This window comes from Rhinichthys klamathensis, unplaced genomic scaffold, assembly GCF_029890125.1.
Source record: "Rhinichthys klamathensis goyatoka isolate OS25496 unplaced genomic scaffold, OSU_Roscu_1.1 h1tg000046l_1, whole genome shotgun sequence".
Classification (NCBI taxonomy): Eukaryota; Metazoa; Chordata; class Actinopteri; order Cypriniformes; family Leuciscidae; genus Rhinichthys; species Rhinichthys klamathensis.
Window position 1 is genome coordinate 2,602,635 of NW_026606593.1, and position 129,829 is coordinate 2,732,463.

General features: G+C 39.4%; 5 protein-coding genes across 10 annotated transcripts in view; 3 read left to right on the forward strand and 2 right to left on the reverse strand.

Annotated features, from left to right (window-relative positions):
• Positions 1-26,717: 26,717 nt before the first annotated feature.
• mlxip (MLX interacting protein) lies at positions 26,718-45,772 on the reverse strand. Of its 2 annotated transcripts, none has more exons than XM_056247362.1 (17): positions 45,251-45,772; positions 41,963-42,069; positions 41,785-41,870; positions 41,581-41,670; positions 41,394-41,435; positions 39,511-39,688; positions 39,339-39,428; positions 37,153-37,247; positions 34,535-35,063; positions 32,847-32,938; positions 31,713-31,833; positions 31,486-31,598; positions 31,056-31,163; positions 29,326-29,453; positions 29,050-29,173; positions 28,831-28,960; positions 26,718-27,096 (listed from the first exon to the last, which is right to left on the reverse strand). In XM_056247362.1, the coding sequence occupies exons 1-17, from the start codon at positions 45,553-45,555 to the stop codon at positions 26,981-26,983; spliced, it is 2,454 nt and encodes an 817-aa protein (XP_056103337.1). In that variant the 5' UTR covers positions 45,556-45,772; the 3' UTR covers positions 26,718-26,980. The 2 variants fall into 2 exon arrangements, with proteins under 2 accessions (XP_056103337.1, XP_056103336.1); XM_056247361.1 differs by having other exon boundaries at positions 39,511-39,757; positions 45,251-45,771.
• A 7,694-nt stretch (positions 45,773-53,466) lies between these two features.
• Positions 53,467-64,751, reverse strand: unga (uracil DNA glycosylase a). 3 transcript variants are annotated; one of them, XM_056247380.1, is made up of 7 exons: positions 64,600-64,751; positions 63,647-63,903; positions 63,470-63,565; positions 62,162-62,259; positions 56,047-56,135; positions 54,047-54,225; positions 53,467-53,914 (listed from the first exon to the last, which is right to left on the reverse strand). In XM_056247380.1, the coding sequence occupies exons 1-7, from the start codon at positions 64,652-64,654 to the stop codon at positions 53,774-53,776; spliced, it is 915 nt and encodes a 304-aa protein (XP_056103355.1). In that variant the 5' UTR covers positions 64,655-64,751; the 3' UTR covers positions 53,467-53,773. The 3 variants fall into 3 exon arrangements, with proteins under 3 accessions (XP_056103355.1, XP_056103354.1, XP_056103353.1); XM_056247379.1 differs by having other exon boundaries at positions 63,647-63,844; positions 64,568-64,751; XM_056247378.1 differs by lacking the exon at positions 64,600-64,751 and having other exon boundaries at positions 63,647-64,020.
• A 2,848-nt stretch (positions 64,752-67,599) lies between these two features.
• sebox (SEBOX homeobox) lies at positions 67,600-69,435 on the forward strand. The gene is made up of 3 exons (XM_056247377.1): positions 67,600-67,771; positions 68,487-68,689; positions 68,776-69,435. The coding sequence occupies exons 1-3, from the start codon at positions 67,672-67,674 to the stop codon at positions 69,433-69,435; spliced, it is 963 nt and encodes a 320-aa protein (XP_056103352.1). The 5' UTR covers positions 67,600-67,671.
• A 9,731-nt stretch (positions 69,436-79,166) lies between these two features.
• On the forward strand, positions 79,167-117,815 carry ebf2 (EBF transcription factor 2). 3 transcript variants are annotated; one of them, XM_056247367.1, is made up of 16 exons: positions 79,167-79,342; positions 80,920-81,076; positions 82,063-82,126; positions 82,434-82,489; positions 82,591-82,664; positions 85,692-85,760; positions 96,227-96,308; positions 99,677-99,818; positions 99,983-100,113; positions 100,236-100,362; positions 104,411-104,499; positions 104,619-104,684; positions 105,804-105,981; positions 114,406-114,576; positions 114,700-114,867; positions 117,174-117,815. In XM_056247367.1, exons 1-16 carry the CDS (start codon positions 79,209-79,211, stop codon positions 117,203-117,205), a joined length of 1,740 nt encoding a protein of 579 aa, XP_056103342.1. In that variant the 5' UTR covers positions 79,167-79,208; the 3' UTR covers positions 117,206-117,815. The 3 variants fall into 3 exon arrangements, with proteins under 3 accessions (XP_056103342.1, XP_056103343.1, XP_056103344.1); XM_056247368.1 differs by having other exon boundaries at positions 82,069-82,126; XM_056247369.1 differs by lacking the exon at positions 104,619-104,684.
• Positions 117,816-126,723: 8,908 nt separating this feature from the next.
• The window catches only part of si:dkey-251i10.1 (uncharacterized protein LOC100038774 homolog), a 5,080-nt gene continuing 1,974 nt past the window's right edge, over positions 126,724-129,829 (forward strand). Inside the window, exons 1-2 of the mRNA XM_056247381.1 lie at positions 126,724-126,904; positions 128,134-128,620. Of these exons, the coding sequence (XP_056103356.1) occupies positions 126,794-126,904; positions 128,134-128,620 (598 nt within the window). The 5' untranslated portion in view covers positions 126,724-126,793. The remainder of the gene's footprint in view (positions 126,905-128,133; positions 128,621-129,829) is intronic.

Below are 129,829 nucleotides of genomic sequence, written 5' to 3' on the forward strand. Positions count from 1 at the left end.
CGAAAATGTCAATAGATTTTCGTCATAGTCTTTGTCATTCAAAACTAGGTTTTATTTAGTTATCGTCTCGTTTTCGTCTGTGAAAAAATGTCGTTGACGAATAATTTTCGTCGTTATTTTCGTCAACGAAATTAACACTGTTGAAAAGTTTGAAAGACAAATTTATGCCTTGTTATTTGGTCAATGGTCAGTTAGGCCAGAATAGATAGATGTTCTGGGTGTTTGCTAAAGTGTTGCTAGACTCTTGCTATGCAGTTGCTAGGGTGTTGCTAGAGTATGTGGTTGTTAGGGTGTTCTGGGTGACCTAACCATACACAGACATATCCACCTCTGTTAATAACATAAACTCAAGCATTGTTTTCAAAACTGATCCAGTCTCATCTTATTGTTTTTATTAAAAACTGCACTAAAATTAAACTGAGAGGGGTTATAGCACTTACGTATTGTTGTCCTACTGTTAGTTTAACTGCTTCTATTGTTCTCATTTTTAAGTCGCTTTGGATAAAAGCGTCTGCTAAATGAATAAATGTAAATGTAAATGTTTTTCTTTCTAATGTTTTTGTTGTTGTTGTTGTTGTTGCTCTTTAACTTGCACTTAAACATGTGATTTGTACCATCCAAGCAGCCTATGTAATATTAATAAAACAGCTTGTCTTCTTGAGTAATACAAGCTCAGAAACATTTAGAATCTGTTGATGTTTTCATATAGGGTATCTTGACTTTGTGCCATGATGGATATTGAAATTTTGTTATTAAATATTTATTTAAAGCTGCAGTCCGTAACTTTTTTGGGTTAAAAATTATCCAAAATAATTTTTTGAGCAAGTATATAACCAGCCAGTGTTCAAAACTCTCTGCTTGCCTTAGCTCGATTCAAAGCGGTAAGCTTGTAATGTTTTTAACTCCAGTGGTACTGATGGTTCCCTTTCAAGGCGGTCACTTCGACATTACGTCATACTGACGTATATGGGAACTCCTCCCTTCTCCATATACGTCAGTATGACATAATGTCTCGTTCCCGCCTCTCAGGGAACCGAGGTTACGATAGTAACCGGAGACGTTCCCTTTCAAGGCGGTCACTTCGACATTACGTCATACTGACGTATATGGAGAAGGGAGGAGTTCCCATATACGTCAGTATGACGTAAAGTCAAGTTCCCGCCTCTCAGGGAACCGAGGTTACGATAGTAACCGGAGACGATTTCAATCCACGGGAGATTCGAGCATGTCTTTGCGCCATTACGTCACATCTGTACACATAAAGAAGGAGTCTCGGCTAGTAGCCTATGAGTGTGAGGATGTTGGAGGTGGAGATTTATTAGAGCTGGGTTTCAATTCAAATTTCAAGAATCGATTCGATTCCGATTCTCAAGATCTTGAATCGATTATCATTATTCGATTCGATCCGATCCGATCTGATCCGATTTTCGAGATTTAGATATGAGTTTTTTTGTTTTTTCCAGCTGTTACCTGAATTACAGGACTGTAGTTATGCAACATATTGATACTATTAGGCTATTATAGACATTTAACTGCTTGTTTTTAACTTCATGCATGTGTATTGAATGTTAAACAAGTTCATAATGATAACAAACAAGACCGTTTATCGTGGTGATGTGTAGCCTACAGAGGCTTCGCACAGACAGTGAATGAGAGAGATCGGCAGAGCGCGTGCGATTACCTGCGTCTGTCTTTGAAGTCATATGTATTCGTGAAAAAGGTTGCCGTGTCAAAGGAAAGCGAAATATTTGTCATATCATCCTTTTAGCGTTCACGTCACGGGTATTTACCATAAATGCGCGTCAGGAGCAGCGCTGGTCAGCATTCCACAGCGCGAGGAAGCCGCGGGGAAATAAAATCAGCGAGTCACGCATTGAATCAATGCCATATTGGTCTCTAATAAGTGAAGCATCAGCTTCAGCGTAACCCATGCGACACATTGCTGCTCAGCTGAGCCTTGAAAAGTGGAACTCAAAGTTAAAAATAATTAACACCTTGTTTCATTACATCTCTTTTAATGAATCAGCTTTTTTGAACGTGTTCGTTGAATGAACGAATGACTCACTCAAAGCCCGTTGTTGTAACAGTGTGCGCGCTGAGTGAAAGCCTTTCAATGCGCATACAGGGATCTCTCGGCAAGTTAAAGTTCCTATTATTAAATCGATCCTCTGAGTTACGGATCGATCTTTAGAAATTAACATGAAAATCGATTCAGAATTGGTGAATCGATTTTTTCAACACAGCCCTAAGATTTATAGCCTTTTCTCACAGCACTTGATGTAGTTAAACTTATCAATGTGATGGCGGATCAAGAAAGGTTCAAATAATCACCAGTGACAACTGGAGATTCACCCGCTGTAAAATGCAAAAGACTTCGTTCGGACTTCGGAGTGGCTACAGAAAAAAGAGACTGCAACCGGACCCATGTGAAAACAAGGATAAAAATCGGGGTATTAAATGTAGTCACGCAATGCTGATGTTGTTAACATTAACAATTTGAGAACAAAGTATAATTTGCACGGTTTGACGTGATATGGTAAGCGATCGTTAGATTTAATCAGCGCGATTTTCAGCTGCAATGCAATGCTTTTTTCCCATAGCAGAACCAGAACAAAAGTGGATTTTACTTACTTGTTCAGATGACATTTTCTTTTTCAAATTATTATGTTGGTCATACTTCCAAAAAGTAGAATCTGTGATTCCCAAAGCCAGTATCCACACCGACTGACAGCCGCACATTCTCCTCAAAACATTGGATTAATCCGCGGATAACTGCAATTGCAGATTTCGAACAGAGATGGCGACAAAGAGGAACATCTACAGACTGCAGCTTTACATTTATATTAAACATTTTGTTATTTAATTTTCAACAGTATAGATGATTACTTTGTGGTAATGCAATATTTGTGAACACAATTGTATATGTCAGGCCATAAATCCCCCAAAACTATGCATGGGCGCTTGCTTTGGTGTTGCAATGCCACCCCTCTTAGACCTCATGCCACCCTATAAATAATTTTCTAGATCCGCCCCTGACTTTAACACAATAATTAAGTAAAATATTTATAACATTAATAAAGGCACAGTATTAGGTGTAAATCGTAGACGGGCTCACATGTGTCGCTTGTATTGTGACAATAGTTTTGAAAATTCGGCTTACCTGGTGGTAGCACAAAAATCATAGGCTATCCATTAAGAAAAGGATCTTTAACATATATATTTTTTGCAGTGCAGTACATTTATTGCGCATTTTTCTATATAACATCGGGAATGCAATGCAGAGCACATTAGTAAGGCCGCTGTATGCAGAGCGGAAATCAAAGTGTTTGATCCTTTCTGAGAATTGTTGTGTTGTTTCCTGGGCACAACCCATCAAAGAAGTCAGGTGGTGTAGAAAATTTAAATTAGGGTAATCTGATAAATGACGTTCACTTGATAACATCTTGCTGTGACCTCTGAAAGTAACCTAATAATTAAAATTTATTTTAGGATCTCCAATGTGGTTGGATGCATTGATGACACGCATATTCCCATCATCGCTCCTTCCGAAAATGAAACTGATTACCATATGGAATGGAAGGATGCCAGATGTAGTCCAGTCATTTTATGAAAAAAGGTAGAACAAATTGCAACAGAAGCAAACTCAACTGATAAAGTTTAGAAAAAGACCCAAATATAGCCTATTCGCGTGAGAAAAAGAATGAATAGGCTATATTTGGGTCTTTTTCTAAATGACTGAATAACTTAAAATGACTGGACTAATGGAAGGATAGTCCGAGATATAGCCTAGCCTAGGCCTATATGTCGTCGTAACCACAACCACAGCTGTCAAATAAACACAAAATATACACAATTTATTTGGTCATCTTGATGTCCTACAAATACAAAAGCAATGGTATTCTGTTGGATATATTCTTCCAATATTGTAGCCACCTCTTCATCCACTCATTTTGCGAGCCTACCTTCTTGCTTTTGGCTGAGTAGAAGTGCGGGAAACCCATAGGGGAAACCTGTGCGGGTTGTTCCTCTGAGCCAATCATGAATAGTTAGCTTAGTCCCACCCCATGCCCAGATTGGTTGAAACTATCATCTACTCAACCAATAAACATAGTTTTTGGTCTTTTGCACGACCAATTAGCATCTTTCTTTGGAAATTTGAACTGAGGCATGGAGGTAAAGTGAAAGTAGTTCATATATGTATGTATATATATATGTGTGTGTGTGTGTTTATATATATATTATAATTAGATTATATTATAATAGATTGTATTATATATATATATATAAAAAGAATTGCTTCCACATTCTTTTTTTTTTTCATGGATACCATAAAAAAATGTATTAGTTCAATAATTTACCATTCTGCCAGTTTTCACCTCTGATAATATAGCAGTGATTAAGAATTAAACTTGCGTATTAACTAGGAAGTATCCGGACGTCTTTTTGTCGGGTGCTGTTGCCATGGTGAATCGTTATTTCGGATCTCCATTGATCATGGCTTTTCATAGTCGTTGGGAACTCAATTCAGCTGTTCTGAACCCGAAAACTCAGTATTTGTTGCACCAGGTGTGCTTGAGAACACATGAAATATCTGATCTGGCTAGGTTTGATGAGTGTCACGACTGCATGTTAGAAATCTGGATAAATCAAAAGAATGGTCCAAAAAGTTAAGAGAGGATATCATCGCCCTTCACAAACAAGGAACATGATACAAAAAGATAGCAAAGGCACTAAATGTCCCTAGAGACACCGTTGGAAGCATAGTTTGCAAGTTTAAAGTTAAAGAAACAGTGGTTACAATACCTGGACAGCTGCAATCACATTTCTGAGCAGGCAGGTTCAGAAAAACCCTTGAGTGACTGCAAAAGACCTGCAGCAAGACTTGGTGGCAACGGGCTCTGAGGTTTCAGCTTGCACAGTAAGGCACGTATATACTAAACGCATGCTTGAACTCCAAGCCTACTCCACTATTGACTCAAAAGCACAAGAAAAGTGCTCAAAATCTGTAAAAAGTGACAACCCAGTAACTTTGTTTTGGTAAGCCTTTCTCTGCAAGCATGTCAAAAATAGGCAGATCAGATTTCGCTCCCCTTCTGATGTAGGAAGGGGATCTTATTATAATATTACCGCCCCTTCATCTGCACGTTTCCAAGTGACAACAGTGTAACCAGTTCTAACACAATGGCAAAAGTTCAAGCAAAGCATGCAAACTGTTCTGTCGGGGAAATGTGTCAACTTGTGTAGAAGTTAAACATCACGGTTTCAGCTCATTTGCATTTAAAAGGACACACACAAAATGTTTTTGTTCACACCCAAAAAGGGGCAAATTTGACAAGCTATAATAAATTATCCGGGGGTGGTATTTTGAGCTGATATTTCACAGACACATTCTGGGGACACCATCGATTTATATTACATCTTGTGAAAAGGGGCATAATATGTCACCTTTAAAATGTAATAAAATCATTCTTTAACGTCATTTTCAAATGTATTTATTTTACTTGTGCATGCACAGATAGAGTGTAAGGGGAGGGGGAGGGGGCTTTATGCTTCACTATGTTTGCTGCTAACATCTGGGGCTGGTTGCATAAACAGAGTTATTATGTTAAGACAGTGTCTAAAGTCTTACGTTTCTGTATATGTAACTGATTTAAAAAAAGCTATGAACAGTCTTAAAGAAAAAAAATGAATGTCAAAGTCGTAAGATTAGCAGTTTATGCAACCGGCCCCAGAACAGAGGGACAACACACTATCATGTTGTGCGTTTCCTCTCTTGTGGCATATACTGAAAACACAGAACAGAACAAATGTATGCCTAGTCTGAGATACCTGACTATTAAAAAGGGTTCTTTATTAATATATAAAATTATGATTTTGTTATGTTATGACAAGGTTCTACATCAGTGTTGTGAAAAGGGCCCTACACTGACAGCTATGATAAAACTTGCCATGTTATCTTGACACAATAGTTTTAACACATGCAAGCTACGCCTTTTAGAAGCTAAGATAACACTGATTAAAATGATATGACAATGCTTCATGCAAACAGTTTAGACAGTATGGCAAAACAAAAATGATCATTAAAAAAAATACTTTTGTAACTTAGAAAAAGGAATGGTCACATGTGTCTGCTTCTGCAGGAAGGAAGAGGGGCTAACTGAGCATGTGGAAAATGAATATTATCTCTCTAGCTCTCCTGTTTGGAGAAATAAGCCATGTTGCAAGCATCCCCGTTCTCCCTACACAACTCCTTACTGGCTCACTCACTCCTGAGGGTGTGACATCCTCACGCTTTAAACGATCAATGGAGGGCAGGAAGAATGGGAATTACTGATGTGAACATGAGGATGCTGAGCTAGAAGTCTTCAAACGACCCCTAGGTTTGTGCCAGGCTGCGGTCTTGTCTTTCCATTCATCATTGATCTTCTGCATCATCAACCTGGTTCAGCAGAGATCAACTGGATCCTCAACAAACTGCATTAGGGCTCTCTTTCAAACAGGTGAGACGTGCAAGTATCCAACTTAGTCTTATTAAGTATCACCTATACCCATTTCTTTACCCTGCTTCAGCTTTAACCCTCTTCCTATGCGTGTGTATGTTAGAATATAGTCTGAGACGCAATCAATCAACTTGTTACTCGGAATATAATCATAAACTGCATCACTAATTACACAAGTAGTTACTCTTCAAGAACTACTAGTGATCAGGACTGTGTTTTCCAAAAGCAAAAGTAGATTGTAGAGCCATTCCCACCAGTGCTCTCAACTTATCTCACGATGCTTTTGAGAATCACAGCCCTGGACCATTATTTTAAAATGAGTAATTATTAGTGATGCATTTTAAGACCACGTTGAGAGATAATTGCTCACATATTGATTGCCTTTAGTCCTAAATTTGATATTACTAACTGATTAATTAATCTTGTTTCCATTTGAGTTAATAGTAGAAGCTGACGTGTTAATGTACTCATTTGTCTTGCATTACTTCCTGTATAGTTATCTATTAATGATGGGAATTATTCTAAAGTGTTACTATTTTTGCTCATAAACTGGAATCCCTAATCATGCCGATCACAGCTACATGCTCTTACAAAGTGTTGGATAAGTATTATGATATTAAATGGGTAAGAGAGTGATATACTAACTAGACGTTCTTACTGAACATCGCTGGACGAGTGTTGGCGGGACGTCTAAGAGCCTTGAACTTGATCCAAATACATGTATTCATAATGAATTATATATTTCCCTTTTGGGCTAATTTGCTACAAATGGATTTATCTGACCACCATGCGACCAGCATCATATGTTGTTGTTTTCTTCTGTGGTGGACATTTTTAAACACATGATTGTAAAAGTCTTCTCTTTTCTTTCAATATTTTTATCCTTATATGTGTCCAGTCAAATTATGTAACTTTTTTTATTTTACATTTTATTTTAAATAACTAGAATACTGCTTTCTATTTCCTTTCAGGGTATATTTTATTGCATAACATCTGTGACCAAATGACCAAAATTATCTTTAGAAGTTTTGTTTTTGGGGTGTACTATAAAATGTTTTCGTGCTTGATTGTTCAAAAAACACATTATTTTTCACATATTTTACATTATTACAGCTCCCCTCTACCCAGTCTGTCTGGAACGCGTCGTTTTCGATGAAGCCCCTCCTTTCAAAATACAAAATGTGCTGTGATTGGTTAGCTGGCCCAGTGTGTTGTGATTGGCAGCGCTTAGCGCGTGTATGGGGAATGTCCCGCCCCTCCATAACCGCGAGCACTCGGATGTAAATATTAACGATGGTGTCAATTTCAAATCATTTCGAGCCCGACAAAATACTTTTGTCTGATCTTATCTTGATATCTCTGTTAACATGTTAAACAAATGCTGATTGATTGTTTTTGTTTTTTTTATCTCTCTTGTTGATAAGCATAAATAAAATGATTTCAATCACATATGGCAGAACAGATCAATTAAATAGGCTACATGTTGCTTGAAGTATAACGCTAAGTAAAATTAATAGTAATTTTATAAAAAAAAGGGAATTTTTTTGTAGATGTGATTATAGGATAAGCCTAATACAGCTATCAAAAAAGTAAGAGAATGAGTGACCTTGGTGATTTTGTGGAAATCTTGCGGCAAAGGGATTGCAACATTTTCCACGATGAAGGTCTTCCCCGGTTACACTCAGATCAAGATTATCCATTCAGAAGGGGAATCACCAATTCTGTCATTATGGGCAATAACCAACTGGATGAATGCGCACAGCAATGATGCAATGATGCAAAGATATCACTGCTATGTTGCAATAAGCGAAATAAATAATTCTGTCTCTTCACAGAAAGAAAGAAAGTGCATTACAATTCAATTTTAACAGGTCCTTTTATACTGTAAAAAAATGTTGTTGTTTTTTAAAGTTAGTTAAGATTATTGAAGTATGTTTTAAAAGAAAATACGGTAACGCTTTAGATTACATCCCGGAAAGTACTGTGTAATTAAAGAAGAATTTACAGTGTAACTTTCTGTAATTATAGTGTACCTATAAAGTACTTACATGTAAGTATAAGGGAACAATATGTAAAGTTTGGGGAATAAAGGGGTAACAACCAGGAGAAATAAAAAAATATTTATACTGTAAGTATTATAGAACTAAGGGGTACTTGTTCTACTATTATGATACAACAATCTTACATTTGGGAGCAATTTAGCGAGAACATACACTGCGTACCTTTTTGTAATAATTGTGTACCAAGGTAATACATACTGTATAGGCTTTTTAAAAATGACAGGGTATATGCATTTATAAAAATATATATATTTATTTTTTTTGATAGCAAAAGTGCAGATGTTTAAGTTTGGCCTATCATGTTTCAAGGCAAGAAAAGCTAAGACTATTGCTATTTTTTTACATACTGGGAAATATATCTGGTTTCATGTGGTTACAGGGTAAGTGGTGCTTGTATAATAAATAAAGGTTTCCGAGTCAGTGATATAAGATTGTGTATGCATTTTTATTGTACTTACCCTGTAACTACATGGAACAAAAGGGTAACAAGCACCACTACATGAAACAAGAGTATCTTTCCCCAATATTTAAGCAAAAGTTAAAAAATAGTTTTCGTTTTCAGTGCACTTTTGTTAAAAAGATTACTTTATAAATGCATAGATACCCTGTAATTTTTTAAAAGCCTATACAGTATGTACTGGTTCACCATTATTTCAAAAAGGTATGTTCTTGCTAAATTGCTCCCAAATGTAAGATTGTTATATCATAATAGTAGAATAATTAAGCATCCTTTAGTTCTTTAATACTTAGATAAATAATTGTTTATTTCTCCTGGTTGTTACCCCTTTATTCCCCAAACTTAAAATATTGTTCCCTTATACTTATATTGTAAGTACGTTATAGGTACACTATAATTACCGAAGGTTACGCTGTAAAATCGCTTCAATTACGCAGTTCCCTCCTGGGCTGTAATCTAAAGCGTTACCGAAAATACTTTTTCAGTCATTACTTAAAAATTTCACGTTTAATTCAATGTGCTATTTGCTGTTGTAATTGTGAAATTTCTATCAATTTCTAAATTATTTCAAAGTCAATCTTACACCATTTTTTTTTTTCGTATAGGAAATTGTTTAAAAATGGAAAGTTTTTGAAAAAGTGCAATGAAATTATTGCTGGACTTTCTTTAATATCACTTAAAACTTTAAGGCAGCAGTTACACATAAGTTCTCAATCTTCTGTGAGTGGTCAAATAATTCTACTGGACTGAGAGAGGAAACCCTAAAGTCATCTATAGAAAAACCAAAGCTTTGGCATTTGGATGACATTTACATTCAACTAGATATGATCATTCTCATTACACCAGAGCTTAAGGTTTTTACAGTGGGTGCTCTGAAGGAAATTTGTAATCATTAAGCAGTCTAGTCTGTAGATTTTACTTAGAAATTTCAACATGATCTATTATCATCATACTGTAGTTCTTGACAAATGGAAGCATTTTTGAAGCTACGAAAAGTGTATATGGAGTTACCATTTGGAGCATCAAAATTATTTATTGACAATTCTCAGAATAAATTGCACTCTGATTCATGGACCAAACCAGAAATGTGTTCCTTTTAATAATTATCATTATATCATTTCGCTTTATCATTAATATTCTTAAAGTGACCATTGTAAAACCTAACAGTCAAATTCACTAAATGAAACATGTTTGGTTTACTCAAATATTAGGAACCCAATGACTGATTATATTAAGTAGAACTGAAACAGAATGTGTTACAGCATATTTAGTTCCCAGCATGCTTTGCTCAAGTGTTTTTGCTCAAGATATAGTGGGAGATATGTTAATGTTCTGCTATGTATAAATAAAAAAAGGGTATTTTTATTTATTTATTTTATTTTGGGGGGTTATACATTGTGGTGAAGAGCAGAGCCTGTATTTAGGTTGAGGATTGGCCGAAACACATTAAAAGACTATATGTTGCTTTATTTAAAAAGTGCACAGTTATAGTCTCTTTGCTTATTACACTAGTGCATGTGTGTGTGCTTGTGCTATTGCTAGCAATTAGCAATAAGAGATTTGAGTTCTGAATTTAATGGTTTTATGCAATTTAATTAAATTTCAGCTACACAAAGTATTTAAGTAGATTTATAGATTAATTAAATATTCTCTTTATGTTGACTCAAATGGAAAAATTCAGTTCACAGTATACACTCACCTAAAGGATTATTAGGAACACCTGTTCAATTTCTCATTAATGCAATTATCTAATCAACCAATCACATGGCAGTTGCTTCAATGCATTTAGGGGTGTGGTCCTGGTCAAGACAATCTCCTGAACTCCAAACTAAATGTCAGAATGGGAAAGAAAGGTGATTTAAGCAATTTTGAGCGTGGCGTGGTTGTTGGTGCCAGACGGGCCGGTCTGAGTATTTCACAATCTGCTCAGTTACTGGGATTTTCATGCACAACCATTTCTAGGGTTTACAAAGAATGGTGTGAAAAGGGAAAAACATTCAGTATGCGGCAGTCCTGTGGGCGAAAATGCCTTGTTGATGCTAGAGGTCAGAGGAGAGTGGGCCGACTGATTCAAGCTGATAGAAGAGCAACTTTGACTGAAATAACCACTTGTTACAACCGAGGTATGCAGCAAAGCATTTGTGAAGCCACAACACGCACAACCTTGAGGCGGATGGGCTACAACAGCAGAAGACCCCACCGGGTACCACTCATCTCCACTACAAATAGGAAAAAGAGGCTACAATTTGCAAGAACTCACCAAAATTGGACAGTTGAAGACTGGAAAAATGTTGCCTGGTCTGATGAGTCTCGATTTCTGTTGAGACATTCAGATGGTAGAGTCAGAATTTGGCGTAAACAGAATGAGAACATGGATCCATCATGCCTTGTTACCACTGTACAGGCTGGTGGTGGTGGTGTAATGGTGTGGGGGATGTTTTCTTGGCACACTTTAGGCCCCTTAGTGCCAATTGGGCATCGTTTAAATGCCATGGCCTACCTGAGCATTGTTTCTGATTCTGACCATGTCCATCCCTTTATGGCCACCATGTACCCATCCTCTGATGGCTACTTCCAGCAGGATAATGCACCATGTCACAAAGCTCGAATCATTTCAAATTGGTTTCTTGAACATGACAATGAGTTCACTGTACTAAAATGGCCCCCACAGTCACCAGATCTCAACCCAATAGAGCATCTTTGGGATGTGGTGGAACGGGAGCTTTGTCCCCTGGATGTGCATCCCACAAATCTCCATCAACTGCAAGATGCTATCCTATCAATATGGGCCAACATTTCTAAAGAATGCTTTTAGCACCTTGTTGAATCAATGCCTCGTAGAATTAAGGCAGTTCTGAAGGCGAAAGGGGGTCAAACAAAGTATTAGTATGGTGTTCCTAATAATCCTTTAGGTGAATATATATAATTGTTTAAGGCAATAGGTTTCCTTAAATTGTTTGAGTTACCTTAACTCGTTGGGTTTTACAACAATGTTTCCCTTTAAATTATTCAATACTGTGAGTATTATTATTTCACATAACTTCAAGTAGTTTCTTCCCTCTTTGATGAGACACCTGAGCTTGTTTGTCATTAATTTGGACATTTATGGAGGCAATCACAGAACATTATTATTATCGTTAACTAAAACTCAAACCATAAAAAAATCACTTGAAATTAAATTAAGTAAATTAACTTAAACTAATTGAACAAAACTATACAGACATACTGTATGGTGTGAATAAGTGGAGGCGGGGCTCGTTTGCATATTCATGGGACCGTGTATACTAAATTAGGCAAGAGGAAAAACCTCTTGCCTATATGTAATTTTGGTGATCAAAGATGTTTTAAGGGATACAACTATTGACTATAGGGGGGCTTTATTAATAAAGTAGGTGAAGGTGGACTGGACAACTGGGAATTTTGTCCCAGAAGGAAGGACCCAAAGGTCCTCTAAACTCTACTCAGTGTCCCAGGCCTCATAAAGTTTGATGATTTCTCCAGCTCCTTAAAGAGATACTCCACTGTTTTTTCGTATTAAACTATGTTATTCCCTTAACTAAGACGAGTTGATACATACCTCTCTCGTCTCAGTGAGCATTGGCCAATAGTGAGCCTGCGTGTGACGTACAACACAGAAGCGCTGCGCTGTTACACTACGTGAACTCACTCGAGGCCCACAGAGAAGACGAATAGTTGAACAAAGTCTTTATTTTTGTTTGTTTTTTGCGCCCAAAAAGTATTCTTGTCGCTTGATAAACTTAAGGTTGAGCCACTGTAGTCACTTGGAGTATTTTAATGATGTCTTTAATAACTTTTCTGGGCCGGCAAGTTTCAATCCCTTAGAAGCCTATGGAGGAGGGATCCAGCTCTCAGATTTAATCAAAAATATCTTAATTTGTGTTCCGAAGATGAACGAAAGTCTTACGGGGTTGGAACAACATGAGGGCGAGTAATTACTGACAGAGTTTTCATTTTGCGGTGAACTAACTCTTTAAGAACTAGTATGACCAACTAGCAGTTAGTTAGGGGTAATCAGTCTTACTGTTCGGTATCAAACCAAACCAATCTACATTTTTGTTACTGACTTTAAAAATTATTAACAGTTTTAAAGAAAAAAAATGGATGACCTACTTGTAAGAATAGTTAGCAGTTTAAGCAAATTGACTCAGAGGTAACTCACATTATCCCCAACACTGCATGTCTAGAATATTTCAAGCTGGAACAGGCAGGCCATTAAAATCATAGAATTAGGAAAGACAGCAAGATGCAGCATGAGTTTTCAGCTGTTTTGAATATTGTCAGAAATATGCTGTCCGGTTAGGTTTGGGAAGATAATTCCACCAGCAAGGAACAGTGAACAAAAATGTTCTGGAAATTTTGGATTTTTTGCCTCTATGTGACGGCACTGCAAGGTACGCTCACACACCGCCCGCGGGCTTCTGGAGATGTAGACTCGGAGTGGCGTTGGCGGGCGAAGAGGTCATGGCTGTTCTTTTCTCAGGTAAACATTTGAAATTGGTCTTTGTGAGCAATGCACAAAGTGTATGTTGTACATTGTAAAAAATAAGGTGAGTCTAGTTCCGGCGGAAGAGTGACCTCTGACCCGACGCATGACGTATTGATGAACTTAGAAGCGCAGAGGAAAGAGCAAAACAAAACACCGGTTACGAATTAGAAGTCTAAAATGAGAATTTTTTAAGAGAAATGTTGAGTTTGTTGCTCAGCCTTATTAGTTTGAACCGCGAGAGGCGTTTACTCTCATCTAAGCTTACTCTACTTCTACATCCTAGATCATGCGTCGGGTCAAAGGTCACTCTTCCGCCGGAACTAGACTTGCGTATGGTCGTTACCGGTAGTTTATAAAGTTATAAATATGGATATTTTTCCAAAAAAAAATGCATCGTTTCGCTTCAGAAAGCCCTGAAGCCCTAACCCGGATTACTTTTATGACGGATGGATGCGCTTTTTTTTAATTCAAAATCTCAGGTACCATTATAAAGCTTGGAAGAGCCAGGATATTTTTTTTAATATAACTCTGATTGTGTTTGACTGAAAAAAGAACGTCATATACACCTAGGATGTCTTGAGGGCGAATATATGAAGAGATATAAGCTCTAACAATTTTTTTAAGTCAGTTAATGTAATTTAAGTTGAATTTAAGTTGAATTTAAGTTGATTGTACTTAAAAATTTAAGGCAGCAACTTTTTTTTGGTTTGGGGGGAAAGGATTCTAGTGAATCAACACTGTGCATCAGACCTGTAAAACCCCAAATTAGTAAATTGATGAGCTGATAAGTGATGAGCAATTTGACAGCATAAATATGGCTAAACACATCTACACACATCAACAAAGAGTCTCAACATGGCTTACAGAAAAGAGCTTGGCACTGGTAAGTCTGCTTTCAAATTTAGTAGAAAGAGTTTATTAGAAGAGTTCATGTAGCACATCCTAATTCTCTCTATCAGAGTTACCATTTATAACTTTAACAGAATAAAACAGCAGTATATTATCAATATTGTCTAAATTTTCAGCTGTTTTTGGTTACACTTGATTTTAAGGTGTCATTGTTACAGTGTAATTATTTAAGTACTGAGTAATATTAATTAACAACATACTTACTATAAGGTTAGGGTAGGATTAGGGTTTGCTTTAGGGTTAGTTGCGTGTAATTTTGCATAATTTACTGTTATTGCTATGGTAAATACATGTAACTTGTAACAAGGACACTGTAAAATAAAGTGATGCCCTGTTTTTTTAATTGTTTTATTTGAATGTTTCTCTTGCATTTGTAGGTGTACTCCTGCTACTGTCTTTACTACAATTCACTCAATCTGCATCTATTGTCGTTACAAAAGTGGCAGAGTCTATTGCCGTTACAAAAATGGCAGAGTTGGGTGAAGATGCGCTGACATTTCTGGTGGGTTTTTAATTTTTTTTTTTTTTTTTACTTGTTGAGCAATCATCTACTTTTGGGTTGATAAAGATTATCTAGGGCATAGATAAGAAACATTGCTGGTCGTGAACCAGGAAATGAAATTGGCTTCTGACAGTTTAATTCATATGATGGCGTTGGATAGATTTAAGGGAAACACTAGAGTTGCTCTAAAAAGTGACTGGTTTCTTTTTCCCCCCCAAGGTGAATTCAGCTTCATCGGTCCTGAGGAATCACACAGGGTCCCACTCGGTTGGATGCATTAGGGAGCCAAAGGAGCATGAACGCCTCAACTGCACTCTCCTCTCTGCATTCAGCTCTTACTTGCAGAATGCATCTGGTCTTGACGTAGGCCTAGACAAGGAGCTGAGCAACAAGCTGCTAAATATAGGAAAGCGTGTTGAGGACCAAAAAAATGCAAGTTGCAGCGGATCATTCGAAAATACCTGTGAGGAAATCTTTCTAAAACATAAGAATCCTTACAAGAATTTAGAAAAGGTGAGAAGCATACTTGTGCTTTACCTACAATGGATCATCAAACCTATGGAGTAGCGGTCTTTGCTGGTTATTCAGTTATTTGTAGAAATTATTTATTTTTGTTTTATTTATTGTGTTTTATTTATTCATACATGAGTGCTTTGTAGCATTCTTGCTTCTGAACATTTCTGCATGTCAAGGAAAAAGGCATGTCATGTTTTAGATCTGTTATGCTTGTTTTCAAGCAATCCCATTTTTGTATACTCTCTCAGACAATGTCACATGAAATCATGCTGAATATGATATCTGAGCATATGAATATGTCATCTGATTATTATTTGGAATTAAAGGAGTTCTCTTCCATTGGAATAGCAGTCTGTGGTAAAGCCTATAGGCCTACCTCGGCTGTCTGGGATCCAGACACAAAAAAATAAAAAATCTTAAAACTTTATGTAACCTACTTTGGTGAATTTTTGCACTTGAAAATATTGCATAAACTTTAATGTTGTGAAATCAATGAAGTATATCTTATGAATTAAGTAAATGTAAGTAAAATAAATTGGGAGTAGATCTGAATAATCAAATGAAAATGTTAATTTAAAAACAATAGCCTAATATAGCAATATATGTGCTATCATTACTAACAGAAAGCATTATTGCAATGGTGCGTACACACACACATACACACACTATCCCCCTACATTAATTACCCTTCCCCAAAATCTACCCATCACAGAAAACTTTCTGCATTTTTTTCATTGAAAAACAAAACAAAACACTGTTTAGTATGTTTTTAAGCCATTTGGTTTCAACCACACTTCATTTACACATTTATGTCCTCATTAAGCATATATACACACACACATTGGGTTTTCATGTTGTATGGGGACTTTCCACAGGCATAATGATTACTGACCGAGGTATTTATTCTGTCCCCTATACCCCCTAAACCCATCACAGAAAACCTTCTGCATTTTTACATGTTCAACATAATAATTTCATATGATTTATAAGTTGTTTTTCCTCATGGCAATCAAACAAATTTCCCCACAAGGACAAGGCTTTTAGATATCTCGTCCTTATTGTTATAAAGCAACATGCTGTTTTTTCTGGCCTTATAATCTCTTGACCCATCACTCTTCTACAACGGTAAAAACCCATCACACAATAACACCACGCTATACTATCCGTCAAAGCATGATGGAAAATAATGATAATCAGATCTTCCACTCTTTGGGCGATTGCTAATTGTGTCCAACTTACTCTGTTTCTTAAAATTTGTTGTCAAATATGAAGAATATTGGGATGAGAAATAGTTATTGTAGTTTATTGTGATAATGGTAGTTCTCAAAATTTATCAGTATCTCAATTCTCAAATATTTTGACTGAAATGTAATTTTAAGAAAAAAAACCGATAGGCTATTAATAGCCTATTGCACATCTTTAAAATATAATTTGTTTGTCAAATACAAATTTCTTTTCATTAAAAAATATGGTGAGTGAACAAAATTGACTCTTTTTCAGTCTTTATTCAAAAAACACTTTCCCTTTAAACATAGACAAATATCTTCTAATATTCGTAGATTACTTAACGTTCTTTATGATCCCACTCCACCCAAGGGCAAAGAGGTATTAATATCCCTAGATGCAGAAAAAGCCTTTGATAGGGTGGAGTGGGATTACCTATTTTATACATTGAAATGCTTTGGTTTTGGACAAAAATGTATACATTGGATCGAGACACTTTATTCTCTACCTATGGCAACTGTTCGGACTAATAACAACTTGTCGGGTTTTTTTTTATATCTACAGCGTGGAACTAGACAGGGCTGTCCCTTGTCACCCCTTCTATTCGCCCTAACAATAGAACCATTAGCTATAGCACTGCGTAACAGCGCTGATATTAAGGGCATAATGAGAGGAGGGGCTGAGCATAAAGTGTCCTTATATGCTGATGACATGTTGGTATATATATAGTCTCAGCCTCAGACGTCACGCCCACGGAACGTTGGCCGTCAGTCTGAAGGTCTGGCTACGCGAGACTAGTATATATATGACTGACCCTGTGACCTGTTTGCCAAAGATGTTTGATTTGTTCAATTCCTTTGGCAAGATATCAGGATATAAAATCAATGTGCAGAAAAGTGAGCTTATGTGTATTGACCCTAATTATCAGCTCACTACAATTCAGTCCCTGCAAGTTAAATTATGCACTAACAAATTGAAATATTTAGGTATTTGGATAACCCGTAAGTTTAAAGATCTTTATGAAGCCAATTTCCCTCCACTTTTAAATTGTTTAAAAAAAGACTTAGATCACTGGAATCTCCTTCCCTTGTAGCTAGGAGGGAGAATAAATGTTATCAAAATGAATATTATGCCCCGATTTTTGTTTCTTTTCCAGTGTATCCCCATCTCCTTAACAAAATCTTTTTTCATAAATATAGATAAACTTTTGTCCGGTTTTATTTGGAATGGTAAAAACCCGCGTATACGTAGGGAAATTCTGCAACGTCACCGATTACATGGTGGGCTTTCCCTACCCAATTTTCAGTACAACTAATTGGTCTGCCAACATTAAAAACATAATGCACTGGATTCATTTTTCTAGAGTTGAAGACCCAGGTCCCATGAGCTTGAACGTGCATCCTGCACACAAACATCTTTACATGCACTAGCCTGCTCTAAAATACCCTTTCCAGAATCCATATCAACATACTGCATAAATCCAGTGGTGAGGCACTCCCTCAAGATATGGATGCAGTTCAGACGGGCTTTTTCTTTAACTAAGATGTCCATAGATGCCCCTTTGGTGGGAAATAACATGTTTGCTCCCTCCATAACTGATGAAGCTTTTAAAACATGGACTGAAAAGGATTTGAAAACGGTCAAAGACGTATATAGGTGGCACCTTTGCAAGTTTTGAACATTTGAGAACACATTTTGACATTCCTAATTCACATTTTTTTATATATTTACAACTTCGCAGTTTTGTTTCCGCAAATGTTCCATCTTTTCCTTTGATATCACCAGATTCCCTTTTAGACAAAATGCTTAAGATGCCCCTTTGGCCTGGGGAGGTTGTTGGTAGGTTATACTCAGCATGGACAATTTGAAACCATTAACAACATTAAAACATCAGTGGGAGGAAGAACTGGATACAGAGATATCAGATGAGCTATGGCAGGCCGTTCTCAATAACATACACTCATCTTCTATCTGCCTACGACACACCATTATCCAGTTTAAAGTTACTCATCGTTTACATTGGTCAAAAGCAAAGTTGGCTAGAATTGCACCAGATATTGATATTGACTGTCCCAAACTGTTTGAGTTTTGGGAGTTGATTTTTGCTTTTCTTTCTAGAGTATTGTATTGACCCTTCACTGATCATTGCCATCTTTGGAGTAGTACCACAAGAACTTGGTATAGGCAAATGGGATAAAACAGTGATAGCATTTAACTCTCTTGGCCAGACGCATTATTTTATTGAAATGGAAGGACAAGTCTCCACCTGTATTTAAACATTGGATTAACAATGCACTATTTGAGCAAATTCGTTATAATTTGCAGGGTAATAACATTAAATTCAGTAATATCTGGCAACCTGTTCTTAGATTAATTGAACAAATGGACTCTAATGACATTGTATGATGATTTTTTTTTTGTTTTTTTGCCTTTACTGTGGTGCGATGTGGGTGGGTGGGTTCTGGGTTGCTAAGTGTTTGTTGTATGTTAAAATACAATAAAAAGACGTTGATCAACAAAACAAAACAAAAAAACACTTTCCCTGAAAGTTTGAGTTAGTTTGCAAAAGCGTGACACGAGGCTGTGAAAGCGACCAGTGAGTAGATGAGTTCACCTGTTCAGTGTGACGATGTTTAATGTCCCGACAAGCTCTGGAGTGAGGATAAACGAATCGGTTACCTAACGTAACCTCGGTTCTCTCTAGATGAGGGAACGAGTATTGCGTAAGCTAGCTTACGCTACGGAAAGATTCATCTTTTCTGAGAAATTGAAGCCAAAAATTATCCTATAATTTTGTATCTATTGTCAATGCAGTTCAGCTGCAGCAGAGCATGAGCAGGCTAGCTAGCAGCTCATTGGCTCGCACACAGGGAACTGCTTAAGCCTATGAGGAGACACGAATGAACTCTCGGCCAATGAGAGTCTGACCTGCTCTCATTGCGTCAGAGCCCGCCGAAACGGGCGTGGCCAGAGAGTATAAATTCGCCTCTCAGGCTGTAAATTCTGGTTTTCATAGAATGAAGTGAGAACGCTAGTAGCACAAGCACGGCCAGGAACGCAATACTCGTTCCCTCATCTAGAGAGAACCGAGGTTACGTTAGGTAACCGATTCGTTCTCTTACGAGAGGTTCTCTCGTATTGCGTAAGCTAGCTTACGCTACGGGAACACCTGGTCAACGCCGTGCGTGCTAAGCATCCACTATGAGTCCCAGGGGGGACCCCGGGGAACCCTTATGAGTGGGAATAAAATATGTACATGTGACAAAGGCCAGCGGAGCGGGCCGGGGATTTGTGAAGTACATAAGCACATAATAAGGAGGGACAGAACGAGACCGGTCTGCGTGATTAACTCCCTATAGTGCAGCTCAACCAGAAGAGCTGTAACATACTAGACTGCTAGTAGTTTAGCCTGCAAGGCGGGAACTTCCAGATTGTAAAATCTGATAAAGGTGGAGGGGGAAGCCCATCCCGCTGCCACACAAATATCATGAATGGAAATTCCGCTGGACCAAGCCCACGATGAGGCCATGCCTCTAGTGGAATGGGCCCTGATGCCCAGAGGGCATGGCAGGTCTTTTGACGCGTATGCGGCTGCAATGGCATCAACTATCCATCTGGACAGAGTCTGTTTCGAGGCGGCCAACCCCTTGGTGCGCCCACCGAACGAAACAAAAAGCTGCTCAGCTCGTCTGACCGGAGCAGTGCGAGTAAAGTATAATCTCAGGGCCCTGACCGGACACAGGAGATTAGAGTCAGATTCGCTATCGGATGCAGGCAGAGCCGATAGAGAAATAACTTGTGCCCTGAATGGGGTACCAATCGCTTTTGGGACATAACCATGTCTAGGTTTGAGAATGACTAAGGAGTCATTGGGCCCAAACTCCAGACAGGAGGCGCTGCTGGACAGCGCGTGAAGGTCCCCCACACGCTTCACTGACGCGAGCGCGAGCAGGAAGATAGTCTTGAGCGAAAGGTATTTGAGCTCCACGGTGTTTAACGGTTCGAATGGGGGGGCTTTCATAGCTTCGAGAACTATGGAAAGGTCCCAAATCGGCACCGACGGGGGGCGTGAGGGGTTCATCCTTCTAGCTCCCCTGAGGAAGCGGATGACTAAGCCATCTTTGCCCAGTGACTGGCCGCGCTTCAGCGAACGCTGCGACGGCTGCCACATACACCTTGAGAGTGGAAGGGGACCTGCCCTTATCCAGCATCTCTTGGAGAAAAACTAGCAAGGAAGGAACCTCGCATGACCGTGGGTCCAAGTTTCTGTCGGTGCACCACTTAGAGAACACAGACCATTTAGACGCATAGAGCCTTCTAGTAGAAGCCGCTCTAGCCTGCATGATCGTGTTTAACACTCCTTCTGGCAAAGCAACGGGTAGTCGTTGATCACCCACGCAAGAAGCGCCCAGCGCTCTGGGTGGGGATGCCAGATCGTGCCGCGAGCTTGGGAGAGGAGATCTGTTCTGACTGGAATGGGCCACGGGGCTGTCTGTGACAGCTGAGTGAGCTCCGGAAACCAAGTCTGACCTTCCCAACGCGGGGCTATGAGGAGCACCGAGTGGCGTGTTTCCCTGATTCTCTGAAGCACCTGTGGTAGCAGAGACACCGGAGGGAATGCATAAAGCGGGCGGCTGGGCCAGGTCTGGGCTAGCGCGTCCTCGCGTTTTGAGAAAAATATTGGGCAGTGGGTGTTTTCTTCTGAGGCGAAGAGGTCCACCTCTGCTCTGCCGAATATTCGCCACAGCTTTTGGACTGTAAGAGTGTGCAGGGACCATTCGCCAGGGGGAATGGGGTTCCTGGACAGACTGTCTGGACCGTCGTTCAGATGGCCCGGCACGTGCGTCGCTCTGAGCGAGAGCAGGTGACACTGGGACCAACTAGGATGCGTTCTGTCAGCCGGAAGAGAATTCTGGATCTGACTCCGCCCTGACGGTTTAGATAGGAGACCACAGCCATATTGTCCGAACGGATCAGCACATGGTGACCGTGAATGCGCGGCAGAAAGCGCGGGAGCGCGTTCTCGACCGCCAGCATCTCCAAACAGTTTATGTGGAGGAGACTCTCCTGAGCTGACCAGGGGCCGAAGGCCGGTGAGCCCTCGCAGACCGCACCCCAACCCATGTTGGATGCGTCTGTCGAAATGACTTTTCGGCGAGAAAAGGTCCCCATGGAAAGCCCCGCTGAAACCATTCTGTCATGGTCCATGGCTGCAGAGCTGTGATACAGGTCTGCGTTACCTTTATCAGCTGGCGGCCCGTGGTCCACGCGCGGTGAGACACACGGCTCTTCAACCAGAACTGAAGCGGGCGCATGCGCAGTAACACCAGCTGGAGCACTGCGGAGGCTGAGGCCATGTAACCCAGCGCCTTCTGAAAAGTTTTCAGAGGTGTGAGTCTGTTCATCTGAAAAGATGCGGCGAGACGCTGCACACGGCGCGCGCGCTGTGTAGACAGACGAGCCGTCATTGAGACCGAGTCTAGCTCTATACCCAAGAAGGAGATAGTCTGACTGGGTTGAAGTGCGCTCTTTGTCCAGTTGACAGAGAGGCCCAAACTTTTCAGATGGTCGAGGAGAACTGTACGATGAGACAGTAGCTCCCTCTGTGATTGTGCCAAAATCAGCCAGTCGTCCAAATAGTTCAGTATTCGCAGCCCCTGACTCCGCAGGGGGGCGAGCGCCGCATCCATGCACCTCGTAAACGTGCGGGGTGCTAGGGATAGGCCGAACGGGAGGACGGTGTATTGATAAACCTGGCCTTCGAAGGCGAAACGTACGAATGGCCTGTGAAGGGGATTTATCTGAATCTGAAAGTAGGCATCTTTCAGATCTAGTGAAATGAACCAGTCCCCCTGGCGCACATGCGCGAGGAGTTTTCTGATAGTGAGCATTTTGAACGGTCTCTTCATGAGAACTTTGTTCAGAAATCTGAGGTCTAAGATTGGTCTGAGGCCGCCGTCTTTCTTTGGAACCAGAAAATAACGGCCGTAAAACCCCGACTCGCTCATAGATAGAGGAACTCTCTCTATAGCCCTTTTGCACAATAGTTTTGCTATCTCTGAACGGAGCAGAGTCACTGCTTCTGGGTTCACAATAGTTTCTAGCCGCGCTCGGAAACCTGGAGGGCGGCGGTGGAACTGTAAGCGATAGCCTAGCCTTATTGTGTTTAGCACCCACTGGGAAATTCCCGGAATAGCTTCCCACGCTTTGAAGCGTAACGCTAAGGGGTGAATGGCTACATGGTCCCCGTTGCTGCACACAGCGGGCCGCGCGGGCGCGCTCATAGTGTTTATGACAGCGGGACTTACACTCAGAGAGGAGTTTAAGGGCCGTGTAACAGAGTGAGCAGAGGTGGGACGCGCACACGGGCTCGTGGGCACGCTTATGCACTCTGAAACTCGAGCGGGTTGGAACCGCTTTATGAGAGTGGGCTCTGTGAGACACACGGGAACTGAAATGCTTTTGTGTATGAGTGAACACAGTGTTGTGGGCACATTTTCTACACGTGAGGCTTTTATGCTCTTTTTGAGATATCTCTGGGTCGCCGTGAAAACGGTGTTTGTGCACATGCAGTGCTTTGTGTATGAGTGAACACAGTGTTGTGGGCACATTTTCTACACAAGAGGCTTTTATGCACTTTTTTTTTTTTTTTTTAGATTTCTCTGGGTCGCGGTGAAAACGGCGTTTGTGCACATGCAAGCGGGAAAAGAGACCGGCTTGTTGATGGCGGTGTACACTGCTGCAGTAGCCGTGTGAACGGGGACTGACAGAGGGCGAAACCTTGATGGCGGTTCAGCCATGGTGAGAAATAGCCGTCCTTTTCTCAGCTGAGGCTGGTCACGTGAGCGGCCTGCAGCGGGATATATATATAGCCTGAAATCGGCTGCACTTGTGACGCGCGTCGCGTGCAAGTGCGTGTTAGAAACGTGAGCGCTGCAAGCGGGCACGAGACTATTTTTAGCCTGCCGAGGCTGGACTTGTGACGGCATAAAAATTATCTGCGAGAGCCGGAATCGAACACGGATCTCTGGCGCGAAAAGCTTTGTGTTCCACCACTGAGCCAGGGGTAAAGACACACACATAACAGCGCAGGCAGATAAGAGGGCGTGATAGCAGAAAAAGGTTCGGCCTCAGCGGAACTGATACATTATAAACGCTTTATGTAGCGGCGTTATATGCAGGCGGGAGAGCGCGGCCGCTTTCTGTAACGTAAGAAAGCTAGCCGAGAGCTCAGAGCTGCATAAAAAAGTTATCTGCGAGAGCCGGAATCGAACACGGGTCTCTGGCGCGAAAAGCTTTGTGTTCCACCACTGAGCTAGGGGGGCAGACACAGGCTTAATAGCGCGAGCAGATAAGAGGGCGTGATAGCAGCGACTAGTTCGGCCTCGACGGAACTAACGCACTATAAACCCACTTGCCGGTGATGGGGCCGGGGCCGGGCTAGCTCTCTTGTAAAGTAAAGAAAGCTAGCCGCGGTTGGCACAGCTGTAAGCGGCTCGTCCCCCATTCAGCGCTCGTAGGCGGTGAGAGGGGGAGGCGGCGTAACGCTTCGAGTCGAGCCCGCAGGGTCGACAACAGAAGCCCATTCGCAGAGATCGCAGCCGCCATCGGCGAGGGCGAGCTCGGCGTGCTCCAATCCGAGGCAGAGAGCGCAGATGACGTGGCGGTCTCCAGTCTCGAGGGGAGCGCGGCAAGAACCGCAGGAGGAAAAACGAGACATCTTTACAAAGACGCTCGGCTCTTTTAGATACACACAAAACAAGAAGCTTTTGGTAAAGGATATGAATCCGTCGGATGGCGCTAGCTTGCAGGACGGCTGAAGGTGGCGAAGACGGCCGGCTTCCTCAGACTCCCAGATGCTCGCTAGAAGGTGCCTTTTCCACGACGGCGGCTTCTCTTAGGATCAGCAGATGCGTGTAGCCTCGCTGAAGAGATGAAAATCAGAATTTACAGCCTGAGAGGCGAATTTATACTCTCTGGCCACGCCCGTTTCGGCGGGCTCTGACGCAATGAGAGCAGGTCAGACTCTCATTGGCCGAGAGTTCATTCGTGTCTCCTCATAGGCTTAAGCAGTTCCCTGTGTGCGAGCCAATGAGCTGCTAGCTAGCCTGCTCATGCTCTGCTGCAGCTGAACTGCGTTGACAATAGATACAAAATTATAGGATAATTTTTGGCTTCAATTTCTCAGAAAAGATGAATCTTTCCGTAGCGTAAGCTAGCTTACGCAATACGAGAGAACCTCTCGTAAGAGAACCATAGACAGTAAAAGGAACCCATTTAGACACTTGTTAGCAACCGCCTTTTTCAACACAAGTAACAGCTTGTTAAAAGAAACCACGGGTGGGTGACTGGTCTGTTTTATGTCGTAGAATATAACATGAAAATATATTGAGCTTGTGTTTAACACTGACCTTATTTCAGGCTTTTAAACTAAATCCCACTAAAAAAAAACATGACTTCAACACCATGGAACGGGAAGTGCTAAAATGCTAATTCTTTTCCAGGTTTCTGCCTGCAAAAATGCGCGATCCCTGGTAGCCTAAACATTGGATATAATTACAAAAACTTGTTCAATAAAAATGAACAATACACCCAAAGTATGGTTATATTGACGTGTTTTCCATTCCTTTTTATTAAAAAAGAAAAAAGGAAACGTATTTTATCTTTTCTATTAACACGTATGCCTAAAGAGAATGCAGATTCAATGTCAAAGAGTTTGGGAATATCCACAGAAAATTTATACACATTAAACATGATATCAAAGTTAAAAATCAAACACTTTAAAACAGAACACATCACGGTTGTTTAAACCAATAATTAAGTTGTGTCTCTTCAGCAAGTTACAGTCAGCACAAACGAACTGCACGCCGGGCATGGCCTTGAGTTTTTTGTCATTCAGAGCAAGTCGGACCACACTCACACACATTTTTAACTGGTGTTTAGTTCTGAAGGGGGGAAAAAGCAACATATTGTAGCCTACCCTTTGCGAGCGATGACTTTTTCAACCACCATCAAATCCAACCTGACCTGCTCTGAATAAAAATCATTATTGTAAGCCTATGAAGGCTTGGGGTAAGGCAGGAACATTTTACGTATTCATTCAAAAACAAAAAGGGAGAAATCCTCCATAGCATGTTTGTCAAACATTTTAAAACAGAGATTGAAAAAGAAATGTGAATTTAAATGACTTAGTCTAAATGAAGCCTGAACTAAAATGAGACAGCACAACTGTTTGTATGGTAAATAAGTTACTTATATCCTGACCTGCTTTGCTCAGATTAGTGAAACACCCTCCAACTGCCCATAAAAAAAATGATATTATTTTGTCAATTGCCTTGCATATAAATGAATGCAAAATTCATATATTTTTATTGGGAACAGTCCATAGTTAATTCGTTTTTTTTTCACCAAGTAATTGCAGAAACGTGTTGAGCAAATCAGCATTCAGAACACATAGTGAAAAAAAAAAAGTTCAATATTTAATAATAGATGGTACGTCCTTACATTTTAGATCTGTGGGCCGTTTAATATGAACTGCTGAAATCAGGTGTCTGACATTAAGACGTCCTCCCCAAAAGAGAAAGCCTATCGAAAGTCCTTTAAATGTTCATCTTAAGAAACAACAAATGCACCGCACACTTACATGAATATAAATATTTGTGGCTGTAATTCTATTTGTCATTTTCGGCAGATAGTTTTACAGGCCCATGCATCTGTCCATGCGCTTAAAAAGTCTCGATCCTGGTATTTGTTCAATGGTGTAGCAGTTTTTTGGGTGAACAGAGGTTAAATTTATAAAAGGACACTAAATAATCAGAATAACAGCATCAAATACAGAAAACACCCAAACATATGGAAAAAAACAACACCCTGAGTCTCAAGGCAACAGGTCTAGTAAAACTATGCAGTCGGAGACATGCCAGCTGTATGGCTCTCAAGATGATGAACGTAAACAAGAGAGATTGACTTTGGTTTGTCATTTTAAAATAAATCGCTTATGCAAAAAAAAAAAAAAAAAAGGGGGCTTATTCTTTTTAGGATTGAGTGGCCATTTGCATCTTCCTGTACATAAGAGAAGCAAACAATTTGACCATGTACGTAGAGTTCTCCATTTTGTCCACTTCTACGAACACATTTAAAGTAGACAATCAAGCAGTTCTCTTGCATTTCCACCATTTTGAGTGGAGTTTTTAGTAACAACAAAGCAAAGACCTCACCACAGGCAAAAGGCTCCTGAAGACTGATTTGCCTGGATAAAAAATCTTAAAAATCACATTTTAAATGTCAGAGGGTTAAAACTGAGGATCATGAGGAATGTTTTTTTGGGTTGAGAACAGCTTTTTTGGCTTCCTCGGGTAACAGTGCGGGATCGGTCAAGATGGAGGTGGTGGTACAGAGCTGTCGTAATGTCTTGAGTACCACTGTAGGATACAGAAAAAACACACAAAGAGAGAAAATGGTGAACATAATACACAGATATACAAGATACTACATCAAAATGAAAAAACAGTCAACAGAATAGAAAGAAGTTTGTGCATTTGAGATCACCAAAACACTATTACTAACATTAGATATTCCTATAATCATTTTACAACCTATAGGCAGTTCCTGCATACCTATTATACCCTTTTTCAAAGTCTTGGTTTTGTTTTTGGGCTCTACTAGAATAGGTTTTCATGCTTGAATGTTCAAAAAACACATTATTTTCCCCATATTCGACATTGTTGCAGCACCTCTCTTCTCAGTCTGTCAGTAACGCCTGTTTAGTTTCTGTCTCTATGGAGTCACTGAGTCGTGTCATTTACAGGACATTCGCTCGGAAGGAAGTTTAGTACAAAAACCAAAACAAGAACGATGGAGAAGGATATGCTGCACAATTTAGGGAAGAAAAAATACAATTAAACTGCAAATTTATGGTTAAAATTGCGATTTAAAATGCTATTTTTAAAACAAACAAATATTAAAGTCTAATGCACATGGCACACAAAATGGAAAACACTGATTGGTTGAATCCTCACAGATTTCCGGGAAACGTGTGTGTCACGTTCTTTAACGGTCCACCTAGAAACAAAGCCATCGTGAAGCCAAACCCCCTCATGGAAGAACAAAGCCATCGTGTTTACAGCTGTGACAATGAGTCTTATCAGGATCAACTAAACGCTGGATTTTCAAAAGTATGTGCGGTTCACAGCACTATTATGTTTTTGAATGAATTGCATGCCAGTCTGTTATTGTGGGGACAGCGACTTTACATTTTTACACCCCTAAACATGACGCTGAACAAAACAAACCATGATTGGTTGCTTGACATGTCGGTCAGACGTCCCAGAGACTATTTATATAGAGACATGCCACTTCATCCATCCTTAATACAACTATATAGGGAAAACCCGTAACGCCAAAGATGGCGGTTGTATGCACATGCCCCGCCCCTCCCGCTGGAAAGCCAATCGTCTGCTTTTAACAGTCAAGCCGGGAAACATTTAAGCCTATCGTCTGGTTTCACTGACAGATGCGCACAGTTGAGGTTTGCGACAGCGCAAAATACGTTACTGTTTGAAAAGGCGGCAGATTTGATATGCAGTGTATGTGTGAGTTGTGTAATATCAGACATCAGAAGTCTCCCGCAGATTGATAGCGGCTCCCTGATGCCCGCAAATTAGTTCAAATCTCCCGGAATCTAGAGCGAGCGAGCAAGAGCTCGCACATACTGTGCTTCAAACTGTGTAGCGCGCGCACGACAGAGGGAGAGAACCCTTGCGCATGCGTAGTAAACGTATAACCTGTGGGGAAAAAGGCCTTTTAAACCTTATTTTGGGGCAAAGTCATCAAACTTTTTCAGCGATTTGTATCATATTTTACTGCTGTTTCTATACAAGCAGTTTTTATGTCCTGGTGACCAGTGACACTGCAGTTCTGACTCTCTGCCCATTCATTTAGATAGGAGCCTGGTCTTGTTAGTCCGAAATAGCTGCCCGGAGGCGTTGCCAAGATGGCGGCCGAGTGGCATGACTTGCCTAAAAGGACTTTGGACGTCCCCTTGGCCAATGAAAGCTGCTATGGAGTCCAGACTTTCTGCCGTCAGTCTTGCGAGACTACTACTGTCCAGTCGAAGAAAAAGTTTACATTTCAATAAAGTGGAACGGTGATCTTACTAGGTCGGAGGACAGGGAGGGCACAATAACGATCCAGCCACTGCATGGTGGAGTCACATAGCTCTGTGTTGTTGGTGGTAGACACCATCCCATTGAAGGACTCAAACAGAGGTTGAATAATGACGCTAAACTGAGAGAGGAGTATTAAAGAAAATAAAGAGTCCAATCCAGTACAAACATTTTGTCTATTCAGTTCAATCTTTTCAGGCTTAAGGATACTATCCAGAATTTCCAGTTCTGAAGAGTTCTGTTCTTCACATAGTCCTCGAACTTCTCCCTCATGTGGTCAAAGCGATGGCGTGTGACGGGAACGCCTGTATCAGGGAGCTGTTCCTGGCACAAGCTGCAATAAATAATGGCCATCTTTTACAGAGAATAAGCAGCTCTACATGCACACATATCTTTACATTGAAATAGCCTGGCTGTGAAGCAGCAGTTTTTCCAAATGTAATGCTTCCAACTAGTTCACATTATTTATTTTTAATGGACACTTACCTTATAGATGTATTAAGCTCCTCAATCTCCTCTCGTAGTCTCTTGGTCTCTTCCTGCATCTGTTGTCTCTCTAGTTGTAGTTTGCCAATGTAATCAACTGTCTTCTGAAGTGTTGCAGCATTACTGATCTGAAAACCCAGACAAGTCACATCACAAGCATGTTATGCTGTTTAAGGGCCAAAATTAAACCGTAATTATTTTTCAATATTAAAGAGGCCATATGATGCTTTTTAATGTTTTCTTTTTCCTTTAGTGTGCAATGTGTCTGTTTGTGCATGTATAAGATCTGCAAAGTTATCAAGCTCATAGTATTTCACATATAAAACGCCTTGATGGAAGTGCAGATTACTACCGCACTTGTCTACGTCACAATGGCCATGTACAAACTGTAAAGTTTCCTTGTGTTCAGCAATTTTAACTAAAGCCCAGTCTACGGAGGCGTTGTGTATTATAAGTGTTTTTGGGGTTGCTGTTTAAGCTTGGCTCGTATTTTAACGTACATTAGAGATGTATCTCTCGTCTTATATCTCTCATCGTACGTCATTAACAACTACTTGTCTGGTTCTGTACACACTGCGTAGAAATTTTGTCACTACCTGCATTTTTTGGTTAATTCAGTTGTAGAATGCAGTTGTCAATCCTGTAAATGACTCAACTGTGTGTGTACAGAACAGGATTAAGCACTAAAAGGTGAATTGCAATAATGTACAGTATGTGAAAAATAATGTGTGTTTTTTTACATTAAAGGGCTAGTTCACCCAAAAATGAAAATTCTGTCAGTAATTACTCACCCTCATGTTGTTCCAACCCCGTAAGACTTTCGTTCGTCTTCGGAACACAAATTTAGATATTTTTGATTAAATCTGAGAGCTGGATCACTCCTCCATAGGCTTCTTAAGGGATCGAAACTGGCCGGCCCAAAAGTTATGAAAGACATCATTAAAATAGTCCGAGTGACTACAGTGGCTCAATCTTAAGTTTATCAAGCGACGAGAATACTTTTTGTGCGCAAAAAAAACCAACAAAAATAACGACTTTATTCCACTATTCATTTCCTTCCCTGTACGGCCGTGAGATTTCACGTAGTGAAACTACGCAAAGCTTCTAGGTTGTACGTCACTCATCACACACATGACCAGCGTCGGCCAATAGTGAGCCTACGTGTGACGTGCAACCAAGAAGCTTTGCGCAATATCACTACGTGAAATATCACGGCCGTACAGAGAAGGAAATGAATAGTTGAATAAAGTCGTTATTTTTGTTTGTTTTTTGCGCACAAAAAGTATTCTCGTCGCTTGATAAACTTAAGGTTGAGCCACTGTAGTCACTCGGACTATTTTAACGATGTCTTTCATAACTTTCATAACAGTTTCGATCCCTTAGAAGCCTATGGAGGAGTGAGACAGCTCTCAGATTTAATCAAAAATATCTTAATTTGTGTTTCGAAGATGAACGAAAGTCTTACGGGGTTGGAACAACATGAGGGAGAGTAATTACTGACAGAGTTTTCATTTTTGGGTGAACTAGCCCTTTAAGCATGCTAACCTATTCTAGCACATCCAAAAAACAAAATAACGACCTTTGAAGAGAACATCATATGGCTTCTTTAAAACACGTTCTCCCATTACAGTTATGCAGAGACAACTTCAAGCAAATTATACGCTTCACAAAAAAAAAAAAAAAAGGTGAATGTGGATTTTGAGAATGAAGTAAGATGAATGCAGATTTACATTTGATTGAGACTTGAGGGTCGGCACAAGATTACACAATGTCTTGAAGCAGACATTTATGGTAAATCGCCTCTTCTGCTCAGCAGATATGTGAGTCACTCTGCGACTCTGTCAAAGCAAAAATTACAAAACAAGACAGACTGAGAAATTGGTAGATATTTCAACATCAAAATTAGTGACAATTACGCTCAATTGGCCAATTAAGAAAGTTGTTAGTCCCGCCCAACACACACAAAAAAGTAAATAATCTTTAAAATTTGCCATTCATTCAATATCAGCAACTTTTTCTACTATGATTTATTGTGCAAATGTTTACATTAGAAAAATTCTGCTTTGAAAATGCATGTAAATGAACCTTTTGTATTTCTGGATACATCGCATCAATGTACAGTTAGACAACATTAGTAGAGTGCAATCTTATGAACCGTACCTTACAGGTTTCATTTTTGCCCATGCCTGCACTGGTGTTGAGAGGTGACTTGGGGCTTGGTACCTGTTCTGGTCCCAATGGTGACCCTTGACCCGAAACACGTCCGTCGTGTGCTAAAGACAAAGGAATAAAAAATAAAAATTGCTCAGAATCCTAAATTACAAACAAAATAATAACAAAAACTTTTAGCGTAAATGGAAATTGGAAGTGACTGGGCTGAATCGAACCTGTACTTGAAGACTGCACAGATGTCTTGCTGTTGGACACATTTGTGGCAGTTTCCTCTTTGGGTACGATTAGTTGGGGAGACTTCTGTGCCTGAGGGAGAATATGAAACCCAGCAGAACCCTGCGAAGTAGTGTGTACATTTTTATTGTAATTTTGGATTGCTTGGGGCCAAAATTAATTATTATTTACTAGGGTTGGGTAGAATTCAAAATTAAGAACTAGCTCCTTTTTCAATTCATGAATCAGAAAAAAGGAATGAACCACAACCCACAGGATGCTGAATTGGAAAGATAGGAAAATTAATTTAGAAATTTAAAAAAAAGAAATTTAAGTCACACTATAGAAAAAATGGGCAAGAAATTCCCAAGAAACTGTTTAAGCACAATATTCTCTCTTCCGTGTACCCATTTTCTATTGAATTAGAAAGTATGTACGGGGCATTAAAAAATATATTTTTTACTTTTATAAAATGTACACCCATTGCTACTTATTATTGCTAGTCAGAGACAAGTGTTATTAGGGTAAGAGAGTTGTATCATTTCATTGAGTGCAAGATGAGTCAATAATGTTTGGTGTGATTTCACGGAAGAGAAATACTATATCTGTGCATGAGTTGATGTTAACTTTTAGGAGCAGACACGGCCTCAGACCAAAACACATACTAACGTTCAAAAGTTTGGGGTCAGTACGTTTTATTTCAAAGAAATGAATACTTTTATATAGCAAGGACGCAAAAAATTGATAAAAAATTCATCAATTTTGTCAATTTTCATCAATTTCAGGATCAAGGAATCCTGCAATTGTTTTATCATCATTATTGTTTAGATTCAAAAACTTTTTTTTTATCTTTTTTTTTTTATCTTACCAAGTCCAAACTTTTGAACAGTAGTGTAGATGTTGTACATGAAATTGTTAGATTTTTTTTTTAGACTGAAAAATGTATAAAAAATGACTAATATAGCCATTACACGTCACATTTCAAATTTGAATTATAATTCTGCATCCTGCTTGCGAACTGAATTAAAATTTAGGAATTTAAAAGATTCTTTAAATCAATCCTGAATGATACACAACCCGTTTATATAGACGATCTATTGTAAAACATGATAGGACATGAAGGGTGGAAATCTTACACAAGGAATACTGGAGGAGGCAATGAAACCAGTGGTGGGGACAACATCAGAGTTGAGAGGGGACGAGGTAACAATGACAGCACGGGCGGGACCTGGGAATGGTTATGATGGGATATGTACATGATGAGAACAATTTCAGCATTGGCAATGCTGTTGATTTTTATCCTACTATCAGTTTTCTGGATGACTTTTGGGGATCCATTGTAGTTGTTGAAGATCCACTAATAGATGAACACTAAAAAGTGTGAAATTGTACCATTGTGGCAGATCAGCAGCTTGTGGAAAGTTTGCAGTAAATGTGTTTTAATTAGAACTGCTAAACAGGTTAAAATATTTAATCAAAATTCATCTTAATTGCCAATATGGAGAGGTTATCTCCATCAATTACTGATAAATGAAAACAGCATAACCAGAGTCCGTCACTGTATGGCACAAAAAAAAAAGAGATAGCCATTTTAACAGTAAAACATTGTAAAATGCAACGGTTAAAAACCTGTTAATTGGTTAACGGTGAGTTCCCTTACTCTCTAAAGTGAAAAACTGATCTAATGAGTCATTTTCATGCAATTTTACAATGAAATGTGGATACATCTACAGTTCTCAGAAGTGAAAAAGAACAAGGCATCTTATAATTTACAGTGAAAAAAAGTAAACTGACATTGATTCCCAGAATTCTGTGCAACGGCTCACATTTGATCGTTGTTCATTGAAATCCTTGTTTCTTCTTAGTTTTGTTCTCAGTTACGTACGTTAGGGTTTTGTTAATCTTATGTTGTTAAATTATTGCATTATTTTAGCGTTGTGTTACCATGATGGAGTTTCGTATTTGTGTGCATGACACCGCACACCTTCTATTTATATATATTAGCATTTACTTTGATTCATGTGGATGTCAGTATATTTTAAAATTAAAAAATAGATTTGAGAATATTAACTCTTTCCCTGCCATTGACAGAATTTCCGTCTTTCAGTGTTTTCACTGTTATACGGTAGGGGGCGCTATGACATCTTCTGAAAGATTACTCAATCTCCTGATCAAAAGACAGGCATAGAAGATGCAGAAACAAGCGATATATGTGTAATAATGCAATCATCAACATTAAACAGCATATAAATCTAAACTGCCTAATGTTATCGTATGAAATGTCGACCCAGGACGAGGTACAGGACTGTGCAACCTTAGACTCGATCTACTTCATCTGTGTTTTGATCATCGTTCTGAATCCGATCCAGACATAGTCTTTGACAAAAATGCTAATTTCTAAGCTTTATGCTCAAAATGTCACTTTTTTTATCCAAGTTTTTTTGTTTATAAGCAGAGGGTCTGCTCTTTCTTTTGATATATTGCATGTTCAGATATTCATACAACTAAATATTCTGGGTGCCATGAAACCTTTGTGAAAATGATCAAAAATGCTGCTTTTTTTGCTAATTTATTATTCCTTTCTATAAATTAAGACTCTACTTCTTACAACCACAGCTGCTGTTTTCTAAAGTTTATGCAAGAGGTTATAAAAATAATATCAAACTGAAAATGTGTTGCTTATTAAATGGTTTATAGAAATATGTAATTGAACAACAGAATATGTTAAATGTGTTGTTATTGGTGGACATGAGTCCATTTTGAGATGTTTTGTGTGTGTTAGTGAGCATGTTTAAAAAAATCTGCTTTGAGGAGAGACACGAACCTGTGAGTATGAGTTGAGATGGCAGTGGATTGGCCGGGACAATCTGTCTCTGTGGGTGTCTGGCCTTTTTGCTAGGAACAGAAGGTGGAACGGATTTGGGCAAGGCGAAGTTGACCGACTGTGAGTTTGGGGAGGCAGAGGTTGATGCCGCAGGCTGTAGAGACTCAAAGCTGGACCTGCGACTGAAGGTAGTGGCAGCATCAGTGGGAGTTACTGTGGAAGGGGCGGAGTGTGTTATTACAGAAGGAGATGGGATGTTTGTGTCGGGCTGAGGGACTGTAGTGTCTGTAGAAACACCTCCTGGTGGGAGAGGTGGAGCTGGTGGTGGCAGGAGAGATGGGACGGAGGGGGTCACTTGCTCTGTGTAAAGAGGCACGTAGGCTTGTTGGTAGGACGGGCCAGCAGCATTACCGTTGTCCTGGTTGGCGACTGCGAGATGGCTGGGCAGTGGAGTAGACGGGATGAGGCGGTAGTCCAGTGGCAGAGAGGGAAGCTCTGAGGAGAGCGGCATGGATGACAGCAAGGGATTCTAGCAAACAACAGGTATCAATATCAGCACAATGCATACTCTTTTCTGCCTTTGCTTTGTTCATATCATAGTTTGAGAAAAACAAGTAAATATTTGCAATATTTTTGCTATTACTTTGCAAATGTGGTATAAGATATAATGGTAACACTTTACAATAAGGTTCATTAGTTAACATTAGTTAACTAGATTAGTTAGCATGAACTAATTATGAACAGCACTTATACAGCATTTATTAATCTTTGTAAATGTTCATTTCAATATTTACTAATACTTTATTAAAATCTTGTTAACATTAGTTAATGCGCTGTGAACTAACATGAACAAACAATGAACAGCTTTATTTTTATTAACTAACATCAATGAAGATTAACAAATACAGTAACAAATGTATTGCTCATGGTTAGTTCATGTTAGTTAATACATTAACTAATGTTAACTAATGGACCTTATTGTAAAGTGTTACCGATATAATACATTAACACTCATTAAAGCTACAAGAGCAGTGAGTGGTTTCTTCATTTTTAGTAATTATAGTTGTTTTAATTAAAATTAACAACACAAAGTCAGCCATAGGTATTTGCGGCATTCTGCAAACTGCCAGACCTGATACATATATCTAATATTTTGACATGCGTTTGTGCAAAACCAGATAATCCATGTTATTTCAGATTGACCTGAGAGTGTTCCAGAGCTTGCTGACCTTTCATACCTAGGAGCTAACCTGGTCAATGTAAAACACTTTTAATATTTGACTTAGTTAGTCATTTGATTAGTGCAAAATATAAATCCTAATTTATGTACGTTTATATATAGTTCAATTTAAGATTGCAGTAAAATAGTAGCCTGGGAAAACCCAGACAACTTCTGGCAAATTTAGATTTGCTCTGAAAGTTAGTCTGGCAAAGAGCTCATTCAAGCCCATTTCCAATCCGTCGAAATCGAGGCACCAATCAGAAACGTTGGGGCGGGCTTTACACGATGACGACAGCGCTGGGATTTTGAAGCAGATTTTGTAGCCTACATTACAAAGATGGATGCCGCCGTCGAACATCACTCGTTCGAATCAGCTATCGCGTCTGTTTTAAGCCATTTGAACGTTTCCTTTTAGTTAAAAACCGAGCAAAGAACAACACTCGGAGATGTTTCTCCGCCGCTCTGCATACGTCATCTCCTTCATCGCTCTGATTGGGTTTAGGTCTATCCGCGACGTCCGTTGGTGACGCCCCTCTGGAAATGATTTGTCTATGACGCTTTGCCAGACCATAACTCAGTTACAACTGAGAATGGTCTGGTTTTAACCAGGCTAGTAAAATAGTGTTTTGAGTTCATAACATAGTATTGTGCAAGGAACAGCACAAAAATAAGTCATCAATCGATAATCTGCCTCTGTAATCATAATTTGTGTGAAAAGGAATAAAAGTTGTTTTTTACTGACACTAGTGTCTATTTCAGCTGGAAACTGCTGTAAAATTGTATGTACAGTACTGGTTCCTTTTTAAAGTTTTGCAAAAATGTAGATGGGGGCAGTTTTTTTTTAATCAGTGTTGGGTTTAATGCACTTTTTATTTGAACAATGGCTTTCTAAGACTGTGCCAGTATGCTAATTTTAAGGCCTCTTTCCCAAGCATGACAGTGTTACAGATATCAGTTCAGTTCAGTTTAGTGTCTACAATTTAAACAAATCATGTGTGTAATCTCTGAAAATTATAAAAGTCCTCCCTATAAAATGTTTTAGTAAGAAATATACAGTTTTGGTCAGTTGTGGCAGAATCTGTGCAATGTTAATAATTGTAACAAAATAAGAAGGATAATAAAAAAATTAGTACAGTACATGAATAAGCTATTTTAAAGCCATAAATCCCATCCCTGCTGTCAACTGTAACCCATTGTGTCTTATCATAGTATGCACATTTACACAGTTCAGTTATGCATACTAATCTTTAATGATTCTAATGGGTTACAAAGACACTGTAGAGTTTCGTAATTCACATGAAGCAACTGTGCATCTGCTGTGGAGGAAAGGAAGTGCATACAAAACAGGAAGAACTTAAAGCACTACCAATCTGCGTTGCATGTTGAGGATGGTTACCTGTGTTTGGGAGCTGCTGCTGGTTAAGGGAGTGACTGGTGGGGAAGTTTGGGAAGTGAAGGGGAAGGCTTGCGGACGCAGGGTGTGAAACAAATCTAGTTGGGAACACAAAAAAGACTTTTGATCCAGTGAGTTACCTTTACAACTACTCTGACAGATTGAGTGAATTTGTAGGAAATTAATTGATGAAGAATGTTCCACAAAACTGTTTGATTGATTCATGAATTCAAAATTAACTCGAAAATTAAAAATTTAGTCACAAAATCAGTTGCCAGTAGATGTTAGGACTTGGTTGACTATTGATTTCTCAATTTTAAGTTAAATGAATCGTGATTTAATAACATTAATTACAAAAAGCTTTGTGCTTTGCTACTATTAATATGAAACAAAGTCAATTTAATGACAAAATTCAAACAATAAATACCATTTTGGCATAATGTGGCGTGACAGATCTCTGTAGTGCTTCAGTTCAAGCGGCACGTAAACCGATCATCTCTTCCTCTTTGCTACTAGTTATAGCATGAAATAAATATGAATCAGAATGTATGTTGAAAGATACAGTGCAGCTTACGGAAATGTATCATGTCTCATGTAAACGCTCAGCCAGTGTTTCAACGTCAATAAAACAGCTTATAACTACATGTCATGTAACATTACATTTAAGAGCCATTAAATGTCCAATTGTCCATAGCTTGATAGTTAGCTAGACACATTAACTCTAGAGAGGAGTAGTTGGTAAATATATGTACTATATTACATAATCATATTTTTACTTAAACCTGTTCTTCAATATTTAATTTATGTTTTGACTAAATACGTAATTTTTTTTAGACAGACACTTATGTTTATATTTCAAAAAACGAATTGGAGCAGATGAGTAATTGTCTCATTACAAATGTTTTTAACAAAGTTAGTATCATAAAAATTGCCTTATGTGGAATTTAAATGTCTGTAAACAAATCAGTTGTTCATTTTAACAGTTGATATTATAGTAATTTTCCAACTGACAGCAACAGCCACGTTTCGGAAGTAAAAACTTTTCTCCTTCTTTATAAACCTTTAAAGACAACTTTACTGTGGGTTACGAGGTTGTCAATCGATAGTATTTGCAGTTACACTTTATTTTAAGGTGACTTAATTACATTGTACTTACTCAAATAAGTAATATGTAATAACTACATGTACTTACTATAGAGTTACTGTTAGGGTTAGGTTTAGTTACTTGCAATTATTCATAATTTACTGTTATTACCGAACATGTCGTAACGTGTAACTACTTCCCCTTAAAATAAAGTGTTACCGTATTTGCTTCTGTTGAAGCCGTCGGCGCACATTATTTCAACTTAGTTTTAAAATATTCGTGCTTAAAAACTACATTAACCATGACGCTGTACAGAAAATTCCACCAATCAGAGAGTCGAAGCAAGAAATACGTGTCAAAAGATCTCTTTAGCTCCGCCCACTCCCATTAAGCACAGCGAATGACGTAATCAAGTCGGGTCTCCCTACTGTCAAAATACTTAATTATTTGAATATACAGCATATTTTGCAATAAACTTAAAACATATTGTTTTTACATATATAATAAACATTTTTAAATAAATAGTTTTTTATGTCTCCATCGTTTTTAATTTGATTATTCTGTTCGCAATGCTTCATGGGATTGTAGTTCTTTCCATCGCTAAAGCTGTTAAGTACAGTCTTGTAGCTTTGTGTTTTTTTATCCGATTTTCCAAAACTTTTTTTTGCTTCAAATCAAAATTTGCAATGTTGTAATTCACCTTGTAGATGGTTGGCTTGGTTCATAACTTATAACACTTTAATGAAGTGTTTTTGAAATCCCCATGGGAGAAACGAATGGAAAAAATACTTCCGGAACCAACGATGCTGAAAAAGTCGGCAGGCACTGTTGCAGTTTACGACATTATTTGAGAGAGATATTCATTGAGAAAAATTGACATAACTGTACATGATAAACATCCAAATTAAATCTAAACGAGATTGAGATTGGAATTGAATTGCTAGCTAATGAATCGAAATCGATATGTGAAATTTGTGTCAATACCCAGCCCTAGTAGATGTAAGGCCAAATCTGCACAAACAACATTTCTTCATCAACTAGCCATTGTGTCAACAAGTCAATCGTTAATCCGCAAGTTAACAAGAGGAATTGTTCTCGCTCACACCTTGCAGAGGCTCAAAAGTGTCCATGAAGTCCAGGTTGGGCTGCAGTGGGATGAGGCCTGGCTGGATCATATCTGCATTGCCTGCATGGGCTAAGAAGACAGGAGGGGGCGTGTCAGTTCATCTTCCTCAAGAATAAATGTGTAAACAATGCTGACTTGACTTATTTCTCACCAATCTCCCTTGGATTGGGCCATGCTACAGGTTGATGAGAGGCCAGTGTGGAAAAGAGTGTGTCTGAGAATTCAGACATGAGCACGTCCATGTCAAAAAGGGAGTCCATCTCCATTGGAACGGGTGAATCACGACTCTTGCGGGACCTACGACGACCTCCCGCACTGACATCCTCATCCTGGCAGAAGAGGACACGGTAGGTGTCTGGCCACACTTCCCCAAAGAGCGAAAACTGTTCCTCCGCACCCTTTGGGAGGTCAAAATGCAACAAGCAGGCCAGGTCAACAGACACACTCGAGGTTCATGCAGAGCAAAATGCATCAGGCATCAAGAATGTGTGTATTAGCAGCACATGCACTACCAGTCAAAAGTTAGAGGACACAACTGACTTTGTGTCTCTTGTGATCTTTAAAAGCATTTTGATCAAAACCAGGGGGTTCCCAAAATATTTCTGTCAGCCGTAGTCATAAACTATATACTTGAAGTACTCCCTGACATTTTAAGTTAATATTTCAAGGACACATTTGCATGTTAATGGTTCATCCAGTTATTGGCAAATGTTTTTTCATGCATCACTACAGGCTTAAACAGATTTTGGAATTGACATTTGGCTATAAAATAAAACCGACTTCATTCCAGTCATCAAAAGCCAGCCAACCCTTCATGTTCTTGCACTGAGACCTGAACACACAGCCAACTTAACCAACCTTCTCACATCTACATGTATCTAAATACTACTATACGACGTCTGTGCTCCACTGCTAAACTTCAGTCTTGACCACATTTGTCCAGGACTAGTCTCGCGTAGCCAGACCTTCAGACTGACGCCTGAAGGTCTGGAATTCATAGCAGCTTTCTTTGGCCAAGGCCCGCCCATAAGGCCGTTTGACCGACATGTAAAACAACCAATTACAGATCGTTTCGTTCAGCGTCACGTTTCGGGGCGTGGAAATGTCCCCACAACAACAGACCACCGGCGTGCAACAAGTCAGTCAGCATAGAAAATCAAAGAAGGAGAAGAAAACTTCAAGAGTCTATGCCGTGAACCTCGCATACTTTTGAGAATCCTACGTTTAGCTGATCTTGATAAATGCTCATTGTCACTCATGTAAACACAACAGTTCTTCTTCCGCAATCACACGTCTGCGCTTTGTTTCCCGGCGGACCGAAAATAAACGCGACACTCGCACCCCCCGGAAATCCGATAGAATTCAACCAATCAGATGACGACTTCGACATTCCTGAAGTGTTTCCAGTTAAGTGTACCATATGCATCAGACGTTTAGCCAACGATCCGTGGGCGTGACGTCTGAGGCTGAGACTAGTCCAGGACCAACAGCAAGAATCCAAGACACTCAACAAGGAGTCACAAATTAACTTTGCTCACAAAACTTTTGTGACTGAAATAATATGACGTGGGAGCAAAACTTTTTTGCAAGAGAATGCAAAAGTTTTGTGAGTGAACGCAAAAGCATTGAATTTTAAATTTGCCTCCCATCTCATATTTTATTTCCATCACCGTGTCCCATAAGTGGCTTCGGACTAAACTACATATATATATATATATATATATATATAAATAAAAACAGCTAATTGAATGTGAACTGCTGTCTTTCAATAGATTTCAACAAAAATGTATTTGATCCGTTTGAACCAAGATTCATAACTGAAAATTAGTCTTTGCAAAAACTCTGAAATGCATGGACTATTAAAATCTGATGTGATGTTAAGACAGGCAGATCAATTAATTACAAATGAACAACAAAGTTTGTGTAACAAATAACAGAAAACCACTGCACGCATATACACACTTTTTACTTAGATGCAAAATGAATTGAAAGCAAAGCTTTATCAACAATAGTGGAGAACATTCTAGAAATTACCTTGAGAAGGCTGGACAGGTCTTCATCCTTGTGCTTCTGTAACTATAAACTCCAATTTGTGAGTGCTATTAAAGAAATCTTATTAATTGGTGTACCGTATTTATGTTGTAAATATAGACATTTATAAATAACATCCGAGTTACACAGTACTGTAAGTTAGATCAATGTAAGGGGAAAATAAACATACTCTTTTCTTAAAATATGTTCTCCATTTATGATATTCCCTGATGACGATTTCAATTCTCCTTTTCCAGTACTTGCCTTCTGTTGCTATTGCCTAGGAGGACAGAAGAACATGGTACCAAGAGAAAGTGATCTAACAAATAACAGTTTTTTAGGCCTTCAAGTCTAAAATATCTGTACAGTCAAATGACACTCCAAACATGCTCACCTCTGTTGGTCGATGTACTCCCGAATCCATATTGCCATCCAAAGGTGTGACAAAATGGCAAACAGGGTTCTGTCTCTTCTCTACATCTTCAGGAAAGACAGGCATTGCAGACAGAAATCAACAAACTCCTGTGTTTTCACATTTCTAAGCAGTATTCGCGTTTCATTATTAATCTTACATTGCATATACCAGGCTCTCCAAATAGCATTGTTGAGGCGAATCTTGTCCCTCCACAGCAGCTTGAGGCCCTTGAAGTTCTTCCATTTTGGTGACACCAACCTTCCACTGTGGACACAGAATACATGTGTTTGTCAGATCATATCATGACATTTTGGGAGGTGATTAATTGTGACACAAATAGTTGCAATGAACCACTTAATTGCCTTTTTTGTTCATGTCACTTACAGTCTAAGCTTGATGCACATTATAGATATTTCACGGTCAGAGATAGAATTAGACTAAATATTTTAAATATTTTGCTTTTGTATCCACTTTACTCCACTATTCACACCTCTTTTATTGGAACTATCAACCTGAATTGTACAGTAATATTTATTATCAGGTGGCCTTAACTACTATGTACTAAGAAGACTATGAATTTACAGTGTAATTACATATTCTGAAAAAATCCAATATTTACCGCTAATGAGTTTGAGGTATGGTTAGGTTTAGGAGTAAAGGCAGGGTTGGGATTATAGGGGTTAGTGTTTTGGTAATGGTTGGGTTACGGTTAGGGGTAAAGTTAACAACAGATGTTAATCAAATGCAAGTACTTTAAATATTATTACAATGCACCAAAATGTATGTACATAAGTAAATTGAGTCAAACAATTAAGGCCACGCCCACTTTATATAAAGTGTGACCATTATTATATTGGTTGGTGTTGCTGTCATGCATACTACAATACTGTGGATGGAAATATAAAAAATATTTCTTCATGCATCTCTAGCTATGTTTCCATCCACACGTTTTTATCCGCATTAAGTGATATTGAATGAAAAATGCCTTATGGAAACAGTAAAATTCGATTGAATTTCACGAATATCGACTCAAATGAAATGCGTTCGGTCTCATCGGATTTTATCTTGATCGACATCCGGCTTATGCGATAAACGCGGATGGAAACGTTATTATGGTGCGATCCATTTTGCCTAGTAAAACTTTGTTCGCAAATGTTGGCTTGAATGTTGTGCAATTCGGTGATAAAATGAATGGAAACACCTTAACATGTCTCAAATCAATTTGATATACCAATTTGATCGCAAAACAGCGTGTGACGTCATTACGCACAGGTTTTTATCCGCTTTAAAGCCGTTTGATGGAAACACACTTTCACCAGCTTTATTCGCATGAGGGTTTTTTTTTTTTACCGAAATTCATATATAATTCGATTGACAAGTGGATGGAAACTTGGCTATTGTGGTCTGACTTATAAAAGGCCAAAAATGTTGCCATTGCCATTATGCTAATATTTAAATAAAACAAAACCGGGGCGTTTTTCTCCATTTTCAATTGATTATCATCATATAGCCTTTACATATAACTCAAATGTGACTAATCTGAAACACTTGCAGCTGGAGTAAAGTTGAAGATAATACTCATGAGAGGATCGTATTGCATTGTTGTGGTCATAATACCACCTAAGGGAGCAGTCATTTTAAATAATGAAATGATCTGTTGTCAATTATTCCTTTTTAAACCAACAGATCACTTTGGAATATGGCTGTACAGGCAAAATGTTTCAAACTTGTATAAAACATTTAAAAGAAACTCTAATTGAAAAATAAAATCACAAATACAATGATGGTTGTTTTGCCTTCTTTCTAGGCATAATTTATTCACAAGCACAATAATAATTATATATTCCATGCTGCCCATGTGAAGTTGTTTAGTCAATGTCTTGATTGAGCAATAAAGTAAATAAGTAACACTTGTTTTGGAAGTGTAGCATATAACCAGGCAAGGGAAAAAACCTGATATGGTCCAGGCAACTATATGCACGCCAAGTAATTCAGACAAAACTACACAAGAGCAAGATCTGAATAAGATAGCAGGATCATATGATTTCCACAAGGCGGAACAAAATTGTGAAATGTGGGTTTGAATTGCGAAATTCTAATTTGAAGACGGAAATCTCAATTTAAATGTGACCCTTTGACTTGTACGGATGCCAGTGAATGCAAAATTGAATGAAAACAAGCGTTTGTTGTTGGATTGAGATAAACATGCTTGGTAATAAAACAACCACCACCAACACAAATGCTAAAAAAGGATATTTAGGACAGAACCATTTCTGAGGATTTGTAAAGTGACTGTTAAAACTAGACTGTTTTGCTATCATACTAAATTCAATAGCACAACAGATACAGGCATTGTCCACATAACATGAAAATCCTAAACAAGAACACATTTCCACAAACTTTCTAATCTTCAGTAGAAAGCATCATAAAACAGTGCTTTAATGCGTTTACTGTGCGCTTGTCAACTTTTTTGTTATTTTGTCTTGTGTACTATATGCAAACGTCTGTTATGTGAAACAGCTTATACAGGGAAGAACTAAAAAAATGACATGCAATTTTTATGATCCCTCGGATAAAATAACATTCTGCAAGATGTGTGTGTGTCCATATTATGTGCCAGCTAAAAAAAATATTCTGTCATCATTTACTCTCAACATTACTGTTGTACAATTCTTTGTTCATTATCGGAACACACAAGGGGATTTTGTCCAATTTTGAGATACAGTACCGGTCAAAAGTTTGGAAATATTACTATTTTTAATGTTTTTTAATATATATATATATATATATGCTAGTATGTGTGTGCATATATATATGTGTGTGTGTGTGTGTGTGTGTGCATGTGTATGTATATATATATATATGTGTGTGTGTGTATACACACCAAAAATAATTTAAATTCAGAAATTAAAAACATGTTTATAATATTAATTTATAGTGCATTTCTGAATGAACAGATCTGAAAATGAGTCTTGTATTTGTATAGACAGCTCTACACATTTACTACTAAAATGCTAAAGTTTTGACTATCTGTGTGTAGTAGGTTGCTAAGATTGGAAGGTGGAAATATGCAACACTTCCTCACAAAAGTGGCGTCTAATTTTGTAAACAGGTTCACTTAGAATTATAGTCTATATGTCATGCCTAAAGTCAGTGTTGATGAGTTTTATCCAAACTAAAAGTAGCAACCCTTAATAGGCTAATACAATTTTATTTGTGCCAAACAAAAAACCTAGGAATTGTCGGCTGTTAAACACCCTGCTAAAACACAAACACCTCGGGGAAATTAAATGCCAAGCCGTACTAGTTTCTCTACAAGTTTTTGGCCCAGCTAGCAGTGCGCTAACATATTCACAGGAATAATGGAATAACATTTAATGTGGCCCTACTAAAGTCTTCGCACAAACAGGTAGTAAATCGCTCTTTTGTTCACTAATAAACCCACCTGTATGCAAGGGTCATGCACTCGAAGAGCTTCGTCAGGGAGGCATCAATAGAGAGATGCGACGTGCTAGTCTTCCCGAAATGATACGTCTGGCAGGTTTGTTTATTCACAGTGTCGAAATCGTAACCTTTCTTTGGGGGGTGATCGGTATGAGGAGAAGACACCATAAAATGACCACTATGGATGATCTGTGACTCGCGTGCATCAGGTTTCTTTAACGAAATAGTCGATTCCTCTGCGTCAGAGTCGTCGTCCTGCTCTTGCTTGGGAGCCCTCCGGTATTGCCGTGTATCTCGAGTTGCCATATTAAAAGACTTTTGCTAGAATTGTTGCACTGGCGATACTTCACATTATGCCACGGTTTTCGTCCATTGCTACTGTATTGCTTTATATAGTTGTAGAATCTATTTAGATGCCCAAACTTTGCCGCTCGCCCTCAATATTAGCATATTAGCATGCATGCTATCACTTGTAACTTGAAGGGATTCGGTGGTGAACTGAACTCTAGACGGTCGTCGTTGCGTTGCGATTGGTTGACTAGAAAGCACACCCACTAACGCTGGGAAACACAATGCGGGCTGCAACTGTGCAAGTCAGTCAAAATCTGGTCAAAACATATTCCCTCGGTTTCATAGACACGCTTTAAAGCGATAGTTCACCCAAAAATTACAATTCTGTCATTGATAATCACCCTCATGTCGTTTCAAACCCGCAAGACTTTCGCTCATTTTCAGAGCACAAATGAAGATCTTTTTGATGAAATCTGAGTTCTCTTACGAGAGGTTCTCTCGTATTGCGTAAGCTACCTTACGCTGCGGGAAAGATTCATCTTTGCTGAGATATTGAAGCCAAAAAATTATTTCATAATTTGTATCCATTGACAACGCAGTTCCTCTGCGGCAGACCTAGAGCAGGCTAGCTAGCAGCTCATTGGTTCGCTCAGAGAGAACTGCTTAAGCCTATGGGAGAGCGGGGCTGAACCCGCTTCCAATGAGAGGCGCCCGCGCGCTCATTGCGTCATGGCCCGCCAGAATGGGCGTGGCTATGGTGTATATAACAGTCTCTCCCAGGCTTATATGTTGATTCATTTCATCTTCAGCAAGCTGCACGCTTCTGCTGTCCTGAGAAAAGCCGTCGCCGTCGAGAAGGCATCACTCTAGCGAGCTCCCGGACCCTGAAGAAGCCGGCCGTCTTCGCCACCTTCAGCCGCCCTGCAAGCTAGCGCCATCCGACGACTGTATCCTTCTCTTTTCTCTATTTATATCTAAAAGAGCCGAGCGTCTTTTTAAAGATGTCTCGTTTTTCCTGCGGCTCTTGCCGCGCTCGTCTCGAGGACGGAGACCGCCATGTCATCTGCGCTCTCTGCCTGGGACTCGAGCACGCAGAACTCGCCCTCGCGGATGGAGGATGCGACTTCTGTGAGAGCCTGCCGTTGTCGTCCCTGCGGGCACGACTTCTGGCAGCAAAATCCGCTCCCGCGCCGCCTCCCTCTTCGCCGCGTAAGAAGAAACGCCGCTCCCAGAGGCCGCCGGAGCCCCCAGCGGAACCATGCGGGCCGCCGCCTCCCGCTTCCCGCTCTCCCTCCCTGCCCCTGCCGGACATACAGTTGCCGCCGAGTGGCCGCTCTGTCGCTTCCGATGACGCCGCGGAGGAGAAGGACTCCTGTTCACTGCTCGCATCAGACAGTGAAGAATGGTCATCTCTCGGTTCCACGAGAGAGTCGGCGGGGATCCGCGCCGGGATAGAGGAGGAACTAATGCGCCTCCTCTCACAGGCCGTCGAACGCCTCGGTCTCGAGTGGTCTCCTCCACCCGAGCAGGCCCCGAACCGGATGGACGGCAGCTTTTTTCATCGGCGCTCGACCCCCGCGTGCAACCGGGCCGCCCCATTCCTGCCTGAACTTCACGCTGAGCTGACGAAGTCCTGGAATGCCCCGCTCTCGGCTAGAAACCGCTCTGATATATCCGCCTCGCTGCGCTCGGTGGACGGAGCCGCCGAAAAAGGTTACTCAGCCATGCCGCCCGTCGAGGACTTGGTCGCCGCACACCTCTGCCCGCCCTCTGCTAGATGGCGCTCTTCCCCCACGCTTCCTTCGAAAGCTTGCAGAGCGACCTCGAGCTTTCATGCTCGCGCCTACGCCGCCGCCGGTCAGGCCGCCGCAGCGCTGCATTCTATGTCTGTCCTCCAAGTATTACAGAGCGATATTCTCCGTGAGTGGGCCGAAGGCGGTAGAAACCCCTCCCCCGCTGTCACGGATCTGAGAAGTGCTACGGACCTCGCCCTTCGCGCCACTAAAGCCGCCGCACAAGCTCTGGGGAGATGCATGGCCAGCCTTTGTGTTGCTGAGAGACACTTATGGCTCACGCTCGCCGACATGGGAGATTCTGAGCGCGCCGCGTTTCTCAACGCGCCCCTCTCCCCGACGGGCCTTTTCTGATCTGCTGTCACGGGAATCGTCGATCGCTTTTCTGAGGTCCAGAAAGCTACTCAGGCGATGAATTTGTTTCTGCCCCGCCGCGCTAGCTCTTCCGCGGGCCGCTCTCGCGAGTCTCCTGCCAGAGCTCCACCACAGCGCCCCCCTCCGCAGACTCAAACAGCCCAGCGCAGACAGGGCGGCCGCCCTCGCTCTCGCTCTGACAGCCGCCGCAGACCGCCGCAGACCGCCGCCCCCACGAGGCCTGCGACCTAAGATCACGCTGAAGCCTGATCATCAGAAGTCTGCCTAGCAAAGTCAAGAAAACGACGGTGCTCTCCCGCTGCGGCCGGACCGCCGTCAAAGCTTCGCCCTCTGCCAGTCCCCGTTATTTCGCCGACTGCTGTAGTGTTGACCGCCACAAACAAGCCGGTGTCCCAGCCCGCTTGCGAGCGACAAAAAGCCGTTTTTACGGCTACCCAGAGAAATCTCAAAAAGAGAAAATTTGCCAGTTGTGTAGAAAATGTGCCCACAATCATGTGCTCACCCATACACACAAGCATAACATATCCCGTGTCTCTATCAGAGCCCCATCACATGAAACGGGCACAGCCCGCTCTAATATCAGAGAACATAAACACGCCCACGAGCTCGTGCGCGTGTCCCCTCTCTGCTCGCTCTGTTTCACGGCCCATAGACTCCTCTCTGAGTGCAAATCCCGTTGCCACACACATTCAAAGCGCGCCCACACACCGTGTCCAGCCCGCTATGTGCAGCAATCAGGGCGATATAGCCATTCGGCCACTAGCCGCATGCTCCAAAGCGTGGGAAGCCATTCCAGGCATTTCCCCGTGGGTACTAAGCATTATAAAGAACGGCTATCTGCTACAGTTTCGCCGCCGCCCGCCTCGTGCGCGCGCGCGGCTCGAATCTACTGTCAGCCCGCTGGCCGCCGGCACGCTCCGCTCAGAAATTGCGACGCTGTTGCAAAAGGGCGCCATAGAGAGAGTCCCACCATCTATGACCGAGTCGGGGTTTTACGGCCGTTATTTTCTGGTTCCCAAGAAAGACGGCGGCCTCAGACCGATTTTAGATCTCAGGTCTTTGAACAAAGTGCTCATGAAGAGACCGTTCAAGATGCTCACTACCAGGAAACTCCTCGCGCAGGTGCGCCAGGGGGACTGGTTCATCTCTCTAGACCTGAAAGACGCCTATTTTCAGATCCAGATAAATCCCCGTCACAGGCCATTCTTACGTTTCGCCTTCGAGGGTCATGTTTATCAATACGCCGTTCTCCCGTTCGGCTTATCCCTGGCGCCCCGCACATTTACGAAGTGCATGGATACGGCGCTCGCCCCCCTGCGGAGCCAGGGGCTGCGCATATTGAATTATCTGGACGACTGGCTGATTTGGGCCCAATCACAGACGGAGCTTCTGTCGCACCGCGCAGTTCTCCTCGACCATCTGAAAACGCTGGGCCTCTCTGTCAACTGGACAAAGAGCTCCCTTCAACCCAGTCAATCGATTTCCTTTCTAGGAATAGATTTGAACTCGGTCACGATGACGGCTCGCCTGTCCACACAGCGCGCGCGCAGTGTACAGCGACTGGCCGCCTCGTTTCAGATGGGCACCCGCTCACCTCTGAAAACTTTTCAGAGGATGCTGGGTTACATGGCCTCAGCCTCCGCTGTGCTTCAGCTGGGCCTTCTGCACATGCGTCCGCTTCAGCTTTGGTTAAACAGCCGTGTACCCCACCGCGCGTGGAACACGGGCCGCCAGCTGATCAGAGTTACGCAGACATGTCTCACGGTGCTGCAGCCATGGACAGTAGCAGAATGGTTTCGACAGGGCGTCACGATGGGGACCTTTTCCCGCCGAAAGGTCATCTCGACAGATGCATCCAACACGGGTTGGGGTGCAGTCTGCGAGGGCTCAACGGCCTTCGGCCATTGGTCGACACAGGAAAGCCCCTTACACATAAACTGTCTGGAAATGCTTGCGGTCGAGAACGCGCTTTCGCGCTTCCTCCCGCTCATTCGGGGACACCACGTCCTGATCCGTTCGGACAACATGGCTGTGGTCTCCTATCTCAACCCTCAGGGCGGTGTCAGGTCCAGGAATCTCTTCCTACTGACACACCGCATTTTAGTTTGGTCTCAGAGCCGCCTGCTCTCGCTCAGAGCGACGCATGTGCCGGGCCATCTGAACGACGGTCCAGACATACTGTCCAGGAACCTCATCTCCTCAGGAGAATGGTCCCTGAACACACAAACGGTCCAAATACTGTGGCGGCTATTCGGCAGAGCAGAGGTGGACCTCTTCGCGTCAGAAGAGAACGCTCACTGCCCAATATTTTTTTTAAGGAGCGAGGACGCGCTAGCCCAGGAATGGCCTCGCCGCCCGCTCTATGCATTCCCTCCGATCGCTCTGCTACCACAGGTAATTCAGAGGATCAGGGACACACGCCACTCGGTGCTCCTCATAGCCCCGCGTTGGGAGAGTCAGAATTGGGTTCCGGAGCTCACTCAGCTGTCACAGACAGCCCCGTGGCCCATCCCAGTCAGAGCAGATCTCCTCTCTCAAGTTCGCGGCACGATCTGGCACCCCCATCCACGGCGCTGGGCGCTACATGCATGGGTGATCAACGACTATTCGTCGATTTGCCAGAAGGAGTAAGAAACACTATCATACAGGCTAGAGCACCTTCCACGAGAAGGCTCTATGCGTCTAAATGGTCTGTGTTCTCAAAATGGTGCACCGACAAACATCTGGACCCACGGTCATGCGAGGTGCCGTCTTTGCTTGTTTTCCTTCAAGAGATGCTGGACAAGGGCAGGTCCCCCTCCACTCTCAAGGTTTACGTGGCAGCAGTCGCGGCGTTCTCTGAACCCCGACGCGCTCAGTCCCTGGGCAAAGACGAGTTAGTCATCCGCTTCCTCAGGGGAGCTAAGAGGATGAACCCTCCGCGCCCCCCCTCGGTTCCTATCTGGGATCTTTCTATAGTTCTCGAAGCTATGAAAGCACCCCCGTTCGAACCGCTCGAGTCTGTGGACCTAAAATACCTCTCGCTCAAAACCGTTTTTCTGACGGCTCTGTCCTCAGTAAAACGCGTGGGGGATCTTCACGCGCTCTCATCCAGCGCCGCCTGTCTCGAGTTTGGACCGAATGACTCTGTTGTCATTCTCAAACCTAGACATGGCTATGTCCCGAAGGCGATTGGTACCCCGTTCAGGGCTCAGATTTTTTCCCCTTTCGGCTCTGCCTTCATCCGATAGTGAGCGCGACGCCAATCTCCTCTGCCCGGTGCGGGCTCTGAGATTGTACACTACGCGCGCTGCCGCGTTCAGACGCGCTGAGCAGCTTTTCGTGTCGTTTGGGGGGCGCACCAAAGGTCTGGCCGCCTCTAAACAGACACTGTCTAGATGGATAGTAGACGCTATCGCCTCTGCTTACGCATCTAAATGCCTGCCCTGCCCTCTGGGCATCAGGGCGCACTCCACTAGAGGCATGGCCTCATCGTGGGCATGGTCCTGTGGAATTTCCATTCATGACATTTGTGTGGCCGCGGGATGGGCCTCCCCGTCCACTTTTGTCCGATTTTACAACTTGGAACTTCCCGCCTTGCAGGCAAAATTACTAGCTGTCTAACGACCAGCTCCCTAAGAAGCTGCATTACTGGGAGTCCCTCACACAACCGGTTCGCCCCTTGTGCTCTCCTTAAATGCTTATACACTTCATCATCTGCTTATGTATACACTTCATGTGCCCGCTCTGCCGGCCTCATAATACATTCACTCCACGTTAAAAATCCCCCGGTATCACCCTGGGATTCATGAGTGGATTCATAGCGCGCACGGCGTTGACCAGGTGTTCCCGCAGCGTAAGCTAGCTTACGCAATACGAGAGAACCTCTCGTAAGAGAACGAATCGGTTACCTAACGTAACCTCGGTTCTCTCTAGAAGAGGGAACGAGTATTGCGTTCCCGGCCGTGCTTGCGCTACTAGCGTTTCGCTTCACGCTGAAATAAATCAACATATAAGCCTGGGAGAGACTGTTGTATACACCATAGCCACGCCCATTCTGGCGGACCATGACGCAATGAGCGCGCGGGCGCCTCTCATTGGAAGCGGGTTCAGCCCCGCTCTCCCATAGGCTTAAGCAGTTCTCTCTGAGCGAACCAATGAGCTGCTAGCTAGCCTGCTCTAGGTCTGCCGCAGAGGAACTGCGTTGTCAATGGATACAAATTATGAAATAATTTTTTGGCTTCAATATCTCAGCAAAGATGAATCTTTCCCGCAGCGTAAGCTAGCTTACGCAATACTCGTTCCCTCTTCTAGAGAGAACCGAGGTTACGTTAGGTAACCGATTCGTTTTCTGTCCCTCCATTGACAGCTACGCAACTACCACTTTGACACTTCAAAAAGTTCATAAAGGGATTTTAAAACTAATCCATTTGAATTGAGCTTTAGTCCAAATTTTCTTTAGACTCGATCGCTTTATATGATGAACAAATTGAATTTTTAGGCTTTTATTCACATATACACATTCAGGGCCGGCTGAACTCTTGAGTATTACACAAACCTGCTATAATTAAATATGTTCAATAACACAAATATACTTTATGTATTTAATCTCACTTTATTAACCAATGTATTTCCTGCTGACTTTTGATGATCCAGTTCAACCATACAAATAAGCAAAAATGACTTTTAGATAAACATCTATTTGTGTTTCATTTATTTATTGCTGAAAGGTGTGTTTTTATTTATTATTATTAAAAACAAACAAGCCGAGCCCAGGTGAGAAAAAGTAACGCAAAAGTAATGTAAAGCATTACTTTCCATAAAAACTAACTAAGAAGCACAATTAGTTACTTTTTAGGGAGTAACGCAGTATTGTAATTCATTACTTTTAAAAGTAACTTTGTTCAACACTGGTCCTGGGACTCAGAGATACCAAATGTTTGGAGGTTTCACCATGACTACAAATTCTCCTTGGTCTTTAAAAATGACTGACATTAATTTAGTTGATAATATTTTGTAATTATCATTTAAATATGACTAATTTTCTAATTGTTTGTCATAGATCAACAAAGAAATTATATATCAATATTCCAATGAAATATTATATTATTATTAAAACGTTGCCAATTATTACTCCCATTATTACATGTTGCCCCAAGAACACATTAATATGCTAATTAGATAGTGTATTGAATGGGAAAACCCATTTATAGCCATTTTACCCACATGATGCATGAAGTAAAATGGTATATCAATTCTTTCCGTTATATCTCTTTAGAACATAGTTATGAGAATCACCTTTACACAAAGTTTTTTTTTTTTTTTTTTATCCTAAAAATTGACTGGTGAATGAAAAAACAAAACCCATTGGTTTTCTTCAGGGAACAAACACGTCACAATATTCCTCATTTTAATAATTCCTGCACAAGACATATGCTAATTAAAGGGCTAAATATTTTTTAAACAATTGAGTCCTGGTGGTGTCCAATGTCCACAACTAATAACATGTGAATAAAATATATTTTTTCAAAATGCTCTGAATGTAAATTACATGAAAAAGTATGGGTATTTGCCCCCCCCCCCCAGCCACATTTATAAAAGCTACTTAAATTCCCTAATTGAACTAATCCTGGCTCAATCTAAGCCGGTCTGTGAAACCGGTCTTCGCTGAATTTTGCGATATTACATCTAATCTGGCTTTGAAACACTTGTATATAGTCTATAGTCTATCCTACTTAAAACACACAGATTTAGATTGACAAAGCAAGTGCACATAACATTCAGTAGAAAAATAGTTTATTGTATTAACAGGCATAAACGAAAACATTCACCATTGTTAGTGTTTTACATGACTACATAAAAGGGATAAATGCAGAAAAGTAGATGAAAATGAACAGCAATAAAGTAATTAAAATAAACTATATACATACTCTTCGAGAAGGGAAAAAAATTACTTAAAAAGGAACAAATATTCAGAACCAACACACTGATTTTAGCAGGAAATGAAAAAAAAAAGGTTACTTTTAAAACCGGACAAAAAGTATTCCACTGACTTACACGACTGAATCGGCCATACAGGGAAACCTTCACAAAGCGTTCCAGTCTATGGACTTCTTTCCTGACTTCTTCAGCAGTTCATTGGTCTTTGAGAAATGTTTACATCCAAAGAAGCCACGGTGAGCAGACAGTGGCGAGGGATGGACGGCTTGCAGAACATGGTGTCGATTCTACAAGTCAACAATCAGAAAACAATGTACAACTGTTTGGAATATTTATCAGATCTACTGGCATATATTTTCTGGTTGTTCAGTTACGAACTGAAAGAATTACACACATCAAGTTCTAGGTTCCCAACATACCTTGTTAATCGCAGCCCCTTTCTTTTGAGCATATGAGCCCCAGAGAATGAAAACAAGACCCTGCATGTTAGTGCTGAGCCAGTGTACCACAGCATCTGTGAAGATCTCCCAGCCCTTGTCTTTGTGAGAGTTGGCCTGGTGCGCGCGCACAGTCAGCACAGCATTCAGCAGCAGAACTCCTACAACAGACATTTATAAAGAGGAGGTCATTAAACACATTTACATGCACAAGGAAATTAGCTTATATGGCTATATATTTATATGCAATATAATCACAGTAAACATGACTTTGGAATTAGCATAAATTAAAGGGGTCCCTTTCTGCTTTTTTTTTTTTTTTACTTTTTCAACTTTCTTTAGTGTGTAATATTTCTGTTTGAGGATGAAAAAGGTCTGCAAAGTTACAAAGTCACTCCAGCGGGAGTTATTCTCTCTATATCAGTGTCACTGTTTCTGAACTCCCTGAAATGCCTCAGTTGTAGTCTTGAGTTTTCTTCTGGGAACAAACACGTCACAATATTCCTCATTTTAATAATTCCTGCACAAGACATATGCTAAATAAAAGGGGTTGAGTTGCTTTAGTAGTGTTTTGAAACTTGAGGTTATGGTAAGAGGCGTGACATTTCCGAAACACGCTCGAAGCGGTTGACCAATCACAACACACGGATCCAGCCGACCAATCAGAGCATATATTGTCCTTTTCAGAAGGAGGGGCTTCATAGAGACAGGAACTAAACAGGGCTGCGTTGCGTTTCGAAGCTGCCAATGGTTCTACGATTAACTTAAGCTTACGATGCTTTTGAGAAACGCAGCCCTGAGAGTTACTGACAGACTGGGAAAAGAGGTGCTGCAACAATGTAAAATATGTGAAAAATAATTAGGTTTTTTTAACATTCAAGCATAAAAAACCTGTTCTAGTGAAAAAGGGAATAATAGGTCAGATGGGAGAAAGGATTTTTGCAATTACTGATTCAGAAGATTGAGTTAATATAGAAAAAGCCAAATTAATGTGCAATTACAAATATTAGTGGTTTAAACAAGTGTTTTCTTTTTTATTTTCTTCATAAACAATGGTTCCAGTTCTACATTTGATTTGATTTGTTTGCATCATGCACTGGTCCAATGCTTATCTCTCTGATAACATTTCTTTTATATATCCTTTTTCTTATATTTTCAGTGAGAGAAGACAGGAAGGAAAGGGAGAAGAGAAGGACAGCAGGATCAGGAAAGGACCTCGAGCCAGTGGGGCCAGTTGCATAAGCATAGCTTCTATGTTAAGACTGTCTTAACTCTTTCCCCGCCAGAGTTTACTAAAAAAAGTTGCCAGCCAGCACCAGCATTTTTTAATCACATTCACAAAACTTTCATAGCTGTTCTTGTTATGTGTTGTAAACAAGAAAACGGATGCATATCATGATTATATTGGGTCCGTGCATTCATCGGAAAGTGACAGCAGCCTAATATACCCACAGCTTTTTGTGTGTTAATCAAATCAATGTTGATCAACAAACAAAAGAGAAAGAGAAAATCAAGTTTGTAGCTTTAACAAAGATAAATTGTATTAATTATATTTAATTTATACATTGAAGACTCTGCAGTGTTATTTTAAGTTCGTTCGTTTCAATGTCTGTACCTGAATACAGTTAAATTTAGCTGAAAAACAAAAAGCACTGCTTATTTCATTTGTATCTTTGTTCTGTTGTATTTATCAATGCCTGTAATTTGTTTATTATTCTAATAATAAATACAATTTCAGATGCACTCTCCGAGAAAAATCACTTCAATCATTGTAGAATGATTCTGTACAAATAGAGCTATTTAAATCATCTGGTGAAATAATTTTCATATTGCAATATAAATAGCAGAAAAACTAAATATCGGAATGTCAGTGCTTTCCAATATCGTGCAGCCCTACTCTTGACATGTCTTGCAGTGTCATCGGTTCTGTAATGAACCATTAAAGTGTATGCCATGAAAAGCAGAAAGCAGGGGAAGCACACCTTGGGTTGCCCATCCAGTAAGATCTCCATGACCGGGTTGCTCAAAGCCTTCGATGTCTGAAGCCAGTTCTTTGAATATGTTCACCAAGCTGTGGACAGCAAAAGTGACATAAAATAATTGCACCCAAACAAAGAATCATAAAGCCCTTATAATAATTTGTAACATCCTTGTGCTTATCTGTAGCCTGGTAATACCAAGCTCTGCTACTTCGCTTTGCTTCATAGACAGAGTCTGGCATGTCATCATTGAAAAGAGTTTTCTTTCTCGTGGGGAGGCGCTTGTCTGAAGTATAAAATCATTAGTTACCCATAAGCCAATCACATAACGTTTGGTTATGACGTGTGTTATTCGCCAGCTCAGCCGCATCGAACTTCCACTGTAAACGCATGTATGATGCGAAAACGAAACCATTGAGCGAAATACCGGAGTGAACATGGCTGACCGAGTTTTGCAGCCTCCTGAACCTGATCCTCCATTACCCCTTTTCCACCAAAAACGAACTGGTTCGGAACTGGTGCTGGTTCAAAGTTGGTTCGGAGTTGGTTCAACTTGCGAAACTTCTCAGAACCTGTTGTTTTTCCACTGACTAGAGCGCCCAGCGAACGACGTCGTTACATCACTGTGTACGTCGCCATACATCTTAGCTAGAAACGCTTGCAAGTACAACATTACTTTGGGATTATCTCTAACTCGTGAACCAAGAAGGCTTTAAAAACAATTGAAATATATAAGTCTTTTAATCTTTTCCTTTGATATGTAATCTTTTCTGATTAGTTATGTACTCCTGTCTTGTGTATTTTTTTTCTTTCCATTTATTTGTTCTATAGTACTGACTGTATTCTCCTTTGTTTACATAACGTTTTCAATAAAAAAAAATTGATAAAAAAAACTAAAAACACTTGCGCCAACTTCAAGCATAACAATTACAATGGCGGACTACATCATGTTTCTGCAAATGTTTCTCCTGGCTTTGCGATCCTATATTATGTCAGAAAATATGTTATCTAAACCCGCCCCCAGCCCCCGACGTAAGCATGACGTGGTAAAAGAACGGTTCTAGTCCAGCAAAGAGTTGGTGCCGCTTTGGAACCAGTTTTCCTGGCCGAGAACCGGTTCTTTGGCTGTCGAAACACAAAGAACCGGTTCGCGCGCAGGCACCGGCTCCGAACCGGCTCTCAAAATGCGTTGGTGGAAAAGGGGTACATGAGTGCAACCAAGGGGGACACAATCACAACTATCGCCTTGCCGGCCTTTGGCCTGCCCAGTTTCTCGCTGACGAAACTTTTCAACCACAACATCACCTCTATTCAAAATGTTTAACAAACACTCTTCTTGTTCGGGCTTCAGTTTGAAAGTGCCAGGAAAATTCTCCACAACAGAGCGAATTGCATCCCGTGTCTCCATATCCGCAGTTGTTTTCGATTTCCCCAATCTTAAACTCGGTGCCTAGTGTCTACGTCACGGCTCTCAGCCCGCCCTCTGTTCGTTGATTGGCCGGCTGTTTTCAGGCCGGAGGAAAACTGAGAGACATGTCGATGTCTCAGACTAAGTACAGAAGCGAAATGAAATTGAGCGGAAGTACGAAGTCTGAAGTAGTCAGGCTAGCTTATCCGTTCAACGTCATTAAAAATAACAGAGGTTGAAATTAAACATAAGCTGTCAGAATATAATTTCGCAGTGTCTCGTTAAATTGCCTTTTACAGTTAAGAACCTGAGAATTATGTTTAATTATCTTTTGATTGCCTTTCTTAACCATGAGGTTCTTATCTCAAGGGCATCAAGCCCATATTGATCCAGGTGGATTTACTACCTCATCTGAAAATCAGGAATGAAATTCAAAGACGCTTATGAAGTGTCCGATTCCGGAATCCACTGCTGCATCAATGTATATCTAATGAGTGATTTATAATCAATATTTATCCTGATTTGAATTACTTCATGCGTATGTTAAAGCATTTGTTTTACTTTTTCTCTTCAATCTCTAGAGAATAATGATAAATACTGTCTGTAGCTCTTACTGAGAGAAAGAACATGCTATCAGGATGTTTTGGGAAAGTTTCCCATTTAGAGCAAGAGCTCGACCAACTCCAACCTTGAATAAGCTGTGTATCGGTGTGTGTGTGCGCTAGTATTCTTTATTACAGGTCCTGTATTGGGGAGGTAAACATCTGGTACCCTGGGGAAATAGACTGACTTTAGAAACGCAGTTCTGCGACCTGGAAGGTCACAACGTGACTCAAACTAGGGTCCAGGTGTCAGCCTTATTATAAATTGAGAAATGCTCCTGCATATATCAGCCCATGTGTGGAAGATTTCTATATTTCTCTATTTCTTAGCCAATCAGAATCATCCAACCTGAAGTAATGACATAGTTGTGACCTTGAAATGTGAATGTATGGCAGAGCGGCCTATGAATTACTTGCCGAGTATTGAAGCTGAACAGTAACATACACTGCCATTTAAAAGTCTCTTATGCTCACCAAGGCTGCATTTATTTGATTAAAAAATACAAAAAAAATGTGTAATATTGTTAAATATTATGACAATTTAAATATATTTTAAAATATAATTTATTCCTGTGATCAAAGCTGAATTTTCAGCATCATTACTCCAGTCTTCAGTGTCACATGATCCTTCAGAAATCGTTCTAATATGCTGATTTGATGCTCAAAAAACCTTCATTATTATTATCAATGTTGAAAACACTAAGGACGATTTGATTAATAGAATAGAATTTCAAAAGAACAGCATTTATCTGAAATAGAAGGCCATTTCCACTTGGCCACATAAATATGTCTCCCCAAAACGGACATAAATCCGATCTTTAAATCCAGCGCTATATGCAGATTTAACGGAGTTCACATCAACGAAAACAACAGATATGAGCAGCATTTTATTGATCATCAGCTAAATTCAAAATCAAAGACCGCAATAGGAGAGAGCAGCAACAGCACTGGTATGATCATTTAGTTTCTTTACTTGTAATGAAGATGATTGTGTGTTGAACGTCTGCGACTTTGTTTTATTTGCGTTGGCTTGCTAAAGAGATACTCTGCTCATCTGCGGCGATGCGTGTTGCAGTAGCGCTGTTATATCTGGCTATAACATGACATATAGCCTATAGCACACTAACACATTTATTTTTTAACATTTTGGGAGGAGTAAAATATACATATGTGGTTTCAACAACCAGATGCTTTTACACTTGTCCATTTTCGTCTGGAATGCGTCTCAGATCACCTCCTGAAGTGGTTTGAGTGATCAGATTTAAATCCTTCTTGAATGTGTTTAGAGGGCATTTACACCGGGTCTTTACACAAGCGGATAGCGATCTGATCTGAGAAAACCCTTGAAGTGACCAGGTGTGAACAGGCCCTTTGGTTAGAATAATTCAAAAATGTGTAGTGTTGGGGAACACAGATCTAATATCACTAAATATTAAAGTGTCTGTATAATATGTGTTATTTAATTCAATTTTAGGGGTTGTTTTGTTTGTTTTATGGAGAGCTTAGATAATCAGGCCAATAAGAGACTTTTAACTACAATTTACATTTTTATTATACCGTTTCATAAAAAAGGTCTACAGATTTATAGAGATCAGGTAAAACCATTTAGAAACTGGTTCGTTGTTCACGGTAGGGGTGCTCCGATCAGGATTTTTGGGGCCGATCACCGATCGCCGATTACTGGAAGCTGTATCACCCGATACCGATACCGATCACCGATTACAGGGTCTATTTGAAGACTTCTTTTTATCATGTAGCATTACTTATTAAACTATATTTAACAACAATGTACATTAAGTATTACATTTAAGAGAAGACAATGCATAATGAATTGACACCTGTGTATTTATTTGCAAGCAACATGTATTAACATAGCAGCTTGGTTATTGGGATCAGCTTAGGGCTTGACATACAACTTTCCTGTAGAATATAAAATAAAATGAATAAAAGACAGAACATCTGAGTCTTTAAATTTAGCTTTAGACTACTTTAAACATTATTTTTACTATAGCCTTTTTTTGTTGCTGTTTTTAGTTTAGAGTCGGTCAGCCATCAGTTTTTCTAATACACTTAAAGGACCACAGGTAGTAAAGTGCACAGCAACAACAACAACAACAACAACAACAACAACAAAAAAAAAAAAAATAACAACTTCCATATCTGTATCTATAACTTTGCCAACTCAGATTTTGTGGGCATTTAGAGAGGAAGAGAGAGGTAGACAAACCTTTGTGTGTGTGTGTGTGTGTGTGTGTGTGTGTGTGTGTGTGTGTGTGTGTGTGTGTGAAGAAACCTTGCAAAATTATTTTAAACAGATTAAGAAAGCCACCGCTACTGGTCATATCTATGTTTAGATTGATTTTTTTTTTAGATCCAGTGAAGTCTGTCCCACCATGTACCTAATATAAATAAATAAAACATCTTCAGTTAACTAGCAGATTATTCATTTTGTTCACTATTAAATAAGAAATCTAGCGCTAAAATGTGTTTTTGAACTCAAGCTGCGCGCTCATTGCCGCGGCGATCAGTTGCATGGATACAGTGCTCTGTGTCTCGCGCAGTCTTCACTCGGACGCGCGCTTCAATCTATCGCCGTTGCGGACTCTTATTCATTCCGGTGTAATCACAAAATAAAACACAAACGTATCCTTGCTTGATATAACTGTAACCGCTGATGAACATATTCAGTTTTGATGAGAGAAAATATGTACGAGTGATTTGACGGACGCACGGGGGTTGGATACATTTTTGTCATTGGTTGTTGCGTTAAATCTTACCCAGATACAATAGTGCTATTTTCTGATTGGCTATTGTGTAGCTCGACGAACAACACCAGAGGAAACGCGCTTGATTCATGCCGGTTCCACAGTGAGAGCGGCGCGGCCAGAGTTTTGGCCGCTGCGGCATATTAAATATATTACAAATAGTTTTTCAGCGTGAGAAATACAATGTGTGGCGGGAGAGCGTGACAAAAGACCGAAATGAGTGACTGTCACGCTCAATGCTTGACACTTGAGAGCCCTGTTGTAGAATAGAATTGCTAGACCGGTGAAGCTATTTTTACCAGTGCGTAAAAAATTGTCTCGCGAGTTTTGCGTCATCTGATCGGCTTTTCTGGATCGGCCTTTATAGAGACCGCCGATCACACATCCCAAAGCAATTATCGGCCGATTATGATCGGCGACCGATCAATCGGAGCACCCTTAGTTCACGGGAATTGCCCCCTAGCTGTAAACCATTAAAATGTTTTGAAACAGTTATGACAAAGCCTTGTCACGTGACTCCTACAATTAAACCGTTTGAAAATTAAATACAAAACCAGTCCTAATTGAAAGAGAACAAGTTGACAAAAAGATTGAATCCAAGATTGGGTGAGAATATCGTATAATGAGTGATTTATAAGCTATTTTTTATAGGCCGGTCATTTTGACCCGGGAATACCACAAGTGTGCCTATGTACCATTTTTTACAAAATAAAAGTTTTTCCAAAACAAACTTCCTGGTGAAACATTAAAGTAGACTAGTGTGATCAACAGTACCAATTTTCTAAAAATAAAATAAATAAAATAATCCAAAATTATTCAAAAATAAAGGTTTTTTTACTCAAAAAATGAGATGCCTACTCTCAGATAAATGAGGCCCACGATTAATTAGATGCAAATGGAAATACAAAAACAGTCCTAATTGAAAGAGAACAAGTTGACAAAAAGATTGAATCCAAGATTTGGTGAAAATATGGTATAATGAGTGATTTATAAGCTATTTTTTAAAGGCCGGTCATTTTGACCCGGGAAGACCACAAGTGTAACAAGGTAACAAACCCCCCCCCTAAAAAAGTAAGAATTTTCAAAAAACATTTGAGAAGTAGTTATACCCTTTGGGAACAAAGTCACTAAGTTTCAGTCCAATGCGATAACATTAACTAGTATTTTTGGGAAAAAGAAACTCTTCTCCGGGTCAAAATGACCCGAAGACCACATGAGGGTAAAAACAAATGGTTCAAAACAAATCAATTGCTAATGGATACATGTCACAATATAGTAATCCGTAAAGCTGCTTTGAAATGATGTGTATTGTGGATAGTGTAAAGACGACTGCAAGACAATACCTTGGTGGAGGTGGCACAGGTCTCTGAACGCTGAAGCAAAGCCCATGAGCCTGGTTCGGCCCATGATAAGGGTCCTGGCCAAGGATCACAACCTTTACCTAGAATCACAAGAAAAAAAATATTATTATAAGGTGCCAGACACAGTGTTTTGTTCTTAGTTCTGCATGATGCCATTTCAAGCAACCCCTTTGGACCCTTTTAATGTCTTATAGTTTCCATTCACCACCATAGAAGTTTATATAAATTATTCATCAGTGCATATCTTTTTATTATTATTATTAATGCGCCATTGTAATCTTTAATCTAAATATCTTCCCCTCCATCTTGCAGCACATTTATTCTCTGATGCGTTTACTGGCGCGAGGGCGGGGCAACCTGTCACTCACATGAGATCCACCAATAGCAAACCACAAACATCCAAACAATTCCCCATGGTCAAAATCAAGTCCCATCCTACATTTTTTTTCTTGCTCGAGAAGCCGTTTCACTCAGATATACATCACAATAGTAAAGAAAAGACCATTTCATGTCGACTTTAAAGACTGTTTCCAATGCCTATTTAACATCTGACTGGAAATGTTTTAGGAAAACATTGCTGATGAGCACATGCAAATATACCACTTCCATCTGAAAATATGCATATCACAAAGAGATCTTTGCAATGTATGCATATCATCGAATATATGTGCTATAAGGGGATGACTATAAAGCAAATAGATATTGAAAAACAACTAAACTTTTTTGACTTCATGGAGTCTTTAAAGCAAAATAAAGAAGCTAAATTCTCTGTGCTAAATGCTTTTGAAGCTAAATGCTTTTGAACATAATTGTTTATCTGGTGATTTTAACATTTGGCAACCAAAACCAAAAAAAAAAAAAGGAATTTTCCTCCTAAATGTGTCATTTTGTCATCTTTTTTCTGTCTGAAGCATTGCTAGGGTTTAAATGCAAAGGAACAACTGATTAGTTTGACCTGCCTTACATACCCAGCAAACAATTTTGCGTTTGAAAGACGTCTAATAGCCGTCCAAACACAGCCCAGACGTCTAGGCTAAAACAAGGCAAAATTTGGGCTTTTATTGAAAATTTAATAGAAATCTAAACCATAGCCAAAGAATAGACTAGTCAGTTAGATAAAGAAATGAAATGAGTGAAGAAATTAAACCAAACACCTAGTAATCACGGTTTACTTTGCTTACATGATGGAATATCACATTCAAGGTTATTATAGCCAGACTATATATCGGGTCTATAGTTAAACTATTGACGGCTATTGCTTGCTGGGTACGAACATGACATTCAACTCACATCTTGTACGTCACATGTTCGTGTCCAGGAGAAAACTTCATGTGCAGGTGGATAGATGGTGTGTTTTTTCCTCTCCTCAGCAACAAAAGACATCAACTGCGAAAGAGAAGCACTGCTGTATATTACTCTTCTTTTATCAAGGGTTAAAGTGAAAATTATTTTTCATGTCTTACTTACTGATTTAAAGTAGTTCTTTCCGAATTCTGCACTGAGAGCTTTCTTCCAACTCTCTCCAATCCCGTCCGGAGCAGTTTTGTGTTCAGAGAGCCTTTCCAGAGCCGCTTTTTTGTTTTTGTTGATCCGTTCAAGTTGCTCAGGACTCAGCGATGAAGATGAGCGCGTGACGTCATCGCTCTCCAACTTTTGCTTTTTCCCCTGAGGCGATATTTTTATGTATTTGGTTGAATTCCATGATCGTTTGGTAGCACGGTCGAGCATTTGTACATTAAAAAAACGAACACAAGCTATACTTGAAAACATTGTCTATTTGTTATGTCATAGAATGCCTTCTCAAAATGCATCAAAGTTTTGATGCCAAGACTCAAATGATTTAGTAGTTAAACCTTTAACTTAAAGCTCCACCACATTGTTTACAGGCACGACCAGAATGCGTGAGATTTTGATTTATAAGCAACTAAAATATGTGCAATTGACATGTAAGCTGTTTTGTTTACACTAACATTTTCGCAGCATGTTGTCTGAAGTAATAGCCACGTGACTTCTTCTTCTGTATTATAAAGGTGCAATACCGCCAACCACTGGACTGGAGTGTGGGCAGCAGATTGACAGGAACAAAAAATTTAATAAACATACAATTATTATTTAATTCAATTATTGAATTAAATAATAAGTATCTTTCAGATATTTTTTAGGACGTAAAACTACTTCCGGAATTGTGTAAACTACATTTCGCGGGAAGGGGGGAAAAGAACAACGAGGTGTCAGTCAGAGCCAATTCTATTTGCTCGTGAATGACAATATGTTCAACAGATAAATAAACCACCACCACTTTCATTCATATTTCAAGCGAAATGTGTCGACATATGACTTCAAGTCCAGCCGCAACAGCCCAGAGTAAATAAAGTGTGTTTTACTCACATCATCTTTTGCATCTCCTGAGCATGTAAGATTTCTTTTTTTGGATGCTGGCGAAAAGAACGACTTAATACTTTTCTGTCCAATCATTTCCGCAAATAAAATGAATATTTAAACGAAATATACTTTAAAAGAGCAATACTCGAGGTATGGGTGCGTGCAGTTATAACTCCCGCCAGACGTCAATGACGTGGTATATGACGTGATGACGTCACATGCTTGGCGTACGTATGTAGAGTGACAAAATAAGTTAAAGTTGTAATGCTTTACATAAATGTTACCCCAAAGCACAATTTCCAAGTAGGCTATATTCAAAACTATCGAAAAAAAATCCTGTTTTTGTTCCCTTTTTATTACAACACAAACTCTTGGTTGACTATAATAGGTAGTTCTTGTCTATATATGATGGTCACAAAAAAATCTTTCAAATGTCAAAATTACTCTGTGTTTACACAATAATAGCCTAAAGCCTAACTGTTTTTCTCTGTCTGTTTTGATTGTATTGATGTTGCTGTTGTTATAAGCTACTTGGTATAATTTAAAGTAGCCTAAGTAGATTTTCGCATGAATAAAAATCCTGTGTATGCCATGGCTATAATGGTTTTGTACATGTAACTCTGTTTTGTTCTTTTTCTTTCTTTTTTTTTTTTTTTTACAATATAGGCTACTAGCCTACTACTACGACGACTATAACTAGTAGGCCTATTTTTATTAATAATAAATAATCATGATTATAAATTCTTTAATGAAAAGGGATGTGGTATAGAAAGATAATCTCAGACAAGGGAAGACATGACATCCCATAAGAACGTTGCAAGAAAGACAGTTTTGGCAGAGAATGTCTGGTTTAGGCTATAAAATAGACCACAGCGACCCTGTGTGGTCACTTGTGAAGCAAACTGCAAAGGCATATGCTTTTTATTATTTCCAAACAAAGTTTGTTTTCTCAACTGTGATCATGATAATATTTTGTGAACATGACTGCACACATAATGTGTTGCAATTTTGCCAAAAAACAAGAAGTATTGTTATAATGAGCATTCTTGTTCATATATACCGGTACTCACTTATCGCATTGAAAGAAATAGTTTACCATTTAGAGGAAAGATACCAACAACCCTTCTCAAGCAAAACATTTCACAAAACGTTAAAATGATTCAAATTAATATGAAAAGTATTCGGCAGTTCTGATTATTAAATGTTATTGTGTCATATTCGACTGTTAATTTGATGACAGAATTCTGAAAAATTAGATCAGCGTAATTTGATGTCAGATGCCATTGGTTTAATATTATCTAATGTAGAATGGGATTTACCGTAGGCTACATGATTTCAGGATATATTGTATAGCCTATGATCTGAAATTTGTTTATCAATTTGAAGTGACGGCTTTGTCAAGTAAAAATTTATTTTCAAGAATAGCAACGTTGTGTTCCTCACTCTTCTTCACTCTTTTTCTTTGGACTTCTGTTAAGGTGGATAGCATGGTAAGCTAAATTAAAAAATAAAAGAATTGCCAATGCCTCATCAAAAGCCAGTGTTGAATGAGTTAATATGACGTATTAAACAATAACAACAACAAATCATACTGAAATTAACCACTTTGCATGTAAAAAATAATAATTCACTGATACATTTCATATTAGCTAGGCTATATTAGTGGGGTTTTTTGTCCTAATAACAAATCACTGTGTATTAGCCTAGGTGAGGTTCATTTTTATTAATTAAACACGTAGCTTCCAAAGCGCAATCCATTTATCATCGTTGCAGCCAAAACCAGGAAAATACACATTTCCCCCCATTACGCTGTGGTGAAATATTTGGCTGGAGTGTTTGTGTTTCATCTCTTTAGCAGTTGATGTAGCCACTTGTCGCTATCAAGACCTTTCATATCAAAGCGCCTGGAATGGCCTATATGTGTATTCTAACCACAATGTATTGGGCTAAATGATGTCTAATAGAACGGGTCAGTAAAAAAAAGTCTGTCATTTTCACAATAGGCTATAGCCTATATTAAATAGCGCAACACGACGCAAAGTCATCTTTTTTCCAAAAGGTTGCACATATTCGGCTAAGTGTGCATTTGGTAAGATGGTAAAAAGAAAGAAAGAAAGTTGTCTTTCGAATATTGACCTGAAAGTGATGGAGCCTCGTGCCAACAAAGTTGAAAAACGCACAGATTACTGAAGTAATCTCGGGTTTAGATTACTGTTCATTCGTCGTACACCGCTCTTAATCCGTAATATCATCCTTTAGACAATAATATGTCCCTGGATATTAGAAAAACGCATCCAGGGAATAGGTCTAAAATTATTACCTATAGACCTATAACGGAACACGATGTTTAACTGCAGACTTTGTGTATTGCCCGGCCGGCTGTACACGGATTGCTGTGACAAATCCTTTGCAATTTTTCGATTATTTTGAATTTAAGTTTTGATTTGATGAATACAATTTTTGATGAATGAAACTCTCAAAACGCTTTTATTTATTCCCCCTTTTATTGTGAGGTTGTTGGAATATCAGTTGGTCTCTTTATTGACTATTTATTTATTTGATAGCCTAGTATTTTATTTATAGCCTGTGCCTGTCTATATTATTATCTAATAATTTAATTGATTACGGTTCATTTTATTTAATATAGGCTATGGCTTGATGATTTCGTAACAACTTGGTCCAAAACCAACATTTTCTGTGAGGAAAAAAAGATGTTGTACATCTGAGCCTTTGAGGAGAGTGTGTTTTGTGGTTATTTGCCTGATAAAGGATCTGATAGACATCAGACAGAAGCGGGATCTCTGCTTTCCTGTCGACACGGCAGTACAGGACAGGAGATGGCCACGAAGTTGCCAGACATGCTATGGGATTACCCTGTGGGGTGGGGTGGGGGGGGGGGATCAAAGTTGAAAGCGTTTGTATTCTCCTCTGATTCAGACTGTCGCTGTTCCTGCGACGACACCTCGAAGGGCGATAGGAGCGTGTGGGTGTGAAAAGCAGCGAGTATAAAGTAGGTGGGTTCAAATGCGCTCGGAAACATTTCGTCTCTGGACGCGAGCAGGACTGGAACCTCAGACCGAGAACTGAACTTTTACAGTGCAAACTGGACTATGGCATTGTTTTTTGACCAATCGTTCGATTTAGTTCAAAAAATAACCGTGGACACCGAAAGAGATTTTATTTTCAACACAAGCATGGTCCAGTTTACAGGTGAGCATGTTACTTTGGGCTAAACACGTTTGTTGGATTGGGTAACACATTATTTTAAAGTGTCCTTGTTACATATATTACATGTATATTTATAAAAAAAGATTTATCACAACTTAAAATTCAACATTAGAAAAATAAATAGTTAATGTGTTGTTTTAACTTCAAAAAGAACGTGTTTTAGGCTATTTTACTTAAAATATTAAGTTTTGTTAACTTTAGTTTAGTTAAGGTGCATATTTAAGTTATTTTAACTTTTTTTTTTTTACCATAGTGATAACAGTAAATTATGCATAATTACATGCAACTAACCCTCAACCAAACCCAATATGTTGTTAATTAATATTACTTAGTACTTAAATATATAATTACACTGTAACAATGGCATCTTAAAATAAAGTGTAACCTTGGATTGTTAGAGACTACTTTGAGCAATTAATAATAATCATTGTTCTTATTCTTTCTTGTGTTATTTTCGCTATTTTTAAATAGAAAGACCAGCACTCTTCGATTGTTTATTTCCATTGATGGTTCCATGAAGAATCTTTAACATCCATTGAACTTTTCAATTAGACAGAAGGTTCTTTGGATTATTAAAATGGTTCTTTTAAGAACTGTCTTTATGGAACCCAGAAATTCTATGGGCGCGGGACCTTACTTTAAAAATGAATCGGGAAAGATTCTTACACTTTACTAAACAAGTGACTTTAATTTTTAGATGTAACAACCAAGCATACGCTGTCTTCTCCTGAACTCGAAAGAACTTACAGTGCTGATGGGCAGAGAAAAAGGAAGAGGACGATTTTTAGCCGCGCGCAATTGTCAGAATTGGAGCGCGCGTTCATGATTACGCCGTATCCAGACATCACTCTGCGCGAAAGACTGGCTGCGCTCACACTGCTTCCAGAGAGCAAAATTCAGGTAAGTGTAGTGGACGATGAATAGGCAAATCATGATGTTATTTTGATTTCAACGTCTTGATTTGACATTTTAATATTTATTTCCAGGTGTGGTTCCAGAACAGACGGGCTCGCAGTATGAAAAGCAAGAAGCTGACCACACCAGTAAGGAGAAGTCTAGGCGGGGAAATGAGCTCTGGATGTATACCTGTCACTACCTTTCAACCAACCAGTCTTGATTTAAACCCAGAACTGAATTCTGGCGTCCAAGAACAAAGAGAGAGGGCAACAGAGGTCAACAGAGGCCCGGGTCACCATCAGCAAAGCCTTAGACAAGCTCTGAGTCCCTGGTCTCAAAATCTCCCGCACCCAACACCACCCCAACCCTCTATCTCCCCAGACCTGCCTGGAGTCCTACACTGGGGGAATAGACACTCGGAAACAACCGGAGTGTCATCTTTCTCCAATTGTCCATCAGACAGATTGGCTCAATATCCGTTCCAAAACCAGTCGAACAGTCTCTGGCAGAACCACTGCTTCACAGCTCACCCTGAAGGGTTCTCTGGACACCAGCTGAAACCATACTGTCCCGCCAATCAGGCCATGTATTCCTCCATGTCTGTGGACCAAGTGATTCCCACGCATCAAACCAGTTTAGATGGAGCACTTCCGAGACAGGCTTTGACACACTATCCTCAGACCTCACTGGGAGATATTTCTGACCTCATATATAAAGCAGCCGTAGTCACCAATCTGGAAGACTGTTAAACAGAATATTTCATTTATTGTTACATAAACACTATTGTAAAAAATATTCTCTCTGGTGAACTTGTATTTGTCTCCAATGTCTCAGATGTGCTAATGGTACTTATGTTTACAGTAATATGTGCAAATGGAACATGCTTCCTCCTCCTCCTCTTCTTCTTCTTTTTTGTTGTTCTTGCTATTTTGCACAACTGCAAATGTGAAGAGCTAGTTTAGGATTGTCCAACATAGGCAGGATTGTGAAAACGCTTTTATTGTTGCGATACAGTCAGCAAAAGAAGAGAAGAAAGCCTGCACTCCTGAATCCTTAATATCATCAAAATATCAATTAATACAAAATATTTTGTATAACAAATGTAAATAATGTTTTCAACGTGTTTCTGTGGGTTGTGATTGAAAAACGTTCCTCTGTATTCTAAGATGCTCACATTGTGTGTATTATTATTTATGTAAATAAATCACTTGTATATTTATTTACATTCACATTTAACAAATTCATTGGTATCTTTGCCATAAAAATTACACTTACATCTGACAATAGTAATTCTTCACAAGTAAACATCTCCTTTGTTTGCTTAACATATTAGGATATTGTTGCATTAATCTAGCATGTACTAATGCGCAAATCAATTTCGACCAATCTTTTATTCATAACATCAAAGGTATTGTGGGGTTTTATATAATCTTAAATATAAGACTACCACATGTGAAATACAATGTGTTGCAATAACAAGAAACAGAAATGAAATCAAAATTCCACCTCACCAGAACAAAAACAAAACCTGGGAATAAACAACAAATGTAAAAAACAAAACAAAATAAAAAACAATAAATGAAAGATAACAATAAAAAAAAATTAAAAACCCCCAGGGCTCATGTTTTATCAGCTTATGGGTCTTAGATTACATTTGGATTTGAAGATCCAAACAGTATATTACTGTCGAAGTAATTATGGAGAAAATAACAGGGATAACTGGACACTGATCTCTATGTATCATAATCATCTCCACACAAAATAATCTTCAAAGAAAATATAATAAATTCTCATAATCCTGGTGTCAAATCTACAGTCATACTCTGTTTTGTGTGTCAGCTTGCATGTGTGTTCCTGATGCAGCTACATCCTTTAATCCAAAGGAAGATATTGAATGGATATGTGCTTATTTTGTTAGAAGCAAAACAGGAAATATAATAATAATCATAGACAGGTTGATCGGTACACAATGTTAGGTGATCCTGTATAATTCCTTTTCATTTTCCTTTTGAGCCTCCAGATCATTCTTTCATACAGCACAAGATGGCAGTAGAGCCAACCTTTAAGCTGTGATGCATAAAATTAGTATTATTATTATTATTATTGATAACTATTATTGAGTATCTACCATAACTATGTAAAAAAAAGTGTTGTAAACGCGACGTGGAGATGTGAGTAAGGTATTTTATTGAACATATACATTTCTATATGTAACGTTAGCTCTCTAACAGAGTTCATTGTAAAGCAATATATTGTGAAGAGTCATTTCATGGTTGTAGCGCTGTGATGGAATTTATTTCAAGGAATGCCATAGGTCAGTAGCCTAACTTCTTCAGCTATAGTCAGCTTGAGATCCTTTCCATCTAAAATGGTTGTATCTCTTAAGCCTAGTGGTGAATGTTTGTGAGCAGTAGAATAATCCCTCTCTCTTATTTTTAGTTATGAGAAAGAACCATATTCATTCGCACAGTAAAGCAGAGCCGAATCACAACCAAAACAATGTTCTTCCGCAAAATGCATGCAGTTTTGTCTTTTATCCGCTAGAGGGTAGGCTACCTTTAATGCCGAGTTCAGACTGCACGATTTTCAAAATAATCGGGTCACTGTTGTTTTCACACTGCATGACTATCTGGGGTAACATTCAGTTGCTGCTGTGTTCACACTGCACGATGAATCGGCGACAGGAGGTTTCACACTGCATGACTTTACAAAAGAAAGAATCGCCGACAACTTCTACCTGGTCCGCAAACTACGTTTCACAACCAAACAAACGCGAGAAGTGATAGGAAATAACGGAAGATCACGCGCGCGTGCGTGAGACCGGAGTTCTCGCGCGACACTGAATTTGTTATTAAAAATGATAGCCTACAAATTGTCTGTGCACTGATTTGTAGCGAAAATGAAAAAATAAATAAACAGTTTATGCTGGAAATGGTTGGGAAGACGAGGGGAGCAAGGACTGTGTTTTGCAAATAGAGTTGGGGGTAAATAAATAATTTTGCAAATGTCCTGCTGTTTCTGCTGGTCATACAAATGTTTGTGCTTTGTTTCTGTTTGATATAATTGTAAATATAGGCCTATCTATTAAAATACTGATATTCTGGTCTATAACTCCTCCTCCTCCTCCCTGTATCTTGCTCTCTCATTGGCTGTCGGTCATCGCCGATGTAGTTTTCAGTCAGAACACATTCACACAGCAGGATTGTGAATCGCCGACAGGTCCAGATATTTAGCATGCCAAATATCTCATGGGCGTCGGCGACTCGTCGGCGATTCTCTCAGATCGCGTCTTTGCTCATTCACACTGCGTGATTGTCACTCGCGTGAACGAGCACCGATTTGCCTGTGATTTCGGGCATTTGTCGGCGATTTCTCAAAACCTGTCGGCGAGCCAAAATCGGGGCTAAAATCGTGCAGTCTGAACTCGGCATAAGCATGTCCCCGACAACTGAATTTAAAAGTTCTGATTCTGCAAGACAGACCGAGCCGCCGCTTTTTCCCCTCATCCCACATGCCTCGTCAAAGAACCAACAACAACAACCAGCGCCCTGCAGAGCATCTACATCTCCCTGACTGACTTGCCTTCATTGGTGACAGACAGCCCGGTAACTATCGTGTTTGACCTAAACTTCGCACTGTCACTGCTGTGAAATGAAACCAACATTAACACACCTCCATTAAGCTAAACAACAAGAAAGCTAGTCTGGTGTGTTGGAGTAAAATAGCGTCGTGGACGTTTGGAAACGCCACCAAAATGAGAAGAAAAAAAAATGCCCTCAAAATTCAAGACACGACTTTACAATAGCCCATGAGTTGTTGTTTTTGTGTTTATAACATGATATAGTAAAGCGAAATCATGAGCAAGAATAGCCTACTTTTTTTTGTAAGTAAGTTTACAAAAAAAGTTTAACAGTAAGTAAGTTTTAGACACAGCATTGTCAATTTCGCCAACTAAAGTTCCAAAAAAAAAAAAAAAGCACAGTCCCGTCTTCAACACAGAGTGGTGTTTTGTTCTTGAACATTCAGCTTTTTTGAACGAATCGGGTCAATGATTCATAAATATCATTACAGTATTAATGTTACAGTTGGCACATGTTTGTTTAAAAATTCACCTGGACAGCAAAATGATACACAACAAAGAAAGGCCATCCAAACGGAACACTCATCAAAGGTGTTCTGTTGCACATTCCAGGGTAGAATGTTTCAGTGTTCCAACTGTATTGCAATATACTGTACCTGTGCTAAAATTATACTTTGATGGTAAGCAGGACCTGAAGGTGAACTTCAAACTGAGCCGGGTCTCTATGGACGCCTTAATAAGGATGTTGCCACATGGCCCAGGACACCACATAACTATACTGATAACCATGTCCTGGCAGCCACATCTTTCTGTCCCGGGGCCTTTCGGGTTCGAGTAGCCTCTGTGCAGCTGGTTCACGCCGGAATCATAAAGATTGCAGCAAGTTGCCAACTGTCCAAGAGCTTAACAACGTTGGCCTTGGCCAGTGTGTGGGTGCCATAGAAGGAAGTCATGGCCGAATCAAGACTAACACTGGACCCACTGGCCAAGACTACATCAATAGGAAGCTCTACCTTTCTGCAGGCAGTATGTGATGGGAAGGGCAGATTCCTTAACTTTTTTTGTGGGATATCCAGGTTCTCTCCATGATACAAAAGTCCTGAAGAACAGCAGGATATACAGAGAGGTCTGTATCCTCCACAAGGATTCTTCATTGTGGGGGATGGTGTTTGCCATCATTTTCATCCATACCGGGAGCCAGTCCAAGGGAAGGTACTGGTCCACTTCAACCCCATGCCAAGACACGTTGGTGGGGCCTGCTTTTCAAGTCTCTTTGGTGGACCACACCTTTGACCCAACAGTCATCATCATTCTCCATTATATCGACTGCATCCGGAGACATGAAGCCACTGAAGTTGTTGATGACATTGGCTGTGGGATAGAATGAGTGCACTCTATAATGTCCACTATGGTTTCGGACACCACTACAAATGGCTGTCCTCTCATATACTGAGGGTGTAGGGGGCGGTTTCAGATATACAGTACATACACATGTTCTGATGCACATCCGCCATAGTTGTAGGTCTTTGTACTCACGTTTGTAGTTCTGAACTGATTCCTTCTCCAAAGCGCAATAGTTTGTTGTGGGCAATATCAGCTATTAGAGTGTGCACAGATCCACATTTTTGACAACCTACCAGAAATACTAGACCATCAAGGGGACTTTTGGCATACTCTTTTTAACACACCACGATGTTCTTGTTCTAATCTCATGTAGACTACTATTTAGGATGGACTGATGCACATAAGGATGCAGGGATAGATACGCTCCAGTTTCTTGTTAGTTTTCAGTGTCTTGTACGTTATATATGCAGAAACATATACACATAGACAAATATTGAAAATGGAAAATAGAAACAAAAATTAAAAGTAGATACTAGAAACAGTTTATTAGAAAAGTGGCAATAAAAAAATTCCATCATTTGAGCCTTAAGGAAAAATTACATGTATAAGAAACATGTCAAATTTGCCATTCGCTATTAGGCTGAAGTCTATCCGGACCTATTCTGAATGCAAAGAACATTTTGGTATAGGCCTACAACTAATTTATTTTGTAGCATATTATGTAGACAAGAAACACTAAAGAATCCACATTTTTTTTAACAATGTAATGAGTGCCCAGAACTAAAAAAAGTTCACAAGAGTTAAAAAAACAGAACTAAAAAAAACACAAGAGTTCCATCTAGTGGCAAATTAATGTAAGGACATCACATGTTCCCCTCTTAGTTAAATGAATTATTTCTGTAGTCGAAAACTGTGCATGAAAAGAAATAAAGAGCATCTCATTTGTTATGAATAAACAATTTCACATGTATGTAAATAATACACTAAATGGAATAGTAAATAAATGCAATATTGATAGCAATATAAACATAATGTTATGTGTGTGTGCTGTAAAACTCCACGTCAATTCCTGTGGCTAGTGAACATATTAGCCAAACAGACTCACGTCTCTGACGTTTCTCAAGCAGACCAGAATCAGAAGCCTTTGAATTGCTAGGAAATGAAATGTGAGATAGCCTACTACATGCAGGTTCCCATTAGCGGTCAGTCCAGTATACTGGAAATGATCTGGTACTGGTGGTATACAAAAGGTAGCCTATTGCAAGGGTCAACTTTTATTATACCATTATACAAAAGGTAGCCTATTGCAAGGGTCAACTTTTTTCCCTATAGAGTCAGTGAGCGTGACAATCTCAAACAGCAGTCTCAAAAGGGCACAATGTCTGTTGCCCATTTTTAACAAGGTGCAGAGGGGAAACTAATGGGGCTGGAGTGGCACAGCAAACTGCTCTTATCCAAAGAATGACATAGACTTACAGTAGAGAGCCGCCACTAGTGTGGTATGTATGCAGCCATTCATCTGTTTCGTCAGCGAAAGCTTGCAAACAGTTCACTATAGGCTACTTTATGCATGACTTTTAGCTTTCATATATTATTATTTGTCTCCGATTGATAAATGTAATAAAAGGAGTTTGGTCGTTTAGGATGAAAATGAAGATAATTTTAGGCATTACCAAAAATAGTGGCCTATGTCATAGCATCCCTCTCTCCTTGCCTGAAATGTTTCTTTTCTTTGGACTGGCATGACAACATTTGATAGAAATGCAAATAAATTAAATAAACCCAATGAAAACGAATACATAAGGAAAGCATAACCTTTAAAAAATAGTTGTTTTTATTTAAATAGTAGCCTAATTTATTCAACATCGTTTTTATCCAAAGCTTACAAATGAGTAGCAACAGCGATTCGTCTTAAGGAGGCACTAAGACCATGACTAAGACTCGAGAGCAATACAAAGTAGCTAATTCCAGACGATGTTGGAAACTTGGGGGTAAGTTAAAGCCTAATGAAACATAATATTTTTTTTGGAGGAGGGGGTGGACCGTGCAGTGCTCACGGATGAGATGAGTGTTTTGCTTCTATAGGCTTCTTTAAGTCAGAGTCGGCAGTCCGGATAGGGTTTGGAAGATCATCCCATCACCAGGAAACAGTGAACGAAAACATTCTGGAAAGTGATTTTATGCCTCTGTGTGATTGTACCACGAGGCGACGCTCACACACCGATCGCAGGATTCTGGAGAAGATTAGTAAACGAGGAGGTGTGGGAAGCTGTGGTTGTTTTTGGTTGTTTAACCAGGGCCGTTATTTTCAGTTCTGACTGGCACTTTTTCCTTAGGCCTACTGCGAGTCTTATATTGTCCCATATAAGTTCAAGGCTTCACAAAAAAAATTTGTTAAAAAATTGGATTTCGTTATTAGGCTTTAACGCACCCTTATGGAAGCCGATAATGACTCGTATGGGCCGGTGCATGTCTCAGTGGCGGCTCAGTGCATTATCCCATATGGAGGTTTAAAGGCCAATTAAAAACGGTACAGTTGCTCAACATTCGGATTTCGTTAGCTACCTATAGGCCCAGCCTGATTTCGCCATCTTCAGATCACGACCTGTGTCATACGGGGCATTTCAAGGATGTGTCAGTCGCAGTCCTGTATGTTTGACAGAGGCTGACCTGCTTCCAGACACTTACTCTTTAGTCTTAAAGTTCAACCAATACGGTAATATAAAACTAAATATTTACATTAGGCCTAAGCTATAGCCTACTGGAGCCTATAGCCAGGGGATAACTGCCGGGTCGGTTTTGCCCATATTTTTTTTCTCCAGCATAATTTTTTTTTTCACACTATGGAAATATTATCTAGGCTAATGTAGGACTAAGTGAGGCCTAATGTACAAGTATGCGACTATCAATTAACTTAAAGGTAAAACATCACGGCCTATTTCGTAAAAATGAACACGGAAAGTGGATTTTGTCTGAATATTTTATAGTTCTTAAATTGGTTAATAAATGATTGGGCTAAGTTAGGCCGTTAAGAAAAAAATGGGCAAATCCAACCAAAAGAATCACTTGCATGTAGCTATTTCCTTATTAATCAAGAAAAACATTTCTGAATGGGTAAAATAACTGAATTTTGCAGCTTCTAAACTTTTTGTAGGCTATTAAATGACACTTAGTCGGTCTATTTTTGTTCATCTCAAGACTTGACATTTGCTAACAATTTTTATAGACTGGCTCAATTGCACAAAAATATCTTAAATCGAAGAGATCAGTTTATTTCAGTGACGTCTCGAGCATTTGACAGCCAACGATGGGACACTAAAAACACAAACAAAAAATGAATAGCCTAGGCTACTAATATTAGGCTATTCTTTCACAACACGTTGAAATGTTTTTGAAAGTAATCTAGTTGATTGGTTGCGCATCATTCTCCTCTTCAAAGGGGCGTGTTCTGTTTCTATTGGTCTTCTCAGAAAATGTCGCATTGATCACATTACGAAGACCTAAATATTAAACAAAAAGTAGGCTATTTATTGGTCTTAAACCAAGTTCCGTAAAATAATACCCTAAGACCGAACCAAAGAGTTCTACAAATGTTGCTGTTGTTGCATAGCCTATTATGCACAAAGTTAATGCTCAGCTAACGCACACAAACAAACACCTGCTGGCAGAACATTCGGCTATTTGAGTGAGTGTAGTATAGGCTTTTTAATGATAAAGTAATTAGGCCTAATATATCTAATGATAAAATAACCAATCTGGAAATGAAGGATTGTTTCTAAATCACGTCTTTTTTTAATCTTAGAATGAAATTCACCTCAGGCCTAGCCCAACATTTTTTTTCTTGATATGATAGTGTGTTTTAATGTAGGCCAAGTAAATGAACGGAGTTCGATAATAGGCCTGGCTACTGATTCGGCGGAATAGATGCGCGTAGCCTACTCAGGCAAATTTTAATCTGTTACAAATTCATTTTCATTTCGTTTGTTTCGTAGGCCTATACGTTCTGCTGAGGAGTAATGTAGCCATAGGGATAGAGATTCATATACTTTTTACATACAAATCTTACATTTTCATACTAATCACACCGTAAGCCTATAGCCTATTCGTCCGAAATTGCGATTGGGGTGGTTAATTAGGCTAGTGGTTAATCACATTCACGCGTAAAGCATCTGCTATCCAGTAAGGCCGGTTTATTTAATTATGTATTTATTTATTTTTTAAGATAAGAAAAGGGTTACGAAATATGTATTATCGATTACAAAATAAACAACTATAAAAATTTTATATAGGCTAAACATATGAAGTACAAGTGGTGTGGCTAGTGATTTAGGAAACGGTGAGTGCTATATGTTGCAGAGTGCGCGTGGATTCCGCAACAGGTCACATAATAGGCTGAACAGCTGACTCGAGGCGTGCTGGCAGATGGTTGGTATAAGCCGGGTGGTGGTGGTGGTGGTGTGTGTGTGTGTGTGTGTGTTTGGTGGGGGGGCTCACATTCATTGTTTAGTTATTTGAGCCGCACGCACAGACAATAACCCTATCCAGTAGCAAGAAAAGATGGAAAAGCTTCTTCTTACAGAGAGGAAATGGTCTAAAAAAAACTTTCGAAAAATCTCATTGTTTTGCCCGTCTGCTGCTTTCTACCCGCAGATGTCAGTCGTTCAAACTCATTTGCGATTCGTTTTTTCTTTGTAACCGATACATTTAGGCTACTTAGGCTACATATTTTAAAGATATAGCCTAAATAAATAATCATAACACCCAAACAAACAAATAATTAAAAAAAAGTCATATATGCTTTAGGCTGTTTAATATAGACCTGTAATTCTTGAAATCCATGAGGAAAAAAAAGTCACTGAAATTTCTTTATATTTAATTGTCCAAAGATGTGTCCTGATAGTCATGCAGCGATGTATTTTAGGCTATTCCAACAAACAGTCAGTAACTGCAAGAAGTCTGAAATACGGACCCCTATACATAAAAAAAATGACTTTTTAATTTGGTAAGCGATGTTCTTTGAATATAGTCAGACTGCAAAAACGCCACAAAAAGGGGGACCTTTCAGTTCTCCAAATACGGATTTGCCCCTCCTCCTTTTCGAGCTCTGCAACCCATTCATACAATAGGTCCCAACAGACTCTCGCAGCATCATCACGGTCTTATGGTTTTAAACGGGCTCCATCCCCATCCTCACCAGTTACAGGGTACAGGGCAGAACACGACACCTCTTCAGAGCATCTCGTGGATGTTTTAACTCGTATCCTGAGTGGGTTTATCCGTAGCAGCACATCTGCAGACGTTGTTTGGGAAGTGAATGTTCTTCTCGTAGAACAGGTGAGCGAGTGGACGACTTTGAATGGGTCTCGAAAAAGGATAAACCTACGCCAAGAAAGCAAGTTTCCAACAAAAAAAAAAACTTCCAAAAAAGAACCACGGAGGACATCACGGGCCATTTCGGAGAATCTCGGTCTTCCCAAATCCTCGGGAAATCGTTCAATTGAGTCATCAGGAGAATCTTCCGATTATTTTTGACTGTTTGCTGTAAGCAAGTGCAGTTTTACACAAGAGGGTTACCTTGTCATTCCAATTTTGTGGTAAATGTTTGGGAGTCAAGATCACTCGACAAGAACCATCACCGAGTTGAAAGTGACAACTTTTGAAGAAGAAATGGATTCTGTTCGTTCTTGGGTGCGGAATGTCGGAGTTATTGATGCAAACATAGCGGCACAGAGGTAGGCTATTCTGCATTGATTTTTTACATACAAAAACACCACCTAAACATTTTCTTTATTGACAGTTCTGTCATGAGTGAATTTAGCCTCAAATAACAAGCATAGGCTACTACAAAAAAAAATGTTAAACTGTTTCCAAAAGAACAGAGCACACATATAGGATTAAAAAGATTAAACTGTTAGCCTAAAAACAATTTGCTTGAGTTGTCAAAATGTTTTTCCCCCACGTGCGGTTGTTAGTGTAGCCTATAGTAGGCTAGTATTAGTATGCTAGTAGTAAACGTCGTCAACCACGAACTATCAGTTAACTTTTGTTTTCTATAACTAAAAATGTCTACAGCAACAGGTTGGGCTGTTTTGTGGTTGTGGATGTAAAATGACACCGGAGATTAATAGCTCCAGAGCTCAGTCTTCACTGCTGTTGTAGTTTGAGGTGACAGAGTCACGAGCCGAATGAAAGAGGCAAACAAGATACAATGAAACCCTATTGTAGCCTATTGTAGACTTTAAGATGCTCGAGCACGTCACTTGAACGGCGATTGTTTGTGACGTTCTTGTTTGCTTTTCATTTCTTGCTCATTTCAAGAGTCGCCGACATAGCCTATTCTTTAAGAATAGGCAATGTTTAATCCAGTCGAACTTTGATATGCACAATTGAATAATTTTAGGAATTCAAAATCAAATCATTAAAAGTTGGATGCAGTGGTAATTCAAATTAGGCTAATAATCGATATAGCCTATTACTATTAACGAAAACACACAAATCTACTGATCGCCTTTAAATGTGTATGTTTTGATAAGTCGAAATCTGTATCTGATTTCTTTCATAGCTAAATGTATCGATGTTAACAACTGCCCAGAGCTGCGTTTCCACCAAAACATCAATTCTGCTTTTAAGAAATGCAGACAGCTGTTTGTTGTCAGGTCTATCTAGGACTATAAATAATTTCGTAGTAAATTTGCTTTTTGCTTTCTGTACAGTGTAGCCATGTTGCGCTAAAGACTGTAGCTTCTTTCCAGCTTTTTAAAATTTTACCTGAATTAATTAAAGAAGTCCGTGTGCATAAGTTATATCTTCAAATGATACATTATTAAAACAATCATAATTGTAATAAAAAAAAAATGGCTACATTTGGGTTGTTCATCAAGTGCACACTGTGCCTTTTAAAGACTTTTGATATAGCCCATCTGATATTGCTGCAAACACACATAAAGAAAACAAATTCAACATTTAAAAAAAATGTAGAACTTGTAATCAAATTTGGTGAGAGCATAATAAAAATGAAACAAACATTTTCGAAATTAGGCTTTTATAACACTTTTTTTAATCGTGACAACAATGATCAGAATATGTTATAAAGATTCCGACACTAGCAGACATTTTTAATAGGTGGAATCAGTGGAAATGTAGCTCCAAATGTGAAAGTATTTTTCATTTTGATCTTGTCCGGGACATGCATTAAGAATTGTACTGAGCTTATGTTGAATTTAGTTGATGGTATTATATCAATAGTCAGTTATATGAATTGTGAAAAAATGATGAAATAAACTGTCTGAAATAAACTCTACATCCACAGTGGAGTGGCCTTATCCCGTGCTCACTTTGAAAAACAGCCTCCCTCCAATCTCAGAAAGTCCAACTTCTTCCATTTTGTTCTGGCACTCTATGATCGCAGTGGGCAGCCTGTGGAAGTGGAGAGGACAGCATTTGTGGACTTTGTGGAGCAGGACAAGGTATATTCTATACTATAGCATGTTTCACATGATTGAACATTTCTGGATTTTTAATGATGTTTGCTATGTAGAGTTAAAGCTTGAGCTTTAAGAGAAAACACAAAACCTTATAAAACACACAGGATGTATGGAATATTTAAAAATACAGAACAACTAGAGAAGCCATTCTTGGACACTTATTTTACAACATCAACTCCTTCCTTCCAAATCTTCCTGCTTGTTGATGTCCATTTTTTTCCTTACTTTTCATCCATCCTTGGTAGGCAAGATAGCCTAATGCAGGCTCTCAAACTCAAAAAAATTAGTACCTATTACTGTTTTTTTCTTCACAAGTGGTAATTTTAAAACTCAAACTGATCACACTTGCAAAACACAAGCCATTTTTTTTTGCCAAAACATAATCTCATGCTTTCATTACAGTTGTAGCCTACATATTTTCTTTCCAAGTAATCATTGTTTCACAATGCAATATTTGAACATAATGAGAGCACAAGATCTTCTTTCAATTTCGTTTTAACAGTAAATGCAGTGCAACAATGCAAGATACATGTTTCAAATCACTCTTGTTACTAAATATATTACAGTAATAGTTGTCACATTAGAAAATGCACTTACATTACCTAACTTTATATAGAATCTGTAATGTTTGTAATTGTATCTCTTCATCAAAAGTTGTAATAAATACATGACACAGCCATGAGTTTTACAATAAGTTTGCTTATTATTGCTTAAAACAATAAATGTTTTCACTGTACCCAATGTATACAGTTAAGGGTGACTAACAGTAATTTAGCAGTCTCTACCATGGTAAAGCCATGAGATTTGACTTTTGAAAATGTACCACTTGCTTGTTGTGATTATTAAAAATATATATATTGTTGTGTAGACAATACTCAACCATGAACTCCCGTATTTAAATGTTAATTTTGTGTAGCTTAATCAAAATTCTTTGTCCTTCCCTTGCCTTTCCCTGCTGTTCTTCTAAGGAGCAGACGGGAGAAAAGACCAACAATGGAACTCACTACAAACTCCAGCTCCTCTATAGTAATGGTAAGCTCATCATTTCTCTTCTCATATAGACCTTTATGTCCACGGAGATATTCTGTCTGTTGAGAAATATATATAGCATTCCACATTTTTAGTTTTTGCAGCAAAGAAAAGCCATCATCGTGTGATTTATATTATACATGTACATTATATATTTTAGTTTACCTAACAAAGAAACAACTGATTGTAATAAAGCTGCTATTGCCCAACTCTCTCGTACTATTTGATCCAGTGGCAATGTGGTTCCAAGTTTGTACATTTGTTTCAGAGTGTGACATCAACAAGGTTGGTTTGTTGTTTTTGTTCACAGGTGTTCGCACAGAACAAGACCTATATGCACGTCTCATTGATTCAGTCACTAAACAGGTAAAGCACCAGTTTCTTTGTCTTCTAGCCACTAGAAACTTGTTCTTAGTTTTGCTGTGTGTGTTGATGACCTCTTTTAAACTCTGTTTTACGTTGTTCAGCCCATCTCATATGAAGGACAGAACAAGAATCCAGAAATGTGTCGTGTTCTGCTAACTCATGAGGTCATGTGCAGGTGAGTAAAAAACACAATCAAACCAATATGTGCTATTGTCTGAAAAATGTCTGAAAGAGTGCCGCAAATTTGCTGTACAATGATCCATACTCCAGCCACTTCTAAATCACAATTCTTAAAGGGATACTCCACCCAAAAATGAAAATTCTGTCATAATTTTCTCGCCCTCAAGTTGTTGCAAACCTGTATGAGTTTCTTTCTTCTGCTGAACACAAGGGAAGATATTTTGAAGAACGATTGGAACCAAACAGTTGTTTGGCACCATTGACTTCCATAGTAGAAAAAAATAATACTATGGAAGTCAATGGTGCCAATGTTCCAATCGTTCTTCAAAATATCTTCCTTTGTGTTCAGCAGAAGAAAGAAACTCATACAGGTTTGCAACAACTTGAGGGCGAGAAAATTATGACAGAATTTTCATTTTTGGGTGGAGTATCCCTTTAAAAATATAGGTTCTGGCATCAATGGTTTCATGAGGAACCTTTAACATCCATGTAACATTTCCACTGTGCAAAAGGTTCTTTATAGTGGAAAACAGTTCTTTAGATCATTAAAATGTTACAAAAATGTATCTTTTAAGAACTACTTTGTCTTTAATAGCAGTAGTAGCTTCTGTGTTTGAATCCCTTGGTAGAAATACATCTTCAGGAAACAATACTGAATTTCCAGTCTTCTAACAACCAAAAACATTTCTTGAGTCAGTTTCACTATAAGCCCACAGTGATGTTCATTAAGAGTGTTCACAGAAGATACTAAGGCTACGTTTTGGAAACATCTTTTTTTCTACATCTTGGCCTTCCGTCAATGAGATTGTGTTTTTGTCCTGCGAAAACCTGAGATTTTTGAAGATGCTCTCAGATGTGGATAAATTTGAAAGTGGCGGTTTCACATTGTAGTGTGGTCTGTGAAAACAGAGGTATTTGGAAACGATGGCATGTTTAGTCATTTGACGCATATTGTACTGATCTATGGTTAAATGGCATGTGCCTGGTATGTGCTATTCTCTCTCATAGTTTTGCTAAAAATAAATGTTACTTTCTACAATCATTCCCGCAAAGATGACAGAACATTCACTCGCAACTATATTTTTGCAGAACTCAAAACCCTTACCAATGCATACAAATCACTGCAGGTTCCAGCTGAAACGAACACTAGAGGCAATAACACAGCAACAACTTTTATTTCTTTTCACACACAAAAGAAATATGATTACAGGGGCAGATTGTAATTAATAAAACTTATTTTCGCACAATTCCTTGCACAATACTATGTTATGACCTCAAAACACTTTGACCAAAGTGTATCATTTGTAAACAAATACAGGTGAAACTCGAAAAATTTGAATATCATGCAAAAGTTCTTTTATTTCAGTAATTCAACTTAAAAGGTGAAACTAATATATTAGACTCAATACATGCAAAGTGTGATATTTCAAGCCTTTATTTGTTATAATTTTGATGATTATGGCTTACAGCTTATGAAAACCCCAAATTCAAAATTAGAATATTGTGAAAAGTTTTTCATAGCTATAAGCCATAATCATCAAAATTATAACAAATAAAGGCTTGAAATATCGCACTTTGCATGTAATGAGTCTATATAATATATTAGTTTCACCTTTTAAGTTGAATTACTGAAATTAATGAACTTTTGCACGATATTCGAATTTTTCGAGTTTCACCTGTACATTTTAAGACCATCACTTAACATCACCTGGTACAGCATTGCACTTGCAAAGTACGAGTCCAGTGAAACAAGTCACGATAAAAGAGCTCAAAGACTTGTAGAAGAACACTAAAATTGCATGGTTGCTTTAGTAAATGTGATTTTATCTCACGTTTGACTTATAGTTAAAGTGTTAGTTCACTCAAACATGAAAATTCTGTCATTAATAACAACCTTTATGTTGTTCTAAACCCGTAAGACTTCGGAACACAAATGAAGATCTTTTTGATGAAATCTGAGAGTTTTCTCTCCCTCCATTGACAGATACGCAACTACCACTTTGACGCTTCAAAAAGAGATCGTAAAACTAATCCATATGAATTGAGCGGTTTAGTCAAAATATTCTGAAGAGAAACGGTCGCTTTATATGATTAATTTTCATTTTCGGGTGAACTATCCCTTTAACTATCCCGTTGTTTTCAAACGCAATAGAGCGTTAACCTTCACCCTCACTCACCGCACATTTAATTTGCGAGCTGCTGTGATACGTACAACAACCAACATAATAAAACCTTGCCTTAAAACATAATAAAAGATTCACGTTCGTCTGTTTCAGATAAAACCGAAAAAACTCGTTTAGCGTCACTTGACTTTTCACTTTAAAAAAAGTGTTGCGAAACGTGCACGACACAACGTAATGTCATTTTTGCATGTATGTCGCCACAGGCACGTTTTCTCAATGAGCCTGGGTTTGGAACAAGCACAAGCACAATGTCCAAGAGAGTATATGGTAGCTGGACTGAGAGAAAAAGGAACAGCAAGTGTCACAGGAGACAGAAGAGACAGGGGGTGTGCAGTGACCTCAGGCTTCAGGACAGCATTAGGGAGGGCAGAAGGGGACTCAGAATTGGCTCTGCCCCCATTGTGTAGCCAGCAGATGCCCGAGTGGGCGCTCACAGCTGGTTAATAACAGAGCTGATGGGGAAGGGGGTGCAGAGGGCAGGCCACACAGCTGGGGAGTGACTCTGTCTGACGGGGGGGACTGTGAGGAGAAAGCATATAGGCAGATGGCCAGGGGTGGGGGGCACTTTTGTTATGCTGGTGGCGTGGTGCATGGGGTGGGGGGATTGTGTGTGTGTTTGTGGTGGGGGGGGGGGGGGGGCAGGAGGTCCACCGACGGTGTGTGTGTGTGTCTGATAGGGTCGGGTTTGTGTGTGTATGCTTTAGAAGCAGGGATTGAGCTTGATCATTCACAATCAATGTGACAGATTGCTGGCCTGCCTTTTTTTTCTGAGTCTTAATTGTACTGGTCTTATGGAGCAAGTTTTAATAATTCATTATGTTCTCTTTTCCCGTACAAAGTCGCTGCTGTGAGAAAAAAAGCTGCGGCAATCGCAACGAGACACCATCCGATCCTGTCATCATTGACAGGTAAGTCCAGTTACACAACTTTTCTAGTTCCCTACACACAAGTTTGAGTGATTTATATGTTCACACAGTATGTTTTGCCTCGATTTTGTGCAGGCTGTGTTATTAAAGGGAAGGAAAACCTGGGAAACTCAACTCAAGGGTCCTATGAGTCCTAAGACTGGCATACTAAAACTAGGGCCAAACTGACCAATAAAGTCTCTTTGGGACAAGTTTAGTAAAGTAAAGAATATAAGTAATTTGAATTTTAGCTATACGCTCTCTCTAAATTATAAATGCTATAAGTGCATGTTAGGTCAAATATGGACAAACCCAACCGTTGGTTTACATTTTTAAATTTAATTTTGAAACCCAACGGTTGGTTTGTACATATTTGACCCAAACATGGGTTGAAACAACCCAGCACTTATAATTTAGAGTATAGTGATTTGGGGTTTAAGAATGAACACATCTGTCCTTCTTTATTCATTTTCTCATTGCGCAGAAAGGATCAGTTTCTTACATATTTTCTCCTTTCTCTACTCACTACATAAATACAACACTTATATGCTAAATCACTCTTTGTCCCACAACTTGATCACCCCTAAGCTATCTTTCAAAGATATATGGATAATATAGTTTCCCTTATTTTCAGATATCCCTCTTTACCTCTCTCTCCCTTTTCAAGCTAACAGTGTTTGTAAAGCGTCTCTGAGGATCTGCTCTGTCTTTCTCACGTCGAGAGTGGAAAGTTGTCTCATAGAGTTTCCCAGAATTCCTTAGCACCACAGCTGTTTTTATAGTTTTCTCTGTGATTCTCTCTCTCTCTCTCTCTCTCTCTCTCTCTCTCTCTCTCTCTCTCTCTCTCTCTCTCTCTCTCTCTCTCTCTCTCTCTCTCTCTCTCTCTCTCTCTCTCTCTCTCTCTCTCTCTCTCTCTCTCTCTCTCTCTCTCTCTCTCTCTCTCTCTCTCTCTGTCATATCTGTTCCTTCTATCTCTTTAATTCTCCAAACAAGGTCAGACTTACCCAGAGTTTTAATAAAATGAAGGGTTTAGACAGCCATGTTTGGTATTGACAGCTTTTTTTCTTTTTTTTTTCTTTTTTAAAGCTGTAGCTTATATATTGCCTCATTAGTGCATTATGATACTTCTCATATTTGGCTGCTCAAACAAACTGGTTGGCTTTTTTATGCATTGTGTACCATTTAGAAAATTGTGAATGCCTGTTGTGGATATAAGTAGTGCTACATCATTGATAGATTCGTACTTTGAAAGACCAAGGGAAATTTGAATATGAGAGTTAACAAAGATATTTAATATATTCATAGTCAAGTATTTTTTCGATAGCAGATTTTTCTAGTTTTAATACCCTTCACTCTCTCGTTTTCTATGCCACCTACATCCTTTCCCCCTAATATTGATATAATTAGTCGGCTCATCAGGACACCTCCCCGATGCATGTGGGAATTGGGATCCCAAAGCACCTTCACCCCCCTCGTTTTTTAATCTGTGTCCGTTTTGTTTGGACCTGCTGCTCAGTCTGTCTGTCTCTCCACCCCCTTTCTGCCTCCACAACTAATCCAGTTATTAGCAGAAGGGGAGAGAATAGCTCTCAGCTGATGCTGAAGGAGGCTTTTGTCACATTATGATCCCCACATCTTCCCTTGGCTCTTCTTGCTGCCAGAGATCATGGCCTAGCTTTTAATCATTACCTGTCCATTTCTTATATTAAACATGAGTTTTTGCACATTGAAACCTTCATTAGTTTGTTTGTATAATTGTAAGTCTTATCATTGTGCATATTGATTGAAAGACCAGCTTAGTCAATCCAACAGTCCATGACTGATCAATACACACATGTGCTTTGGACACATACTTTAATCGTGTGGATGAAAGCCACTGTTTTAAAAATGTCTCATGCAAATTGGGAATAGTGATAATATGTAAATGAACATTTTGGTTGGCATATGTTGACCACGAGGTGTGTGTGCGTGTACCACTGATCTTGATTTACATATTCGTCCATCAGGGACATCTGGTGCTATCATTATTTATAAAAACAATATATAGATTAAGTACATTTTTTTAATTGTAAAAAGGGTTGAGTTAATGTATGGGTTTAAGTTCAGAGTATCGATGATTAGTTGTATGGAAATAAGGACTTTGGTATTTAATTTAAGTTTGTGTGTGTGTGTGTGTGTGGCCTGGTAGACCCTACATTATGGGGACATAGATTGCAATATCCAAAATCCTTGTCCTTGTGGGGACATTTTTTGGTCCCCATGAGGAAAACAGCTTATATCATACTAAGTGATGTTTTTTGAAAATATAAAAATGCCTATTTCTATGTAAAGTGTTTGTGTGTGTGTGTGTGTGTGTACCTACTTAACCATATTTCGGGGACAAATTTGTACCCAGAATTGAGTTAAACATGACAACATTACGTTTGTAAAAACAGTATAAAAGGAAATAACGTTTGTAAAAATGCAGAAAGTTTTCAGTTAGGGTTAGGATTATGGTGTAGGTTAGGGTTAGGTTTTAAAACATTATAAAACTATATATAAAAACAACATAAGTCTATGCAATGTCCCCATTTAGATAGCTAAGTAAAGGTGTGTGTGTGTTTGTGTAAAAGTGTCCATATATTTTCAGTTGTTTTTAGTGTTGTTCATAACATGCCTTAATTGGATTAGGAAAAGTTTGGCAAAGTGGAAGCACTAATTATGTTTGGCTTCATAAGAAGAGAAAGATTCCTAGAAAGTCCTGGTATATATCCTGCTATATCTTTTAAGCTTTGTAGTAAATGTACAGCTGGACTAACAGCTTGAGACTCAGCAAGTCACTACCACACAGGTTCAATAAATGGACGCATACGATTAGTGAGGGATGAAAAGAACTGTTGAAAAGAAGGAGAGGGTTGAATAGGGATCAATCCCATGGTGGGTTTTGTGGGTTTTCAATCTATATAGGTTAAAACAAACAAAATAATCAATATGGTATAATCGCATCAATGTAATAAGGCTACCGCAAGAATAAGGCTGATGGATTGGTATGCATGTTTATTTGTTTGTCTTTTATCATAAATCTGTTTCCAAATGTTGTCTTGGTAATTGCTGAAAAAGTTAGTAGTTTGTAAAATCTATCTTGGATGTAGTTATAAATGCAGGTCCTCTATTCTCAGTTACCTTTGATAAAATGGTTATTGTATTCTCAAATTTAAGAGCCATAGAAGCAATCCAAGGACGTGCACTTGAATACAAACTTGGGGCTGTTGTTTTAAAGACTGGTCTGACATAGCATTTGATTCGCTTCCTTAGGTCTATCTACAATGAGTGCTCTGGGAAAAAAGAAAAAGAGAAAAAAATCACAGTAATAGGAATGGTACCATCTGTCCCCTCTTACTTTGCTAATCAAACCCAGGGGAGTGCAAAACTATTGGATCAATATAGAAAGACAATTATCTGTTCCTGAAGGGAAAATGTTCTGTAACAGCACCAACAAAGAGTGCGCACTATAAGACAAGTGAAGGGATGGCAGAACAAAACATAATAGCATTTCTTTGAGCATAATACAACTTTCAACATGAGTTATACTACCAAGTACCAACAGGTATATTTGGAATCTGAGTGGTGAGATAAAATTAACAATCAAACGAGAATATTATAAAACACTTTTTATGTCATTTTAATTTGAATAATTATAATTGTTTCTGCTTTGAAACATATACACTTGCCTTGCAAAAGTATTCAAGCCCCTTCATTTTTTCATATTTTGTTATGTTAAAATGCTCTCTTATTTATTTTTGTGACTCCTTTTTTAATATATTTAAAAATTATAACTATATACAAAGCCCAAGACCTGCCCAGGATCATAACTATCAACAAAACAAAATAATACCCATAATAACCAAAATAAAATACAGAACTTAAAATCTCAATAGGTCGGATAGAGTGTCAATGAGGTCTAACCAAAACACTTTAAATCATTTTTAACGATTTTCAAAAGCCCTGGTTTCATCCCTGAATCATCTTTGAAATTTGAGGTCTCTGAGTCCATCTGCTTTCAATTCAATTGATCAGGCATGATTTGGAAAGGTGATTCCTGTCACCGCAGTGGTGCTGAAATATAATGTCCATAACTAATCCATAGCAAATGTGTACACATGCAGACAGGAGTGAGAGCAGGGAGGAACCGTGTTGGAGGAGGAGAAGAGACTGACAGGGCTCACAGCAGGCCTGCTGGGAAGCTGTCAATGGCCCTATCAGCCCTGACCCGAGTCCTGACAGATTCATCACACACTATATATAGTCCACGTTGTCTGATCTCTCACAAATGCACGTCTATGAGATCAGTACTGTAAACTAATTCGGGGCATCTGTCCTTATGAATTTATCCTTAATCCTGCAGTATATACAAAAAGCAGGAATGCATTACTGTGGAGAAAGTGGGATTATGTTGAGGCATATGGAATTTACCATGGAGGATGAGATCTTCTGGATCTCCTCCAGATTACACACACACACACACACACACACACACACACACACACACACACACACACACACACACACACACACACAAACAAACAAACAAACAGAGGGGCCAGACTAGCACCAGGGGGCATCATTAACTCATTAGTGAAATTTAAGACCTCACAAACACACACACACACACTCGTCTCATTATGACTTGGTGGCAAGGCTGCTGATTAAGCATTATCTCTAATATCAGTGGGGCAAAAATGACTTTCAAAAGTATGAATTTTTTCAAGCATTTATATTTCGGTCTGTTTTTGCGGCATGCTTTTGCTTCCTGCTTCCCTCTGAAAACTCACATCAAGCTGTTCTGTTTGAGACATTCGGTAAAGTGAGTGCTGGCATTCTCCATTCTACCCCCCTCCCAAACAAACACACACACACACACACACACTCCCAATTTGGAAACAGATGTTGTTTGTCAGATCCCATCATTACTGGCTAATTAAGCAGACATCTTTCCCTTCTCTTCTCCTATCTGCCACTCTTGTATTCATGCAGATTATCCTGCCTTTGTTTCCCCACAAAGATGAAGGCTTGTGCAGAAATGTATTTTTTGTTTTTGGATTGGTTAAATAAATTTGTGCTTACATAGACATACTCAAGGAAGCACTGAGCATTATAACACACACACGTTTTGTTTTCATGTTTTATGGGGACTCTCCATAGACGTAATTGTGTGTGTGTGTGTGTGTGTGTGTGCGCATAGACATTCTCTGAGTATGTCTTTAAGCGCAGACAGAAACAAAAACATGCAAGTCAACTAATTAGGTGGTCAGTGAAAGAGTTACTAGAGCTTGGGACCATAATGACTAAAAAACAAACAGCTGTTACAATGTTATATGAATAAAAAATATCGTGCAGTTTCTAAGTCACTTAACAAATAAGCAAATTTGTGACATTACTACATACTCTGTTGTATAAAAAGTCATATTTCCTTGCTGCAATTGAAGCACAAAACATGCTCTTTGTAATATTCTCAGAATATGCTGGGAAAACATGATTCGACAGGATTTGAGCATCTTGCTATCATTAAAGGAGAAGAGATATGAAATTCATGTGAATTTTCTCAATTGTTATCACTTAAATTGTCATGCTTATAATATATTAAATATATAACTTATAAGTGTTTTATTTTTTTTAGAAAAATACAAAATAGAAGCTCTGGTTACACTGTACTGATTGTCCACTTTAGTCATTCTACTAACTATAAGTAACTTTGCAACTACATGTCAACTAGCAGTCATTAGTAGGCTGTCTGCTTAAAGGGATAGCCAATTCTGTCATTTACTCACCCTCAAGTTGTTCCAAACCTCTGTGAGTTTCTTTCTTCTGCTGAATACAAAATAATATATTTTGAAGAATGTTGATGACAGTAGCCATTGACTAACATAGTAGGAAAAAAATACTGGTTAGTGGTTACCAAAAATATAATAAACTGGTTACCGACAAAATATCTTCTAAATGATGACAAAATGTAAATTTTTGGGTGAACTATCCCTTTAATATCTGCTAACACTTTATTTTGATGCTTCCTCTACAGACATTAATTTGAGCCGGATCCTGGTCCGGAAAATGTCCGATTTTGGATTTTTTGCATTTAGGCATTTGTTTTTAAAGTGTATAACATGGTGACAGTGCATGTGTGTGAGAATGTCAGGGCAGCGAGTGCAGGTTTATACAGATGTATTTTGTTTTGCTATTGGCCCTAAACGTATTTTTGACCAATCAGCTTTCTTAAGTTCAAAATCATTCTCATTGTTTGGTGTTTCTTGCTGCTTTTTGTTTTGCAGAAAGTTTGGAGAGAGTGCATAGGCCTAAACTTGACGAATTATTCCAATAAAAATAAGTTAACATCACCAAAATGTCAAAAAGACAGTCAAGCATATTATCATTGTTCATATCCGTGAGTAAAGCTGAGGGTGTTTCTCATCTCGAGAAGATGGATCTAGTCTGTTCCCCTGGACAATTCAGCTGATAGTCATCGGGATAGTGAAAGAAACTTGTGAATGATACTTTATAGTTATACTTTTACGTCACAACACAGAATTATTCATTTACAAATTAAGCACTGACTATATGTTACTTTACAAGTACATGTCAACTAACCCTTCTAACCCACAGTCTACTAATAATCTAATGAAAGTTAGTTGACATGTAGTTGCAGAGTTACTTTATTTTAAGGTGACGCTGTTACATTATACTTACTCAAATAAGTTCTAAGTAATACGAATTAACTACATGTACTGTGGTTTGGTTTAGGGTTAGTTACTTGTAATTATGCATACTTTACTGTTTAGTAATGTACACGTCACCTTCAAATAAAGTGTTACCGAAAGTGAACCATCAAAATAAAGTGTTATTGAAGCTCTCACAAGCGTAATGTGATGACAGAATATTTAGAGCAGTTGGTAACTGACTGAAAGAAAAAATCTTTGTAAAGCCAAGAGTCCTGAAACAAGATGTTGGTTGGTTGCTTTTATTTTCCTTAGTTGTGGGAGCAAGTGTGAAAGGTCCCGGTGTGGTATGTGGTGATGGAGGTATTGATTTTTAGAGCCTCTATGTGTGCCCTGTTAGTGGGGTCAGAGGTTGGGAACGTGCCCTGTTAACCCCACGACCAGTCTGGCCCCAAAGTCTGCCATGGGATTTTGGGAGCCCAGAGTATTTATGACCAGCCCTAGCTAACCTCTGCTACCCTAAACCCCTCAGAGGCTTCCCCACAATCCTCACCTATTCAAGACTAGACTTTACTGGGATTTTTGTTGTTGTTTTGTTTGCCGATGATGAATATAACACGTAGGATATCAGTACGTCAATGTCTGATACTTCATCTCTAATGAACAGTTGGTTCATTTCAAAGAATTTGGGTTTGATATAATGTTGTTGTGATGAGTGGCTGTACTCACACACACATGTGGCATACAGTCGTTGATGTATTGATGCCGAAACTTTTCAGCATGTCAGTGTTTCGATGCTGCACATCTGGTTTCCTAATTTTCCTTCCCCCACTCCCTCGATGTCATGACACTGTTTTGTTATTCTAAGACGGGATGGGAGGGAGCTGAGATGGACAAGAGGAAATACTGATGAGTGATGGTTCTGCATCTAACATATCAAGTCTCTTTCTCATCCTTTGTTTTGTGTCTGTGGCAATGGGCATTAGTGCTATTCAAATGATAAATATATAACTTATATTCAGTTTATTCTGAAGTGTATAATAATACCAACTTACAACCATCCAGAAAACAGTTATTGTTTGAGTTAATACACATCTTATCAAGAAATTGCAGGTTTAGTTTCAAAACGGTAGAAATGTAACATTTGGAAATACCTACTTATCTTTAATGTTACTTTTTATTATAGTGATTGTAAAATAATAATAACTTCCACCAATTAAGTATGAAATTACTGAACGTACAGGTGACCAAAATGTTATACAAATCAAAACTATCCAATATTTGAGCTTTTTCTGGACATTAATTCAACCCACTTCATGAGACACATTATGTATTATCTTACATAATCATTTAAAACCGTAAAAATTCTTCTGATTAATAATAAAAATGATTAGGTTTGGTTTTGTAAAAAAAAAAATCATTCACACTATTCACACATTTGGAATCATTTAGATTATTTAATGTTTTTTAAATAAGTCTCTTATGCTCACCATGGCTGCATTTATTTAATCCAGTATAAACGGTAATATTGCAAAATATTATTAACATTTCAAATAATTGTTTTCTGTTTGAATATATTGTAAAATGTAATTTGTTCCTGTGATCAAAGTTGAATTTTCAGCATCATTACTCCAGTCTCCAGTGTCACATGATCCTTCAGAAATCATTCTTATATGCTGCTCAAAAATATTTCAGATTTTTATCAATGTCGAACACAGTTTTTGCTGCTTAATATATTTTTGTGGAAACTAAAAAGTTTTGGGTACGAAATTATTTTAATGTTCGCCGTGATCATAGGCTACTTGTCAAAGGTTTAATAGACATAGCCAAATCACTTTAGGGATGAGATCGCGTGGATGCTTGAATCGAGACGATTAATCGTGCAGCTCTATAGTGGCGTACGAATTGAATTGCGCGAATTCATATGATTTTTCAAAAAAAGTCACCAGGAAGGACCACCCCTAACCCCTAAACTCACCCATCATCACTGGGGTCTAAACAAATCTTACACAAATATACAAGTGAGGTAATCCTAGTACACATTTTTATGAATTAGTCACCTCGTAAAATACTTACTGTGAGATCGCGTTGGTGAAGAAGACCTTACTCTAAATATCTAAATATCACAGCTGTGCAAAACGTGATTATTAAACTTTTCCTTATGACACAACAGAGATGGAGGGATGTTGTGCTGAAGTTGCAAGGTTTTCCAGGAGTCCTAATTAATTATGCAAGATGGGTCTAATTATGATGCAGTGAATGGATACATGGCAGAAGGTGCAAGGCAGCGAGGCTTAGAGATTTGCATCCTAAGTGGGTGGGGGAGTGACTAATGCATGTTAATGTGTGCCTGGCCGATGTGCTTTCATTTGCCTGCTTGCAGCTGTGCTCTATGATTTCATGAAGGACTAAAAAGTTTATCATAGTTAAAGTGAAAAGAATAGTACGCTAGGCACGAAACAGCACGCAAGACCTTGACAAGTGTGTTGTAAGATAAGAACGAGGGAGAGGGTTGGAGGACAGTGGATCAGATGCAGTGTTTATAGTAAAAAAGGCTAGATCAAATGGTAAACTATAGTTGGTCAGTCTTAGTTCAACTGTATCCACATGTTTTTTGGGACAAAAACAGCTGGAGCCCTTTTTTTTTTCTTTTTTCTTTTGTAAGTTGTTATTGCTTAGCCTTGCCAAATCGTTATGGAATGAACATTTTACATACATACAGGGGCATAAAAGTACTTAAGGGAAATTATACTTAAGGGAAAAGAGGGTCAAAGCATTTTCCAGATCATTTAGGTCTGCTTCATGATGACCTGTGACATATGTACTTTGTACTTTGAAGGTCTTAATAAGTTTAAATGTAGTAATGAAGTGCAATTAGTAATTTACAGCTCTAGACACATGTTCTCACATCATCTCACAAATAACACATTTGTAGCTTGTTTTGGATTTTTGGGGGATTTAATCCTCATGTTCGGGTCATTTTTACTCCAGGATGATTTCTTTTTCCCGATGTTATCGCATTGAACTAAAACATACTGACTTTACTCACACAGTGTATAATAACTTATAATTGAATAATTGAAAATATAATTGAATTTTTTTTAATCTTTTTTTTTATATATACTTGTGGTGGACCAGGTCAAAAATGAACACCCTACAAAAATAATTGCTGATGCATGTTATTACCAAATATTAGACTCAATCTTTTTATCAACTTGTTTTCTTTCATTGAGTACATTTCTTTTGAGAACTGATGGATCGTAGGCATCACTGATCTGAGCTTATACACCCCAGTTTTTGAATGAAAAAAATTCACCTCAAAAAGACTGAGATGCATCAGCTCCGACCAATCAGGCCTACCAGTTCCAAAAAGAAATACAAAACTTGTATATTTTTGTATTTCGAACCCTAAAATATGAACCCTAACTATTATTCTTCTGTCAATTCTACAAAATGGTAGAGTGAGAGACAGAGGATAACTTTTGCTTGTGGACTTTACGTTGACTTTGCATTGGAGTACAAAATATGCATCATAGAGAAGTAAACAAAAAATGTCTTTAAAATAAAACACTGAAATGTAGCAATGTTGCCATGAACTGCACAGGACCAACATAAAATACTCCCTTTTAAAAGTGGATATACAGTACCTATTTTTACTTATTTTATAAGAAAGCGACAAACAATTCACTTCCGGGATTGAAGTCTCTCCATCTACAGTAAGGCCTCTTCTTCTAGCTTGGTTTACTGGTTTACAGCTTGGTTGTTGTTTGTTTCCCACAGATTTTTCTTGAAGTTTTTCCTGAAGTGCAATCAAAATTGTCTGAAAACCGCAGGGAACCCCCGAGACATGAGGAGATTTCAGGTATGGATCATTTTATATGTATTTGCAAAATGCTAAAATGTTCTGTTGTCACAGTGAATTCATTCCTTTTTGCCGAGTTAAAGGATTAGTTCACTTTTAAAAAAACTTTTGCTGATAATTTACTCACCCCCATGTCATCCAATATGTCCATGTCTTTCTTTCTTCAGTCGAAAAGAAATTAAGGTTTTTGATGAAAACATTCCAGGATTTTTCTCCATATAATGCACTTTACTGGGCACCAAACGGTCCAAGGTCCAAAAGACAGTTTCCGTGCAAACTGTTCAAAGGGCTTTAAACAATTCCAGACGATGAATAAGGGTCTTATCAAGCGAAATGATCGCTCATTTAAAAAATAACAAAGTTTAAGTTTTATAAGCTCAAATGCTCGCCTTGCTCTGTTCTGTGTGACTCTCCTGTTCGAACTCGTTCATCAAAATGAACGAATCTTTTTCCGAGTCAATTCGTTCATTTCGTTCGTTAAATGAACCAAATGACTCGAAAAAAGATTTGTTCATTTTGATGAACGAGTTCGAACAGGAGAGTCACGAACGTGCATCACAGAATAGAGCAAGGCGAGCATTTGAGCTTATAAAACTTAAACTTTGTTATTTTTTAAATGAGCGATCATTTCGCTTGATAAGACCCTTATTCATCGTCTGGAATTGTTTAAAGCCCTTTGAACAGTTTGCACTGAAACTGTCTTTTGGACCTTGGACCGTTTGGTGCCCAGCAAAGTGCATTATATGGAGAAAAATCCTGGAATGTTTTCATCAAAAACCTTAATTTCTTTTCGACTGAAGAAAGAAAGACATGGACATCTTGGATGACATGGGGGTGAGTAAATTATCAGCAAAAGGTTTTTTAAAAGTGAACTAATCCTTTAATTATTTTCTCTACACTACTAAAAATCATATTCTTAATCAGCATCTTTGTTTTATAACCAGTAAAAATATCCAAACATCCTTAGAGCAAGATATATACATTACAAGGAAATTTGCACAAGATAAAGTAAGGATTTGACAGAGAATGCATGTTGAATGTAAGATTGTAAGGATGACTCGCTTGCTTTAGTCCTCAGATGTAAGTCGCTTTGGATAAAAGCGTCTGCTAAATGACTAAATGTAAATTGTAAGACAACACAGGCAAAAAAAAAAAAAAAAGAGAAGCAATTGACAAAAGTCTGCAAATCGAAGAACGCATTATTATGTCTCTCGGGTACATTTATCTTGTTTTAAAGATATATATACTGGAAAATAAGACAAATATTCCGATGTAAGAATAGGTTTTGTTTGCAGTCTAGTGGTGGATAAACTGAGATTGTGAGTTTAATATCTCATGAGAAAAATCCGGAAAGTAGTAGAAGGGATCATGAGGAAGGTGCTTCAGGAAGTTGTCAGGATTTGAGTGATGGGCTCCAGATGGAGGAGGTCAGGTTATGTGACCCAGGAAGTGTTCACTGGGGACCTCCTGCTTTACTTCCTCACACTTGTCTTTCACTACTGGAGCTGCTATCTGACATTTCATCCCTCACTCTTCATTTCCCTGCTGTCCTTCCTTATTCATTTTTTTGGAGTGAGAATTGTTTTCCAGCATCCCTCTTATCTATTCCTCTTATGTGTTGTCACATTGTTTTATTGTCTTCTTCAACTCTACAATGACAATCTTTTGTACATGCGTGAGCACTAGGGCTGCACGATACATCGAAATTCGCCTTTGACTAAGCCACACCCTAGAATGTAGATTGACCAATCACAGCGCAGCCGAGAACGAGCTCCCACAGAGGTCCGACACTTTTTCACAGCGCTCCATTGACTTTAACACAGGCGTCTCATATTTTTGGTCTCGGCAGGCTATTACCGTCGTAGTTTTATCAAAAATATGGTTGAACGTTGTGCCTGGGGCATTTGTAACACAGATACGCGTTTCCCAGAGAGGTTGGAGGGGGGTGTGCGTTTTTTTCCCTTCCCAAAACCGAAGTCAAATCCTAATCCGAAGTCAAGTCTAGCACACGCTGCTAATAAATACAACGTTATACTCGCGTAGTCCGTTTGCTTTGTAATAACGATTATAGAAGTGAATAGAGACCTACCCAGCTTTGCATGAACAGTGTTGCTCCTTGATATTGTTAGTCCCAGCCTCCGTCTCGATTAGTAGGATATGCGGTGGTTCATTTTTTGACTGTGACCGGTTTGCTTTGGCCTCTATTTGGATGCTTTGTTGTTCCTTGCGTTTCACCTGTATGTCGTGAATATAGCCTTCGACCGTATATTGCAGCCCTTTTTGCCTACTTCTATCGGACACTTTATTTGCTGCTTTATAAAAGTTTGATAAAATTTCAGCAGGACGAGCTGTCACAGCATAAGCCATGTTGATACCAGAGCCCAGATGAAGTTTGTTTGTCGGACGTAGCAACAGTAACTAAGGGGGGCGGGGCTTAGCCAAAGGCGAATTAAATCAACATCGCAATATGGCTTAGTGCGACTGTCAAGTTGCGCAGGGTGCTAATTAATTAAAAATATATAAGGGCTACCGGTTATAAAGTGAAGCGATGCATCTATACACCTGATATAATGAGATGCATGCGTGGAAATGAACACAGTGCCGAGCTTCAATCTGAAACCAGAAGCCCATGTTTTTATTTGCCAGCAACTCGTCTAAATAAAAGCACGATGGGTTACTGTTTGGAAATGAAGAAATTAAGATGTAAATATAAGTACTGTAATTTTAAATACACTGATGCAATTCTATACAGATGCAATTCCCACTCACAAAACGATTCATTCTTTCCAAATATAGCTATTCAAGTCATCTGGTGAATATTTCTTTTTGAAACCGCATTAGTATGTGGTTTGAAACCTATTTAAAATTGTATTTGGGGATTTTTGGCTCAGTTTGAATGGTTGCACTCTATAGTTTCACTCTATAGTTTAAAAGTAAGATTTGAATTTTGGTTTCTAGAGATAAAGAGAAGAACAGAGAAGGGAAAATCTGGAGGAAACATGGGGTAAAAGAGTAAGAGTGTAGATTATAGGGAGAAGAATACAAAAGGAAGAGAAGGAAAAGAACAAATAATTTCAACAATAAAGAGATGGATGTGAGAGGACTGCAATATTCTGCAATTATCACAATTTGTTCTTACACTCTTTGGCTGTTATTTGTGTAGTGCTCTTTTTTTACAAACGATTCGACAAGTGCTAAAACTATAGATTTTAAATCAACAGTAGAAGCCGTTTCTAAAGATAACATGTCAGGGATATCACTGATCGTTTTTTAAAATGAATCAAAAGTAATTGACAGGAAGGTTTTTATGAACTACATAAATCTCCTCAAACTATAAATTTTAACGATAAATTTTTTATTCCAAACAGGTGGTTCTGTCCACGACGGTCAACGTGGATGGTCCTGTACTAGCCATTTCTGATAATATGTTTGTGCACAACAACTCCAAACACGGACGTCGCGCTCGCAGAATGGATTCAAATGAGACGATGGAGACTAGCATGGAATACGGTGAGATTTAGAAGAAATGCCTTTGAGAAAAAGGGGCTCTAAATTTGCTTATTCTGTTGCAAGACAGTATCTATATGGTCACTTAGGACTTACTGGGGGACGTCAGTCCTTGCGTGATCATTTCTTGCATTTTTAATCACCTTTTCATTCTCTCTCCACTTCAGCTACTCCCTGTATCAAAGCCATCAGTCCCAGTGAAGGTTGGACTACAGGCGGGGCTATGGTAATTGTGATTGGGGAAAACTTCTTTGACGGTCTGCAAGTGGTGTTCGGGAGCATGTTAGTGTGGAGCGAGGTATGTGTATCCAAGCCAGCTTTGACTTCTAATGAGGGAAGCCTTTGTCATATTTGAATAATTGGCTCAATGATTGAGTACCAAGAATCTGTAACCAAACTTTTCTGTCATTATTCATGCAGCTTATCACTCCTCACGCAATCCGAGTTCAAACTCCTCCTCGACACATCCCAGGGGTTGTAGAAGTTACGCTGTCCTACAAATCTAAGCAGTTCTGTAAAGGAGCTCCAGGGCGCTTCATTTATACAGGTAAATTGTATAATATACAATAATAATACATTAAATATACATTTATACTGGTTATAAAACACACACATAGACATGCAGAATTGCATATTTAAAGACAAGTATATTATGTTAAACCAGTGGTGCCCAACCCTGTTCCTGGAGCCGCCACAACACTGCACTTTTTTAATGTTGCCACCCATTTCAGGTCTTGGAGTCTCTACTAATGAGCTGATGAGCTGAATCAGATGTGTTTGGTTAGGGAGACATACAAGTGATGCGTCCCAATTCGCCTACTTATACAATGCCTAAAAAAATTATGTTTTTTTGTGAAGAAAAAGTACATACTTTTGAGTGTGTAGCAGAATAGTACGCAAGATTTTGGACATATTGCGTCTTTAACGCCGGGCAGCTCTGTCGCTTAGTTACGCGCATCTGTCACCATTTAAATGCCCTGTCAATCATCTTGTCACAGTTAAAATCCCCCAAATTTAATTTTAATTTAATTAACCGAATCTGAGAGAAATGTAGTAGCACGTTGATCTGCCAGTCGTGGGTGTTTTATATGCGGAGGCTCTCCTCATGTGTTTGCATAATGATGCATTTGAAAGTTAATGTATCATTATAAAAGTTCAAATATATAATGTGGATAACATTGAACAAATATAGTTTCATCAGGTTAGATACTGATAATGAATCACTCAAACCTTTATCTAAACCTCTCCACTTAAAGGGATAGTTCACCCAAAAATGAAAATTCTGTCAGTAATTACTCTCCCTCATGTTGTTCCAACCCCCTGAGACTTTCGTTCATCTTCGGAACACAAATTAAGATATTTTTGATTAAATCTGAGAGCTGGATCACTCCTCCATAGGCTTCTTAAAGATGAACTGAACTGAAATTTGAAAAACGGTGATATAACAGATCTATTTTATTTATTATCATTGGTACAATTATTAAAATGGCAGAATTTGTTAAAAGGGATAAAACTGTACGTTGAAAATGTTGTTTTTGTTACATGGGCGCCGCCATGTTGGATTTCAACATTCGGCTACGTCACTGGCATGGTAGGCTACTCCGTTGCCAACCAACACCAGCAGAGCAGCCATAGCATGTAAATAGTCTGAGGCTAGCTGACATGGCTGGGGAAACAGAAACCAACAGGTCTAGGGCGGGTTCATCATACTGTATTGCCCCTGGCTGTAGTAATGAATTGTATAGGGCTAAGGCAGCTGGGGTTACGATACATTTTCACAGGCTAACGTTACCTTTAACAAGGAAACCAGCCCTCAAGTTAAGGCTAGCTGCCTTAAAACTGTCTAGCACTCCGACAGCCCCTGGATTTCGAGTCTGTAGTGAAAATTTTGTAGTGACAGACTATTTAGTAGGCCTGTCGCGATAGTCAATAAATAAATTAATCGCACGACAAAAAAATTAGCTCGATAATTTTTCCGGCCGCGATAATTTTCATTTGCATGCTTGTTTGTTTTCCTCATCTCTCTCTCTCTCTCTAGCAAAGAGACTGGATGACAACTCTCGGTTCCTTAGCGTAGGAAGAGTGAACTAGAGCTTATTCTGCCCGAGCCCGAGCGATATTTCCCGACACTATCCTTGAGACGTGCACTCCCAACGCAATAGACTGCTGCGCGGCACTACATCTGATGGCCGAGACTGCGAGCGCGGGCGGTAATGCACTCACTCTGTATGTGCGGGTTATAAATAAAACGATTCGCGGGACTCCCGCGAACTAGAAATATCTATGAATAAAACATAAAAACGAATAGATTTTTATTCATCTGTTGCAGAAAAGCAACAAGAACAACTAAAACAAAATAGAAACGATTTACAGGCCAGAGTTTCTATTCATAACATTCTATTCATAACAACGCTATAACATCGCGTTGAGGGATGTAGCAAGCCAATCACAGTTATATGTGTTGCTTCTGATTTGCCATTGTGTTCAAGAAATCATTTAAGATAGACTCCCTTTTTGGTATTTATTCAAGTGCATTTTTTGTAACAGAGACTGTTCTCTGCAACAGATTGACTCCGGTGCAGTGTCCATGCTCCGGCAGCTCACACACCCACACCAGTCACTTCGCCCCAAACGATCATGTGCTGTAGGCTATGTGGAGCCTGAAACTGATCCTCCATGTGGTGGTGGTAGTCAGAAACTACTGGACTGTCCCTCACAGGTTCAAATGCGTAACCCATGCCGTTAAAAGTGCTCATTTTCGTCTGTGTATTAGGACCTGCAGCTGTTGCCTATGCACCTTTGCGTGTCCTACCATGCCAGTGACGTCATCGAAACTGCCAGCGTAACAAGCGCAATTTTTGTGTTGCTTAAAAAAAGCTATATTGATATTTTTAATTAAAATTTTTAGTGTAATTTACTTTTAATTGTCATAAACAACACGTTATCAACGTCAATTTTTTTCAGTTCAGTTCATCTTTAAGGGATTGAAACTGGCCGGCCCAAAAGTTATGAAAGACATCGTTAAAATAGTCCGAGTGACTACAGTGGCTCAACCTTAAGTTTATCAACTTATCAAACAAACAAAAATAACGACTTTATTTCACTATTAATTTCCTTCTCTGTACGTAGTGAAACTACGCAAAGCTTCTAGGTTGTACGTCACGCATCACACACATGACCAGCGTCGGCCAATAGTGAGCCTACGTGTGACGTGCAACCAAGAAGCTTTGCGCAATATCACTACGTGAAATCTCACGGCCGTACAGAGAAGGAAATGAATAGTTGAATAAAGTCATTATTTTTGTTTGTTTTTTGCGCACAAAAAGTATTCTCGTCGCTTGATAAACTTAAGGTTGAGCCACTGTAGTCACTCGGACTATTTTACCATGTCTTTCATAACTTTCATAACAGTTTGGATCCCTTTAGAAGCCTATGGAGGAGTGAGACAGCTCTCCGATTTAATCAAAAATATCTTAATTTGTGTTCCGAAGATGAACGAAAGTCTTACGGGGTTGGAACAACATGAGGGAGGAACTAACCCTTTAACCGTCACTCTGTACATCTGCCATGTTTGTAGTTTTTTAACACTTTTCATATGTGTTTGTAGTCCTTATCCAACACCCAATGTGTTGTGGGCAATATTATCCGTTATCGTGTGCACGGATCTGCACTTTGGATTCTAACCGGAAAAAGACCATCCGGGTATCTTGGGAATAATCATTTCAGCATACTACTATTTGGGACGCACTAATTCTAATTTCGCATACTATTTAGGATGGATAGTATGCGAATTGGGACGCAGCAAAAAATGTGCAGTGTTGGGAGGGTTACAGAAGAGGGCTAGGAAACACTGTGTTAAACTACTTTCTTTCTATGTTTGAAGTGCAGAGATAACTAGAAGTCATTTGTAAGTTGACTTCCCTAAGATTGGAAGCACTGTGGATCTTTGGCACTTTCAGAAAACCAATACATTGCCAGGTTTATTTGAGTGACATGTCATCTTCTGACTTATCCAATAAAAGTTTTGTGCGAAACTACATGTTTGGCTGGACAATGGAATATGGTATAATGGGGGTTGGAGTATTTGGGAAACCTGTTTGGAAACAATCATGGTAATACTAGTTCTTTAGACATTCTACTAACTATAAGTAACTTTGCAACTACATGTCAACTAGCAGTCATTAGAGTATTAGTAGTCTGTCTGTTTAATTTCTGCTAACACTTTATTTTGATGGTCCCCCAACAGACATTATACTGACTTTGCAAGTACATGTCAACTTATACTAACCTGAACCCTTACCTAAAAGTCTACTAATACTCTAATGAGAGACAAGTAGCTGCAAAGTTACATATAGTTAATAGAATGTCTAAAGTGGACTATCAATATAAAGTGTAACCACAGTCATTTGCAACTCTGATTGGTGCCACTTGTGAGGAAAAGACTGATAATATCAATCAGGACGAGAGTGGCTATGGATTCATACATAAATCCCTTACCTGATTCCCTTTCATTAACTACATACAAAGGGATTTGTTCAGATTTTCAGGTATTTTAAAGTACATAATGGATTCTCACTAAGTATTGTTATCTCTAGCACTGAACGAGCCAACTATTGACTACGGCTTCCAGAGACTTCAAAAGCTGATCCCTCGCCATCCTGGTGACCCCGACAGATTGGCAAAGGTTAGTAAATACTGACGTACATATATAACCGTCAACTCAAACACAGAAGTACACACCAACAGACCCACAGATATGTCATATTTATCTACTCTCTCTGGAACTGATTTTCTATATTTTAGGAAATGTTACTTAAAAGAGCAGCAGATGTTGTTGAGTCACTCTATGGAAATTCCACCAGCAATCAGGTAACCACTGAATTGCAGTAGATATAAGAATACTGTCTGTGGCATGGAAACAAACACTCTGAGTGCTTTGAACACATACAATGGGGTCCAAATGTCTGAAATCACTAGTGAACATGCTTCTATTTTGTTTCAAATTACATAATCAGCATAACGGAAATTTCAGAAATCCATCAATATCATGTCAAGATCCATATTATCTAGCATGATTTGAAAATGTTCCATAGCACAACATGTGTACTTCAATGGAAGTAAGGAAATCTGGATAATGTAACAAATCAGCTTATTTGATTTGCGAAGTTTTGAATCCAATGTGGTCTCAGGCTTTTAGAACATTCGAAATAATTTACGCACATCTAAGAAATGCATGTTCACAGCAACAACAAATTAATGTTTTTTTTACAAAATTCCTTTTCAATTTACTAACTCAACTCGTACCTGCAGGTCAAACAAACATCATTTTGTCCTCTTTTCTTCAGTATTACAAGTGGGTGAAGTTTACCATCACGGTATAAAATACAAAGGAACATAAAAAAAACCCCAGCACAAAATAAAATAAAAATGCTGCTTTTAATCCAATACAATCCAACAACATTTCCACTCCATTTGTCACAAAAATAAACAGTATACTGATTTTTTTGTCTTTTTTTCTTTTTCTTTTTTTTTACATTTTATGCTTTGAAAAATATTAAAATTTTATCACAAAAATGGTTTTGTATCATAAGGTTCGGCCTAGTGTTTCCAGAATATAAATTTAATACAAAAATAGTAAGTCTCCCTAATGTCAAAACAAGTGCTTTATACAACAGAAATTACAAGGCTGTGTTGGTCCAGATTTGTAATGCAGCTTCTGTGCTGAGCAATCTTTGTTTTTAAAGAGCTTTGGGTCAGGTTTTAATCAAATAAATCAAATGTTTTGTGTTTGTTTGACCTGATGAAGACCCTTTTCAGGTCGGTAAATTGGAACTGTTGGCAATCTTAGACCACACTGTATGTGGTCACTGTATGTATGCTGAATTGATTTGTCTGTCTCCTGTTCATATCGAGAGAAATGAAGTGATAGGTTTTCCCGTTGTGTATTGCCGTCAATCAAAACTTGTCTTTGATATTGTGCTGTTGCAGGACATGTTGCTGAAGCGGGCTGCAGATATAGCCGAGGCTCTTTACAGCGTGCCTCGACCTCACAGTCAGCTGCAGGCCATGCCGAGTTCCCCTGTCCATGGCAGTGTCATGGGGCTCAACTCTTATCCCACACAGCTGGGTGTAAGCATTGGGGAACACGGGCAAACCAGTAGCCAAGGTAAGGATCTGAAGACATTTAAGATTCAGTCTTATTCAGTGTTCTAGATCAGGGGTTCCCAAACTTTTCCATGCCAAGGCCCCCCAAATACCAATAGCTTCTGGCCAAGGCCCCCCTTCTGCAGGATGTGTTATTGAACCCATCGACACTACTACAGCAAATGTAGAAATAAATAAAACCTCTAGGTGAACATCAGATTATGTGATGGTGTTTGATACCAGCCTATCAGAAAGATTATAGAGATGCACCTATTACAATTTTCTAGGCTGATTACAATTTTTCATTGAGTTTGACCTGCCGATACAGATTTTAGCCGATCTGATTTCCTTTTTTCTAACCACTTTACAACACACACAAATATTTGTTTCTCTTTCTCTTTCTCTCTCTCTCTCTCTCTCTCTCTCTCTCTCTCTCTCTCTCTCTCTCTCTCTCTCTCTCTCTCTCTCTCTCTCTCTCTCTCTCTCTCTATATATATATATATATATATATATATATATATATAGATAGCATATATATATATATATATATATATATATATATATATATATATATATAACATCATATAATTTTACCCAAACTGAATAATTAAGACAAGTTTAAGTTTAAATGGGTAAATTTTCTATAAATATTTGAGTCTTCATTTTCTTTTCTGACATAGCCTACTCCAGTTCTTGTTAAAACACACTAGACATGCAAATTATGTGCATTTTAGGCACTTTTTGTGTGAAATCATATTTATTTTGTCCATCAAAAGTGTGCTTTCACTTAAATTGAGTGTGAGCTGCGCAGCAAAAATAGATTGTGCCGAAACCCACTGCTGCTTACGCTCCTGCTTTGCGCTCCTGCTCGCGCTGTGAATGCACTCATTGATAACATGTACGCCGAAAAAATACGCGCCTCTCGCGCTTGAGATCTGAAACGGCCGTAATTCACGAGGTTTCCTACATGTGCGTTCCGTGTGCATGTGGGATGCTGATGTTGCGCGATGTTAATCATGCGGCGCCCGACGCCCGAGTGCATTAGACCGGCATAAAATCAGCATGTCAGACTGATCGGCCGGTCGACAATCACATGAAAATCGTCCAATTCCGGTCACCAGCCAATCAATCGGTGCATCTCTAAAAGATTAGCATTACAAGTATAATGTTCAGATAGGCTATGCACAAATTATTATAATGCTATTTCATTACAATACTCATAATAATATAAATATAAATATTTTTACTTTTTTTTTTTTTTTTTTACTTTTTTTTTTTTTTTACTTTTCTTCCAACTTGCTGCGGCCCCCAGTTTGAAAACCCCTGTTCTAGATGACCTAGATGTCAATAACCCTCATCTCAGCACATTTATAGAGCGCTGACATATTTGTGAAGGCCAACCCAGAAGTTAGGATCACACTGGTTACCTCAACAAAAACTCAATAGGATTTGTCTTTTTAATTATCGCAAAAAATAAGCTCTGTGATCAACAACAGTTTATGATACTTACACGTTTTGTCCATTAAGATAATTTCAACAAATGAACAACTTTTATGAATTTTGAAGCCTAAATAAAATTGTCACTTCCAGTCTTTATTTAACCTTCTAGGGCTGCTCGTGTGGCTGCCTTTAAAAAAAATTTTTTATGAATGTACTATATTTCAGTTTGATAATGTTTTTTATCCAATATTTTGTATTTTAGGGGATTTTTTGGTACTAAATTATATTTATGAAGTAGTTACAGTGTTGGTCAGAATTATTTTGCCCTTTTGGTAAATATGATACAAAATGGCTGTAAAAATAAATCTGCATTGTTAAATCTTTTGATATTTTATTTAAAAAATAGCAAAAATCTAACCTTTTATTGAAGTAAAAGGTTTGAAAGTGGGGGGGAAATCACATTATGAAATAAATGTTTTTATCCAAAACACATTGGGAACAATTATTTGCCCCCTTTTATTAAATAGTTTTAATAAATGTTGGCGCTTCTTCTCTTCAGTTCACCACCACTCATCTTCTATAGGGTTCAGGTCAGGGGACGGGATGGCCATTGCAGATGTTTGGTTTTGTGCTCAGTGACCCATTTTTGTGTTGATTTTGATGTTTGATTTTGGATCACTGTCCTGTTGGAAGATCCACACATGGCCCGTTATAAGATTCCTAGCACCGGCTGTCAGGTTTTGATTTTTTATCTGTTGGTATTTGATGGAAACCATGATATCTGAACAAGATGTCCAGGACCTCGGGCAGAAAATTATGCCCACAGCATTAAAGATACAGCAGAGTATTTCATTTTACACATGGGGTACTTTTTATCCCTGTGTCATGACTTAACGAATAACAGGAAGCAATAGCAGGTAATAACTCTTTATTCAGTGGAAGTCCAAACAGAAAGACACGGGCGTGGAGGATGACACAGGGACGTCGATGGTCAGCGTGGTGAATCCCAAGTGGTGCAGTGAAGACAGATGAGAAACGATCCCCAACCGACGATAATCCACGAACAAGACGAAATCCACAGGTACACACGACGAGAGACTCAGGAACACAAGACTGGAACACGGACACATCCAACAGCGATCTGACAATGGAGATGAGAACACTGTGAGCATAAATAGTGAATGAGATCGGCTGCAGCTGGTGATGAGATGATGATCAGCTGGAGCGGATCAAGGAATGACACACACTCACTCACGCCCACCACACACGTGCTTTCATGCAACAACAATAACACGAGACGAGAAGGAAGCAAATGGATTTGTATACCGTGACAGTACCCCTTCTCCTAAGAACGCCTCCTGACGTTCTCAGAACTCCTTACCTGTCGATTGTAATCATCGATCAGAGAGTGATCCAGAATGTCTCTAGCAGGTACCCAACTTCTCTCCTCCGGACCGTAACCTTCCCAGTCCACCAAGTACTGAAATCCGCGTCCCCTCCGCCTCGAATCCAAAATACGATTAACCGAATAGGTGGTATCCCCATTTACGAGACGCGGCGGGGGGGGGAACCGGGACTGGCGGATTAATGTGTGAACGAAACACAGGCTTAATTTTGGAAACGTGAAAAACGGGGTGTACCCTCCTGTACGCTGGAGGTAAACTAAGGCGGACTGCCACCGAACTAATGATCTTGGTGACAGAGAATGGGCCAATAAATTTGGGAGCAAGCTTATTAGAGACGGAACGGAGAGGAATGTTCTTAGTAGAAAGCCACACTTTTTGACCGACGACGTATATGGGAGGCTTAGACCGGTGGCGATCGGCCCTCGCCTTGGTGCGCGCCCCCACTTGGAGTAAAGTCTCACGGGCTCTAGTCCAAGTGCGGTGACACCTCTGGATTAAGGCGTGTGCGGAGGGAACCGCGACTTCGGATTCCAGACTGGGAAAAATAGGTGGCTGGTAACCTAAACTACATTCAAACGGAGATAGGCCCGTGGCCGACACTGGTAACGTGTTGTGGGCGTACTCCACCATGGAAAGTTGCTGGCTCCATGAGGAAGGATTCTTGGAAACTAAACATCGCAACACCCTTTCCAGATCTTGGTTGGCTCTCTCGGTTTGACCATTGCTCTGGGGATGAAACCCTGAGGATAAACTAACCGTCGCCCCCAGTAATTTACAAAATTCTTGCCAAAATTTGGACACAAACTGGGGTCCTCTGTCAGAGACCACGTCCATCGGGAGGCCATGTAAACGAAAGACGTGGTCAATGACTGTCAACGCTGTCTCCTTAGCTGAGGGTAATTTGGGTAAGGGAATGAAATGAGCCGCCTTCGAGAACCGGTCCACCACGGTCAAAACGACTGTGTTACCCTGGGAGGGTGGGAGGGCGGTGATAAAATCGAGAGCGATATGGGACCAGGGTCTCGAAGGAACTGGCAGCGGTTGAAGGAGCCCATCTGGGGGTCGATTGGAAGTTTTACCAGTGGCACAAACCGAACAAGCCAAAACAAAACTGTGAATGTCACGAGCCATGAGTGGCCACCAGAATCGTTGCTTGACTAGAAACTTAGTACGATAAACTCCTGGATGACAAGCCACGTTGGAGCAATGACCCCACTGAATGACGTCAGACCTTAATCCCTCCGGCACGAATAAGCGATTCGGTGGGCAACCGGGCGGAGGCGTTACCCCTTCTAAGGCCGTCTTGACCTTCGATTCGACCTCCCATACGAGTGTGGAGACAAATAGACTCTCCGGTAAAATGCACTCGGGAGTAGACGGGCGTTCGGAAGGATCAAAAATGCGAGATAAAGAGTCGGGTTTGATGTTCTTAGACCCCGGGCGGTACGAGAGAGAAAAATCAAAACGTCCGAAAAAAAGTGCCCACCGAGCCTGCCTGGAGTTCAATCTTTTGGCAGTTCTGATGTATTCTAAATTCTTGTGATCAGTCCAGACTTTAAAGGGTACCCCAGAGCCCTCTAACCAATGACGCCATTCCTCCAACGCTAACTTGACTGCCAACAACTCCCTGTTACCAATGTCGTAATTGCGTTCAGCTGAGGATAACCGATGGGAAAAAAACGCGCAAGGATGCATCCTGTCGTCTGTGGGAGAACGCTGGGACAGGACTGCTCCTACCCCCACCTCTGACGCATCGACCTCCACCACGAACTGCCGTGAATAGTCAGGGGCAACGAGGATGGGAGCTGAAACAAAGCGGCTCTTGAGTTTGGCAAATACAGCCTCGGCTGTATCTGACCACCTGAACGGAGTGCTGGGGGAGGTCAAGGCAGTCAGAGGTGCGGCTAGCTGGCTGAAATTACGAATGAAACGTCGATAGAAATTGGCGAACCCCAGAAACCTCTGTAGGGCCTTACGGGAATCTGGACTTGGCCATTCTACCACAGCCTTAACCTTCTCAGGGTCCACACGCATTCCCTCAGACGAGATGATGTATCCTAAGAAAGGAACAGACTGTGCATGAAAATCGCATTTCTCCGCCTTGACAAAAAGCCCATTCTCTAACAACCTCTGAAGCACTCGTCGGACGTGTTGCATATGTTCCTGGAGAGACGAGGAAAATATCAATATGTCATCCAGGTAAACATATATGAACTGATCTATCATGTCTCGTAACACGTCATTGACCAGTGCCTGGAAGACTGCTGGAGCGTTGGACAGCCCAAAAGGCATGACCAAATATTCAAAGTGCCCCCTGGGGGTGTTAAAAGCAGTCTTCCACTCATCCCCCTCCCTGATGCGAACCAAATGATAAGCGTTACGCAAGTCCAATTTCGTGAAGACGGACGCTCCCTGCAACCTCTCGAAAGCTGAAGACATCAACGGCAAAGGATAAGTATTCTTTACCGTGATGTTATTCAACCCCCGGTAATCAATACAAGGTCGCAGAGACCCGTCCTTCTTCCCCACAAAAAAGAACCCCGCCCCCGCTGGAGAAGAGGAAGGGCGGATGAACTTGGTTGCCAGAGAATCAGAAATATATTTCTCCATAGCCTCCCTTTCAGGAACAGAAAGTGAGTATAGCTTGCCTTTAGGCGGAGACTTACCTGGCATTAAATCTATGGCACAGTCATAGGGACGATGAGGAGGAAGAGAAGCAGCACGAGACTTACTGAACACTTCCTTCAGATCGTGGTACTCCTCGGGCACGTTAGACAAATCCCCTACCTCCTCCTGAAACACACAAACAGGCACAGACGGACAAGCAGACACGAGACAAGACTTATGACATTCCTTGCTCCACTCCAGTATAGTTTTATGTTGCCAGTCCACTCGGGGGTTGTGATGGATGAGCCAGGGATGTCCAAGAACAATGGGTGCCAGGGGTGAATCCAGAATGTAAAAACTAATAGTCTCGGAGTGATTGCCTGAAGTGATGAGGGTAATGTTTTCCGTGATAAAAGAAATGGTGGGGAGTTCTTGGCCGTTGAGTGCGTGAACATCAATCCTTTGTGTGAGTGGTTTGAGGGGAATCTGAAATCTGTGTGCAAAAGTGCTGTCCATGAAGTTACCTTCAGCCCCAGAATCCAAAAGTGCTCGACAATCGTGCTGGTGAGCTGACCATCTCAGTCTTACAGGAAGGAGAGTAGATGTGGATGAGGTCTTCTTGGCAGAGATCCCACCCGATAGTAGCCTCATGCTTACTATCGGGCTTGGCCTTTTACCGGGCAGTTGTAAGCGAAGTGTCCCGTGCCTCCACAGTATAGGCAAAGGCCCTGGGATCTCCGCCTTTCCTTCTCCTCCCTGGAAAGCCGAGCTCGACCCACCTGCATGGGTTCGTGATCGAAGACTGGGCTGACCGTGTCCCTGCCGCTGGACCGTTGTTCCTCGACTCCTCCTGTAGAACGGGTGGACAAAGCTCTGCTCCCGACCCTAGCCAGCCGAGCGTCCACCCGTAGAGCCAGTTCGATGAGGCCGTTGAGAGATGTTGGCAGGTCCAGGGTGTAGATCTCCCTCTGGACACGGTCAGCCAACCCATGCAGGAACATGTCCCACTGCGCCTCCTCGTTCCACTGACATTCGGCCGCCAGGGTTCGGAACTCGATCGAAAAATCCGAGACCGACCTCTCACCTTGACGGAAGTCGGCCAGCACCCTAGCGGCCTCTCTCCCCGCGAAGGCACGATCGAATACCCGTCTCATCTCCGCGGAGAGTGCCGGGAACGAGGCACAGCAGGGATCTTGATTTTCCCACACCGCCGTCCCCCACAGCGCTGCTTTACCGGTCAGTAGAGTCAACACAAACGCCACTTTCGCCTGCTCATTTTGAAATGTTCTGGGCTGTAGAGCAAAATGCATGGCACATCTGGTCAGGAATGCTCTACAGTATGCAGACTCACCCGCGTAGCTCTCTGGAACAGGTAGGCGTGGTTCGCTGTGCGCTGGGATCTCAGGTGGAATGGGGGGAACGGCTGGTGTGGGCGGCGCAGCGGGAGCTCGAAGAAGTAGAATCTGCTGGGTCAGCTCGGACACCTGTGTCACCAAAGTTTGAACCGCACGACCCGCGTCATTCAGATTCTTCTCCTGCGAATCCATTCTTCTCATACTATGTTGCACAAAGTCCTCCAAACTAAATGTTGACGTACCCGCTGCTTCCATGGTTGCGTCAGATCGTTCTGTCATGACTTAACGAATAACAGGAAGCAATAGCAGGGAATAACTCTTTATTCAGTGGAAGTCCAAACAGAAAGACACGGGCGTGGAGGATGACACAGGGACGTCGATGGTCAGCGTGGTGAATCCCAAGTGGTGCAGTGAAGACAGATGAGAAACGATCCACAAGCGGTGATAATCCCCAACCGACGATAATCCACGAACAAGACGAAATCCACAGGTACACACGACGAGAGACTCAGGAACACAAGACTGGAACACGGACACATCCAACAGCGATCTGACAATGGAGATGAGAACACTGTGAGCATAAATAGTGAATGAGATCGGCTGCAGCTGGTGATGAGATGATGATCAGCTGGAGCGGATCAAGGAATGACACACACTCACTCACGCCCACCACACACGTGCTTTCATGCAACAACAATAACACGAGACGAGAAGGAAGCAAATGGATTTGTATACCGTGACACCCTGTGTGTACCAAACCCATATTAAGTGTTTGCTGCAAAAAAGTGTTTTTTGTTTTGTTTCATCTGATAGAACCCGTCCCGTTCAAAGTTCCAGTCGTGTCAGTTACTTTTCAAAAGTTCCATGGTCAATCTTGGAAAAAGGAGGTTGCAAAAAGTATTTAATAAAACGGGGCAAATAATTGTTCCCAACGTGTTTTGGAGAAAAACATTTATTTCATAATGTGATTTTCCCCTCACTTTCAATTCTTTTACTTCAATGAAAGGTTAGATTTTTGCAATTTTTTTAATAAAATATCAAAAAGATTAACAATGCAGATTCATTTTTTACAGCCATCTTTGGTCATATTTACCAAGGGGGCAGAAGTTGTTGTTTTTTTAAGTGAATTTAATTTGTATCAAAGTTAAAGTTTATTGTTATGAAAAATGCACATAAATGCTATTTACATTGTTTACATGAAGTATATATTTTCCAAATCATGTTTTTCTTTTAAACACACCGAGAAAATCAAAGCCATAAATCTAAACAAGATTGTGTTCCAAATCTGTGGTTAATATCTCAAAAAATTCAATAAGAATTTGTTTATGAGCAGTACCAAACATTTCCACTAGATGAAATTAGTTTCCCATTCATTTACAAAGTGACCACAAATAATACAAGTGTGACTTTTTTTTTTCAGGCCCATTTAACCTTTTCGAGTCATGTCTGTTTGTGTGTGTGTGTGTGTGTGTGTGTGTTCAAATAGAATCTTTACCAAGTTTCGTACCATTCTGATGAAGTAAAATATAAAAAAATGTAAAAGCGCACCAGAGGTTTAAAAGCATTTTGTAAGAGCTTGATTATTGTTTTGTTGATTAATTGAGTAAAGAATTGTGATTTCTCTCTCTTTTATTCAAGGATACAGTCGCAGTTTGTCTCCACGTGGCTACCCATCAGCATCGACCCCTCAGCAGTCAGGTTATGGGTCTAACGGGGGCATGAGTTACGGGGCAGTGCCCATGAGCAGTCTGGGTGTTTCAGGGTCACCTGGCTTTAACAGTGCCTCCCCAAACAGCTCTCCTTATGCTAGTGAGTTTCAGTTTCCCTTTTCACCTTCTTTTTAATCATTTTTAATAATCCTCCTGCTAGAAATACAGTGATTTTAGACCGTCAGATAAAATGTTGGTATAATTGAAGCACCTTTTTTTCCAGTAATGCCATCTAGCCCCACTGTACCAGGCTCCAGTTCCTCATCCTCCCTCTTGCCCTTCTCATCTTTCCCATCCTCTACCAAACAAAAAAGTGCCTTTGCTCCAGTCCTGAGACCGCAGGGTTCACCGTCACCCGTTTGCCAAACTTCAGGAGGCTCCAGCTTTAGAGGTATACTGTAACTACAGCTATGAAACCAAATGAACAGATCTGCTTTTTAAGTTTTAGCTTTTAAAGGGATATTCCACTTTTTTTGGAAATAGGCTCATTTTACAACTCCCCCAGAGTTAAACTGTTGAGTTTTACCGTTTTTGAATCCATTCAGCCGATCTCCGGTTCTGGCGGTACCACTTTTAGCATAGCTTAGCATACATCATTGAAGTGGACAAGACCATTAGCATTTCTAAAAAAAAAAATGACCAAAGAGTTTAGATATTTTTCCTATTTAAAACTTGACTCTTCTGTAGTTACATCGTGCACTAAGACCGACGGAAAATGTAAAGTTGCAATTTTCTAGGCTGATATGGCTAGGAACTATACTCTCATTCCTGCGTAATAATCAAGAAACTTTACTGCCGTACCATGAGAGCAGCAGGCGTAATGATATGGCGCAGCGCCTGAAAATAGTTCCGTTGTGTTGACGGAAGGTAGCCTATAGTTCCTACCCATATAAGCCTAGAAAATCGCAACTTTACATTTTCCGTCGGTCTTAGTGCACGATGTAACTACAGAAGAGTCAAGTTTTAAATAGGAAAAATATCTAAACTCTTTGGTCATTTTTTTTTTAGAAATGCTAATGGTCTTGTCCACTTCAATGATGTATGCTAAGCTATGCTAAAAGTGGTACCGCAAGAACCGGAGATCGGCTGAATGGATTCAAAAACGGTAAAACTCAACAGTTTAACTCTGGGGGAGTTGTAAAATGAGCCTATTTCCAAAAAAAGTGGAGTATCCCTTTAAATGTTTTTTTCCCCCCCAAGGTACACTCTTAAAAATAAAGGTTCTACTCTGTACCCTACTCTGAAGTATGAGTTAATTTAGTCCCTCCAAAAGGAGAAATTTTGTTCCCAGTTCCTGCGGTGTTAACACGCCAAGAAGTGTATACTTCCGCCAACAGTTATATGAACTATGAAAACGTTCCTCTGCTGCGAAGGGCCCTATTGGCATCAATGGTTCCATGAGGAGACTTTAACATTCATTGAACCTTTTCATTGCACAAAAGATTATTTATGCGGGAAAAAGGTTATTAAAATGTTCTTCACTCTAAGCAAATAATGGCTCTTTTAAGAACTGATCAATGAAAGGTTGAAAGGAAACCAGGGCCAGAGTTTCTTCATATTGTGACATAAGCTAAATATATTTTTGGTCACCTCAAACCTCGGTTGGAAACCTTGTATGACCAACACTGCTACTTTTCAGGAAATTGATTATTTATTTTAAAACAAACACTTGTGTTATCAAAGTTGATATTGTGGCTTTATATATGATCATATACTTGCATGTGTCATTATATTGCACTTTATTACATTATGATACATTAACACTTTACCAAAATCAAGCTCAAATGAAGTAACAAAGGTTTTGACCTGCAGCGAATGACGTGTAATTTTTAAGGTTATGAAGTTTATTGTAGCTATATGGGCGCCCAGTTTTTTCTGTCATTTGGCCAAAACCTCATGTTATAAAAGATGAAGCTGCTACGCACAGGCTATTTAAGACAGTATTGGCTATGACTCAACGACAAATCCTAGACTTAGACACTCTTCTCCGTGCCTCAAATACATAGAACATTAGACTTTATATATATATTGTGTTTCTTGAGTAAAGAAAATGCTGTACATATTCAAACAACCAGTTCTTTTGTTTTCCTTTGCATTGCAAACAAGCAGAGATGCTCCACCAAAATGTGTGCGCCTCTTCATTCACTATAGAGGCGGGAGGAGTTATGAGGTTTGAGGAGCCAATGGAGTTACAAGGTTTAGGGCCAGATTTACTAAACAAGGCAAAATTAGCGTGAGAGCGCTATTCCAAAGTAGCGCCAATGGGAGTGGAAAGTCCTGCACATGATCTACTAATGACGCAAATTAAAGAACACAGACACAGCCGGATCATTTCCACAATGACCAACTCAATCCACCGAGAGCAGCGCAAATTAGCGTCTGGTTTAAGACATGCTTTTTTGGGCGGTCAATAATGGCACAAATACCAGTAAATTGACGAGCGCAAACCTTAGTAAATCAGCGTTCGTGACTCATTTAAATACTCTCCTCCCATACATTTTACATCTGTAGGGAAACTCCTAAATACATATGCAATGTGTAATGCAAATGTCATATATAAGTTAAAATGCTATCTGTCAAAAGTAACTTATTTCTTGCTACCAGTGTACAGGAACTGTGCAGGCATAGCGTATCATCTATTTGATTTAGCTGCATGTTACTGCCATATGGAATAACTTTTTTTTTTTTTTTTTTAAGCAATGACAGGCCTCGTGGTTCCTCCGATGTAGAGGACGAGTCTCTTCCAGTCCTACGCTTTACAGCCAGTGGCCAGAACTGGACTGACACCAATGTTGTCTCCTTCAAGCCACACTGAACAACAGCTGTCATGAAGAAGTAAAGACAACAAGGACATATTTAAAACACTTTTGGGAACCTTCTTGAGAGATATCCACTCTATGCACACGCTTTGCCTCTGATTGTGAAGGGATGGTGTTACTTAAAGGTTCTTCCAGCCACAAAATGCCAAAAGAGCTATAATTTGAGAACATGAGACTTGAGACTGTTACACAATTTTTAGCCGTGTGCTCTCATCAGACACACCGGTCAATAGACTTTCACCGCAGTAGATGCCAGTATGGGGTGTCAATTGTGTCAAAACTCAGTCTTTTTTTAATATACTGATAGATACACATCCCTAAACTGAAATTGTGTTTTTAAAAGTATATATATTTATCAGGATTTTCATTTAGAGAAACAGAAAGTGTTTATTTAGGTTTAGGTTTATGAACTGATTACCTCATATATTGACTTATTTAATGACAAAAACTATATAAGTTATATTTTTTAGGTTAAGTACTAATATAAGGAACCATGATTGTATTTGCTATTATTTGGTATTGTTATCTAAATGTATTTGTTTTTCTGTAAACATTTTTTATAGGTTGTCATATTGCTATTGATATTAAAATAGTGACTGTAGATTTTTACATGTAAAAGTTTTGTTGTTAAATATATAGATATTTTAATTCTTTTCCAACTTATTTATAAACATGTTTTCACATTTGTATCCCTTTCAAAATATTTCTGACATGCACTAAAATAACAGATTTACTCATGGCATTATTTCTCTTCCACATGACCAGTCATTCCTTTCTATTTATTCCTTTTAGTAATCATTAAAGATTTTTATTTTTCAATTTTTATGTTATTCCAAACAAACCAAATGCAGGGTTGTAATTTATGGATATATTTTTTTTTTAAATAGACATATTAATCTGTGTTATCAGGTGAAGGTAACAGAATTTTTTTTTAAAATAATTTTATGTTGCTGCCTATAGAACTGATACAGTTCTGCTCTTCTCTTTTCCCCCATTCTTCCTCAGTGAGTTTTGTCATTAGCATTGGTAAACAGGATCGTTTTGACCACCAAATTAATGTTATGCATGAAAAGAACATCTGTTTAATTAGTGCAATGAACAAATTGATATGTGCGCTTAACATATTCTACCCGAATGTATTTACAGCACACAGACATCTGTTTTGATAAAAGAAAATAGTCACCAAACAGTGAATATGATCCAATTATTTGAGATGCAAAAAGTACATTTGTAATGTGTTTTTTTTTTTCATTCTCATCAACAGTGAGTAAAAATGGCGATTTGAATAAATACAGCCATTCTGCCCTTTCCTCACAGGATATGTTGAGTTAATCTCAGTAATTCATGGCCAACAACCTGCATAAATACATAATATGTAAAATGCATGTATGCATTCGTTAAGCTCTGCTGTGATACTGAGCTGCAGATTTTTTTGGACAAAGAGGGTTAAATGGGGGTAAAGGTTTGGGCCATGGATTTGGAGGATAAAGCTTTTTTTTGTTTTGTTTTTTAGCTCAAGGCCGTTTGCTACATTTTGACAAATCCTTTTTGAGGTACATTATAACTCTTCCAGATTCACGCCTCCTCTCTGAGTCCCCTGGGTGTCAATGGCAGATGGAATACACAGAAAGAGTCCCTTGTGTGTTTCTCCAAACATAACTGAACGTCTCTCTCACGCACACATGCATTCAGTACATTTAAGCCACATGTCCACTTTCACATAGATTTGTTGTGCATGCACTTAATTCGGACAAGATATGTTATATACTCGCATGCTTCCAAAGACTGTCTGAACTTGTGACATCAAGAAACCAATCATTTATAATAGCCTATGCTAAAACGGTTTTTATTTTATTTTTTACATGCTATAGGCCTATATGTAGACGACCTATTACTGAAAAAACTGGTCGCCATCATGATCAAATATCAAGAGAATAGTGTGAATTCTAAAAGTATGATATAGGATTTAACTAATGATCATTTTCTTAAGAGAGTAGGCCTATCTCAGTTTTCTCATTCCGTCTTTTATCTACTATCCACCTTATTTTTCACAGCCGTTTGTAAATTGAACTGCTTCCGCTGTCATCTGCTTCCAGGTTGCCTATGTTTAACTACAAAACAGCTTGTTATGCTGCTTGATATTGCAAACTAGTATTTCAAATTCTTACCATATTATTTGAATGTATTGTTTTAATTATTATAACACACTGGTTGTGGCGCAAATAGTTTAGCTTTCGAATAAAAAAAATAAGGTGCGACTAGTAGCCTACACAATTAAAAAAATAATTAGGCCTACCATATAGCAGTTAATGTGTAATAACTGTCAAAATCCGAAACAAAAGAAAAATATAACACAACCATAACCTACAACATGCAATATAGCCTAACTGCTGTCAACAAAATGTAAACTAGAGAAGATCGCACGCGCGCGCACACACACACACACACACACACACACACACACACACACACACACACACACACACACACAAAGCTAGGAATTACGTCTGAATACAACATATCTAACTATAGGATACAAAAAAAATTAAATGATTTTGGGGAAAACATAAATAGTGCACAATGTCAGATATCTGAAATATGAGACGATTTAAAGAGTTCAATTTAGGTGAATGTCTTAATTATGCTGAGACGGTTGCTGGTCGAATGACAAATTAAACAAATCTGACAGATGGACAGCACACAATACCCAGCAATGGGGGGAGTCCACTAGCTAATTGTGTTGGAGTCAGTTGGGTCATCAATCACCCTGAGCTGTAAAGCAGCGTTCAGTCTATGGCACTGATGTAAAAGCATGCTTGATGTCATGTAATATCATTAGCTATATGTTTAATTCACCATTCACAGCCTATGCGTGACAGAAGAGGAAGATGGCAGTTTGAAAGTGATTGTTGGTCTCGTTTGGGTGGTTATAGGCTCAATAGCCACATTTGAAATGATAAGAAGTCTAAAAATAGCTGCCTAGGACTAGCAAAAAAAAAGAAAAAAAAAAGTATGTCTTCTGGACATCAAAGGCTCATGCTTATGTAATATCTGTCATTCATGTTTTCCATATATATATATATATATATATATATATATATATATATATATATATATATATATATATATATATATATATATATATATATTACTGAAAATATTGTAGAGGATTCCATCAATAAAAACAAAACCTGCTATAGTTTAAATGTATGTGTGATTAAATATGCAAAGCCATATATGATGATTATTCATTAATTAATAGGGGTTGCGGATGTTCTCTCTCATGCATTAATTACATCCGCATTAGCATATCAATTAGATGAATCAGAGATCATGTAATTAAAGCCCAAGTAGGAGCACCTGCTGCCTCTGTTTATGTTTGTGTGTGTGATATCATGCCTTTAGCTGCGCGTACACTTGTCAATCAATTGCTTCTTTATTCTGTTTGCCTCTGATGGAATGTTTCACATTTAGATATTTTACGAACATTTCTTTTTTTACATTTTAAGTAGAAAAAAACAATTAAATTAACTTGCCTAATTATTTTGTAAATTTACATGGTATGCAACATCGTTTCATAAAAGAACACAATCTTAATTAGAGGAAGGGTGTTCCACACAAATATCTATAAATCTAAAACACATGTTAGCTCTTGAACAGCAGTCCTCTGGAATCAGTCCGCTTGCTCAAACTACTCATGGCTTTTGAGATGGGTCCATCTGCTGGCCACATGATGTCCCGACCACTCTGATTGGCTCTTTGCTTGCAGTTTCAGTTACATAACACATAAGTGTATTTTCTAATGTAACAACTTCAAAACTACATTTTATACTCCGTGAATCTTAAAACATTAATGTGATCCCTCATTAACAGACACACAACCCTTTGATGCTCAACGGGTGACTGTTTAACATGTATCATCATGGATAAACTTGATTGTAAAATTTACAACTGGATTAGTTTACACACACTAAATATAGTCTATATGATCATTTATCCTTTGTGCCTATAGGTTTCCTATGCATGGGTCCACCGTATGCTCCATTTACTTCCGTATTCACTTGTCTGTTTTTGTCACTTTCATCATTTTCTTTTTCGTCTCTCTTTCTGTATCAAACTGATTCAGTGCTCATAATTCGTTTTTCTTCCAGTTAAACTCATCAGGTGTATTTAACTTTACAGTGGACATTGGTAATGTCTTCCTGGCATCCCAGCAGCGCAGGGTCACTGGTGCTGGCTTCTGCGATTTGAGTGGCCAGGTTCCACTGGATGGGATTCACAATCACCGGAAGAAGGATGGTCTCAGGGCTTGTCCACACGGACACGGGTATTTTTATAACCGGAGTTTTTACTCCTGCGTTTTTGAAAAAAAAAAAAACACACGCTATCAAGCGCTGTCAAGAGCATGCCACACCAGCAGGCGCGATATAACCCTAACCGTAAAGCCACGTTGGCCAATCAGAAGCCTAACAAAAAGTTATTAAAGGTTCCGGTAGGCGGATAACGGTGCACAATCTGACACCGCAAGGCAAAAACCCCGGTTTTACTGTCTACACGACAACACTGTAAATCCTCAGCGTTTCTGAAAATCCTCACCCTGGCTGGAGTTTTCAAAAATGTTCGGATTCAGTGACCTGATACTGCGTGTCCGTGTGGACGGACGTAAAAAAAGTCACGGTTATAAAAATACCCGTGTCTGTGTTGACAAGGCCTCAGGCTCAGGGCAAGGAGACTTCAGTTGAGATGAGACTGGGAATCTGCCTTGATGTTCTTGGACCCTGGACACTAGGAGAGAGACCATGAAGTCAAACCAGCTGAAGAACAGGGCCCAGCGCGCCTGGCAGAGGTCAGCCAGTGACAGATATTCCAGGTGGTCAGTAATGATGAGTAAAGGATGACAGGGACCCTCCACTCCTTGAGTGCCAGCTTGATCGCAAGGAGCTCCCGGTTGCCAATATCATAGTTCTGCTCCACCAGGGAAACTTCCCAGGGAGAAGGCGGCACAGGTGACCAGACGTCCTGTTTTTCCCGGGACAGTCCCGTCTTTCAGCTCTATTTTTAGTCTCCTGACTTATCATGAAAAAAAAGTTTTTTTCTCATGAATTAGCATGTTGCTAGCATGTTTTATCTCATTGCTAGCATAAATTAGCATTCTTTACCACATTGCTAACATGATTTAGCATGTTGCTATCATGAATTAGCAGGTTTTAACCATAGACTGTAAAAAAATATGAACGTAGTTTCCGTGACGTCACCCGTAGGTTTCTAAAAAGCCTTTTTGAAGCCCAAAGTGGGCAGAGCTGGCTGTCGCCATCTTGGCAGCGCCACTCCCGGATAACCGGAAATGGGCAAAGAGGTGGGATTAGCTGAGGTGAAGTGACGCTAACAGACAGCAGACAAATGGCTAGTAGTGACAGCAGCGGCAATCCACCTGTCACTCAAGTGGCCACGCCCTTAATTGTGCAAAACTTTAAGGCTTAATATAATTTAAATGGATGAGTTTTAAAAAAATATCACCCCCCTCAGTTGTCATGAAGGGCAAAATTAGCTATATAGACCATAAACACTTTTTGTATCAGGCTGGAAACATTTTTTTTTTTTTTTTGTAAATAGGAGGTCTATGGGATTGACTCACTTTTGGAGCCTGTCTCTAGCGGCCAGTCGATGAATTGCAGTTTAAGTCACTTTCAGTGTTGGATTCAAAAGAGAGACCGGAAGGTTGCCGCTTGGTTTTAACACATTGCTGACATTAATTATCATGTTGCTAACATGTTTTAACATGTTGGTAGCCTGAAGTAGCATGTTGCTAGCATGAATTAGCATGTTTCTAGAATGATTTAGCATGTTGCTAACATGTCCTAGGCTAGTTGCTAGGCTTTGCCAGTTACATATAAATAGTGGATGAAGCGTATACTCTATTACAGTTATTGTATGCTATTAAAGTTTTGACTCCCTCAAGCGTATGGGACTTTTATGATTTTCACATTTTAACATGTAAATTAACATTTGTGGAGCTCGCTTTACCATTGCTCACAGAGTCAGCAATTTTTTTTTGTGACTCAAAGTTGCGAATCTGATCAAGTGCATGAATTTGAAGACCTTTTTGCATACAATTCTGTTGTTTATGGCCATAGTTTTTCGTCAGCTGACTGCACTGCAAAATTGATCAAGAAGGCCATGATCCAAAATTTTCTTCTGCTCGCACCAAATCTGAGGCTATGATAGATAGATAGATAGATAGATAGATAGATAGATAGATAGATAGATAGATAGATAGATAGATAGATAGATAGATAGATAGATAGATAGATAGATAGATAGATAGATTGATAGATAGATAGATACTTATGTGTAAATACTTTTCAAATGTCAAGGGCTCTGATGGATAGAGGTTTGATTGAACATCAACAAAGATAGGCTACTGTATAGGGAAGGAAGAGTGGCCATTAAAATCTCTGTTTATTGAACACAAAAATAAAACACGGACAACAATGGCTTGAATCAACGACAAACGCAGAGTCACTCTCAGGTCTCTCTTCTTCTCGCTGGCAGACAGCAGGTTTTTTGATAACACCTGTTAGTCTCAGTTACACACAGGTGTTCCCTTACCGCACACATCCCGATCTCTCTCTCTCTCTCTCTCTCTCTCTCTCTCTCTCTCTCTCTCTCTCTCTCTCTCCATCCATCCTCCGCACCTGATTCGACAAATGTGGACTATCCCACCGTCCATCTCTAATACTCAATGTGGACTATGATTTACTATAAACGCATCTAGAAATGATCTGAATGAAAAGTGCTTATGAAAAAATATGGCAGCAAGCAGGCAAAATAAATTGAGGAGGTCATGTGCCAGCTGTGCAATTATTATTTATTTAGATAATTATGATAACACTAACGGATAGGGTAGCCTACTAACCTCCTTGTATGGGGAAGAGAAAAATGAAAGCTCTCACCGAGCAGAGAATTGACATCTGACAGAAAGATCAATGCTTTTAAACTACATCTCCAATTTTGCATTTCAAACAAAAATGTTTAAATAAAGAAAAATCCCAGCTGTTATTATACTTCCAGTTCATTTGACACACTGGAACCCTCTATCCATATTCTTGGTTTTACAAAAATCTGTCTACTTACAAAAAAACAGCCAATGGCGTTAGGCGGTGTGGCATTTTTTTGTTAGATGTAAGGAGAGATGTTATGTGTCAGAGGTGTAAAATATCGGAGATATTTGGTTGCAATGTGTGGAGCAAACATGAATATTCATGAGTTTCCTGTTTCATGCAGTTACCATGAAATCAAAATTTACACTTCTAATTTTTTATGGAATAATGCAGTTATTATTATAAATGAATTATCAGTGCACATTATATATTTTTATTCACATGCCCCCATATTTTTTAATCAAAATAACTCCCAATGTTATTAGGTGGGACCCAATGGACATAATTAATTTCCACCCTATGATTTTTTTTTCTCATTCAAGAAGCCGTTTCACTCAGATATATACGTCACACTAGAGAAAAATTTGATTATTACATACATAACTCATCACCTCCCATTAAGATCTTTTTTTTAAAAAAAGGTTGTAAAGAAAATGTTGAGGTGGGGATCTATTCACAATGGTAATTTTTTTAATCAAAAACAAAAGACTAAGGCACTCAGGAGAACCAGGAAACAACAAAAGGGAATAAAACACCATGCACGATGAGAACAGACCAAGAACCAAACAGGTTCACCTATGTATGTATATGGGAGAAAACAATGTGGGAGAAAACAAGGAACAGGTGGGACTAACCAATTAACAAACCAGTAACCATGGGAACAGATGAAATCGGGACTAAAAACAGGATGAAACTGAACTCAAAGTAGAAAAACACAAACAAGATGAGACATAACCCCCCTTTATTGGAACGCAGTCAACTCGGGTGTGACGTCCTTCCAAGCTACGACATCCCTCCTCCGAGGTAACCAGCATTAAATCCAGTACAGTCAGGTCTGTAGTTCTGGCTCCAGGACGGGCTGGGCCTCTGTCAGACAAGCGCATATAAACTGGTTCAGGGTCTATGATGAGCATGACGAGGGCCGGGGACTCGGGCAGGTCTTTGTAAGGACATCCAGGACAGATTTGGGGAGGTTGAGATTCTCCTTCACCTCACCCACTGTGAAAGGGGATCCATTTTGCTGAAGTACCCACTCTATGTACTCACAGAGGGTCCCTGGAGGACCAGCCCCAAGCAGAGGAGATTTTGCATTTAATCCAGCATGGAAAAATACTCGGATGTAGTCGTCTGGGTGATGCACACGTGATCAGGTCTAAGAACTCGCATGTTCCTCAAGGGGACGATCCCCCTGAGTGAGGAGGATCTGTACTGCTGCTAGATCCATATACATCTGTTCTTCTGTCACAAGGTGGTTGCAAAAACAGAATTAAGGCCAGGATCTATTGACTAAACACAGGAGATGAAATTGAACTCAAAGTAATTAAAAAAACAACAACAATATGTGACGCATTCAGAGGATGTTACCCATGTTTACACATGAGTGCAATGCTGGACTCATATTCATAAGACATGAGAAATTCAGGTCTCCCCCTATTATTTTGGGAATAAACAAATAAAATGCAAGTATAGATTAAAAATTTGTATAAATGCCCCACATAAACGGCCTGGCTGAAAGCTGAGAGGTACTGTGTCATACACTCGTTGTTGTGAGGTATAAATTTGCAGATGCTACTTAAAATAAGTTAAACTTCTATAACTTTAACTTGACAATTAAATCAATATGAATTAGTTTTACGATCTCTTTATGAACTTTTTGAAGCGTCAAAGTGGTAGTTGCGTAGCTAGCTGTCTATGGGGGGACAGAAACTCAGATTTCATTAAAAGATCTTCATTTGTGTTCCGAAGATGAACAAAAGTCTTACAGGTTTGGAACGACATGAGGGTGATTATTAATGACAGAATTTTCATTTTTGGGTGAACTATCACACCGGTGTGTGGCTATAGGGTTTCTGAATTCTTGCCCCTTTAACAGTAAATAAGCTAATAAATAACATAAGTTGTTGGGCTATGTTATTTATTAGTGCTGCCAGTTATAAGAAATTATTCAAATTAAGCCTATATCCTACTGACCATTTGTAGAAACCAGCTTCAAATTAAGCTGGTTTGGTGTGGTCTACCCATCTACCAGCGTCAACCAGCATCACCTGCTCGATCTGCGTTTTGGATGATGGTCCAAAACGCAGATCGAGCAGGTGATGCTGGTTGACAAGCTGGCCTAACTGGTTTTTCCACGAAGGCAGGTGCACTCGAATATCACAGAACAGTTCGTGTTTCCTCCTCCCTACAGTACAGATGGACCAATCACAAAACACACCTGACTTCCCGCTGGATCTCGCGATCGAGGCTTTGGAAAATCCATTGATAAATTCGGTCGTTTCGATGGGTTTGGTGACAGTCTTCCCGGACAGCCCGCAGCATCACGCAGCATCACGCAACAATGAGTGACACAGCCATTTCATTCGCCAAGGACTTTTTAGCAGGTGGAATCGCCGCCGCGATCTCTGAGACTGCTGTTGCGCCCATAGAAAGAGTCAAACTGCTCCTTCAGGTACGCTTTATAACGAATTAATATATCTACATTACCATACACACGAAATATGTAGGCTATTACATTCTAAATTAGGAAAATATATCATTTTCACACATTTGTCCATCTTAGTAGGCTATTAATTTATAAAAAGGGCTTGTCCATTATAAGATCATGTTCTTAATGATATACTACATAACTTTATCTTTATAATAGGCCTATAATAAAAATATATTGGACCAATGATGATTCTGAAATAAGATTCGCCTGGACTGGAGCCAAAACTGTTGCTATGACGCGTATCTGACACAAACTGCGCGCTATATTTCAGAGCTAATGTTTGGATATTTCAGCAAACAGTTTGCTTTGTGAATAATCAGTTTAACAGCATTAAGTTAAATTGAACTTTATCATTCAACATGCATTGTGCTTGTGCATTGTAGACGTTTTCTCGAGTTCTTGAATTCAGTTACTTTTGTGAAAATAGAGAGGTAGGCTATATCTAAATATTTTTTCCATGAAGTATTAATGATTAAATTTTTTTTATTTTAGTAAGTAGCCTTTATACATAACATGTCAATCAGGTGACAATTTACATTCTAGGTATTTTTCCAAGCTATGAACAAATTATTTGGTCAGTAGCCTGACATCTCAAATTTGCCTTTTGGAAAAAAGAGAAAAAAAAGATGTAATGCTGAGTTTGGCTAATAGAATACGTATTTGATTAAGGGTTTTAAAGGTTCTTTTTGTGTTTTGGGAATTGACAACGTTTTCTTCACATTGTCAAATTCCAAATATACCCCTAATTATAGAATGCCCATATGCCTTATTTCAGAGGCGACCAAAATTGCAGCACAAATAGACTAAAACTTAATATTGCGAGTAGGCTATATTACATTACTCTGCTACAATGACAGCGAGCAGCAGCATCACACAACAAAACAGATTATAATCAACACAATCTATTTTTGTCGACTTGTTCAGTTTCCACTGGTGTAAGATCTTTCAAGCGCACAACCTCTATGTAATTCAACTCTCGGTTTAACCTTGGGGTGTGGCTCCCATGCTAATGAAAACGATCTAAAAAGCATAATTTTGGAGGGAAAAAGTTGCAAACAGATATTGAAATTTTTTGTTGACTGACTGACAACTTGTCCTGCAACTGGCGACAAGATCGTGCAGACAATTACAATTCTTTAAATGATGTGCTGATATTTAATTGTTTGAAAACCTGTGCCATTTTCTTCCAGATCCAGCATGCCAGCAAGCAGATCGCAGTAGACAAACAATACAAAGGTATTGTAGACTGTTTAGTACGTATTCCCAAGGAGCAGGGGTTCCTGTCCTTCTGGAGAGGCAACTCGGCCAATGTCATTAGGTACTTCCTAACACAGGCTCTCAACTTTGCTTTCAAGGATAAGTATAAGAAGATTTTCCTGGATGGCGTTGACAGCCGTACTCAGTTTTGGAGGTACTTCGCTGGTAACCTGGCCTCTGGTGGAGCAGCTGGAGCCACGTCTCTGTGCCTTGTCTACCCGCTCGACTTTGCCAGAACCCGTTTGGCTGCTGATGTCGGAAAGACTAATACGGAGAGAGAATTCAAAGGCCTTGCAAACTGTTTAGGAAAGATCTTCAAGTCTGATGGTGTGAAGGGCTTGTATCAGGGCTTCAGCGTGTCTGTGCAAGGCATCATCATCTATAGGGCGGCATACTTCGGCATCTATGACACCGCAAAAGGTAGCTTTTCAAGACTAGAATCTGCCACCATCAGGGGCTTAGATATAGGGCTGCACGATAATCAGGATTATTTTACTCGAATTATAATTGTGATTATTAATAATTTTTCATTTGAGAAACGTCTTTTTATTATTGTTGATCTGTCATGCACAGATATGCAAAGATACACTCTAAAAAAAATGCTGGGTTGTTTTAACCCAATTGGATTACCATTGGGTTACATTTTTTAATTACATCTTTAACCCAATGTTTGAGTTTGTCCATATTTGACCCAAAATTGGGTTAAAACAACCCAGCATTTTTCAGCAACCACAATTGCAAATAATGTAGTCGAGACACATGTTTGGAGGCTCGTTACCAATTTAAAATAACATTTTCAGCGTAAAAACAAATGGGCCAATGGTAAAACTTTATTTTACAGTGTCATTGTTACATTGTATGTTACATATAGTTATTATAGTCATAACTATAAATGAAGCATAATTACATGCAACTAACCCTAAACCAAACCAAACCCTAATCCCTAACCCTATAGTAAGTACATGTAGTTAATTAATATTACTCAATACTTAAATGTATATTTCGAGTGTAACAAATACACCTTAAAATAAAGTTAATATACAAATTAAAATATTAATTAACTTCATGTACTTAGGGTTAGGAATAGGGTTTGGATTGGTTGAATGTAATTTTACAACATTTATAGTTATTACCTCAGTAATTACATGTAACGTGTAACAAGGACATTGTAAAATAAAGCGTTACCTTGCAATATTTATCATAAAGGATTTATCCATCATTATTTATTTCAAACAATTCATGTGACCTCATAATCTTTACTCAAATTTTACTCTGAGTTTTTTCCCCTCCCTCTTGCAGCGACATCTCTTTTCTTCTATGATATTTACTGGCTCGAGGTCACTCACATGAGATCAACCAAATCAACTCTGTAACCAATTTGTTTATTATGTCCTCAAACCAGGAGCCTCCAACATTTGCAAAACAAAGCGTAAAGAGGGTGACACACTGAACGAGAAGCACCACGTCTTTAAAATACGAGTAGATTGTTTTCTATGTGTATGCACTACTGGTGTCATCATTCTGCATCTGTCACGACGTCCAACTACGACTCTAGAGGCTGTTTAAAGTCCCCCACCACACCTATGTACTGGCCGATGAGGGCCCCAAGAGCCCCCAAATCCTAGGACA

Coding starts and splice junctions, on each gene's coding strand:
- mlxip (XM_056247361.1), bottom strand. CDS start 45,555: ATGGCAACTCGAGATACACGGCAATACCGGAGGGCTCCCAAGCAAGAG. Junction 39,429..39,510: donor GCCCAATCCAAGGGAGATTG/GTGAGAAATAAG, acceptor CTGTCTTCTTAG/CCCATGCAGGCAATGCAGAT. Junction 32,939..34,534: donor ATCTCAACTCATACTCACAG/GTTCGTGTCTCT, acceptor AACCATTCCCAG/GTCCCGCCCGTGCTGTCATT.
- unga (XM_056247380.1), bottom strand. CDS start 64,654: ATGATTGGACAGAAAAGTATTAAGTCGTTCTTTTCGCCAGCATCCAAA. Junction 63,566..63,646: donor GAAAGAACTACTTTAAATCA/GTAAGTAAGACA, acceptor TCTCTTTCGCAG/TTGATGTCTTTTGTTGCTGA. Junction 54,226..56,046: donor TACTGGATGGGCAACCCAAG/GTGTGCTTCCCC, acceptor TGTCTGTTGTAG/GAGTTCTGCTGCTGAATGCT.
- sebox (XM_056247377.1), top strand. CDS start 67,672: ATGGCATTGTTTTTTGACCAATCGTTCGATTTAGTTCAAAAAATAACC. Junction 67,772..68,486: donor AAGCATGGTCCAGTTTACAG/GTGAGCATGTTA, acceptor TTTAATTTTTAG/ATGTAACAACCAAGCATACG. Junction 68,690..68,775: donor TTCCAGAGAGCAAAATTCAG/GTAAGTGTAGTG, acceptor ATTTATTTCCAG/GTGTGGTTCCAGAACAGACG.
- ebf2 (XM_056247367.1), top strand. CDS start 79,209: ATGTTTGGGAGTCAAGATCACTCGACAAGAACCATCACCGAGTTGAAA. Junction 82,127..82,433: donor CCAGCTCCTCTATAGTAATG/GTAAGCTCATCA, acceptor TTTTGTTCACAG/GTGTTCGCACAGAACAAGAC. Junction 104,500..104,618: donor ACCCCGACAGATTGGCAAAG/GTTAGTAAATAC, acceptor TCTATATTTTAG/GAAATGTTACTTAAAAGAGC.